Source organism: Elephas maximus, chromosome 1, assembly GCF_024166365.1.
Source record: "Elephas maximus indicus isolate mEleMax1 chromosome 1, mEleMax1 primary haplotype, whole genome shotgun sequence".
NCBI lineage: Eukaryota > Metazoa > Chordata > Mammalia > Proboscidea > Elephantidae > Elephas > Elephas maximus.
The window spans coordinates 212400971-212545149 of NC_064819.1; the positions used below are offsets into that span (position 1 = coordinate 212400971).

At 37.6% G+C, this 144179-nt stretch overlaps 2 protein-coding genes across 2 annotated transcripts; both read left to right on the forward strand.

Annotated features, from left to right (window-relative positions):
* The first annotated feature begins 13265 nt into the window (after positions 1 to 13265).
* Positions 13266 to 14969, forward strand: GJE1 (gap junction protein epsilon 1). Its single transcript, XM_049874304.1, has 3 exons — positions 13266 to 13304; positions 14004 to 14186; positions 14580 to 14969. Exons 1-3 carry the CDS (start codon positions 13266 to 13268, stop codon positions 14967 to 14969), a joined length of 612 nt encoding a protein of 203 aa, XP_049730261.1.
* A 2085-nt stretch (positions 14970 to 17054) lies between these two features.
* Positions 17055 to 103467, forward strand: VTA1 (vesicle trafficking 1). The gene is made up of 8 exons (XM_049902422.1): positions 17055 to 17210; positions 45339 to 45433; positions 48145 to 48272; positions 48752 to 48827; positions 79395 to 79503; positions 80685 to 80858; positions 89626 to 89706; positions 101953 to 103467. The coding sequence occupies exons 1-8, from the start codon at positions 17099 to 17101 to the stop codon at positions 102096 to 102098; spliced, it is 921 nt and encodes a 306-aa protein (XP_049758379.1). The 5' UTR covers positions 17055 to 17098; the 3' UTR covers positions 102099 to 103467.
* The last annotated feature ends 40712 nt before the right edge of the window (positions 103468 to 144179 follow it).

The following is a 144179-nucleotide window of genomic DNA, read 5'->3' on the forward strand; positions in this document are numbered from 1 at the left end:
GAAAGTAGAGTTGGTCCAAACTCCTGATATTTCTGAAACTACTGAAAGATTTCATAAAGTTTCCAAGGAATTTAAGGTGGTGAAGTATCAAGTTCATTGACATTCAGCTGCTGATGAATTTTATAAAACCAAATTATTCTGCATTAAAAAACCCCTCTCACAGACTTTAGATCTTTCACCACCTTTCTTCAGATCTTCTCTGAATAAAATAATAATAAATGAGAAAACAACTTAAAATGATAATAAAATTAAAAATATTAAATTCCAAATATCTGACTAAACACATTCATTGCACTTATTTTTTTCTACCATACATATCATGCAAGTAGAACTCCAGTTTTGAAGGACCAATCAATGTTCATATTGCATGTTTTCTTATCCACGGTATTAAATTGTATAACAGATTAAATTTGTAAGCATTTACAAAAAAACACTGAATATATAAAAATGTTTAAATATTTGTTATAAACATAAAAAATTGCTGCTTAAGATACTTCCCTTTCACATGGAGGCTTTGTTATTTTGTAGATGTAAACGTAGTTAAAATACTGAAGTCAACTACGCTCTCCATATGCAAATATATTAATGTTTAACGGAAATCACCCTCTGGCCCAATTCCCTCCTACATTTGCGTCTTCGTGGTTGTTCTTGCTGATCCCCCAGAGATTTCTCGGCATGAAGAGCCCAACTAAGAAATAGGAAAAGCCTCGTTCAAAGCCGAGACATGCAGTTGCAAAGTGCTCTGAAGAGGTTAAAAGACTGATATGAGTTTGGTCCACTGAATATAACCTGCAGCGATACTGCCAGAGAAGACAAGAATTTGAATGAGCCTAGGTTGGAGAAATAAATTACCTTGTCGCTTCTGAAGACAATCTCCATGGGTCAGAGCTAAACAGTTTTTCTTTGATATTGTGTGGAGAATCATCTCGCTGTTTTTTTCCCAGGTAACTAGGCGAATTTGACATTTTTGTGGTCGGTAATCTGATATTTTATCAAAAATTGTCTCACAAAATGGAAATTGTCCTCATTTAATTGAATGGGAGTAATTGATCATACTAACAAATGTCTCTGTTAAAATCCATCATAACAGTCAATCAATGTCAGGATGTTAATAAGACGACCGCCTTCCTTATATTTATTTTCTCTCTCTGGGTTCATATGTCTGTGTGTGTCTAGCTAATACCAACATGAAAATATCCACATGGTTCAAGAAATGCAGTGCTGCTAATATTTACTTAAGAGGTACAGCCTTGATAACGATTAACAGTAAACGTTTCATTCAAAAAACAAAAAAATGCATTCGTGTCTGCAAATATATATAATTTCCACGCCAGAAGCTTTAACTCAAGGAGAAAAACAGACCAGACTTGAGTGTAAGGGTGGTAACATAACGCATGATAGTTAGAAGGGCCAGCACAATTTACTGATTAGTATTTATGGGCTAGCTATCTGGCTAGGCAAATTGCATCCATTACCTCATGTGACATTCGTAGAATGCTATGAACTCCATATTATTATTACTGTTTTATAGGTGAGAAATCTAAATCTAAAGAAGTGAAATAACATTTTCTAGGTCACCCAGTTAGATAGTGGCAGGAAAGTACTGAAATCTAGCTGATACATAATTTGGTAAACCCTGTACTGTGGCAAGGAACCACATCTGCAAGGATTAAGGGCATTTTTTCTCTAATTCAGAAGTTCCCTGAGTGGTGCAAATGGTTTGTATTGGACTGCTAGTGAAAGGTTGGTCTTTCCAACCCACCCAAAGGCACCATAAAAGAAAGGCCTGGCAATCTGCAACCCAGAAAGATTACAGCCAAGAAAATCCTATGAAGTAATTCTATTCTTTGATGTTTACCTGAGTTTTATTGACTATGCAAAGGCATTTGACTGTGTGGATCGTAACAAATTACAGATAACGTTTCAAAGAATGGGAATTCCAGAGGTCTTAATTGTGCTCATGTGGGCCTGTACATAGATTAAGATGCAGTCACTGGAACAGAACAAGGGGACACTGCCTGGTTTAGAGTTAGGAAAGGTGTGCATCAGGGTTATATGCTTTCACCATACTTATTCAATATGTATGCTAAGCAAATAATCCAAGAAGCTAGACTACATGAAGAATGGGGCATCAGGATTGAAGGAAGACTCATTAACAACCTGTGATATGCAGGTGACACAGCCTTGCTTGCTGAAAGTAAAAAGGACTTGAAGCATTTAGTGACGAAGATCAAAGCACAGCCTTCAGTATGGATTACTCCTCAACATAAAGAAAACAAAAATCTTTTCACAACTGGACCAATAAACAACATCACGGTAAATGGAGAAAAGATTGGCGATGTCAAGGATTTCATTGTATTTGGGTCCACAATCAACATCCATGGAAGCAGCGTCAAATCAAATGACGTATTGCATTTGTGCAAATCTGCTGCAAAAGGCTTCTTTAAAGTGTTAAAAAGCAAAGATGTCATCTTGAAGACTAAGGTGTGCCTGACCCAAGCCATGGTGTTTTTAATTGCCTTATATGGATGTGAAAGCTGGACATGAATAAGGAAGACTGAAGAAGAATCAATGTTTTTGAATTACAGTGTTGGTGAAGAGTATTGAAAATACCATGGACTGCCAGAAGAACGAACAAATCTGTCTCGGAAGAAGTACAGCCAGAATGCACATTAGAAGCAGATGGCAAGACTTTGTCTCACATACTTTGGACATGTTATCAGGAGGTACAAGTCCCTAGAGAAGGACATCATGCTTGGTAAAGTAGAGGGTCAGCAAAAAAAGAGGAAGACCCTCAGTGAGATGGATTGACTCAGCAGCTGCAACAATGGGATTAAACATAGCAACTATTGTGAGAATAGCACAGAACCAGCAGTGTTTCATTCTCTTGTACCTAGGGTCGCTATGAGTTGGAACCCACTTGATGGCACCTAACAGCAACAATTCTATCCTGTAACACCTGGGGTTTCCATGAGTCAGAATTGGGTCCATGGTAACGTTTTTTTTTGTTTGTTTGTTTTTTCCTCTAATTCACCCAAAGTCATAGTTTGTTCACCAAGCTGGGTACCTATGGGACTATCTGCCCCAATGGAGTGACATTTTTTTAATTTATACAAAAGTGTCAAGTGCACTGGTATTACCCTATGTGTTGCCAAGTGCTCCAAAAATTCAGAGAGAAAAGTTTGCTTTTAGTTCGGTTAATCAGAGATCAGATCATAGTGATAAGAAATTAAAGTTTAGCCTGGATAATGGGTACGATTTTAATAGGGAAGATGGGAGTATAATAGAAAAGATCCACGTGTGGGAAATAAAAGTCACATTTGAGGAACAGGATATAGTCTGGAGAGACTATCTGGAAGGATGAAAGAAACAGGAGATAGCCTGAACAGATTATCTAGAAGGAAGACAGAAACGGGAGATAGTTTGGACAGTCTATCTAGAAGGATGTGAGATGAGACTGAAAAAGACAAAAAAGATGACTTGTGGAATATTCGGGATGCTAAATTAAGGCCTGGGGTCTGTGGTCATCAAGCCTTAGGGAGCCAAAGAAGATTTTTTAGTGAAACAACAAAGCCGTACATAGAATTATTATTCTAGCATGGGGTGCAGAAGTTTTTGAGCAGCTAATATGACTATAAGAAGTAGACAATTGAGAAGTTATTAGGACCAAACAAATTATTCCAGTGCAGAAGTAACAGAAATGGAGAGAAGGGGAAACTATCAGTGGAAATACATTTATCGTTTTTTCTTCCTGTGTACATTAGTTGTTTTTCAGTTCATACATCTAATATTTGTCCGTATGGGCATCAAAACACTAAAATTGCTTGGAATTTGCCATGGAGTAGAACTGTCCCATAGGGTTGTAAGGCTGTAATCTTTATGGAAGCAGGCTGCCACATCTTTCTCCCACAGAGTGGCTGGTGGGTTTGAAACACTGACCTCTTGGTTAGCAGTCGAGTGCTTAACCACTGTGTCACCATCACACCTTATAGAGATAATAATTGTGAAGAAAAAAATCTTAAAGACCTTAAATTGTGATTTTAATAGAAATATTAAATTAAAAAAGGAACTTTGATGTCCAATGCTCTTAGCTTCAAACAAAAAAAAAGATACATCTATCCAAATCCACATAACAATACCTACACAAAAATCTCTTCAGCCCATGGGGTGTGTACAAGTTATTAAAGTCTTATTTGGACACAAAGGCCTTCAAGGAGTTCTATTTTCAGAGTCTTTTATGAAAGATTCGAGGACAAATTATTAGAGCTACGCTTTCACTAATAACAGTTTTGAAACCCTACTAGGATGCTTTTGAGTCCTGACGTATCAAGAATCAGGGGAAGGACCCTTTGTCATATCTATGATACCATTCAATTCCAAATTGTTCTGTCCATCAGCACCAGAGGATTCATTCCAGCAGGATCTTGTCGTTTTACAAGATCCCTTTGTGTCATTTGACAACTGATAAGCAATTTTCAGCCAGCTTTCATTTAGACACATTCTTTATATTTTCTTAGCCATTCAGGTTTACATTCATAGTTGAGTTACATATTATTTTCTAACATAACTAACTATTGGCATAAAATCATCTTTCAGCTTATTATTACTATAAATTTTATTTACTTCCAAATAACCCATAGCTATTATCTTCAAAATTAATATGATTGTGTTTAACCAGCTATGAATAACTACTAGTAAGTACCACCATGATTAATAACATCATCGTGATTAATATCATTAGAAAGCTGCTGCCTTACCTAAAATAAGTTAAGTTTTATATACTTCTTATAGATTGAAAAAAAAGGAGCCCTGGTGGCACAGTGGTTAAAGCACTCAGCTGCTAACCAAAAAGTCAGCAGTTTGAACCCCCCAGCTACTCCTCGGGAGAAAGACATGGCAGTCTACTTCGATGAAGATTTACAGCCTTGGACATCCTATGGGCAGTTCTACTCTCTGTCCAGTAGGATTACTATAAGTTGGCATCAACCCAACAGCAGTGGGTTATAGGTAAAAAGTGTCATTAGAAACTTGTAACACATAAACTCAAGTGTTAAACTTACCTACATGCATATATATTAAATATATATATTTTATCAATTCTAGTTCTCTGAAGAGCCCTGAGGGATTCATATCCATAACATATAAAGCTGGAAAAATCATTTCTTCTGAAACTAGTAGAACATATGTGGTGGTTTGAGTTCATATGATTCATAAAACTCAAATAATTATAGTCAGTAGCAGATTAACGTAATCATCTCACATATGGCTTCGTATTTTACCAGCTTCAGTACATTTGCATCTTGGGATCTACAGTAACATTTTGAAGATAAATTAGCACATCCTAATACTTATTAAATAGGAATTCATAGAAAAATGGACATTAAATTTTTCTTATAAAAGGGAGCAAACGTGGTTTATAAATTAGGTGTTCATAACAGGAAAAGGCATTAACCAGGTTTAAAAAGCTAAATTTGTCTCAAACTCATTGTTATTCAAAGCAGTGAATTTTCCCTAGTAACATGTGACAAAGGGAATAAGAAATGAAATTTCTAATGATAGCCCAGCAATTAGCATGGTGTTTTAATTCAGTAATCTGGAGTTTATGCACATAAAACTGATTATATGTGCTAAAGTTCAATTCTACAAGCATTTCTTAAAACAATGTTATGTATTTCAATAGTACAAAACATGGTTTGATATTGTCTTAGTTATCTAGTGCTGCTATAACAGAAATACCGCAAGCGGATGGCTTCAACAAACAGAAGTTTGTTCTCTCATAGTCTAGTAGGCTAGAAGCTCAAATTCAGGGCTCCAGCTCCAGGGAAGACTTTCTCTGTCAGATCTGGAGGAAGGTCCTTGTCATCAATCTTCCCATGGTCTAGGAGCTTCTCCACGTAGGAACCCCAGGTTCAAAGGACACACTCTGCTCCCAGCAGCTTTCTGGATGGCATGAGGTCCCCCCATCCCCCTGCTCTCTTCTCTGTTTAATACCTCAAAAGAGATTGACATAAGACACGACCAGTCTTGTAGATTGAGTCCTGCCTCAGTAACATAACCGCTGCTAATTCCACCTTATTAACATCATAGAGATAGGATTTACAACACATAGGACAATCCTGTCAGATTACAAAATGGTAGACAATCACACAATACTGGAATTATGGCCTAGCCAAGTTGACACATATTTTTAGGGGATACAATTCAAGCCATGAAAAATATATACTGAAATTAAGAAGTAGTTAAAGTATACTGCTTTAATAAACATGCAACAACCATTACTTTTTCCTACACTAACATGTAACAGAAGTATTTACAATTTCTCATTATGTCCAACATTGTAAAGCTACAACAAAGTGATGAATTATAGAACTTGTATTGATAAAAGTTGGAATGAAGTCAAGGATAAGCACTGAGAAAAAAGGAGTACCAAGCATGGGTTTTCTGAGTTTAACTCTATAATGAGTAATTTCACAAAAACCATTGCTACTGCTGCTAGCCAAAAGGTCAGCAGTTTGAATCCCCTAGCAGCTTCTTGGAAACTCTATAGGGCAAATCTACTGTCTTGTAGGGTCACTATGAGTCAGAATCAAGTTGATGGCAACGGTTTTGGTTCTTTTCATACAGATATTTCAACGTCCCTGAGTGATGGAAACAGTTAACATGCTCATTGCTAACCAAAATGTTGGAGGTTAGAGTCCACCCAGAGGCACCTCAGAAGAAAGGTTGGTGTGGTGATCTACTTCCAAAAGATCAGCTATTGAAAATCCCATGGAACACAGCTCTACTCTGAAACACATGGGCTCACCATGAGCCAGAATCGACTAAATGGCAAATGGTGGTTACAGATACTTGGTTCCTAGGAAAAAAATAGAACTGGGCACATAAAGTTAAACATTCAGTATTTTTTGAAAGATGACTATAATCTTCTAACCCCAAAATATAAAGATTCCAGTTATGGTGGCATAATGTTCAGTTACTCCTTTGGTGTTGATGTAACTTGAAATAACATGAAGACTTGAGCATGCTGAACTGCATATGCTAAAGCCCAATTTCTTATGTACTCATATTTCTGTTATTGATAGTTGCTATTGAGTCAATTCCAACTTGAGGCAACTCCATGTATGCAGAGTAGAACTGTGACATAGGTTTTCAAGCCTGTGACCTTTTGGAAGCAGAACACCAGACCTGTTTTCCAAGGTACCTCTAGGTGGGTTGGAACAGCCAGCCTTTCAACTAGTAGTCAAGTGCCTAACCATCTGTGCCACCCAGGGACTCCTCCTCATACATGGTCTTCACTAAATTACACCAGGAATATTAAACATGTATACACAGCCAACCCTAATGTCTAAATTCCTCATTTGCTAATCATGGTTTGTGAAAACTTCAGAAAAGAGGCCCACAAAGTTAGGTTTATACGATGCAGGTTGTTCCTAACAGAAGAATTTAATTGTTAATTGAATAATTACCGTAATACCTCTTCAGGTTTGCCTAGAAAGCACTTTTAGCAGACATGTCCATCTCTGAAGATCTTTTAGAATATGTGGACTGTTCAAAAAGTGTGAAAGTCAAGAATTATTCCATCTCTGATACACCTGAAGGACAAACCTCTTGGCTGGCTCCTAGAGCTATATCATCTCTTGGCCTTCAGAAGGAAATGTACTAGTTGGCCTATTTCTTCCCTTTCTATACTTTCTATATATTTTCCCTTCCTCTTTAAGCTTATGAGCAGCAGACATGAAATGGATTCAGGAACAGATACACCATAAAGGTATTTCAGTTTAAAATTATAAAATATTTTCAGATTCATTTACGTGATAGAAGTCTGTTAAGAAACAAAGGAATGGAGGTATGTGCATAGGAAATAATCTTAGCAGTTATACAACAATTCTTGATCATAGTGCTTCTAATTCTGTCTTGGGAAGAGTAAAAGCAATGGATTGTCTTCATTCAAAACACAACATCCTCTCAAGTAACCTTCTCATTTGTGAATGGTTCATATTCTTGCTCCCAAAGCCTCTTAGATTGGGTTCCATGGAAACAGATTCTGAGATGATGAGCTGTGTGCAGAAGGTTTATTGAAGAGAACTCTCAGAAGCTAATCCTATAAGTGAAAAAGGCAGAACTGGCAGAGAAAGAAGCTGACTTTCAATGTGTTTGCAAATGAAACTGTAGTCAATCTCAAGGAGAGCTCTGGAGCTCGGATAGCCCTTTAGAGTTGTTCCAAATTGGGGTGCGGGACATCTTTTAGTACTGCATCAGCTTAGTACTGGCCACATGTTACCTTCTTAGAAGAAACATAACCTTGGCTAAGACTGCAGGGCTATCCTCAGCGAAGGATGTAGTTGTGAACTGTCAGCAGCCAATATTCCCAGTAGCTGGGGGATGGTGTATAGGCAAGACACCAAAGCATTCATCACACTAAGAAGGGAGATCTGACAGGGTTAGGTTATCACCCTCCTAGCTAGGAGCAGTTCATTAGGCTTGGCCAACTGCATAAAGTCTAATCATGGCTGCCATTTTAAGAGCTGGTCCAGTCAGTTGCGACCAGGTAAATTTTCTGTTTCTCTCCCAAAACATAAAGCACAAATAATCGTCAAGGATGCTTGGCATGGAAGGTACTTAAAGATTTGTAGACGTACATCAGTACAGCAAATGACCAACTTCTCAATAACAATCACAACAACAATATAATATTTTATGCTTATTTGGTGTTTACAATGCTGGGTACTCTGTTAAATACTGTATGTGATCTATATCATTTAACCCGAAAAGCAACCCTACCGGGTAGTGTTATTATCTTCATGTTGTAGATGGGAAATTGAAACTCAGAAGAATTAGGCAATGTATCCAATATGTACACAACTATTACATTGTACAACAGAGTTTCAGAGTACTTCCTCTTATGCACTACAGTAAACTACCTACATAACCTGACTTAGTACTGGTCATGTACTACCTTACACTTGGATAGAACTCTGTTAACTTGTCAATTTCAAGCATAAAGTTTGATGTACTGCATTACAAATGTTGCTACATTGACATTATATTTATTTGGAGGTCAAATATCCCATGATCTTAACTCTTCAGAAAATTTTTGAGAGCTATGAAACAAGTTTAAAGGAATTTTGGGTTCTGACAGAAAAGGAATAACAGGGATTGGATGATCTCTTTTGCTTTAAACAACTAGAAGCTGAACTAAAAATATTGGAATACAAGCAGCACAAGACTACAATCCCTCAGAAAAGGAAAATAAATCAGGTGAACTCTGACTGCATCCTCTCACTGCCTGGAGGCAGTTTTCAGGCCATCAGTGGGAAAAGGAAAACCCTAATAGAGTCTCGTTGAATTGGGAGTCAGAGTTTCAGGAGGCAAAGTTGACTAGAATTTGCAGGCAGAGTACTGGAGAGGAGAGAGCTAAACAGAGACAACTCCCAAGTTTTTCAGAAGGGTCCACTCAAGGTTTTGGCTGAGGACTCATCTGCTGATGGCGTGAGAAGAAACTGCCCAAGGCAAGAGAAAGGACTCGTGGACAAACAGGGATGGCAATAGTTCGTGTCTTCACAACCAGAATGGGTAGATAATGTAACACATTTGCGTCTCATAGGCTATTCAGAAGTGTATCATTTTATTAGGTTAATTTTACCACATACTACGAGCTGCTTTAAACTCACCCCAAAAAAGCTTAAAACAAGTCTCCAATTTAATCATTGGAGATTTGTAGACTTACATCAGTACAGCAAATGACCAACTTCTCAATAACAATCACAACAACAATATAATATTTGTTGTTTACAGTGCTGGGTACTCTGTTAAATACTGGCACCATACAAACTGCAAAAGTAAACCTCAAAACTAGTACAATAGCTCCAAGTACGGTTATAAGACTTAGAATCATAAAACAGAATTGTGAAATAATTTACAGATTGTAGACTCCAATCCTTTCCTTTTGATAAATGGAAACATAACCCAGAAGGTTAAATTATTTGCCTAAAATAACATTATTGGTTATTGACCCTTCTACTGAGCCATCCCCAATCCCATTCCATAAAATATAAATTATTTATGCAGAAAGACAAACCCAATTCTGCTTGGCAAGACAGAGATTTCAGTGAGATGAAAATTGGTTAAGAGTTGTGATTTATGAATCTAGGCAGCTATCCAGATTGCCTTATCCCAGCTGTCCTTCTGTGAAACATAATACGGTGAGTACCTAAATTGACTTCTATTCCATTCCATTCAACAGCCATTGGGTTTCTCTTGGGGAGAAGTGTATATTACTGTGACACAATACAAAATACTGAGAATAAATGAAAGTTAGAGAGAAAACCTGTATTAAAGTCATTTCCCCTTGTTTTCCAGATGTAAAATAAACCAAGATAGTTCATGATTCTAATCTGAAAGATTAATTATAGCTTGCCTCACTTTAAAAAAATTCTTAGCCAATATACACCTCAACCACAAACATACATATATATGTACACACATACCAAAAAAAACAAACAGTGCCGTCGAGTCGATTCCGACTCATAGCAACCCTATAGGACAGAGTAGAACCGCCCCATAGAGTTTCCAAGGAGCCCCTGGCGGATTCGAACTGCCGACACTTTGGTTAGCCGTAGCACTTAAGCACTACCTCACCAGGGTTTCCATGTACACACATATGTACATGTATATACATATACAAACAGCACACTTGGTTCTGTGAGCCCCATGAGATTAAATGTTTTTAATCCTAACACATTCCCAGCACCTCGCCCAGTAGCTGGTATAGTAGGTACTCAATACGTATTGAGTGAATCAAAAAAAAAAAAAAAAGGATAAGCTCACAGCCATAGAAAAGCATAGCTTTACAGCAGTACATGTAATGCACTTTTGAAATACTAAATTTAGAGCAGGTGCTAAGTACTAATAATAATGAAAAAATTATGGGTTCATTTTCATGTATGTAGCAGTCATTTTGTGCGTGGCTTTTCGCCACTTTCGTTTCATTCAATCATGTCTTGAGTTCTGCACAAAATTCAGGGTGTATTCTCTCTCTGGGTTAGATTACACAGATTAAAATATTTTTCACCTCAGGTAGAAAGGTTAGGACCCCAGAAATATCTGTCAAAAGATTATACAGGACATTCATGGCTTAGATTAGTAAGAGCACATAGTGATGGTCAATTAACATCAGTACCTTCTCTTCTGCTTAATCTGTAGTGGTGGTAGTGGCCGTGGTGGTGGTGGCAACACGAGCAGTGGCAGGAATATTAACGGTTGTAGTAGATCTGAGCTTACCTTCACTTGTCTCTCTGATGTTGAAAACTTTAAGAAAGCTTGCACCAGCAAACTGGTACTCTTGTTTCCAATTTTAGGCTGTTTACCCAGGAAATTGGTGGAGACGTCCTGGTCCATTTTTTAAATATTTGAAGCAACTTCCGTTTTTCAGTCCAGCATGTAAATAGCTTGAAAGTCATCGCTCCCATCCTCACAACAAGAAAAATGCTGAAAAACTGAAAAATCTACAACTCTTCTTAGATCCATCAGAGAATTGAGGTCACTGGGCAAACCAGCATCCCCAAATCTGGAGATACAGATAGATACAGAAAATCACAGCATACCAAGATCAGAAACAGTCATTGGACCCAGCATCAGATAGAAATACTTAAAGATCAATTGACTAGTTGCTAGAGACTGAGCATGGACTAGCTTGAGAGGCAGACATTCCTGGAGGCTCAGACTTAGGTGCTAACTGCTTGCCCCACTCAGGGACTCCCAGGTTCCCTAAATTGACCATTTTTATTTTTTCAATCCAATACAGAGTTCCCATTCGACAAGGCCTCCACCCCTTGTCTACTGGTTACAATTATATGTGTTATGCAGTCACTGCTCCACTTGATGGAGAACAATGAAGTTGTTTGGAGTTACAATGTTCAACAAAATCACAGGCAAAGGAAAGATGAGAAAGGCAGGTGAAGAAAGCAGATATGACCCAACAGTGACTGTATGGCATTATAGGTGGATGAAAGATAGCAGAGGTATCAGTTAGAAGGGAGTTACTTCTCTGTCTTGGTTGTCTCTGTTGATCCTCAGTACTCATAACAATGCCTAGAAGGTAATGTATTTATTGAAGGACAGAAAGGTAGGGGAAGAAAGGGCTGTTTATATGATCTATGCTTGGTCCTCATCTTATCTTGAATAGCAGTCCTCCATCTCTTTCTTTAGAACAGTAGACCTAACTTCAAATTTTTCCATGCCTGTGGCAAGCATTCAGCAAAAAGTTATAGTTAAACATCGGTACTATCCAATGATGTAATAACCATCATAGCCAGCGTTATAATTTCCTAGACTTAGCTCCCCCTTGCTGTCGAGTCAATTCTGACTCATAGTGACCCCATGGGACAGAGTAGAGCAGGATACACCTAAATGGAAGCAAAATAAAAACAGGGAAGGGGAGAACAAGAAGTCTTCACTTAGGTGGCAGTGAGCTTCTGCTAAGGGTGATGGAAAAATTTGGAAATGGATAGTAGTGACAGTTGCCAAGCATGACGAATATAATTAATGTCACTGAATTGTGCATGTAAAAGTGTTGAAACGGCAAATGTTTTGTTATATATATACATGTATATATATAGATATATATGTTTAAAAAACCAAAACCAAACCCATTGCCGTTGGGTAGATTCTGACTCATAGTGACCCTTTAGGACAGAATAGAACTGCCCCATAGAGTTTCCAAGGAGTGCCTGGTGGGTTGGAACTGCCAAACTTTTGGTTAGCAGCCGTAGCTCTTAACCGCTACGCCACCAGGGTTTCCATATATATATTTATATAACTGGGATATTTTAAGAGAAAATTCCAAGCTGAAGAGTCCACTGGTTTAGGCAATTCTCATATGGGCAGTTCTCAGGTAATTTCAGAGACATTGAGTGCTCAGGGCCTGTGTCAGGCTGGCCTCTTGCTTTGCTGGCACTCTTGTCTGGCTGTCTGCTTGCCATGCTGACAGTGTAAGTTAAGGGATTATTAGGTTGGCTACATGCCCTCTGCTTTTGTTTCTTTGTTTTTGTTTTCTTTGGGGACAGAAATTGGAAAGTTGACTGGGGCCCCAGAGATTTACAAAAGAAAAAAAATGTCAGAAAGAAAAGTAGGAGGGGAGAGAAATTTGCAGCGATAAGTGTTTTCTGCTATAAGAGCTATTAGAGAATAGAAGATTCCGGTGAGCAAATTGGCAATGTGGGTCAAGAAAGAACCCACAGTGATGCCAGAATAACATCTCCTGAGACATGTCTCTGAATTACATCAAGAACTTCTATGAAGGATGTGTAAGTATTATACAGATAAATCAATTGTATGAGTCTTGTCCGTGTATTTTAGACTGACTCGAAAGAAACACTTATGCACTCTACATCTATGGACTATAATGTAAATATCAACTATATACTTCAAAATATTCAGAGTTTAAAACTATAAATAAAAGAATTCAGGAAGTACTTTGGTACTTTAAAGTAGCTTCCTCTCTCAAGTCCATGAATAAGATGCAGAAAATGCGCTGTAGTGACAGGTAATACTAGAGAAATATCACTATGTATATACTAATGGGTTTAACATTGGGTTTGTTATGTAATCTTCCAAAACAGTTACTAGATAATCTAAGATTCTTATGATTTTATTGCAAAAGGATTACACAGACACCCACACCCTATTGCCATCGAGTCGATTCTGACTCATAGTGACAGGGGATATTAATTGGATTAAAATTTTTTCAAATTTTTCCAAAATTACATAGTTGATTAGAAAGATGTCCCTTGTGACTGTTGCATTTTATATTTTATGAGTGAAAAGAGGGATGAGAAATCTCTTAATGCAGGAATTGCATTTGGTTTGAAGATCTCTAAGGGTCTATCTTGCTTTAAAATTTCACGAATTCTAAATTTTTTAAATATAATAATGAATACCTGGTTTAAAAATGGCCTTCTGAAATACTTGTTTTCATTCCCTACCCCCCCCCCAAACCATAACAGGTAAAGCCTCCAACAGTGATTGGTCAATTCCACACCCTTTTCTTTGGATCCGTCCGAATGTTCTTCCTTGGGGTGCTGGGCTTTGCAGTCTATGGGAATGAGGCTTTACACTTCAGCTGTGATCCAGACAAGAGGGAAATAAATCTCTTCTGTTACAATCAGTTCAGGCCAATCACTCTACAAGTAAGTTTTCGATACATGCTGAAACTTTACAACAGATTTTTTTTTCTTTTTAAATGTAAAATAAGGTCATAATAAGGTGAGGAACACCCTAACAGATATTATTTCACAAATTATTTTAATTTTCCTCTAATTAGCTGGATATACCAGGTAAATGAATCTGATTTGGTCAAGAGTTTCTTCCAACACCAGCATCCTATGATATATTCATGTTAGTAATTACATAAGTTTAATAAATAATACTTGACATTACTATCTTCACTAACTTTATTGCTTATTAGAATTGTATTAAACTTAAACAGTTTAGGTTAACCTCTTTGAGAGTGCGTAAATTTTTTATTGTATTTTTTGTTACGTGTTGATTGATTCGACTAACATATTTCTGACATATGTTAGGTGTTCTGGGCATTACAACTAGTGATCGTCCTGGTTCCTGGAGCTATTTTCCATCTTTATGCTGCAGGTAAAAGCATCAGTCAAGAATGCATTCTTCAAAAGCCCATTTATACTGTGATTTATATCCTTTCTGTTTTACTAAGAATTAGTCTAGAGGTCATAGCATTTTGGCTTCAGATTCGCCTCTTTGGTTTCCAAGTAAAATCTCTTTACCTGTGTGATGCTAGATCTCTTAAGGGAAGAAATAATATCATAACATGCATGGTGCCAGAACACTTTGAAAAGACCATTTTTCTCGTTGCAATGTATACATTTACTGTCATCACAATGGTATTATGTGTTGCTGAGATTTTTGAGATCATATTTAGAAGATTATGCTCTCTAATTTAGAAATGACCAGAGTTGATTACCTGCTGTCATGCCGCTGTTATTTATCAATATCTTTTGCTTAAAGCAAAAACCAAACTCTCTGCCGGCAAGTTGATTCCTATGGGACAGAGTTGAACTGTCCCATAGGGTTTCCAAGGCTGTAAATTTTTACAGAAGCAGACTGCCACATCTTTCTCCTTTGGAGCAGCGGGTGGGCTTGAACCTTTTGATTAGCAGCTGATCGCTTTAACCAGTGTGTCACCAGGGCTCTTATTTTTTGTTTCTTTTTATCTTACTCAGTAAGAACCTCAAATTCAAATGTATATGTCTATTTTTTAAGCTACTTCAGTGTGTCCAAAATTTATATCTAGTACTAAGTTCTAAGGCAGATTATGGAACGAACATTTCATTCTCTTTTGCATTTGTCATTTACTTCATCAGAAAATACATATGGAACTAATGTTAACTCATGTTTCAATAGCACTTTTACAGAGTTTTCTCACTTACAACATCTTACTTGATCATAGCATTTTGTGGCCAGAGAAGGTTTTAATATCTCTTTTTCAGAGTGGAAAATTGAGGCTCAGGGAGGTTAATTCCTGTGCCCAAAGTCATACAACTAGGACTCAAATCTCCTGACTATAAAATCATTTCTCTTTCCACTGCACCATACAGCCTTAACTTTGTGGATGGAGTTATTAATTAAAAAAAAAAAAGAATTCTTTTTTTTATAACTTAAGCACAACAGTTGTGAATTAATTGTTAAGTCATTCTACAGTTGGATCACTAATTTGAAGAAATAGAGTGACACATTTTTAATATTTTACTCATTTATACTGTTTCTTTGAAAATTTTAGTATTAAATGATATGGAAATAAACAATGTTTTAGAAAATATTATGCTTGTTTTTTGTTGAAATAAAGAATCCTCTGTGCCCAGGGAGATCTTATCATTACAGCTTCTGTATTCAAGATTACTGAAATGGAAAATTACATTTCAAACTAGACTTCCTCAATATCTGTGAAATTATTTCCAAGACATTTTAAATAAATCCAGTGTATTACTTTTTATCAGTCTGCCATGCCAAAAATCATCTTGATTTGTTATCATTTTGAATCCTCATGTTTTAACCGTCTTATACGTTAAAAAAAAATTTTTTTTTTTATACAGGTGCCTTATTAGGGAGCTAAGTATAAAACAAAAAACAAAACCCACTGCCATCTAACTCATACCAGCCCTATAGGACAGGGTAGAACCGCCCCATAGGGTTATCCAAGGAGTACCTAGTGGATTCGAACTGCCGAATTTTTGATTAGCAGCTGTAGCTCTTAACCACTATATCACCAAGGCTTTCAACTTCTCCTTACGTTTTTTTCAGCCTATGTTTTATATGATGACTTTCTGGATTTACGATTTTGAAAATCACTGAGGATTTGTCCATATGAAAAAGCACAGGAGAAAATCCAATTGTAAATTGTTAATCACTGTACACATATGAAACCAATAGATTATTCTTTCACTAAAATGTAACTAGTCAGTTCAAAAGAAACTTTCAGTTTTCTTTAAAGATACTGTGGTTAGTGTTTATGCTTAGAAAACGCTTGTTTACTTTATCCAATGTGTCAATATAGAAAAATGTCATTTAAAAATTCAAACCTATCATTCTCACCGCAGGCAAGAATTGAATTTAAAATTTCTAAGATCAAAAAGGCATCTATGGACACGATTAATATCAGTTGGGGGAACTGTAACTGACAATTCCTGAATGCTGCGAAAAGCAATTCACGCCTTCACCATTCCTCCCAGTTACCAGACATTCATTATTTCCTTCTTGCCCTTCATTTTTTACTCCTTTGCCACAAAATGGGGGAGGAGGGGAGCAAAACAATACGCTCTTCTTCCTCCAACCAGCAGAGAGCGCTGGTGCCATATGCGGCAAAAATGCCAACTAGCTCGGCTTTCTCTGGGGTCTAAATGCCACGGGGCAAGCAAGCTGAGGTTGTTCCTACTCGGAACCCGTAGTTGGCTTTCTGTCGCCAAGCAACGAATAGTGGGCGGGATTTGCCGTGCGCGCTCTTGTGCGCGACCTCGCAGAAGGAAGCGGAAGTGTCGGTGGCGCGCGAGTAGGAAGTGGTATTCCTAGTGCAGAGATGGCCGCGCTAGCTCCGCTGCCCCCGCTCCCCCCCCAGTTTAAGAGCATACAGCATCATCTGAGGACGGCGCAGGAGCATGACAAGAGGGACCCTGTGGTGGCCTATTACTGTGAGTCTTTCCGAGTTGCCGGGTCCCTTCTTACCCAGTTACACTCCGGGGCCCACACACCATCCCCTGGGTTCGTGAGGCCGCCCCGCCCCCCGGGTTTACACCTGAGCTTTGACCTCTGCCCCGCCCTGGGAACTCCCTAGGTCCCCGCCCTGCTCTGGGCACGGACCCTCTCCTCCCCCTCGGAGGTTTCAAGAAGGCAAAAATCCAAAAGCACCATGGTGGCCGCTGCTTCTCTTGTCTTGTGCTTATGTATTCCTGAACTCCATGAACGCAAGAATTCGGAAACAAACTGCTGAAGGTTTTCCTTCTATGTGTATAAAATAAGAGCCTCCTCTCTCCACAAGGGATTCTTGAAAATAACCTGGGTAGTTGAGTAATTGAGTTGTAGCCAAAACGAAGGTGAATGTCTGAAAGATGTTAATGCTGTGGACAAAAGGAAGACTATTTGAAAAATCTTAAGTGCAGGTTAATTATGACAACATGTAGTCCCATTCAGAAACGCAAATGGAGATCATTTATTACTAAAGAAGCAGTTGAAGACTGCTATTCCCTCTTCTGTACTCAAACTGCTGTCTCCCACCAGTAAGAGTTTTAGTCTTGACTTCTTTGAATAATACCTGGGGTTAAGACATTTCAGAGCAGTATTCCCACTTTGGTCAATTAAGATACATAATCCACAGCTGGTAGAAAGCACCGTTTAAATTTGTTAAGATTTTGTTTCCTTCGAGATGACAGCAGCAGTTCCAGTAGTTTTATATAAATTTTATATTCCATAATATTATATCTCTAACTTTACTGCAAATAAAACAAGTGAAAGAACAACTATAACTTTTCTAAAAAGGATTTGTAGAGTTGAGAAGCCCAATATAGTGTGCCCTCTGGGGTGGATGTTGAAAGATTAGCTAAAGCCTGGTCCACAGCCTCTTCAGTGTCATTCTTGACATATTCTGCATGCCCCCCATTTTCATTTATCAAATGTGCAAAACCCTTTCACATCTCCACGTTCTTCACTCTTTGGGAATGTTCACCTCTTTTCACCACCTGGCAACTTACTATTCAAGATCCAGCTCAAATGTCACCTCTTCTGTAGCAGGATGTTGAACTGGAGAGAAGCAGTTTGAAGCCTTGTTCTGTAGACAATAGTTTCCTTTGTGCATTTACTTCATTTTGTTCAAACCGAAGAGCATTATTTCCATTATCCCTCTTCAGGTTCATCAAGTAGAGACCAACTAATCATTTATTAAGTATATATCGCTCTTCTACCATTACTAGGCACTGGGGCTACAGTTCCCGCGTTCATGGAGCTTACATATAATATCACGGATGGGGCTAAACAATAATAAGTGTATACTGCGTAGAATATTGGAAGATTATTGCTATGAAGAAAAGTAAAGCAGAGAAAGGGATAGGGAATACCAGGACTAGTGGTGATAGGGAGTGCAGAGGACATTTCAGAATCATAGTGGTCAAGGGAGACCTCACTGAGTTGACATCTGAGTAAAAACTTGAAAGGTGAAAGGCCTTGCTGTCAACTGGGGAATAGTACTGTAGATAGAGGGAATAACAAATATAAAGTCTTGAGTCAGGAACTTTCTTGAAATACTCAAGGAGGGTCAAGGAGGCCATCGTGGCTGGAGTGAATAGAGCAAGAAAGTGATGAAATAAGGAAAAACAATGCAAGAGGAACCCATGCCCCTCTCTTAACTTACACCTATTCATGGGCACTGTATTCTGTAGACCCTTCCTGACTGCTCAGGGACCAAGCTATGTCAGTTATTCCTTTCTTTCCTGTGCCATTATCTTCTCCTTCTAGCTATTTCCTTCTAAACTTCCACCAGTCTCATTTATGTTAAAAAAAAAAAAAAAAAGTTTCTCACTAAAATATTCCCCTCAAGTTGCACCCGTCTGCCCAATTTGGTAGGTACATTTGAAGTAGTGTGTAGTTGACTTCCGTGTATCTTAGAGCCTCATACCTGTTGATAACACTGAACTTGCTCTCACCAGAGTCATAAACACTTTCATTGTTAAATCCAGTTGGCCCTTTAAAAACATACTTTTTACCAACAAATACAACAAAATTTTTTAAAAAACCTAAAACATATGCGTATTTTTTATGAGACATGCATATAAAAACTTGATGTATGTGCAGAGTTTAAAGAAGAAAAATGAATTCTAATGACACCACCACATTGGATATTTTTAGGCTTTTTAAGTTTTTGCTTATCTGATGGGCGTGAAATGGTGTCTTTGGAGTGAAATTTGCAATTCCCTGATTCTTAATGAGGTTGAGTGCTTTTTCATATGTTAATTAACCATTTGATTCCCTTTTTAAATGCATATTAATTTCTTTTGTCTGTTTTTCTATTGCACTGTTTTTTTCTTAATCTAGATACTAATCCTTTGTTTTGAATGCCTTCTTCCAATTCATCGTTTGATTTTTCACTCAGTGAGTCTTTTGATGTTCAAGTGTTCTGAATTTTAAAATGCAGCCACTTTAATCAGTCTCTTCTTTAACGATTTACATTCGGATTTGTCCAGACCTTGATTTCTTTTTGTGTACCTTGCTTGACATTTGGGCTTCCTGAATCCATAGATGGGTGTCTTTCATCAGTTCTGGAAAATTCTCTACTACTACCTTTTCAAGTATTATTTCCATTTTATCTCTATTCTTTTCTGAAATTTTTATTACACCTGTATGACACCTTTCCCCTGTAAAGTCATTCTCTCTCATTCCTTTCACGTACTTCACCTCTTTGTTTCTCTGTACTACCTCCTATGTAATTTCTTTAGGACTGTCTTCACCCTTGTGTATTCTGTTGTTCAACCCATTTGTTGAGTTTCCACTTTCAGTTTTTATTGCTGGGTGTTTTCTGTTTTCATTTTCAAATGGGTCTGGCCATTTCTGATAGTCTCTTGTTACTAGTGATATTTTTTAAACATTCCTTTCTTTAAGCATTTTAAATATATTTATATTCTCTACCTGATAATTCCTGCAGCTGCTGCATTTGTGGGTCTCTGTTTAACAGAAGATTGCTCATGGTAATTCTTTCTCTGTATATCAGCTCTATTCATATTGAAGCAGTGCTCTTCAAACTGGGGTACGCAAGTGATTCCAGATCTCACCTTTCATATGTTTTCATTGCTAAAATTGGTCTTCCTGACAAAGCTCCTGTGGTGTCAGGGTGGTAAATTAATGTGTTGCTTCTTGTTTCTCACCATCCTTTCCTCAGTTGCCTTTCTCCTACTTTAAAAAAAGAATACTCTCACCCATCATGAATATTTTTACGGTGTTTTGCTATGGAGGAGAAGGTGGAAAACCCCCCAGGATGTCCAGAAAAAAGGGACAGTTCAAATTACTGGTGTTAGTGAAGCCTCCTTTAATTACGGTATTAGGCAGAGCTTCATGTCTTTACCTGTCTTACAGGGAAGAAAATTAAAGCAAAGAATAAGCCTTTATTTGAAAATCCCAGGCTTGGGGAAGGAGGGTGCAGTTTTTTGAAAGGGGCAGGGAGAGCTTGTGGAGTTTGTCTCCTTTCAGGAATAATTGGTCATGAGTGGCTCTCAGAAGAAGGAGGAATTGTTCTTGGAGCTTAGCAGCCATTGTTTGATCTGCTTGGATTTTATCAAGAGGAATGCAGAAGGACAGTTTGGGGCTGAGGTCAAGTGCGGGCGAGGGGGATAGGGAGGACTAGCTGTGGGGACAAGGACATGGAAGGGGCACATGGAACATTCTGTCTTTCAGTGCCTTCTACATATATCTGTTAAGGGTAATGCCAGGTTTTAAAAACTGACCTGTGTTGCAGTGTTTTGAATTCCCAAAAGGATAAAAGTTTTCATTAAAGCAATAAGCTCGTGCATGACTCAGTGTCTTATGTCAGTTTTATGATTAGAATACAGAAATGAGATAGGTTATAGGGCAAAGTAGATTAACAAGTTTATTTGAATTGGAAAATCATAATTTTCTGGAAAAAAAAATGTGGTTTGGCTGATTGGTTTAGAATTAATACTTGCTTTTGCCGGTTATTTAATATCGTAGACATTCTCCTTAAATGAACTAAATCTTCAGCTAAGAGGTGTTTTGTTTTGTTTTTTAGAAGTATATTTAAAACACATGGTAATGTTTAAACAATTTTTTTTTTTTTTTTTGCAAAGGGGTGTTACAATTAATATTTCAGTTTTTCCGGTCCTTTCCCATTATCTTACGATAAACAATCCCCCCCCAAAAGAAAACATTGCTGTCGAGTTGATTCCAACTTATAGTGACTCTATAGGACACAGTAGAACCGTTCTGTAAGGTTTCCAAGGGTGTAAATCTTTGCAGAAGCAGACTGCCACATCTTTCTGCCATGGAGCGTCTTTGGGGTTCAAGTCACCACGCCTTTTGGTTAGCAGCCAAGCACTTAACCACTGCGTCACCAGGGCTCCTTTATGATAAACGAGAAACTTCTATTTGAAACAAAATGATGAATCTTGGTAAGACCTTTTTTATACTTCAAAAGAATGGCGAAAATGAATGACTAATAACAAATCTGTAGTTTTTAAGCAAATTTTGAAGTAGACCTAAGTGAATTGTCAGCCAAGAGATTATTAAAAATATTATTGGATGATAGGTAATATATGATGTTTTAGCCTATAACCCAGAAGGAATTTAAGGAACTCAGTGATTTTCCTGCGACAGAGCTCCATCCATTGTTATATACTACTTTATGCGAATGAAGTTTCTCTAGCTTTTAATTCATAAAAATGAAAGGCATAGAATTGACACTCTACCCCAGCCCATCATGACGGTAAATCATATTGACTCATGGATGTGTGATCTAACTCATTATAAGGTGTATTTCCAAAAAAAAAATTTAGTTTTTATATTTAATGGTTATTAAAATATATGTTACTTAAGATGGCGTGATCAATTGTGTGTTAACAATAATTGCGTTAATAATAATTTCAGAAGAAACATTTTAACACAGAAGTTTCGTAAAAATTTAAATTTCAATTGTCATAGACTTTTTGTTGCAGAGAAGTATGGTAGGATAAATCAAGTGAGGATTTTTGAGCATACAAATGTATCCTTTCATGATCAAATTCTAAGAAAATGGAAGTATGAGTTAAAGAACAATGTAAAATGTCTGGCTGTTAATTATATTTTAAAGTAAATTATCATAGATACTAAATTGCTATGGTATTAGCATATACCACATGAAATGTCAGTTTTTCAAAGGAAAGTAAAAACATCATACATTGAGATGAAACGAATTTATGTAATAAAAATATGCTCCTTTATGTTTAATTGTCTTGTGCCTCCGTGCTGTTACAGTATATATTTCTCTTTTTAAAAACTTCATTTTTTGAGATTGTAAACTGCTCAAATGCTTCAACTGCAGTGTCTTGATTTGTGAAAGTTTATAATGTCTGAACAATTTCAAGCGTTTGAAAAGGTGATAATCCCTTGGGGAGATGTCAGGTGAGTAGGGTGATTACAGCAAAATCTAATAACCCAGCTCCCTTAATTTTCAAAGAGTGGTTTGAAGAAGTGTGTGGTTGTGAGTTGTTGTGCAGCAGACTTAGTCCGTTTCTGTTGAACAGTCTTGGCTGTTTTGATCTCAGGTTTTCGTGCATACTATCAATTTCTTGACAGTATGAGTTTGCCCTGGTGATTGTCCTTGTTACATAAGAACAATGATTATGCCTTTTGCAAACCACCATACAATCACCATAACCTGTTTTTGGGTGCAGTGGTTGTTTTGGGTAATGGAGACTGCTCTGCCTCTAACCATTGCCCAGATCGTTTATTATTGCCAAACAGTATCCATTTCTCCTCACAAATAATGATACATTGTTTAAAAAAAAAAAAAAAAAAGGCTCACAATTGTTGCAGGCTAGCAGTGCTAAGCACATCTCTAGATGTCACCATTTCTGATTTTCTGTCAATTTGGCCAGAACCCATGTATCCAACTTTTTCACATTTCCGATGGCATTCAAATGGCAGGAAGTAGTCATAGGAGATACTCCCAACTCTGCTGCAAAATTTTAAACTGTTGTTTGAAGGTTGATTGCCACCAGTTCTTTCAGATGGTTTTTGTTTATGATGGATTCTGGTTTTCCTCGAGGCTCATTTTGAAGGCTCTCGTCTCCAGAGCAAAATTCTTGAAACCACCCCTGTATCATCCGCTAGTTACTAACACCTTCTCCAGATGCCAAGTTGATGTTTTTCTCGGCCTCAGTTGCATTTCATGTGTTAACTTGAACTTATATGAAAAAAGTAGTTGTGATTGTTCAACAGTCACCATATTATTGAGGAGCAAAAAGTCAGTGCTTACAAAACAAGAACCACCTAGAACATGAAGTTAAATGATTATGAAAGGAAGCCTAGTAATACGAAGTAGTGTAACCTAATAGCCACTTAGCCTAACATGTCTAATCAGGATTCAAAAACGTCTCCTCTCAAATCCAGCGTCTCATGCCGTATACCCTAATATTTACGTTTGATTGGGTGAGGTAATTTTAAGATGCCAATATTTGCTGTAGTAGAGAAATCACATTTTTGTACCTGTTTAAACTTCTAATGAAAAGTAGTAAATATGAACCTGAAAATGTGGGACTTATGGGAAGGGCTGTGTCTCTGTTATCTTAGAGCAAGCAATTTCTTCAATTCCCAAAGAATTTTTTTCTCAGCAAAAAAATATATTCGGTATTTTTTTTACTAGACCACTTGCTGATTAATAAAAATACCATATTCTCTTTTACTTCTGGGACGTTCGGTGCACTGCTCTCTGCCTGGGATTCCCTTCTGATTTCCTCTTAACTTGGTAAGGCAGATCAGTCAATCAATCCAACTCAATTCTATTCTGTTCTACTTCCTCTCTGACACCAGCTGTTCAGTAATTTTTCCTCTGACCTTAACCTCAGAGGTACGTCAGACCTCACAAGTTAAAGGATACAATCTTCCGGACTGCCAGGTCTGCCTAAGACTTCAGGGCTTGTAGGGAAAAAAACATTCACAAAGTTTGGCAAAGCAAAAAGAAAGTTTTATTTGGCATATATTCAGAAAGGCAAAAGTGGGAAGCAGACAAGAGTGTCACCAGAGCTAATGTCTGCCCGAATCTGAGGGAGGATACAGAATCATCAGTATATATTAACATCACAAAAATGGGTGAAAGCTTCACTTTTTCACAGATTGGCTAGAAACTGTGGCCTTATATAACTTTGAATTGCCTTTCTTAAGGATCATTGGTATAGGTTTCAGGAACCCGACAGTCAGGAGGGTCTTCACTGGTGTAGTTTTAAGTAACCCAACAATCAAGAGGGTCTTCATTCGTCCAACAAATTTCTATTCACTAAATGTTAATAGAAAAAGATAGGGGCGAAAAAAGTCATTTGTTTGGCTTTATGTGAAAAGTTTCCTAAAAATATTTTTTCTTCCTTAAAAGATAATTTCTAAGATGGTCCCATCTATTGTCTTTATCTCAGGGCCCAGTCAATGTGTCCTTTTGAGTCTTTGTGGGCCCAGCATCAGCTGGGTCACATCTCTCTTTGCTCAAGGACAGGCAATAATAATTCCAATATTATTTTCTAAATCACACGTCAGCCACAAGCTTGGGAGCCCCCAATCTTCTGTTACTTCTGACCTACTGGCTTCGACTGCTTCATAGAGTTTGGTGATTCTCTGGGACAACTCAAGACCTCAGGAAAGTGCTACACTTATGATTACAGTTATAGCAAAAAGGATACAAATGAAGAGGTGCATTAGGCAAGGTCTGCCAATAACAGTTTCTCTCTGGCCTTAATGGGGATCACTGCAGTGTAGTCTTTAGAGATTGCCACCTTCATATTCCTATACGTTTCTAAGTTTTTGGTCCTTCGGTCTATTGTTTTCTTCGTAAATCAGGGATGGATGTTGAAATACATCAGATAACTTGTTGGCTATCTATGGAAGTGATAGTATGAGTTTTCTTTTATTTCTTTGAACCTTTTAATGTAGTAAGTAATAAAATGGTTAATTTCCTCATTTTTGAAACATCTCTTCTGGAAAGATTCCCACAAGTTTGTTTTTTTTTTTAAATGCTCTTATTTTGAGATAATTACAGATCCACATGCAGGTGTAAGAAATTATGTGGAGATATCCTGTGTGCTTTTTACCTGGTTTCACCCAGTAATAACATCTCGAAAAACTAGTTCATCATTACAATCAGAATATTGATGTTGACACAGTATACCAATCTTAGTCAGAGTTCCCCAGCTTTACATGTGCTGATTTGTGTGTGTTTGTGTATTTAGTTCTTTCAGCACTTACCCCATGTTTAGGTTCCTGTATCCACCAGTCAGGATGCAAAACTTCCATAAGAATAATCCCTCATGTTGTCCTGTTATAACCACGTCCATTTCTCCCTCCTCTCCCTTTCCTTATCTTCTAGCAGCCATTAACCTGTTCTCCATTTCTAAAGTTTTCTCATTTTTTAAATGTTATGTAAAGAAAATACGTAATTTTTTAAGATTGGATTTTTTTGCAGTAACAACCAAAAAATATGTGAGTGGTTACATAGATGGATATGTATGCATATATGTGTATAGGAAGGCGATATATATGTGTGCATGTACAGGTGTGTCTGTAGGTGTATGCATATACATGTTTGCGTGTGCTACATATACAGGTATTCCCCAACTTACGTCGAAATTCTGTTCCAATGACTATCTTAAGTCAGTTCTGAGATAATTGGAACACCTCATCTTTTTTTTTTAAGTTTTCACAATTATTGCTTTTTATTATCAATATTGATGCCTTTGAATTATGGTGTTGGCAAAGAATATTGAATATACCACAGACTGTCAGAAGAACGAACAAGTCTGTCTTGGAAGAAGTACAGCCAGAATGCTCCTTGGAACAAGAATGGTGTGACTTCGTTTCACGGTTCAGACATGTTATCAGTCCTTGGAGAAAGACATCATGCTTGCTCAAGCAGAGGGTCACCGAAAGAGAGGAGGACCCTCAGTGACATGGATTAACAAGATAGCAGCAACGATGGACTCAGGCATGGCAGTGATTGTGAGGATGGCGCAGTACCAGGCAGTGGTTTGTTCTGTTGTACATAGGGCCATTATGAGTCGGAACTGACTCCATGGCACCTGACAACAACAACATTATCAGTAGTTTTAGAACTCTTATTTATATTTGTCTTTGGGGGTTGGAAACATTACATAAAAACTTATATATATATATTTTAATATATACATACAAAAAAATACACATCCACAAAAAAATGGATGATGTTGGCATTTTGTCAGTTGCGGTAATAACTTCACTTGTGGAAGGTTCTAGATCATCAGATTATCTATTCCTGAGGATAGGGATGCCATTTCCAGTCAGAAAATTAGAGTTGTCTGCATATGGTCCCTTTACGAGCTGCAACATTGTACACAGTACGTACTAGTAATAAGATAATCAAAAAAAGAAGTCATAATTGTGGTTCATTATAAAAAAAATACGTTGTAAGTTGGGGAGTACCCGTATATTCATATATGTAATAAAGCACATAGGGGGCAGAGTCACGGTACTTCTCAGACATAGCTGGGTTTGAAGGCTTAGGACTATAGTCTTGTGGGACAACTTGGTCAGTTGGCACAACATAGTCCATAAAGTCTATGTTCTATGTCATAATTTGGTAAGTAGCGTCTGGGGCCTTAAAAGCTTACATGCAGCCATCTAAAATAAAATTATTAGCCTCTACTCATCTGGAGCAAAAGAAAGAGGGAAACCAAAGACTCAGAAGAAACTAGTCTGCAGGACTAATTGCCTACATGAACCATGGCCTCATCTGTTCTTAGATCAGAAGAACTAGATGGTACCCAGGTATCACTGCTGACCTTTCTGACATGGTCCTACATAGAATGGGAGAAAAATGTAGAACAATACTTGAATTCTTAACAAAAAAGGTCAGTTGTCAATTGTTCCTTTTTTATTGCTGAGTAGTATTCCATGGTGTGGATGTACCACAGTCTGTTTAACCATTTACCCACTGAAGAACAGTTTTGGCTATTACAAATAAAGCCTCTGTGAACACAGGTTTTCATTTCTCCAGATAAATGCCCAAGAGTGTAATTGCCAGATCGTATGGTAATTGCATATTGCATATTTAGTTTTATAAGAGACTGCCAAATTGTTTGCCAGAGTGGCTGTACCATTTTATTCCTGCCAGCAGTGTATGAGTGATTCATACTCTCCACACCCTCACCAGCTTTTACTGTGTCGCTGCTGCTTATTTTACATATTCTGATGAGTGTGGTGATATCTCATTGTGGTTTTAATTTTTATTTCCTTTTTTTTGATGATTAATAAGTTGCATACCGCTCCATATGGTTATGAAATTTCTGGTCACAGCTTTTGCCTTTATCTTATGGGCATGACTTCCTGTCTTTTGTTTGATTTTTATTGTTGAGTTTGAGAGGTTTTGATATATTCTAGCTCTTAGCCCTTTGTCAGATAAGTGATTTGCAAATATTTTTTCCCAGTCTGTGACTTGTCTTTTCATCCTCATAACAGGGTCTTTCACAGAAAAAAAGTTTTTAATGTTGATGATACCCACTTCATCAGTTTTCCCTTTTTTGCTTTGTGCTTTTGGTGTCAAGTCTTTATATTGTACTGTATTATTATTTTAATGTCCTAGTTTATTGTGCTTTCTCTGTTTGTTTTTTTTTTTTTTCAAAAACAAATTTCTAAGTCCAAGTAAAACCAAACCAAATCTGTTGCAGTCAAGTCTCTTCCGTCTCATAGTGACCCTATAGGACAGGGTAGAGCTGCCCCTAGGGTTTCCAAGGAGCGCCTGCCAGACTTGAACAGCCAGCCTTTTGGTTAGCAGCGGAACTCTTAACCACTGCTCCACCAGGGCTTCCTTCCAAGTGAGAGTAGTCAAGCCTTTTTTTTTTTTAAGTGTTACCGTTTTTAATAACAGTGTTATGCTTTAACATTGTTGAGAAGATTCCTTCTCTTTGTCTTATATCTGAGATGGTTCAAAAGCAGCAGATTTCTTTCTTTTTTTTAGATTTCAAGGGGGAAAATGTCCTTGATAAAGCAAAACCTTGTGCTTTTTCTTGAAGGTCTTCTATATATTTCTCAGTTTCTTCCGTTGTTAAAAATTTTTACGTGAGCCATTGTTGATATGTTTTCTGGAATATCTGCCACTTCTGCCAGATTTTCAGATTTGTTAGTGAGAAATCAGAATTTCAACTTCCCTTCCTTCTCTCACTTATAATCAGCCAGCCATCAAGTTTTTTGTTTTACCTCCTTGGTTTTTCTGAAATCACTCCCTCACTTTACACCTAAGCTGTTGTTATAACGTTCTAGCTCCTGCTTCAAATATAATCTTTGTTGCCACAAGGAAGATCTGCTTAAAATGCTTAGTGGAAAAAAAAGAAAAACCCAAAGTAAGAGTGATAGATTTGACTCTTTGAACATTCAGAAATTCTGTGTGACACAGTGTAAATTAATTTAGCAAACATTACACTAGGGAAAAACATTTCTGATAGATGAGAGACACGGGGCCAATATCCCTGATATATAAAACACACGTACAGATCCATTAAAAAAAATAAATGGACAAAGAACATGAACGTACAACTATTGAAGGAGGGACTATTGTTAACATTCAGCCTAGTTAGTAATAAAATGGTATACTATTTTTTTACTGTAAAATTATAAATTGGTTCAAGTGCGTATTGTGGTGAAATCTTTATTCAAATGACTGTGGATTGGTACAAAGTTTTAGAAAGGATTTTGGCAAAATGTATAGAATTGTGAAAGTATAATCCAGTAATTCCAGTTTTGGAAAACTTGTGTTGAGTCAAGAGTCACAGATATACTAAGAGCTTTATGCATTTTAAGAAACTCAAAACAGCCTAAATATACCTTATCATGGAAATGGTTAAGTAAATTATGGTACATTAATGGATGGAGAGTAATGTACTTGTTTAAAAATTACAAACCTTTTATAACATGGGCAAAAGCTTACATGAAAATGCAGAGTCCAAAATTATATCTGTACTATCATCTGAATTTTTTGAGTATATGTGGTTGGAGAAAAAGATCGTGGTTTTTAGGTTCATGAATAGTGTTTTTTCTCTTATTTGCGTTTTTTTTTTTTTTTTAAATGTTGCAGTGGGTTTATTTTTTATACATGGGTGTATTTCAGAGAAGTCCTTGTGCAGTGGTTAAAGTGCCTGGCTGCTAACTGAAAGGTTGGAGGCTCGAACCCACCAGCCACCACTCCACAGGAGAAAGGTAGCAGTCTGCTTCCGTAATGATTTATAGCCTTGGAAACCTTATGGGGCAGTTCTGCATTCTCCTACAGGGTCACTATGAGTTGGAATCGACTCAGTAGCGGGTTCTGGTGTATTTCGCACCAGTATTTCATACCAGTAAATAAATAAGAAGCCCTGGTGGCTCACCAGTTAAGAGCTTAGCTGCTAACCAAAAAGTCGGATATTCAGACCCACCTAGCAGCGCTGAGAGAGAAAGACCTAGTGATCTACTCCCTTAAAGATTACAGCCTGGGAAACCCTATAGGGCAGTTATACTCTGTCCAATGGCGCCGCTGAGTTGAAAATTGACTTAATAACACCTAATAACAAGAACAGGTAGGCAAATAACTAGTAAAAGCTTTATTAAAAGAAAAAATCCTACCTGTAGTAGGTCCATATGTCTTATCAGATAAAATTTAAATATTGTTTGTGGCCTCTAATGATTTGAACTCTGAATCATCTTTTGTGGCATCAAATTGAATTTCATCCCATTGCTGGAACATTACTCACTGTTTTTGTCTCCGAGCGTTTCAGCATTTTATTCTCTCTGCTTTAATACCACTTCTCTCTTTCCCATCCCGAATCTATTTTTATCGTTAAAGTACTAGCTGGAGTCTCACTTTTTCTGGGAGACCTTCTCTTAAACTCCCTGGTGTTTAGATGCTCATTTTCTGTGTTCTTATCGTATCTTGTACAGCTTTACCCTAATTTTTTCTGCTTTCGAGTCTTTTAGACTGTAAACTTACAGAGGCATGGCTGCTTCTGAGAGCTCTTTATTCATCTATTGTGACAGGTAGTGCTAGATATACTATAGATACTTATATAATGAATATCAAAACCTGTTGTTATCAAGTTGATTCCGACTTGTAGCAACCCTGTAGTACAGAGTAGAACTGTCTTATTGGATTTCCAAGGCTGAAGTCTTACGGAAGCAGACCGCCACATCTTTCTTCCACAGAGTAGCTGGTGGGTTCAAACCACCAGCCTTTTGATTAGCAGTCAAGCGCTTAACCACTGCACTACCAGGACGTCTTACAATAAAGATAGATGCTCAAAAAAGTTTGTCAGATTGACCTGAATTTAGGCAGTAGTGGTCCTTAGAACTGTGGCGATGCAGTTGTCACTGAATAAAGGGGCCCAGACAATTAACATTTCTGTAGCTCTTTGGACTGGTAAAAATGCTTTCTTTCAGGATCTCTGATTTGATCCTCACAGTCATCCTGACCCTTCTGTTAGTAAGAGATGAAACCAGGACCTGAATGCCTGAGGCCAGGGGAAAAATAGCTGGAGATGGTTGAATAAAGTGTTGTTGGCTTAAAAAAAAAAAAACCATTGCCATCGAGTTGATTCTGACTCATAGTGACCCTATAGGACTGCCCCATAGGGTTTCCAACGAGCAGCTGGTGGATTTGAACTGCTAAACTTTTGGTTGGCAGCCAAGCACTTAACCACGGCAGCACCAGGGCTCCAGTATTGTTGGTACCGAAAAACCAAACCAAACCGGCTGTGGTCGAGTTGGTTCTGACTCATAGTGACTCCATAGGAAAGAGTAGAACTGCCCCATAGAGCTTCCAGAGAGCACCTTGTGGATTCAAACTGTTGACCTTTTGGTTAGCAGCTGTAGCTCTTAACCACTACACCACCAGGGTTTCCATATTGTTGGTAGAAGGTAGTAATTAACGAGCCAGTTGTAGAGTGAGTGAGGGTAAAGGGACAAGTTAAATTGGTGACAAATGAGGGGAGATCAGTAAAATAGTCTGGTAGATTCTTAAGTAAAAAAGTAGAGGGCACAAATAGAAGAAGACTATGTTATAAACCTGTCTCTGAGCTTCTTGTAAGGCTCTTTTTATTTTTTTTTTCTTTAATGAAACTAGAACATATTTTAGTCCTTACTAAGAGCAGGACACTGTATGATAAAGATTTTGACTCTACTAGGTTTGGGACTGTAGGTAAAGCTAAATTGAGAAAGATCTTTCTTTAATAAGGTTGCTGTAAGTAACTGGATATAGTTTCAAATTTAGTTTTTTGTTTTTTTAATTTCCTCTAGGGGGTGACATTGTAAAATTAATAGACTTTCAGTGAAAGCGTTTAAATGTTCTTGAGATTTTTTCATTTATTTCTATGATCATAGAAAGATTATGTTTGTTTAGGAAGTTGCAAATATGAACGGTTATTTCCCCCAATTCTGAGGTGTTACAGAACACATAGTTAGAAAATTTTAATTTAGTATAAGTAAAAGCTAAATAAATGCTACAATAAGATTGGAACTGGAAACATCCCAAGTAAAATTAGTCAGTCATAAAAGGACAAGTATTGTATGACCTCACTTATATAAAAAGACAAGAAAAGATAAATGTATAGAGAGTAAAGTTTATCAGTGATTACCAGGGGTAGGAGCAAGGGGGAAAGTGGGGACGAATGGTGAAGGAAAGAGCACGCTGAATAAGGGTAGGATTGCACAGCCAACTCTTACAATTGATGTCAATAAGTCATACACCTATAAAAAGCCGAATTGGCAAATGTTGTGTATAGATACATTTACAACAATAAAAGAAAAAAGTAAAAGCAGTTACTAAGGCTACTTATGTGCAACCAAAAACCTCATGGATTTTGTTTCTTGGTTTGGAGATTCAGGGTCATGGTTTCATGAGACATCCTAGTTAATTGGCCTAATAACATGTTCAATGCTTCTGTTCTACCTCCTAGTTCATTGGCTAGTGCCTTAAAAGCTTGCAAGCAGCCACCTAAGGCACAACAATTGGTCTCTATTCGCCTGGAGTAGCAGAGGAAGGAGAGTCAGGAATAGGAGGAGAATATGGAATGTGTAGCTGATTGCCTCCATGAACAATTGCCTCCTTTGCCATGAGACCAGAAGAACTGGATGGTGCCTGGCTACCATTACTGAACGTTATGCTCAAAGATTCTGTAGAAGAATCCTAAGCAAAAAGGACCAAATGCAGAACAGGATTTAAAATTCTCATGGATTCCAGACTTCCTAGAGCCATGAAAGTTGGATGAACTCCTGAAACTATTGCCCTGAGATAATCTTTAAACCTTAAACCAAAAATATCCCCTGAAGTCTCCTTAAAACCAAACAATAGTTTAGCTTAACTAGTAAAAAATGTCTGCTTTGAGCATTATGCTTCTTTAAGAACTATACCTATATATATGAAGATCAAAGACTACAATCATCAGTATGCATTACACCTCAACATAAAACTCCTCAGTAATGGACCAATAAGCAATATCACGATAAGTGAAGAAAAGATTGAAGTTGTCAAGGATTTCATTTTACTTGGATCCACAATCAGCACTCACAGAAAAGGCAGTCAAGAAATCAAATGACGTTATTACATTGGGCACATTCGCAAAAGACCTCTTTAAAATGGTAAAAGCAAAGCTGTCACTTTGAGGACTGAGGTGCAACTGACCCAAGCCATATATGCACTTAATGCATGCAAAAGCTGAACAATGACTAAAGAGACCGAAGAATTGATGCCTTTGAATGATGGTGTTGGTAAAGAATATTAAACATACCATGGACTGCTGGAAGATTGAACAAATCTGTCTTGGAAGTATAGCCAGAGTGCTGCTTAGAAGCGAGGATGGTGAGACTTTGTCTCACATACTTTGGACATGTTGTCAGGAGGGACCAGTCCCTGGAGAAAGACATCATGCTTGGAAAAGTAGAGGGTCAGCGAAAAAGAGGAAGCCCCTCAATGAGATGGGTTGACACAGTGGCTGCAACAGTGGGCTCAAGCATAGCAGTGATTGTGAGGATGGCACAGGACTGGGCAGTTTTCTGTTCTGTTTTCTTATACATAGGGTCGCTGTGAGTCGGAACCAACTGGACGGCACCTAACAACAGCAGCAACTTGGAAGATGAGATAGCAACATTAGGGGGCAGTGAAATTATGTTAATGGGGGGGGAACAGCTCACAAAAGGAGAGTGAGAATGGTAGCACAACTCTTAAGAATGTAATCAGTGTCACTAAATTGTACATGTAGAGACTTGAATTGGTGTATGTTTTGTATATTCTCAACAACAACAAAATTAATTTTCTTTGAAAACTAAATGGTACTGGTTTTTGTTGGCTGGTGAGCTACATGGATATTAGCACTAAAAATCAGTTGCCTGTTTTTGTTTGTTTTGCTTTTGTTAATTATACAGAAATTGGATTGTTTTTTAAACCAAACAATCTTAGCTAAGCCAATAAAAAGAAGCAGTTGTTTTCATTCTCTGCTGGTTTCTCAATCTGTACCATGAATTGGAATCTGTAATACTATTGTCTAAGTTTTGGGCATTTTTTTTTTTTTTAATTTTAATCTGACTTGGGACACTTGACCATAGCAATGGCAAGTTAATAATAAAAATACACAGAAAGTTGGGCCACTGGTTTATCCATTTGCATTTGATTTATTTATCTTATGTTTGTTTTTGCAAACTTATATGCAAATATATTTTATTCCATGAAAATACTGATTTTAATAGTTACACTTATTTCGAATAAAGTAAATCATTTCATATTGTAAAATTATTTCACACAGTTTTTTTCCTGAAAGATTGTAGCTTTTTAGGAAAAAAATATGTGGTTGAAGGGACAGGGTCTGTGGAGTCAAGTAACACTTCTTTCTATTGACACTCATCCAAGTTTAAGCATCTTTAGTAAGTCGTGGTGGCACAGTGGTTAAAGTGCTCAGCAGATAACCACATGGTCAGTGATTCTAACCCACCAGCTGCTTTGCAGGAGAAAGATGGGGCAGCCTGCTTCCATGAAGATCTACAGCCTTCGAGACCCCGTGGGACAGTTCTACTCTGTCCTAAAAGGCCACTGTGAGTTGGAATTGACTTGATAACAGTGGGTTTGGTTTTGGTTTTATTTTTTTATAACAATGATGTCTGATTGCTCAAAGCATAGGCTTCCCTTCTCTCAAGCAGCACAGGATTATATATACTAGGTTTCAATAAACATGCTTAATAAGTTCCTGCCTTCATTCAGAGTTCTCATTGGGCTGTTATGTCTACATTTTTTGTTTTTCTCTGGCTCGGCAAGTTTGTTTTTTTATTTTCTTTTTTGTTGTTGATTTTTTGGGTGGCTTTGTTTTAATCTCAGTTAATTATTCTTAGTTTTTAGAAGCGCTGTTGGCATTTTGGCAGGGCAGTTCTTTGTTTTCAGGACTGCCCGTTGCATTTCAGGATATCATGTTCTAAATGCTGATAGTGTCTGCAGATGTTATATTAACAAAAAACAAATAACAACAAAAACGGTAAAAAAGTAAGCCTCTACATTTTTCCAGCTCCCCCAAGGGCCTGTATTGTTGCTCTCTCTTGAGGAGCATTGGTGTGAATAATACACGTTCATGATGGAAAAGTTGGTAGAACAGCAAAGGATAAAGAAGGGAAGCATACATTTTCTCATTTGAAATCACAGCTGTTAACATTGTGTCATATTTCCATTCAGTTTTCTTCGGTGGGCATCATTTTCTTGAAGTAATTAAAATTACATGAAAATTAAAGTCATATTTGCTATCTATTATGACTTCAGTTGCCACTTAGTCTCCTTGGGCCTTAGTTTCTTGTTTTGAAAAAAGTAAATAAACTAACAAAGGATTGGATAGATAAGGTTCCTGTCAGATTAAAATCTTGTTAATCCAAGATCACAAATTGGTTAAACAGCCTCCGTATGAAGAGAACAAATATTAGACTTTTTAATGTGGTGTTCTAATTTATTAGAATTTACCAGAGGTAGTGACACACACACACAAAATAGGCACATGAATATATTCTAAACACGTTTTATTTAATAGATAAAATTGAAAATCCCCTAAATGCCCATTAATATGAGTAAGTTCAAGCCTGTTATGGTGCATAAGTATGATGGAATATTATGTAACTGTGAAATGAGTTACATTTATTACGGAAGAAGATGTCTGTAGCCCATAGAATATTGTAAAAAGGAGGGTGCAGACCTGTTAAGTTGTCCTATAAATGTAGAATCTGTGGATATGTATAACTGTATATATGTAGATATACCTCCTTCTTAAGAGACATTGGTGGTTCAGCAGTAGAATTCTCATCTTCCATGCAGGAGGCCCAGGTTCAGTGCCAGACAGTCACCTCCTGCCTGTCTGTCAGTGGAGGATCACGTGTTGCTCTGATGGAGAACAGGTTTAGAAGAACTTCATGACTGAGATGGACTAGGAAGAAAGGCCTGGTGTTCTACTTCCAAAAATCAGCTAATGAAAGCGCTGGGGATCTCAATTGTCTGATCCACAACTGTGTTGTGCATGAGGTCGCCGTGAATCAGGGGGCTGACTCCAGGGTAGCTAACAGCAACAAAGAATCTTACTTTGTCAATTTGTTTTTTCTTTAAGCACTTTCTTGCCTTTTCTGATAACAAAACCAAAAAACCAAAACCAAACCCAGTGCCGTCGAGTCGATTCCAACTCACAGCAACCCTATGTACAGAGTTACATACATGTTCGATAGTTACAGTTCCGACTCGTAGTTACCCTGTGTACTACAGAACGAAACACTACCCAGTCCTGTGCCGTCCTCACAATCCTTGCTATGCTTGAGCCAAATGTTGCAGCAACTGTGTCAATCCATCTCTTGAGGTGCTTCCTCTTTTTCACTGACCCACTGCTTTTCCAAGATTGGTCTTCTTCTCCAGGGAGTGGTCTTTCTGATAATATGTCCAAAGCACTTGACATGAAGTCTTGCCGTCCTCACTTCTAAGGAGCATTGTGGCTGTATTTCTTCCAAGACAGACTTGTTCGTTCTTCTGGCAGTCCACGTATATTCAGTGTTCATCCCCAAAGCCATAATTCAAAGGCATCAGTTCTTCTTTGGTCTTCCTTATTCATTGTCCAGCTTTCACATGCATATAAGGTCATTGAAAATACCATGGCTAGGGTCAGGCGCACCTTAATCCTTAAAATGACATCTTTAATTTTTAACACTTGGAAGAGGTCTTTTGCAGCAGATATGCCCAGTGAAATATGTCATCTGATTTCTTGACTGCTGCTTCCATGGGTGTTGATTTTGAAACCAAATAAAACAAAATCCTTAACAATTTCAATTTTTTCTTAATGAGACTTCCTCAAATCCTGATGCCATGTTCTTCATGTAGCCCAGTTTCTCAGATTATTTGCTCAGCATACAGATTGAATAAGTATAGTGAAAGAATACAACCCTGATGCACACCTTTCCTGATTTTAAACCAGGCAGTAACCCCTTGTGTTCAAATGACTGCCTCTTGGTATATGTACAGGTTCCTCCTGTGTTCTAGAATTTCCATTCTTTACAATGTTATCCATAATTTGTTATGATTGACACAGTCAGATTCCTTTGCTTAGTCAATAAAACACAGATAAACATCTTTCTGGTATTCTCTGCTTTCAGCCATGATCCTTCTGACATCAGTAATGATGTCCCTCATTCCACGTCTTCTGCTGAATCCTGCTTGAATTTCTGGCACTTCCCTGTCAGTGTTCTGCTGCTACAACTGTCTTTGAATGATCTTCAGCAAAATTTTACTTTCATGTGATATTAATGATACTGTTCGATAATTTCCTCATCTCTTGGATCATCTTTCTTTGGATTGGGCACAAATACGGATCTCTTCCAGTCAGCTGCCCAGGTAGCTGTCTTCCAAATTTATTGCATAGATGAGTGACTGCTTCCAGTGTTGCCTCTGTTGAAACATGTTCTGTCAGTTCCTGCAGCTCTGTTTTTTGTCAGTACCCTCAGTGTAGCTTGAACTTCTTCCTTCAGTACCATTGGTTCTTGATTGTATACTATGTCCTGAACTGACTGAACCTTGACAAATTCTTTTTGGTACAGTGATTCTGTGTACTCATTCCATTTTCTTTGGGTGTTTCCTGTGTATTTCAATATTTTGCCCATAGAATCCTTCAACATTGCAGCTCAAGGCATGAATTATATTAGAACACTTGATATTTTGCCAGAACTCACTGAGGCTGTTTATTTTTTTCCAATCCTTTTTCTCCTTTATTTAGTTTGTTTCTGTCTAGTTTAATAGTTTATATAGCTATGTCCTCAAATTCACTGATCTTTTCTTCTGTGATGCTTAATGCTTAAAGTATTAGTCCTGTCCAGTGAATTTTCATTTCAGATATTATTTTTTTTTATAACTCTAAAATTTATGTTTCGGTTCCTATTCCTTTCTTTCCTCATTTTATTTATCTTTTCCTTTAAGTATTTCATAATAGTTCCCTGGAATTTTAATGTCATTGTTTGCTATTTATATTAGTAACTTTTTTTTTCTGCTATATTTATGGGTCACATTTTCTTGCTTTGTGACATATTTAATGATTTTTGATTGGATGCAAGACATTGCAAATTTTACACTCTTGAATGTCTGGATTTTGCAGTCTGTTTTTGAAGGCATTAGAGCTGGTCAGTAAGTAAGGTATTTGCAGTTTACTTTGATCCTTTTGGGCTTTATTTCTTTTTGTTTGTTTCTTTGTTTTTAGCTTTTAGGGGACAGTCTAGAGTAGCCTTTGCTCTGAAGACAAGTTAGTGCCTCTACATGTTCCTTTTGCAGCCTCTATTAACATCCCTGTGTAAGCATGTAGGACTGTCCACTCTGCCTGATAAGAACGCGAATACATCCCTGCACTTTGTATGCTTTGGGAACAGCTTAGCTCGCAGCTCTTGGTCGTTCTTTATCTGGCCTTGTGGAGTTTCCCCCTGTACTTGTGCATCGTAGCATTCAGCTGAACCTCAAGGTTACCCTTATGCAGATAACTGGAGCTCTTTTCTGCAGAGCTCCCTCCTCTTCTGAACGCTGCCTGTGAACTTCCAGCTGCCTCAGGCTTCCTGAACTCCAATCTGTTTTCTCAATTTAGGGAGACCAGTGTGCTCCATGGTTTGGAGTATACCTCCATGCAGAATGCTGAGCTGATCATTGCTGTCACTTCATTTGTTTTCTTTCTCCCAGACATCATGGTCTTCCACTGATTTTCCAGTGTCTGAAAACTTGTTTTATACGTTTTGCTCAGTTTTTTAGTTTTTTAAAGTGCAGTGGTAAATCTAGTCCCAGCTATTCCATCATGGCGAGAAGTAGAATTTAGGGCCCAATTTTAATACTCAAAAGGTCAGATACTTAAGTATCTGCTATGTATCAGCACAATGCTGGCATCCCGGAACCTATGGATAATAAAAACATTGGATAGTCTTACCTTTTATGTTGATTTTCAGTACATTTTTCGGTACAAGTCCAGGAATAGCTAACTTTTTCTTAAGAGTGCTATGTTATGATAGGAGCTTCAAGAATATTTGTTTAATGAAAGAATGAGTAAATACTCTTTATTAGTAGATGTTCATTCGTGCTTTTTTGTTTGTTTTTTGGTCAAACTATGAACACAAATTATTTTTGTGTATTTAGAAAATAATAAAATACATTTAGTATAAAAACTGATACAATTTAATCTTTGTTTCAGAAGTTCCTTTGTAAAGGATAGTACTAACCAGATAGGAGATATTTACAGTGTGCTTAGAAATACAGTAATATATTCAGTTCTGATTTTTGTAATAAAATCTGATTTTTAAACATCATTATATATCATAATGATTTCTACTCCGATGCCACAATTATTTAAACTATTAAAATGTCACTTCTCAGAATAGATTTCGTATATCATTTTCTGTATGCTTATTAGATTGAATTAGTGAATGAAATATGGAAAAGTCTCTAATTTTGTATGAAGAATTTCAGCTGTTTGAATTTTTTTAAATCTGATGCTGTGAACTACATTAAAAACAGTTAAGCACTCAGCTTCTAACTGAAAGGTCAGCAGTTCGAACTCACTAGCCACCCTGTGGGAGAAAAGACCTGGCGAACTGCTCTTGTAAAGATTACAGCCTAGGAAACTGTGGGGCAGTGTTATTGTGTCCTGTAGGGTCACTGTGAGTCAGAATCCACTCTCTGGTACACAACAGGAACAACAAAATAAATTTTATAATACCTTTTTCATGCTGACTTTATTGTTGAATGTTCATATGAATTTCCAGAATTGACAGTAGTGTAGTACAGCAGTTAATAGTATGGCCTCTGATGTCAGACACATTTAAACTTAGTTTTCTCTCTTCTGTTAAGATGAAGATATTTCTACCTACCATTGATGCAAAGATGAAATACTGTATTGTTTTTAAACTACATACTGTAATGTTTGTCATCAGTAGGCATTAATATGTAGTAGCTATTTATCTCGTTAGGTGCTGTTGAGCCAGTTCCAACTCAAAGAGACCCTGTGCACAACAGAACGAAACACTGTCTAGTCCTGTGCCATTCTCACAATTGTTGCTATGCTTGAGACCATTTTTGTAGCCGCTGTGTCAATCCATTTCGTTGAGGGTCTTCTTTTTCACTGACCCTCTACTTTACCAAGGATGATGTCCCACTTCTGGGACTGATCCCTCCTGAAACATGTCCAAAGTATGTGAGACGTAGTCTCGCCCATCCTCCTAAGGAGCACTCTGGTTGTATGTCTTCCAAGACAGATTTGTTTCAGAAATTCTTCGCCAACACCACAACTCAAAGGCGTCAGTTCTTGTTTGGTCTTCTTTATTCACTGTCCAGCTTGTGCATATATATGAGGCAACTGAAAACCTCATGACTTGGGTCAGGTGCACCTTAGTCCTCAAGGTGACATCTTAGCTTTTGAACACTTGAAAGAGCTCCTTTACAGCCAATTTGCCTGATGCTGATGTAGTACATCTTTTGATTTCTGGACTGCTGCTTCCGTGGGTATTGATTGTGGATCCGAGCAAAATGAAATCCTTCACAATCTTGACCTTTTCTCCATCGATCATGATGTTGCTCATTGGTCTAGTTGGGAGGATTTTTGTCTTCTTTATGTTGAGATGTAATCCATACTGAAGGCTGTGGTCTTTGATCTTCATCAGTAAGTGCTTCAAGCTCTCTCACTTTTAGCAAGCAAGATTGTGTCATCTGCATAACACAAGTTGTTAATGAATCTTCCTCCAATCCTGATGCCCCATTCTTCTTCATATATCCAGGTTCTCAGTTTATTTGCCCAGCATACAGACTGAATAGGTATGGTGAAAGGATACAACCTTGACGCACACCATTCCTTACTTTAAACCATGCAGTATCCCCTTGTTCTGTCCAAACAACTGCCTCTTGGTCCACGTACAGTTCCCTCGAGCACAATTAAGTGTTCCGGAATTTCCGTTCTCTGCAGTGTTATCCATAATTTGTTATGATCCACACAGTCAGGTGCCTTAGCGTAGTCAGTAAAGCAGAGGTAAACATCTTTCTGGTATTCTCTGCTTTCAGCCAGGATCCATCTGACATCAGCAATGATGATACCCCTGGTTCCACGTCCTCTTCTAAATCCAGCTTCAGTTTCTGACAGTTCCCTGTCAGTATACTGCTGCGGCCACTTTTGAATGATCTTCAGCAAAATTTTGCTTGCATATGTTATTAATGATATTGTTCGATGATTTCCACATTCAGCCAGATCACCTTTCTTGGGAATAGGCATAAATATGGCCAGGTAGCTGTCTTCCAAATTTCTTGGCATAGACGAATGAGCACTTCCAGCCCTGCATCTGTTTGGTGACAGTTATGGTTATATAAATTTATGAAACAGTGCTGGTAATGTCCATAAATAGAAACCATGACTTAGATTACTACTGATGAAATTAGCTTGTACCAATACCAGTTGCCATGGAGTCAGTTCTGACTCATGGTGACCCCATGTGTTATACAGCGGAACACGGCGCCATAAGGTTTTCCAGCTTGTGACTTTAGGAGGCAGCTTATTGTTGTTGTCAGTTCCAGCTCATAGCTACCCTGTGTACAACAGGATGAAATGCTGCCCAGTCCTGTGCCCTTCTCTCACAGTCGTTGCTGTTTGAGCCCATTGCGGCAGCCACTATGTCAGTTCATCTTGTTGAGGATCTTCCTCTATGTCACTGACCCTCTACTTTACCAAGCGTGATATCCTTTTCCAGGGACTGGTCCCTCCTGATGACATGTCCAAAGTACGTAAGACAAAGTCTCGCCAGCCTAGGAAGCAGATTACCTGGCCTTTCTTCTGAGGTGCCAGTGGGTGGGTTTGAACCACCCTGAAAACTTGCTACAAAATATTATACATTATATTGCAGTCTTTATGTTTTTTATGTAATTATGTAACGTAGGAACATTCCATTATTTTCAAAATTTACTTGCAACAAGACCATTCTCTTTTTCCTTGCTTTTGGCTAAGACTTGTGGTAACCATGCGTTGCTGTGGTTTGGACTATGAAATTTTTTTCTTGGCTTTGATGCATATTTAGTGTCCTAACATATATAATTGATTACCAGGAAAAGGATGCGGAGATACATTGAGAAAGCACTGAAAGAAAAACTTGTAAAAAAAAAAAAAGAACATGATGCTATAAAAAGCCACAATGGATGGATGGATGAGAGAAAATGAAGGAAGGTTCAACAGAGAAGGGAAGAAAGGGAGGAAGGCAGGAAGATTTTACAATGTAAATGATATGCCGATAGCTTGAAGCTAGGAGAAGCAAAATGACTTTTGTAAAGTCATATGGTTATGTTTTCCTGAATTTCAGTCCTTTGGATTGATTTGTTTTGTTTTGTTGGAAACCCTGGTGGCGTAGCGGTTAAGCGCTAAAGCTGTTAACCAAGAGATTGGCAGTTCAAACTCGCCAGGTGCTCCTTTGAAACTCTGTGGGGGCAGATCTACTGTGTTCTATAGGGTCGCTATGAGTCAGAATCGACTGGGCGGCAGTGGGTTTGTTTTTTTGGTTTTTGTTTTGTTTGTTTTTCTTTGTATCCCTGCGACTATTTTAAAGTCTATAAGGCAAAACCCATCACAGCCCAGGCGATTCTGACTCAAAGCAACTCTATGGGGTAGAGTAGAACTGCCGCATAGGGTTTCCAAGGCTGTAAATCCTATGCAAGCAGACTGCCACATCTTTCTTCCACAGAGCAGCTGGTGGATTCAAACCGCTGACCTTTCAGTTAGAGCCGAGTGCTTAACTACTGTGCCACCAGGCCTTTTTTTCTATAAAGAGAGTAGTTCATTAAATAAAACATAGGTTTTTAAATCTGTCTTACGGAATTTCTTAAAAAACAGGTTGGGTTGTTGTCAATATATTTTAAAGTTATAATTAATTTATATATTGGCAGATGTTTAATAAATACCTTCTGTGTGCTGAGGATATACTAATGAAACAGAAAAGTTTCTGGTTTTATGAAGCTTGATATTCCAAAATTTTGAGTTCAAAATTTAACAATCTCTTAGAAATTTAAAATAGAAAATTATCTACACATGTGTCATGGATTAAATTGTGTCGTTCCCCCCCGCCCCCCCCCCCCCCAAAATATGTGTCAATTTGGTTAGGCCATGATTCCCAGTATTGTGTAGTGGTTCTCCATTTTGTGATCTGATACAATTTCCCTCTATCTTGTAAATGCTAATCTCTGCCTGTGGTTAATGAGGCAAGATTAGGTTATGTTAACGAGGGTTAGGGTGGGATGCAGCACTCTTACTCAGGTCACAGCCCTGATCTGATGTTGGACAATTTCTCTGGGGTGTGGTCTGCATCACCTTTTATCATACAGGAGATAAATGGAGACAGAAATGAGCAGAGAGAGGGACCTCACTGCCACCATGTAAATAGAGGCAGTGTTGAGAAGCTACTAGACCAGGGGAAGATTAATGACAAGGGCCTTCCCCCAGAGCCCACAGAGAGAGAAAGCCTTCTTCTAGAGCTGGTACCCTGAGTCTAGACTTCTGGCCTCCTAAACTGTGAGAGAATACATTTCTCTCTGTTAAAGCCATCCACTTGTGTGTCTGTTTACAGCAGCACTAGGTAACGAAGACACCATGTTTGGAGTGTCAGTGGTGTAAGACGTGCTTTACTCTAATCTTTTATTTGTCCTATAAACCCACTGCTGTCGAGTCGATTAGTGTTTATGTTATGCATTTCATATTTTTATATTGCTCAAGAATATCCAAGAGTGGGTTAGAATGTTAATGTTCAGATTTTATGGAACTTTAAATTACGCATACCTTCAGGATTAGTAAATGTTTGTCTTCTAAATGCCTAAAATCAAATTAAAGTTTGGTAGGAAAGTATTTAATCCTTTGACAAATATGCTTTATTACTCATCATCAAGTAATATTTATTCATAAAAATAAACACATTTACTTGATGAAATAAATCAGATTTTTTAATAGATGACTTTAGCTACGTTTATTTGTTCAGTCTTAGCAAGTATTTTTCCATGCTAGACATTAATTTTTCATCATACTGCTTCTTCCACAATGAATTCCTTGTCTTGAACAGAGTTCTATATGAAAGAAGTCCTTTTTTCCATCCTTTATGACAAAAAGTCTTTTAGTGTACTATTAATTTTCATAAGTAGATTTAAGGTCTTTTTACTTTTATTAATACAAGATATTGTGTCTTGTGATACATTTTCTATACTTAAGAATCATAAGCCATGGAAGATATTCAGAAATATAAAAGCCAGGGCTATTTTTATCCCAAATCTTTACAGTTCTAAGATGGTCCAGTTCCTTAATTAAAGGCATCCCTACTACTAATGTCCTTATAACCTCAAAGACTAAATATGCATCCAAATCAACAAAAAAATACATGTAGCCCAGGCCATAAAACAGTATTATCATTACGCCGTATTTCAATTAGTGGCCATCTGTATTAAGGACAAAGGACAAAAAGTTGATATTTGTTTATATTTGTGTTCTGGGGGAGTATGATAATGGTTGTGGTGACAGTGGAGTGGAAATGATTTTAAATTTTGCTTCAACGGGGGGGCATCCATTTTTATTATAAGCAGAAGTAGAAGTAACTGTAACAGTTAGAAGCTGAAAATTAAACTTTGACATAGGAATAAATCCCTTTTTGCATATTAGCAGAAAGCTCTGGGTTAATCATCTGCATGTCTGCTTAATGGTTAAGTCCTGAGGTGGCTGTCATTATCCGGGCTGGTGCCAATGTAGCCTCTGGAGTTAAAAGAATTTTCCAAGCTTAGAATTGATAGGCCAAAAAAGAAAAATCACAAATGATAGTTTTCAGTAAGTAAACATGTTTAAATCTCTGTGTTGTAAAACAACATTCAAAAATTAAAAATCTGGGGAAAATATTTGGGGCTGGTACGTTTATTATCCAAAGAGTTCATGTGAGGCACTTAAAAAAAAGAAATGCAACAGAACCCCTTAAACAGTAGACCTGGACGACTCACAAAGAAGAAGTGATAGAGGGAGTTCAATCACAGTTTTAAGGGGAAAAAAAAAAAGGAACTAACTAAAACAGGCATAGAACTTGGCCAACTCAAAAAAACCGTGATTGATGGAAAAGGTAAGCGTATTTCAATCCTGCTTTGAAAAAGAAGAGTACATATTAACACTTAGCAGAAATGGGAAACAGCCCTGAACAACTTTTTAAAGAAATATGACTGATCAAAGGAAAGAAAGAGCATTTGATCACGTTTGTGATCAAAGCAGTGGATTTTTAAACTAAAATAAAGTGGGATTTTTCCTTCTAAAATTAGTATCTGTTTTTTGTAGCGTAGCGGTTAATTAAGCCCTCAGTTGCTAACCAAAAGGTCAGTGGTTCAAATCCATCAACTGTTCAGTGGGAGAAAGATGTAGCAGTCTGCTTCTGGAAAGATTTACAGCCTTGGAATACCTATGGGGCAGTTCTACTCTGTCCGATGCGGTGGCTAGGCAAAACATATTTTAAATATTCAGTCATTGGAAAGGATGTTGAAATGAAATTGTTCAAGTCATCTTTTCTTTTCTTTGTAGGTCGTTTATATGCAATGCAAACTGGAATGAAGATTGATAGTAAAACTCCTGAATGTCGTAAATTTTTATCAAAACTAATGGATCAGTTAGAAGCTGTAAGTTAAACATTGATAATTTATTTTCTGATTAATGTTTCAAATGCCATTGTATTTCATTCGTGTATGATTGTCTGTGTTGTGGTTTTAGTTCTTACCTTGACAGCAATCAGCAGTATCAATACAGCTGAGGAAAAGAATAGTTTTTTTTTTTTTACATTATACCACTAGAAAATTTTACGTATAAATGCAGTAGATTCAAACATTTTTATACGCTTACATCTTGTTCCATGTTACTGTAGATGGCTCTTGAGTCATCCTTTTATAAGTGATGAATCCTTTCTAACATTCCCTCATGCAGTCACATGGGTGATTGATTTAAGAGTTCTTAAACAGCTCTTGATAAAGAGATAGACTACAGTAGTCCCTCCCTTATCCTTGGGGGATATGCTCCAAGACCTTCCGTGGATGCTTGAAACCACGGGTATATATTACAATATGATTTGTCCTGTATATACATAACGTACAATAAAGTGTAATTTATAAATTAGTCACAGTAAGGGATTAACAACAATAATAATAAAATAGAACAATTATAACATACTGTAATAAAAGTTATGTGAATGATGGAGCCGGACAGTGTTAGACTTCATCATGCTGCATACTCATTTAACATTTTCAAACCTCATGTAACTGAAACCAAGGAAAACTAAACTGCATGTAAGGTTGGGGGTGGGGCTACTGTATTTACATAAGTAAAGTGACAAAGGGAATGATGCCAATTGTTTGTCCTCTGTTCCTCCCACTGTTGATCCAGGCATTCTCCCTTCCATTTTTTTTGTAAAAGCACAGTGGTAGGCAACTAATGCAGCCACCTTCTTGAACTGTGATGCACAGGACACTGCAGAGGCAGCCACCTAGGGGACATTGAGTGGATTGGATTAGGTATCAGTGTGTCAGGGACGCGGTGGCAACCAGTATATTTTCACCCAGTGACCAGAGCTCCGCCCTGTGTCGCTTGTGCCCAGTCCTCCCTTTGTCTTTTAACAGTTAGTCTACTCGTCATTAACTTACCTCCTCCAAGGTGGTTACACTAATATCTGTGGCTTACTTTTACTTGATTATTCAGTTATGTGACCTGTTCAGGAGAGTTAGAAACCTAAGTATTTATTGGATCAATTGCATTATCTGGCTTAGAGAGACAACATTTAGACAGACTAAAAATAAAAGCATTTGTATTAATCAACTCAGAGCCTTTATTAATGTTGGAAAATTATTTATTCAGGTCACAGCCTATCCCAAGACAGAATGTCCCTTCCTAATTGTATCAAGCAGCCATGGGCTATAGTGTTCTCTCTAACTTGGTGTAGCTCTCTAGCCTCCGGGCCCCTACCAAGAAAAAAACCCAAATCCATTGCCGTCAAGTCCTTAGGTTTCCAAGGAGCAGCTGGTGGATTTAAACTGCTGATCTTTTTGTTGGCAGCCAAGCTCTTAACCACTGTACCACCAAGGTCCCTTGGAAGCAAGGATGGTGAAACTACATCTCACATACTTTGGACATGTTGTCAGGAGGGATCAGTCCCTGGAGAAGGACATCATGCTTGGTAAAGCAGAGGGTCAGCGAAACAGAGAAAGATCCTCAGCAAAATGGACTGGCACAGTGGGTGCAACGATGGGCTCAAGCATAGCAGCTGGCCGGTGTTGCGTTCTGTTGTATACAGGGTCGATGTGAGTCAGAGCCAGCTCATCAGCACCTAACGAGAACAACATACTTGAAGCATATTATGTCTTTGTTGCCAGTTATTTTATGTCCAAGATGAGATTGCATACGCCCGCTTAAAAAAAAAAAATCTAGAACTAAATCTGCCTTTATAAATTATTTCACAGTAAACTATTATATCTGGGTTTTTTTTTTTTTTAGGTTAAACATAGCCAAAATTTCCTTAAATTCTAACATTAAATCTCTCTGTCCTTAAATTAATTTGTTGTAATTATGAACATGTTATTTACTTTGCTAATTTTATGAGAAATCCTGAGGCCTTTCTTTAGTTTTTTACTTTATAATGTCTCGTAGAGTCATTGTAGTCCAATAAGACAGTCTGAGTCTGGCAAAAAGAACTTAGTTTGCTGTTTTTAAAAATACTTTATTATATTTGGGATTTGCAGACTGAAATTGTACATTGTGTTGACTTGAGGTATATGTTTGTCTAAATTTTAAAAAGTTGCCATAATCTAATCTGATTTCTGAGTTTGTTCTTTTCTATCTTAGAATTAGATCTCTTTTGTCACACATTGTGCTCTGGGAGATACAATTTTGGGAAGTAATACTCCTCCGAGTCTTATGATATATGTATATATTTGATAGAAGAAACTGAAATATTGGAATAAATAATTTTTTTAATTATTTATGGTTAGGAAGAATTTTCTAATTCCAATTTTAGAATACCAGATAGTGCATTGGATAATACAGTATTATTTCAAAACATTGATATTTTGTATGCTTTTATTCTTGGTTATTTTGATTTTTAGAGCTAAATTATACTTTCAGGTTACCTGCAGTGTGTTTTAACAAAGTTTTGTAAACATTGGATTTTGTTCTAAATACATCAGGCTTAAGCAGAACAACTTCGTTTTTGCCAGATTTCAGTGACACATCTTTTACTGAAATGAATGTAAAATAATTTACTTAAAATCATTACTGGAATTATTTGTGCTTAAGCAGATATCTCTGTGAGTCAAAACCATAACCCTTGTATCTGATTTTATTTTAGCTTAAGAAACAGTTGGGTGATAATGAAGCTATTACTCAAGAAATAGTTGGTTCTGCCCATTTGGAAAATTATGCTTTGAAAATGTTTTTGTATGCAGACAATGAAGATCGCGCGGGGCGATTTCACAAGTAAGCAAAGATAGAGGAAAATAAAAATTACTTTATGTGTTCGGTTAGTATATAACCAGAATTATTACCCAGTTTTCTCTTGCACACTTTCTGACTTCCTAATTAAAATTGAGATGTATTTTTTGCAAAATTACTTGTACCTCAGAATGATTTTGGGTTACAAGTGCAGTCCTTCCTTTTTAGAGAAAATAGCAGAAAGAAGAAATACCCAGGACAGATTTATTTTCTCAGTAAATATACTCTAACTAGCCATTCTTTAACATCAGTAAACACTAAGAGTTGATTTTTGCCAAAATCACAGCCTGATTCAATGATGTTTACTATTTAAAAGTACTCTTCCCCGCCAGTTAATTCAAGCGATTTATTGTTGTTATTATTATTATTGTTATAATTAAATGCAAAGATGTAATAACTGTATGACTAATTTTACATTTTAATGTTTTTCATTTACATCAGACCAGCTCTCTTTTCTCTTCCAGAAACATGATCAAGTCCTTCTATACTGCAAGTCTTTTAATAGATGTCATGACAGTATTTGGAGAACTCACCGATGAAGTGAGTATACTTTTATTGTCTCATTAGCCGAAGATCAATGATGTTGCTATGTATCAGTTTCGTTATTGCACTGGTAGAGTGGCATGTCCAGCAGAAATACAATGCAAGCCACAATGTATTTTGAAATTTTCTTGTAGCCACATTTAAAAAAGTAAAAAACATCAAGTGATTTTACTTTTAAGAACATAATTTATTCTTTTACTAAGTTCTTTAAATCCAGCGTGTATTTTATACCTCAGCATTTGTGCAGCTACTGTATTGGACAACACAGGTTTAGGGATTAATTTTATTAAGTGTTCAAACATTGCTAATCATGTCTGTTATTGAATTTGTATACTGTTATTTGATAGACATACTGGAGGAATACTTTTCAGAACTGATTTTTCCTGTTTCATTTTCAGTCAGAACTGTTATGATTTGTTTCTATTATATGTGTGTGTGTATATATATATATTTATATGAGACTTGATAATTTACAAGGTATTGTATATCCATTTTATCAGTTGGACTTCCATAACAACCCCGTAAGTGGAGCTTTTATACATGAGTACTTGAGGCTAAGTGACAAACTTATTGCCGTGAGTTCGTGTTGTTTTCACTGTAGTAGGCTTCCGTAAAGATTATAGCCAAGAAAACCCTATAGGGCAGTTCTGCTCTGTCACATGGGGCTACTAAGAGTTGAAATTGACTCGATGGCACCTAACATAGCAACAACAGCCACCGCCACTGGCATAAAAAAAATTGTTTCCTGAGAGGGTAGGAGTTAATCTAGAGAGAGAGAGACTGATGCAAGTATATTGTATTAGCTGTTCAGATACCATGAGGAGCATTGCTTTCTGTGATGTGATTTTTTTCAGAATGGTGAGCAGTTCATAGTGAAATTCCGAACAAAACAAGGTACCATTTTTGTATGAGTTATTTGTATTCCTGTAAAACAAGGCATATCAAAACTGCACAAAAAAGTGTTTATGTATTAAATGAAGTTCAGCTCTAGGCTCGATAACTTTAAGCAGTGTTTTCACCAACATGAAAGTTGTATAGAATGTAGGACAATTTTTTTTATTGTGTGTGGCTGTCCCTTTATATCAAGATATCAAGCATCTCTACTGCTTCCCCACACAACGCCTGTAGCATTCCCTAATCATCGAGATAATCAAAACCATCCCGATTCCTTGAAGAGTTTATAGAGTCTTAAATGTATGAATATTACACTATGAATGTATTGACTTGATTTTTCTGTATTATACTTTGAATTAAATTGTACTTAAATCCTTGAAGGTAGAGGTTTATCTCATTCTACTCTTGTGTCTTCTTTGGCATAAAGTACAGATTTGCACACTGAGTGAAATCTTGGAGTAAGAAAGGTGGCTCATTAGTTATTTTAAAAGTTTGGTATACTTAGGTTTTCATCTTTCTGTCTGTTCATGGAAAATGGTGTTCAGACTTCTTTAAACAGAGCTTCTTTCATAGCTCTTCTAAAATGCAATAGATCTCTTTACTCACAACATTTTTCTTGGTCAATTGCCTGATTTTATTTTTTCCCTTTTAATTTCATGTCGTTACTCGTAGTTGTACAAAACTAAAGTCTATATTTTCTTTAGTCCTCAAATACTTTTTAAAAATATTTTACCTGCCACTGTCCTGTTTCTGAACTCTTCAGTCGCTGTTTACGTATACGTATTTAACGCTTTGAGCTGTTGCTTATATAATGCCATCTCAATATTTAATTAAATTTGTAGTTATGTAAACATCTAGCATTCCTATAGCTCTCTCAGAGTCAGTGTCTCAGTTTCAGGTATAGGGTCACCAGAATATAAAAAAATTTAAGCATAACTTTTATTTTCCTACTATGGCACCTTGTATAATCAAATTGTGGCCAGTATTTTGATAAACTTTCTTTTATTAAATTTTAGATATATTACACTGTTACCAGTGTTTGAGGAGCAAAAGATAATATTATTCCTATCGAGTTTCAACTAATTTGGCTGATTCAAAATGAATGTGGTATTTTTTTTGCCCTCCAGGAGCTTGTTTTCTAACTCAAAAAGAGAAGCAGAATGACTATAATAATACATGGTGTGTTAATGATAAATTGCGGGGAGAAGATTTACTTCTAGTTCCTATTATTTGCTTGATATTGTGCTTAGGTACTTTAGCTGTATCTGTTTTCACCTTTAATAACTCTGAATTGTAGTTGAGAAAACTGAGGATTAAAAAATATGAGTACCTTGTCCCCAGTTGATATAGCCCAGGACAGTGTTTCTTAGAATCTCTGTGGTAAAGCTCTGGCTTTTTGTTTTTAAATTCTAATCCATTGCAGACTGCTCAATTTGTAAAATACAAATAAAAATGAATTACTTAAAAAAATGTCACTTAGGAAAGACATATAAAATATAAGCCAAATTTGCTATAACTTTTTAAAACATTCTCGATTTCTAAGTATCTTGTCACGAACTGGTAACAGTTTGCAGGTCAGCACTGGTTCTTGGACTGCACTTTGATTGGCACTTATCTAGATCTCTTAGTGGAAGCCCCTGGGGGATCCTGTTGGCATCCTACCCTGGATCTCTCCCTCCTTGAAAAACAGGGCTGCAGAATTACTAGGGTGAGAATGCATAGGAGTAATTGGCTGCAAAGAAGGTAGTCTGCTGAAGGGTATCTGTTTGTACCACAGGGTTCTGAACTAAGCAACATCTATAGACAATATTACCCAAAGCACTGTCTGTGGGAACCAAACTTAATGTAGTGCTAACCTGGTAATCAACACTAGAACAGAAGACATCTAATTACAAAAGTGTGATATCTGTACCTACACCACATCTTATGTTTTCATGCTCTCGCTGTACCCTGAACATCTCGTTCTTAGCACTTACCACAATAACAAACAAATAGATAAATAAGAGAACGTTGTTCTCTTTCACTAGAGTAGAAACCACTCGTATCTTGTTGTATTTGGTTTCTAGGACTGCCTTAATGAAGTGCTGCAAACTGAGTGGCTTAAAACAATAGACATGTATTCTCTTACATTTCTGGAGACTAGACGTCAGAATTCAGGGTGTCCACAGCGCTGTGCCCTCTCTGGAGGCTCTGGGGGAAGATCCTTCCTTGTCTCTTCCAGCTTCCGGTAGTCCCAGGCATTCCATGACTTCATGCAACGTAACTCCAATCTCTGCCTCCTCCTTCACATGGCCATCTTCCTTCTGTCTCTCACTGTTTCACTTCTCTTCTTACTGGAACATCAGTCATTTGGATTAGGACCCAACCTGCTCCAGTATGACCTCATGTTTACTTTACTAATTATATCTGCAAAGATGCTATTCTAAATACGTTCAGTTACCAGGGGTTAGTAACTGAACATATCTTTTTGGGGGACACAAATCAACCCTTAACTCTTGTATTCACTTCATTATTATTGCCAAGAATAGTTCCTGCACATAAGAATTATTCAGTTACAGGCAATCCCTGGATTACGAACAATTCCTGTTCTAAATCTTTCTTTAAGTCGAATTTGTATATAAGTTGTCAATTAAATGTTTGTCTTGGTGTATAGTGTATATATACCTTTCTATGTATAAGAAACAAAGAAATACTTCCATATATATAAAACATCTTTAACGTAATAATACAGTAATAATAATGTTTTGGTGTGCGTGGCAAAGTAGCACCTGTTTGTTATTACGAAACATTGTATATACTTCGAATTTTTAATATAACAGGCTTTACAGGGATTGGTTCGTAACTGAGGACTGTATATAAGTCAGAAATTCGTAACCCAGGGACTGTTGTAATCATGAATGAGTAGACTATTTTTTTAATTTAGCGTAATATAACATTAAGAGTACAGTCATCAGCACCAGAATCCCATTAGACCTCTTGATAACTGTGTGACTTTGGGCAACTAATTGAACTTCTATAGCCTGTTTCCACATCTGTAAGAGGAGGAAAATTATACTTTTATCCGATTATTGTGGGGATCAAATGAGAAAATGCATATAAAACCTTTAAGAAAGTACCTAGCCATATGGTAAGTGTTTAAAAAAATCATCTCTTGCTTTTATTAGGAGACCCAGACAGCAGTGTAGCAGATGAATTGAGAAGGCTAGGAGGTTTTTGTGATCTAAGGTTAAAAGATGAAAACCTGAGTTGAAATTTTGAAGAAAATTAGGGAGTAGGGTTGAATTTAAGAAAATATGTTGGTTTTTCTACTAGTAAATTAATGAGTGTATTGTTGTTAGTAGTCATCAAGTCATCCCCAACTCACGTTAACCTTGCTGACAACGGAGCTCATGCTTGTAATCCGTAGGATTTTCACTGGCTCATTTCCAGAAGTAGATCGCCAGACCTTGCTTCCTAGTCCATCTTTTTCTGGAATCTCCGCTGAAACCTGTTCAGCATCGTAGTAACACACAAGCCTCCACTGAGAGAAGGGTGGTTGCTGTGTAAATATATTAGATTGAATCATGTAAAATTGCCGATATTGGATTATTTTTACCTCTACAAAGGTAATTTCATATGGGCCAATCTGAATACCATGGATCAGGAGGCAGTTGTTCAAACAGAACAAGGGGCTACTTTGTGGTTCATTACTGGAAAAGGTTTATGGCAGGGTTGTATCCCTTTACCTTGCTGTATGCTGAACAAATAATCCTAGAAACCAGACTTAATAAAGACTATGGTATCAGGATTGAGGGAAGATTCGTTAACAACCTGGGATACAAAAATGACATGACCTTGCTTGACCAAAACAAAGATGTTTTTAAGCACTTACTGGTGGGGAAAAACTACAGCTGTCATTATGGATTACATTGAAGAAAATAAAAATCCTCACAACCAGATCAATAAACATCATGATAAATAAGAAATGGAAATTGTCAATGATTTCCTTCTACTTGGATCAACAATCAGCATCCATGGAAACAGCAGTCAAGAAATTAAACAACATATTACATTTGGCAAATATGCTGCAAAAGACCTCTTTAAATTTTAAAAAGCAAAGATGTCACTTTGATGACTAAGTTGCACCTGACTCAAGTGATGCTCTTTTCACTTGCTTCATATACATGCAAAAGCTGGATGGTGAAAAAGGCCGACAGAAGAATTGATGCATTCAAACTGTGGTAGTAACAAAGAATATTGAATATACCATGACCTGCCAGAACAATGAATAAATCAGTCTTAGAAGACATAGAATCAGAATGCTCCTGAGAAATGAGGATGGCAAGACTCTGGCTCACTTTCTTTGGACACATCACCAGGAAAGATCAGTCACTGGAAAAGGATATCATGATTGGTAAAGTAGCAGAAGGCCAACAAAAACAAGGGAAATCCTCAGTGAGGTGGATTGACAAAATAGCCAAAGCAATGGACTCAAGCACACTGTCGTAGTCATCTAGTGCCGCCATAACAAAAATACCACAAATGGATGGCTTCAACAAAGGGAAATTTATTCTCTCACAGTCTAGGAGGTTACAAGTCCAAATTCAGGGCGCCAGGTCTAGGGGAAGGCTTTCTCTCTCTGTCAGCTATGGAGGAAAGTCCTTGTCAATTAGTCTTCCCTTGGTCTGGACGCATCTCAGTGCAGGAACCTCAGGTCCAAAGGACACACTCCGTTCCCAGCACTGCTTTCTTGGTGGTGTGTGGTCCTCATGTCTCTCAGCTTCTCTCTTTTATACCTCGAACGAGATTGGCTTAAGACACTAATCTTGTAGACCTCATCAGTATAAAAAAATCTATCTTATTACATCATAGTGATAGGATTTACAACAACCAAAACCCAGTTACAACACATTTACAACACATACGGAAATCACATCAGATGACCAAATGGTGGACAATCATACAAGGGAATCAGCCAAGCCAAGTTGACAGATATTTTGGGGGGACACAATTCGACCGGTGACATATACTAATAATCATGAAGATGGCATAGAACCGGGCATGGTTTCATTCTGTTATACGTAAGGTTGCTATGAATTGGCTCCAACTCTACAGCAACCAACAACCATCTAAGTATATACGAATTAATCTGTATCTGTTCCTAATTTCTGCCTTGTGTCTGAAGTGTTGCTGTATTATATAATAATTTGTTTAAATAATGTTCACGTATACTGTATTTAGAATGTATGTCAGCAAATGCATGGAAATTTTAACGGGGACAATCCTAAATTGATCCACCTTATATATTTGTTTTATATATTGGTTACATTTATTCAGCTGTAGATAGTCCTGGGTATTATTAGAACTGTACATATGATCTGATGTGTAATTGGAGTCCCAAAAGGAAAGTAGAAAAAGAATGTGAAAGAAAAGATATTTGAAGAAGTAATGACCATAAGTTTTCCAGATTCGGTAAAAATCAGTTATAGATCCAAGAAGTTCACTGAGCCCCAAGTAAGATAAATACAAAGAAAACCACACCTAAGAACATCATAGACTTCTGAAGTCCAGTGATAAAGAGAAAATCTTGAAATCAGTCAAGGGAAACTACACATACACAAAGTAACAATGATATGAAGGACAGTTGACTTATTTTTTAAAAAAATGGAATACAGTAACATATATAAAGTACTGCAAAGACTTGAAGGTAAAAGGCATTTTCAGCCAAATTATTCACTGTTAGCAGATCTGCACTAAAGATCTGAAGAACAGCTAAAATGGAGTTTTTTTAGGCTGGAGGAAAATGATACCAGCTGGAACCTTTAATTCCAGGAAGGATTGAAGACCACTGTAAATAATAAAATGTGGTTAAATATAAAAGAGTATATATTTTTCATTTCTGCAGAGATATAACTATGTAATTAAAAATTGTAACTGTACATGTATTTTTGGTAAACCCAAAAGAAAACAGGAAAGGGGGAACAAAAACAGATGTGACATATAGAAAAAAACAGATTTTAAGCATACACACAGTTATGTCAGTAAACATTTTAAGTGTAAATTGAGTAAACACTCCAATTTAAAGGTAGAGGTTTTCAGGATAGAAAAGCAAGCCCTAACTCTATGCTGTTTTCCAATTAAAAAAAAAAAAATCAAGCCCACCACCATAGAGTTGATTTTGACTCATAGCAACCCCATAGGGTTTCCAAAGCTATAAATATCTACAGAAGCAGACTGGTATATCTTTCTCCAACGGAGCCACTGGTGGTTTCAAACTGCTGACCTTTCAGTTAGTAGACAGTCACTTTTACCACTGTGCCACCAGGGCTCCCTTAAACACTCTTTAAATACAAAGACACAGCTATTTTGAAAATGAAAGCATGGAAGAAGATTCCATGGAGATATTAAGTAAACAAAAACCCAAGTGGCCAAGTTAATGTCAGACAAGATAAACTTTAGGAAGATGTATTGTCAGAGCTAAAATGGCGCATTTCATAATGGTAAAAGGATCAGTGCATCACGAAGTCATTGTAATTATGTCTGTGTACCTAGTAACAGAATTTCAAACCGTGTGAAACATAAAACTGATTGAAATAAAAGAAAAATTCATAATCATAGTTGGGGATTTTAATACCACTCAGTAGTTGATAAAATAAGTAGTTTTTTAAAAATTGATACAATTAAACAAGACTGATCAGACCAAATAAATGTTGGTTAAAATATGTAATAAGAAGAACTCTTTTATATTGCTTTGTGGAATGTTAGATGTCATAACCACTTTGGGAAAAGATTTGGTGGATGTTTATAAACATGTATCTGCCCTTTTTTACCCAGCAATTTCTTCTCTAGATGCTTATCCAAGAGATGACGACCATATGTCCAGAAGAAGATTTGTTCAAAAGTACTTATAGCAACTTTATTTGAAATAGCCCAAAGCTGGTGTCTTAGGCTGGGTTCTCTAGAGAAGTAAAACCAGTGAAACATATTTATATATGTATCTAGAGAGATTTATCTCAAGGAAATGGCTCACAGTCTGTGGAAGCTGACAAATCCAAAATTGGCTGGTAAGACGATAGGCTGCTGACTCACTGGCTGGGGTGGCTGACGGATCCCAAGATCGGCAGACAATATGGCAGGCCACTGGCTGAAGTCCCAAGAACCAGAGGTTAGATGATGATGAGCATATGCAAGATCTAGAGCAAGCAAGAACCAGTAAGCTTTGTCAGAACATCCATATATATTGGATGCAGGCCACACTCCTGAGGAAGTTCCCTTTACAACTGATTGACAGATCACATCATGGAGGTGATTGCAATATATCACAAAAATGAAGAATAGTTACATCATTACATAACTGCCAAACCACTGAGAATCATAGCTCAGACAGGTTGATACACAACCTTAACCATCACAGCTGCAAACAAATCAGGTGTGTACCACAGAGGAATAGATAAATTGTGTTTGTAACTCAGACATGAAAAGGAGTTGGCTACTCCTGATAAACCTTACAGCGTGGTTGAGTCTCATGAACATTATACTGAGCAAAAGAAAAAACAACAATACATACTGTATGATTCCCTTCATATAAAGTGCTACAATAGAGAAAAATAATCTAGTAAAAAAAAAAAAAATTATGCAAGTAGTCTCTTTGCAGTGAGGGAAAATTGACCTGAGAAGGGACATAAAGGAACTTTCTTAAAAAATAGAAATGTTAAACATCTTGATGGGAAAATGGTTTACAAGGTCAAAACTCATCAAATCAGGTGCTTAAGATTTATGCATTTCAAGGTATATTCATTTTACCTTAAAAAAAAAAAAAAACTTGTTAAAGATATTGAGCTATAGTTAGTAGTTTTGTTTTTTCTTGGTGATATAGATTGGCAATCCTGAAAGTACTCTGTATTCCAGGATTGAGTAACTATATTGAGGATAATTGGAAACCAGGTTTCTCACTACTGGTGAAGGGAACAGCAAATATGTAACAGAGAAAAGACTAGAATGTACTGTGATGTTGGATTGGAATTGTAGGTGTCATTATTAACTCACATTCTTAAATAAAAAAATAGCAAAATAGAGTTGTATATAATGTGTGTATATATTTGCATATATATATATATATATGTGTACACACACACAACATAGTTCCTATCTCTGTACTGAGCGGTGATACACCAGTGAGCACACTTACTGCCTGATTTGTGCTTCTAAATACCATTCTCTTCTAAAAGAAACTAGAACTCTTATAGTAAAGGCTGAATGTAGGTCAAGGAAAGCACTAGATAAAATTGTGCCAGAAAGTAAGGAAGTACATACATAATCACGGGGGCATGTTAGAAGGACCAGAAGCCAGCTTGAAAGTGCCAAATCAGAGGCAACATGAGCATTAAAATAAGAATGATTAATAGTGGATGATAGTACATCAAATAAAACAATAAAAGAAGAATCCATGAGTCCATATTGATATATATAATAAAATGAATGAATGATGGAAGATCAGAAAAGGCTGTTTTCATCAGAATATGAAATAAATATAGAAAGAATGATGAAGTTCGAATATCAGTGGGTGTTAAAACTGGTAGGCGAAGGTTTGATGAAGACCAGGATATTTATATATCTTTAAATGTCTCCCCCCCAAATTGTTATTAATTCAGAGGGGCAAATTGTAACTCTAAGAGAGAATTTTAACTGTTGTGTTTGAAATTGTCCTTGATCTTAGGAAATACGCATTGAAAGTGTCTCCAGATTTCTCTCAAATAGTACAGAAAAAAATATGCATAAGTATAAAAACAGAATGGTAAAGCAAATACAGCAAAATGGAAATAGTTGAGGAATCTGGGTAAAAGATACATGGGAATATCTTGTATTACTATTAAAACTTTTTTGTAAGTTTGAAATTATATAAAATAATTTCACAAAGCTATATTTAGTTAGTTTGTTTTTGAATGATATTGTTGGGTTTCTTTTCTTACCCCCAGTGACTTAACTATGAAACGGTCAGTCTCCGTATCATTTTTGGAAATCTTTTAACTAATTGGAATGTACATTCCAACTATTATAATAAAAATAGCATAGTTAAGTTTACGTATTTGTATATTAAATTATAGTTATGATTTTTGATACAGTTTTATTCTCATTTTAAAACTTCATGAAATTCTTGTTGCTTTGAGAAGTACAAAAATTATGTAAGCATAAAATTATTCAATAAGTCTCCACCAAGAAATATATGTAATTTGTTATTATAAATACTTCAGTATTTGAATCATTGTTGTCATGGACTGAATTGTGTACCCCTAAAAATGTGTATATTAACTTGGTTAGGCCATGATTCCCAGTATTCTGTGGTTGTCCTCCATTTTGTGATTGTAATTTTATGTTAAAAGGATTAGGGTGGGATTGTAACACCCTTACCAGGCCACATCCTTGATCCAATGTAAAGGGAGTTTCCCTGGGATGTGGCCTGCATCATCTTTTCTCTCTCAAGAGATGAAAGAGGGTTAAGCAAGCAGAGAGTTGGGAATCACCAAGAAAGCACCAGGAGCAGAGCGCGTCCTTTGGACCTGAGGTTCCTGTGCTGAGATGCTCCCAGACCAAGGGAAGACTGATGACAAGGACCTCCCTCCAGAGCCAACAGAGAGAGAAAAGCCTTCCCCTGGAGCCGGTGCCCTGAATTCGGACTTCTAGCCTACCGGACTGTGAGAGAATAAGTTTCTCTTTGTTAAAACCATCTACTTGTGGTATTTCTGTTACAGCAGCACTAGATGACTAGGACAATTGCGATGATATATTTGTTTAATATCTGTTTCCCAAGCATTTCTCATATCATGTCCTAGTATTCGTGGGAGTTACGTAGAGCCCTTGTTGTTATTATAATATACTTGGCAGAATTGAGGGACTTAAAGTATAGATGTATCACCTAAGCTTACTGGGAATAAGTGAGAGACTGTATGCTGTTATTTCCAAGAAATGATGTTACCACCAAGCTTATTAATCCCTTTGAACCTATTTTGAAAGTGTTATGAAAGCTCTAGATTATCTCCCGTGTACATGAGTATGCATTTTTCATATAGTTCGGGGAATTTCACAGACATCCTCAACCCTGTCCGTTGATTCTTCTCTGCAAACCTAAGTGAAACTGGATACTCAAGTTTAATACATTTATTCATGAGCAAAAAATATTTTACTCTCGCTCAGTGTCTTTCATCGTGTGGTTCTAGGACTGCCGGTTTCAGGATCGTTTGGAGTAATTGATAAAAAGTATGGATACAAGAATCTACTAACAATTCATTCAACAAGTATTTCTTAAACTCTATTATGTGCCCCTCGCTACTCTAGGCGCTAATAATATAGCAGTGAATAAAATCCCTGCACTCTTAGGAATAACATTCTCATGCTGGCTTGGACCAGAATTTGTAGTTCAGGTTGTGGTTGATTCTGGATACATTTAATGTAGAGTTAACAGAATTTAAGAGATTTATTAGTAGATTGTGACAGAAATTGAGGACTCAAAGATGACTCTATGGTTTGATGAACTTCAAGAATGCATTTGCCATTTATTGAAGCTGGGAAAACTGGAGGAACAGATTTGCTAGGGGGAAGATCAGGAATTGGTTTTGAACAGGTTACACCTTGAAAGGCCTATTAAATATGCGATCAGAAACGTTGAGTCAAGTGTACAAGTCTGGGGTTCAGAAGAGAAATATGAGCAGAAGATATAAATTTGGGAGTTGGCATCATAGGATGATACTTAAAGCCATTAAACTGGATGAGATCAGAAAAGAAATAAATAAATAAATCCATGAACAGAATCCTGACACTCCCAACTCTGGGAGATGAGAAAGAACCAATAAAAAGGACAGAAAGGAAGCACTCGGTGAGGTAAAGGGAAAACCAGGAAACTAAGTGAAAAAAGAGGACTTCAAGGAAGGAGTAGTGATCAACTTCTCATGCTGATAGGGTCAAGTAAGATAACATCTGAGCATTGGATTTAGCAGTATAGAAGTAATCAGTAACCTTGACACTAGCAATTGTGAGTGGTGGGGGTAAAAAATTCACTAGAATGGGTTCTTGACTTCCTTTTGGGTGCCATCAAGTAGATTCAGACTTAAAGCAACCCTATATGACAGAGTAGTACTGCACTATAGGGTTTCCTAGGCTGTAATCTTTACGGGAGCAGATTACTAGGTTTTTTCTCCCAAGGAGCTGCAGGTGGGCTCAAACCGCCGACCTCTCGGATAACAGCCCAGCTCCTAACCAGTATGCCACCAGGGTTCCTTGGGATCTTGACTAGAATTATTAATAAAGAATAAAATGGGGAAGAATTGGAGACAGTTAATACAAAGCAATCTCTTTCAAGGTGGCTTTTCTAGTATGCTAATGGAGAGTGTTTTATATCTGAATTTCTGTAGTTTTGTCCAGAAGTTTTTATACTTCTTTTATTGCACCCTCTGATGATTCTCCTATGCACTGAAGTTTGAGAATCTCTGCTGCAGCCCACATTAGATAACTTCGAACCAGTCTTTTCAGTGCAGCAAGCACAAATTATTTAAAAATTAAATGAAAATTCTTGTTGCTGCTTGTGGTGCAGTATATTACTTAATATGGCCCTTCTAGCCCTTTTTTTTTTTTTAGCCATAGTCTTTGTGACTCCCACACAATGATTGGGCGGAACTTTGCAAATATGGTGCTTGTCACCCACCAATGGGATTGGACAGCTTGCTAATAATGCAGATAAGGTTCATTGAACCCTGTGGGGGTTGGACCATGCAAATATAGTTTATAGAACCCTAACGAGGGGATTGGTCAGTTTTTCCCTCCTCTTAGCCTTAAAAGAGATCCATTTTCAGAGCAGAGGGGGACCTCACTACCACCAGGAGACAAGAGCTAGCAGTGGAATGTGTCCTTTGACCTGGAACCCCTGCACTTAGAACCTTCTACACCCAGGAGACATGGCTGTGACAGTGGAGACAGCAAGAGACTGCAAGAAGCAGTGTCAGAGAAATGGGGGCAGCAGAAGCGGTGGAACCAGGAGACCACAAGAGATGGCACAATGAGCTTCTTGGCCCACGGAGAGAAAAAGCTGAGTGACTTTGGGCAGGAGGCTTGCTGGCGGAGTCGGTGCCACCTGGCACTTGGTGAAGCTAGGTTCACCAACCCAGGGAGCTAGAGAGCTGAGCACTTCGGGCCAAGCCTTACTGGTGGAGCCGGGTGCCTCTGGGCACTTACTGGTGGAGCTGAGGAGCTCTGTACCACTTGTCCGACCAGAGCAGAGGCCAGGCCAGACCAAGAGGGCTGAGGGCCAAGAGGCCAAGCACCAGGGAAAGCCTTGCCTGTGGACACAGCTGAGAAGAGGCTGTCCTGATCAAAGAACATTTTCCTGAGTCATCTCTGATCCTAAATTGTAACCTGCTACTTCCCTAATAAACCCCATAAGTGAGTATGATCTGTGAGTTCTATGCGGCCATTGCAACAAGTTATCAAACCCAGCAGAGAAGTATACAGTGCTAGGGGAGAGACAACTGGTATCAGAATTGGTAAAAGGTTAAAGGGTGGAGGTATGTCTGACCTCCACCTCATAGGAATCAGCTTTGGGCTGTTGATGCTGGTAATGATTCTCCCCCCTCCCCACCTTGTGAAGTTAGACAAGAAGGTCTCATGCCGCAGCCATGCCATTTTTCATTGCTGCTGACTCTTAGTGGCCAAAATTTGCAGTTGACAGTCATCTCATCACCAAATTCAGGGCCATCGAGTCCATTCCGACTTATAGCAACCCTATAGGGCAGAATAGAACTGCCCCTTAGAATTTCCAAGGCTGCAAATCATTGCAGAACCAACTGTCACATTTTTCTCCTGTGAGGCAACTGGTAAACTTGAACCGCCAACCTTTCGGTTAGCAGCTGAGTGCTTTAACAATCCTGATTCTCATCAACCCAGTTACAAAACAGGAACTTAGAGGCCAAGGACAAAAGTAAAAGTTATTTTTTGTAATTTCTGTTTCCCAGAAAGGACATCTAATCAGCCAAAAGGAGGTAAGAGATTTCAAAAATACTGACATCTTGAAAACTTTCTCCTACAATATCGTTTTGTATTTGTGACGTTTATATTTAGCATCCTTTATTTTAAAGAAAAAAGAATTGAAAAGTGATTTAGTTTTGAGTTGCAACTGCCAAAAACTTCTGCTAAATATTATGAGTACTAGTTGCATGGTAAGTAGGGGGTTGGAAACAATGTGGACTAAAAATCAAACAGATGTGGCTTTATCTGCTCTGGAAAAATTTATTAAAAACGTATTTACTAAAATAATGCATCTCAGCTTAATGTTTTGAAACTTCACATGCTATTGAAGGAATCCAAGGTGGTTTAAACTTTTCTGCACTGTTTGTATTGTGAAATTAAGACCAGAAATAATTTCTAAAGTTACAATATAGTACAGCTTCCCAACAGTCTTTAGACAAGATTAAATTATTTTAGATGAAGGAAAATTTGTCCAATTTTTGTCCCAAAAGAAGGCAATTTAAACTTAACTAAGTACTTACTGGAATCCTTCAGTGGTACAAATGTTTAACGTATTCAGCTGCTAACCGAAAGGCTGGTGGTTCGAGTCCACCCACAGGCACCTTGGAAAAAAGCCTGGCAATCTGCTCCCCCAAAAATCAGCCATTAAAAATCCTGTGGAGCACAGTTCTTTTCTCACAGACACGGAGTGACCATAAGTTGGAATTGACTTGATGGCAACTGGTAAAGCAATTTATCAGTTTACATTCAAAGTGGTCATCTTTTTATCTACCATTGTGTATCCTGCATTAATACCCAATAAATAGCTGAACTTTGAAAGCCCATTTTCCCTTATTTCATGTATTTTCATCTGAACTGTAGTTTGCAGTATGGTAATTGTAGCTTATCAAAGCAGCCTTGATTTGAGTGGCTGGTATCACTAGCAATAATATGACCTTGAGTAAGTCAGTTCACTTTTGCAATACCATTTTTTATCCCTATAATGATGGGATTGTAGAATCCTAAAATAGAAAGATGAAGAAAATATTTCAGGATTTCAGATAAGACAGGTGCTGCGTTCAGTGGTGGAATTTAATGCCTGTCTTTCTCATTGGACCCGAAAGTTCATGCCTGGCTTGTGCTTCCTGTTATCCCAGCACTTATGACACTACCTGATGTGAGTAAATGATAAATAACTGTACATTTATAGAAATCAGGGAGGCTCATTAAGGAATATGTATGTATATATTAGATTTGAGCCTTGGAGAAGAGACTTTTGACAGAAGAGGAGACCATCCCAGGTAGGGAGAATAGCATGAGAAAAGACTGCAGGTAAAACAATGCATCATAAGATTGAAGAATCCATAATGTCCAAGGCCTTGAATACCAGGTTTAACTGTATTTACGTTGAACCAGTTTTTAATGCCCAGAGCCTCAGTTTTCCCCATCAGATAAACGAGGAAAACCTGACCCACCTAAGTTTCAAGGTTATTGTGAGCTCAAGTAAGAGAAAAATACGTGGAAGTCCATTATACTACTTCCTGTATAGTATTATAGAGATGTTAGCATAAGACTCTAATCTTATCTTGGAATTATCTTACTTAGGGTAGTGGGATGGCAAATTGGTTTCTCTACCTTCATTACCGAAACACTTCATTCATTTGTCATCCTGACTTTGCTCATACTTTTCATTCTCCCTAAAATAATTCTTTTGTCTTAGTTTTTTAGGGCTGCGATAAAAAATTTTTTAAGAAACATAAAGTGAGTGGTCTTAAAAATGAGAAATTTGTTTTCTCACAGTTCTGGTACTAACCCATTGCTGTTGAGTCAATTCCAAGTCAGAGCGACCCTGTAGGACAGTAGAACTGCCCTGTAGAGTTTCCACAGAGAGCTTGGTGGATTCAACCTGCTGACCTTTCTGTTAGCAGCCGTAGCACTTAACCACTACGGGACCAGGGTTTCCACCGGATTCAGGGCATCAGCAGGGCCATGCTCTTTCTCTGGGAGCTCTAGGGGAAGATCTTTACCAGCAGCCCTGGGCATTTTCTTAGCATTGCTTGGCTTGCAAATGAGTTCTTGTATGGTGTCTTCTCTGTGTGTGACTCCCTGTCACCATGCGTAGTCCCCCCCCCCTTTTATAAGACACACTCATAAGGGATTATTACTCACCCTACTCTAGTATGTGTTGGCAAAGAATATTGAATGTTCCATGGACTGCCAGAAGAATGAACATATCTGTCTTAGAAGAAGTACAGCGAGAATACTCCTTAAAGTGAGAATGGCGAGGTTTCATCACACATACTTTGGATATGTTTTCAAGAGGGACCAGTCCCCAGAGAAAGACATTGTGCTTGGTAAAGTAGAGGATCAGTGAAAGACAGGAAAACCTTCAAAAAGATGGATTGACACGGTGGCTGCAACAGTGGGCTCAAGCTTAGCAACGATTGCGAGGATGACACAAGACTGCGCAGTATTTCATTCTGTTACTATATATAGGGTCACTATGAGTCGGAACTGACTCAACAGCACCTCACAACAACTGCAATCTAGTATGACCTACTTAATTGATAACATCTGCCAAGAAAAAGCCTATTTCCAAACAAGGGCAGATTCACAGATACAGACATTAAGACCTCAACATATCTTTTGGGGAAACACAATTCAATCCGTAACACTATTTTGTCTACCTTTTCACATCATACCCATCCTGCGAGACCAAACGACAATACCGTTTTCTTTGCCACTTATCCTTTATTCTCTTTATTGTTTGTGCTGTAGACTGTTCACGCATTCACTATAAGAAGAGAGTTTAATACTTATTACTGTCTAGTAATAATTTTTGTATTTTAGCTCTCTATATTTCTATATCCTTTTTTTTTTATATCCGAAGAAAGATGATCAGCTCTCTAAGGGCAGAAGTAATGAGTTGACTCATATCTGCTGTATCATCTAATTAAGGTCTTAATAACACATATTTACTGAACTTAAAATCTTAATATTAACTGTATCTAGATTTTTTTCTGCAAGAGAAAGACTTTAGATCACTAAAAATGTAAGATAAGTAATTATCTTCATTTGTTTTCATTGCTCTAGTATAGGTTAATAATGAACATTTTAAAATAAGATGGTGTCTTGATCATCCAGTGCTGCTATAACAGAAATACTACAAATGGATGGCTTTAACAAAGAGAAGTTTATTCTCTTACAGCTGAGTAGGCTCCAAGTCCAAATTCAGGGCATCAGCTCCAGGGGAAGGCTTTCTGTATCGATTCTGAAGGAAGGTCCTTGTCATCAGTCTTCTCTTGGTCTGGGAGCATCTCAGCACAGGAACCTCAGGTCCAAAGTACACACTCTGCTCCTGGAGCTGATTTCTTGGTAGTATGAGGTCCCCAGCTCTCCACTTCCTTCCTTTCCTTTTATCTCTTGGGAGATAAAAGGTGGTGCAGGCCGCTCCAGGGAAACACCAGGGATGTGACCTGGTAAGGGTGTTACAATCCCAGCCTAATACTTTTAACATAAAATTACAGTCACAAAATGGAGGACCACCATAGAATACTGGGAATCATGGCCTAATCAAGTTGATAAACACATTTTTGGGGGGACATTATTCAATCCATGACTCATGGTTTTGCAGATACCAAATTCAAATGGACATGTAAATCTGGAACCTGTAAATCTTATAAGCCAGCATTTATAAACCTGCCAGCCCAACTGTTGAGGATTTTGAAAAATTAAAAACAACCTGAAAAACCTGTACTTTAGCACATGTTCTTTTCTCTCAAGGAATGGAAGGAAAGGAAGGGGGGAAAAAAAAGTTGAACTGTATGATATTGCTATATTGGAAATTTCATATCCTTCTACCTAATTATGTATTAAGCTTACTAAGCCCACTAATCATTTAAAAAAAAAAAAATCATTATACTGCTACAGAAATAACAAATCTATTTATGGAACAGAATAACTCGCACCAAAACCTTCCACTTCTTCTCTGACCCCTTTACTTTACCAAGCATGATGTCCTTCTCCAGCGACTGATCCTTCTTGATAACATGTCCAAAGTACATGAGACGAAGTCTCGCCATTCTGCCTTCTAAGGAGCATTCTGGCTTAACTTCTTCCAAGACAGATTTGTTCTTTCTTGTGACAATCCATGGCATATTTGATATTCTTAGCCAACACCATAATTCAAATACATCAATTATTCAGTCTTCCTTACTCATTGTCCAGCTTTCACATACATATGAGGCAATAGAAAATACCATGACTTGGGTCAGATGCACATTAGTCCTCAAAGTGACACCTTTGCTTTTTAACACTTTGAAGAGGTCTTTTGCAGCAGATTTGCCCAATGCAATGCTTCTTTTGATTTCTTGATTTCTGCTTCCGTGGGCATTGATTGTGGCTCCAAGTAAAATGAAATCCTTGGCAACTTCAATATTTTTTTCGTCTATCATGATATTGCTTATTGGTTCAGTTGTGAGGACTTTTGTTTTCTTTATGTTCAGGTATAATTCATACAGAAGGCTGTAGACTTTGATCTTCATCATTCGGTGCTTCAAATTCTTTTCAATTTCAGCAAGCAAGCTTGTGTCATCTGCGTATTGCAGATTGTTAATGAGTCTTCCTCCATACCTGGTCCCGCGTTCCCCTTTATATAGTCCATCTTCTCTGATTATTTGCTTAGCATACAGATTGAGTAACTATGTTGAAAGTATACAACCCTGATGCACACCTTTCCTGATTTTAAACCGTGCAATATCCCCTCGTTCTGTTCGAACAACTGTGTCTTGGTCTGTGTACAGGTTCCACGTGAATACAATTAAGTGTTCGGAATTCCTATTCTTCACAAAGTTAACCATAATTTGCTGTGGTCCACACAGTCGAATGCCTTTGTATTGTCAGCAAAACACAAGTAAACATCTTTCTGGTATCTGCTTTCAGCCAGGATCCATTTGACATCACCAATGATATCCCTCGTTCCACATCCTTTACTGAATCCAACTTGAATTTCTGGCAGTTTCCTATCAATATATCGCTGCAACTGCTTTTGAATGATCTTCAGCAAAATTTTACTTGTGTGTAATATTAGTGGTATTGTTCAATAATTTCTATATTCAGTTGGATCACCTTTTTTAGAGAATATGCATAAATATGAATCTCTTCCATTGGTTTGGCCAGGTAGCTGTCTTCCAAATTTTTTGGCATAGGCAAGTGAGTGCTTTCAGTGCCATATCCGCTTGTTGAAACGTCTCAGTTGGTATTCTGTCAATTCCTGGAGCCTTGTTTTTCGCCACTTTCCTAATCATATGCTACGTCTTCAAATGGTTGAATGTTGACCAATTCTTTTTGGTATAGTGACTTCTATCTTTTTTTTTTTTTTTTTTTAACTTTTATTAAGCTTCAAGTGAATGTTTACAAATCCAATCAGTCTGTCACATATAAGTTTACATACATCTTACTCCGTACTCCCACTTGCTCTCCCCCTATTGAGTCAGCCCTTTCAGTCTCTCCTTTCATGACAATTTTGCCAGCTTCCCTCTCTCTCTATCCTCCCATCCCCCCTCCAGACAAGAGTTGCCAACACACTCTCAAGTATCCACCTGATATAATTAGCTCACTCTTCATCAGCATCTCTCTCCCCTCCGCTGACCAGTCCCTTTCATGTCTGATGAGTTGTCTTCGGGGATGGTTCCTGTCCTGTGCCAACAGAAGGTCTGGGGGGCATGGCCGCTGGGATTCCTCTAGTCTCAGTCAGACCATTAAGTATGGTCTTTTTATGAGAATTTGGGGTCTGCATCCCACTGATCTCCTGTTCCCTCAGGAGTTCTCTGCTGTGCTCCCTGTCAGGGCAGTCATCGATTGTGGCCGGACACCAACTAGTTCTTCTGGTCTCAGGATGATGTAGGTCTCTGGTTCATGTGGCCGTTTCTGTCTCTTGGGCTCTTAGTTGTTGTGTGACCTTGGTGTTCTTCATTTTCCTTTGCTCCAGGTGGGTTGAGACCAATTGCTGCATCTTAGGTGGCCGCTTGTTAGCATTTAAGACCCCAGACGCCACATTTCAAAGTGGGATGCAGAATGTTTTCATAATAGAATTATTTTGCCAGTTGACTTAGAAGTCCCCTTAAGCCATAGTCCCCAAACCCCCGCCCCTGCTCTGCTGACCTTTGAAGCATTCATTTTATCCCGGAAACTTCTTTGCTTTTGGTCCAGTCCACTTGAGCTGACCTTCCATGTATTGAGTGTTATCTTTCCCTTCACCCAAAGCAGTTCTTATCTACTGATTAATCAATAAAAAACCCTCTCCCTCCCTCCCTCCCTCCCCCCTTCATAACCACAAAAGTATGTGTTCTTCTCAGTTTTTACTATTTCTCAAAATCTTATAATAGTGGTCTTATACAATATTTGTCCTTTTGCCTCTGACTAATTTCGCTCAGCATAATGCCTTCCAGGTTCCTCCTTGTTATGAAATGTTTCACAGATTCATCACTGTTCTTTATCGATGTGTAGGATTCCATTGTGTGAATATACCACAGTTTATTTACCCATTCATCTGTTGATGGGCACCTTGGTTGCTTCCAGATTTTTGCTATTGTAAGCAGAGCTGCAGTAAACATGGGTGTGCATATATCTGTTAGTGTGAAGGCTCTTGTATCTCTAGGGTATATTCCGAGGAGTGGGATTTCTGGGTTGTATGGTAGTTCTAACTGTTTAAGATAACGCCAGATGGATTTCCAAAGTGGTTGTACCATTTTACATTCCCACCAGCAGTGTATAAGAGTTCCAATCTCTCCGCAGCCTCTCCAACATTTATTATTTTCTGTTTTTTGGATTAATGCCAGCCTTGTTGGTGTGACAGGGAATCTCATCGTAGTTTTAATTTGCATTTCTCTAATGGCTAATGATTGGGAGCATTTTCTCATGTATCTGTTAGCTGCCTGAATATCTTCTTTAGTGAAGTGCGTGTTCATATCCTTTGCCCACTTCTTGATTGGGTTGTTTGTCTTATTGTGGTTGAGTTTTGACAGAATCATATAGATTTTAGAGATCAGGCGCTGGTCGGAGATGTTGTAGCTGAAAATTCTTTCCCAGTCTGTAGGTGGTCTTTTTCTCTTTTGGTGAAGTCTTTAGATGAGCGTAGGTGTTTGATTTTTAGGAGCTCCCAGTTATCTGGTTTCTCTTCGTCATTTTTAGTAATGTTTTGTATGCTGTTTATGCCTTGTATTAGGGCTCCTAAGGTTGTCCCTATTTTTTCTTCCATGATCTTTATCGTTTTAGTCTTTATGTTTAGGTCTTGGTCCACTTGGAGTTAGTTTTTGTGCATGGTGCGAGGTATGGGTCCTGTTTCATTTTTTTGCAAATGGATATTCAGTTATGCCAGCACCATTTGTTAAAAAGACTATCTTTTCCCCAATTAACTGACACTGGGCCTTTGTCAAATATCAGCTACTCATATGTGGATGGATTTATATCTGGGTTCTCAATTCTGTTCCATTGGTCTATGTGTCTGTTGTTGTACCAGTACCAGGCTGTTTTGACTACTGTGCTTGTATAATAGGTTCTGAAATCAGGTAGAGTGAGGCCTCCCACTTTCTTCTTCTTTTTCAGTAATGCTTTGCTTATCCGAGACTTCTTTCCCTTCCATATGAAGTTGGTGATTTGTTTCTCTATCACATTAAAAAATGACATTGGAATTTGGATCGGAAGTGCATTGTATGTATAGATGGCTTTTGGTAGAACAGACATTTTTACTATGTTAAGTCTTCCTATTCATGAGCAAGGTATGTTTTTCCACTTAAGTATGTCCTTTTGAATTTCTTGTAGTAGTACTTTGTAGTTTTCTTTGTATAGGTCTTTTACATCTTTGGTAAGATTTATTCCTAAGTATTTTATCTTCTTGGGGGCTACTGTGAATGGTATTGATTTGGTGATTTCCTCTTCAATGTTCTTTTTGTTGATGTAGAGGAATCCAAGTGATTTTTGTATGTTTATCTTATAACCTGAGACTCTGCCAAACTCTTCTATTAGTTTCAGTAGTTTTCTGGAGGATTCCTTAGGGTTTTCTGTGTATAAGATCATGTCATCTGCAAATAGAGATAATTTTACTTCCTCCTTGCCAATCCGGATGCCCTTTATTTCTTTGTCTAGCCTAATTGCTCTGGCTAGGACCTCTAGCACAATGCTGAATAAGAGCGGTGGTAAAGGGCATCCTTGTCTGGTTCCCATTCTCAAGAGAAATGCTTTCAGGCTCTCTCCATTTAGAGTGATGTTGGCTGTTGGCTTTGTACAGATGCAGATGCCCTTTATTATGTTGAGGAATTTTCCTTCAATTCCTATTTTGGTGAGAGTTTTTATCATAAATGGGTGTTAGACTTTGTCAAATGCCTTTTCTGCATCAATTGACAAGATCATGTGGTTTTTGTCTTTTGTTTTATTTATATGGTGGATTACATTAATGGTTTTTCTAATATTAAACCAGCCTTGCATACCTGGTATAAATCCCACTTGGTCATGGTGGATTAATTTTTTGATATGTTGTTGAATTCTATTGGCTAGAATTTTGTTGAGGATTTTTGCATCTCTGTTCATGAGGGATATAGGTCTGTAATTTTCTTTTTTTGTGATGTCTTTACCTGGTTTTGGTATCAGGGAGATGGTGGCTTCATAGAATGAGTTGGGTAGTATTCCGTCATTTTCTATGCTTTGAAATACCTTCAGTAGTAGTGGTGTTAACTCTTCTCTGAAGGTTTGGTAGAACTCTGCAGTGAAGCCGTGCGGGCCAGGGGTTTTTTTGTTGGAAGTTTTTTGATTACCGTTTCAATCTGTTTTTTTGTTATGGGTCTATTTAGTTGTTCTACTTCTGAATGTGTTAGTTTAGGTAGGTAGTGTTTTTCCAAGAATTCATCCATTTCTTCTAGGTTTTCAAATTTGTTAGAGTACAATTTTTCCTAGTAATCTGAAATGATTCTTTTAATTTCATTTGGTTCTGTTGTGATGTAGTCCTTCTCTTTTCTTATTCGGGTTATTTGTTTCCTGTATTTCTTTAGTCAGTCTAGCCAATGGTTTATCAATTTTGTTAATTTTTTCAAAGAACCAGCTTTCGGCTTTGTTAATTCTTTCAATTGTTTTTCTGTTCTCTAATTCATTTAGTTCAGCTCTAATTTTTATTCTTTGTTTTCTTCTGGTGCCTGATGGGTTCTTTTGTTGCTCACTTTCTATTTGTTCAAGTTGTAGGGACAGTTCTCTGCTTTTGGCTCTTTCTTCTTTTTGTATGTGTGCATTTATCGATATGAATTGGCCTCTGAGCACTGCTTTTGCTGTGTCCCAGAGGTTTTGATAGGAAGTATTTTCATTCTCGTTGCATTCTATGAATTTCCTTATTCCCTCCTTGATGTCTTCTATAACCCAGTCTTTTTTCAGGAAGGTATTGTTCATTTTCCAAGTATTTGATTTCTTTTCCCTAGTTTTTCTGTTATTGATTTCTAGTTTTATTGCCTTGTGGTCTGAGAAGATGCTTTGTAATATTTCGATGTTTTGGACTCTTCAAAGGTTTGTTTTATGACCTAATATGTGGTCTATTCTAGAGAATGTTCCATGTGCGCTAGAAAAAAAAGTATACTTTGCAGCAGTTGGGTGGAGAGTTCTGTATAAGTCAATGAGGTCAAGTTGGTTGATTGTTGTAAGTAGGTCTTCCGTGTCTCTATTGAGCTTCTTACTGGATGTCCTGTCCTTCTCCGAAAGTGGTGTGTTGAAGTCTCCTACTATAATTGTGGAGGTGTCTATCTCGCTTTTCAATTCTGTTAAAATTTGATTTATGTATCTTGCAGCCCTGTCATTGGGTGCATAAATATTTAATATGGTTATGTCTTCCTGATCAATTGTCCCTTTTATCATTATATAGTGTCCTTCTTTATCCTTTGTGGTGGATTTAAGTCTAAAGTCTATTTTGTCAGAAATTAATATTGCTACTCCTCTTCTTTTTTGCTTATTGTTTGCTTGATATATTTTTTCCATCCTTGGAGTTTTAGTTTGTTTGTGTCTCTAAGTCTAAGGTGTGTCTCTTGTAGGCAGCATATAGATGGATCGTGTTTCTTTATCCAGTCCGTGACTCTCTGTATCTTTATTGGTGCATTTAGTCCATTTACATTCAGCGTAATTATAGATAAATAAGTTCTTAGTGCTGTCATTTTGATGCCTTTTCATGTGTGTTGTTGGCAATTTCATTTTTCCACATTTTTGTGCTGAGACGTTTTTCTTTGTAAATTGTGAGATCCTCATTTTCATGGTGTTTGACTTTATGTTAGTTGAGTCGTTACGTTTTTCTTGGCTTTTATCTTGAGTTATGGAGTTGTTATACCTTTTTGTGGTTACCTTATTATTTACCCCTATTTTTCTAAGTAAAAACCTAACTTGTATCGTTCTATATTGCCTTGTATCACTCTCCATCTGGCAGTTCAGTGCCTCCTGTATTTAGTCCCTCTTTTTGATTATTGTGATCTTTTACCTATTGACTTCCATGATTCCCTGTTATGTGTATTATTTTTTTTTTTTTAATTAATCTTAATTTGTTTGTTTTTGTGATTTCCCTATTTGAGTTGAAATCAGGACGTTCCGTTTTGTGACCTTGTATTGTGCTGGTATCTGATATTATTGGTTTTCTGACCAAACAATATCCTTTAGTATTTCTTGTAGCTTTGGTTTGGTTTTTGCAAATTCTCTAAACTTGTGTTTGTCTGTAAATATCTTAATTTTGCCTTCATATTTCAGGGAGAGTTTTGCTGGATATATGATCCTTGGCTGGCAGTTTTTCTCCTTCAGTGCTCTGTATATGTCGTCCCATTCCCTTCTTGCCTGCATGGTTTCTGCTGAGTAGTCTGAACTTATTCTTATTGATTCTCCCTTGAAGGAAACCTTTCTTTTCTCCCTGGCTGCTTTTAAAATTTTCTGTTTATCTTTGGTTTTGGCGAGTTTGATGATAATATGTCTTGGTGTTTTTCTTTTTGGATCAATCTTAAATGGGGTTCGATGAGCATCTTGGATAGATATCCTTTCGTCTTTCATGATGTCAGGGAAGTTTTGTGTCAGGAGTTCTTCAACTATTTTCTCTGTGTTTTCTGTCCCCCCTCCCTGTTCTGGGACTCCAATCACACGCAAGTTATCCTTCTTGATAGAGTCCCACATGATTCTTAGGGTTTCTTCATTTTTTTTAATTCTTTTATCTGATTTTTTTTAGCTATGTTGGTGTTGATTCCCTGGTCCTCCAAATGTCCCAGTCTGCATTCTAATTGCTCAAGTCTGCTCCTCTGACTTCCTATTGCGTTGTCTAATTCTGTAATTTTATTGTTAATCTTTTGGATTTCTACATGCTGTCTCTCTATGGATTCTTGCAACTTATTAATTTTTCCACTATGTTCTTGAATAATCTTTTTGAGTTCTTCAACAGTTTTATTGGTGTGTTCCTTGGCTTTTTCTGCAGTTTGGCTTATTTCGTTTGTGATGTCTTGAAGCATTCTGTAAATTAGTTTTTTATATTCTGTATCTGATAATTCCAGGATTGTATCTTCATTTGGGAAAGATTTTGATTCTTTTGTTTGGGGGGTTGGAGAAGCTGTCATGGTCTGCTTCTTTATGTGGTTTGATATGGACTGCTGTCTCCGAGCCATCACTGGGAAACTAGTTTTTCCAGAAAATCCACTAAAAAAAAAATGCAGTCAGATCCCTATCAGAGTTCTCCCTCTGGCTCAGGCTATTCGGATGTTAATGAAGGCGCCTAACTGGTATGCTGGCTCCAGGCTCTGAAAACAATCGCTGCCTCCCCGTATTTGTTCGTTCTCCGTCTTTAAATCTGTGTTTGTTGTTCAGGGTTCGTAGATTGTTATGTATGTGATCGATTCACTTGTTTTTCTGAGTCTTTGTTGCAAGAGGGATCCACAGTAGTGTCCACCTAGTCCGCCATCTTGGCCCTGCCTCCCTTCTATCTTCTTTTGATGCTTCCTGCGTCATTTAAGATTTTGCCCATAGAATCATTCAGAATTGCAACTTGAGCCTTAAATTTTTTCTTCAATTCTTTCAGCTTGAGAAATGGCGAGCATATTCTTCCCTTTTGGTTTTCTAACTGTAGGTCTTTGCACATTTCAATACTTTGTCTTCTCAAGCCAGCCTTCGAAATGTTCTGTTTAGCTCTTTTTCGTCATCACTTCTTCCATTTGCTTTAGCTGCTCTGTTTTCAAGAGCAAGTTTCCGAGTCTCTTCTGACATCCATTTTTGTCTTTTCTTTCTTTCCTATCTTTTTAACGACCTTTTCCTTTCTTCATGTATAATGTCCTTGATGTCATCCCACAACTCCTCTGGTCTTTGGTCATTAGTGTTCAGTGTATCAGATGTATTTTTGAGATGGTCTCCAAATTCAAGTGGGATATACTCAAGGTTATACTTTTGCTCTCATGGACTTGTTTTAATTTTCTTCAGCTTCATCTTGAACTTGCATATGAACTTTGATGATCTTTTCCACTGTCAGCCCTTGGCCTTGCTCTGACTGATGATATTGTGCTTCTCCATCATCTCTTTCCACAGATACAGTCCATTTGATCTCTGTGTATTCTTACTGGTGAGATTCACATGTATAGTCGCTATTTATGTTGTTTAAAAAAGGTAATTATGATAAATATGTCATTGGCCTTGCAAAGTTCCATAATGCAACCTCTGGCATCGTTTTTATCACCAAGGCCATATTTTACAACCACTGATCCTTCTTTTTTCTGCCTTTTGCATTCCAGTTACCAGTAATTATCAAAGCAACTTGATTGCATGTTTGATCAATTTCAGACTGCAGTAGTTGGTAAAGACCTTCAATTTCTTCGTCTTTGGCCTTAATGGTTGTCGATAAACTTGAATAATAGTCATATTAACTTGTCTTCCTTGTAGGTGTATGAATATTATCCTGTCACTGACAGCGTTGAACTTCAGGACAGATCTTGATGTATTCTTTTGGATGACAAATGCAATGCCATTCCTCTTAAATTTTTCATTCCCGGCGTAGTAGATCATATGATTTTCCCCTTCAGAATGGCCAATACCAGTGCATTTCAGCTCACTTAACACCTAGGATACTGATCTTAATGCATTCCATTTTATTTTTGACCACTTCCAATTTCCCTAGATTCACATTTCACATATTTCAATTTTTAATTGATGTTTGCAACTGTTTCTTTTATTTTGAGTCATACCACATCAACAAATGAAGGTCCTGAAAGCTTTACTCCATGTCATTAAGGTCGACTCTACTTTGAGGTGACAGCCCTTCCCAGTTGTATTTTGAGTGCCTTCAAGCCTGAGGGGCTCACCTTCCAGCACTATATGAGATAGTGTTTCTCTACTATTTATAAGGTTTTCATTGGCCAGTTATTTTAGAAGTAGATCACCAGTTCTTCTTCCTGGGCTGTCTCAGTCTGGAAGCTCTGCTGAAACCTGGCTATCATGAGTGACCCTGCTGGTATTTGAATACCAGTGGCACAGCTTTCAGCATCACAGCAGCACACAAGCCACCACAGTATGACAGACTGACAGATAAGTAGTGGAGGCAGACATAGACCCTGCCTTTAATGAACTTATATTTTTAACAAGTATTTGTTATAAGCATACATATATACATAATTTCAAATTATACTAAATATTATGAAAGAAAAGATTAGATCTTGATGAGAGAGGATTACTGGGTAGTCTTGCCTTAGATTGGGAAAGTCAGGAAAACCTCTTTGAGGAAGTAACATTTGATCTGAGATATGAGGGGTAAGTTGAGTAGGAGTTAACTAGGAGAAGAAAACAGTCAAAGGAAAGAGAGAGGAGTAGAAAAGAGGTGCCAGTATAAGTGGATGGTAGTGAATGGGTGGGATAAGCACATGAGATCTAGTTAGGCAGTTAAGAACCTGTTAGAACAGTGTTTTATTTTAAGTGCATTGGGAAGCCATTGAAAAAAATGTAACAAGTGTGACAGAATTGGCCTTACATTTTAGAATGATCACTTTGCTCTGAGTACTGAATGAGGAAGGTATGGTGGAAGAGTGGGACAAGAATGTAAATAAAGAGAAAGATTAGGGGACCACTGCAGTGAAAATATGACGACCAACTCAAAATATGTTTTGGAGGCAAAATCAACTGAATTCCTGGATGATTAAATGAGAGAATGAGAGGAGAGACAATGGATAAAAAAGAGGTGCTAAAAATAACTCACATTTCTGACTTAAAAGCTAGGAAAATGACATTTTCTGGGGTAAGGAGGAGTGGTGGGAAAATAAAGAGTATAGTTTGGAAGAATTAGAGTTGTATGTGGGACATCCAAGTACAGATGTCACAGTCAGTTGGATATTTGCCAGAAGTGAGTTGTGGCTGGATATATAAATTTAAGAATAATAAAGGATAAATTTAGTAACACTGAAGGATCAGTAGATGATATTTAAAGCCATGGGAATGAGTTTAAAGATGAAAGAAAACAGTCTGTGTGACAGAAGTTGTCATGCTTGTAGGAATCTGGCAGGTAGTATAATGAGTGAATATAACCCCCTATGTGATAATAAATGGTAACTGATATGATGTGCGAACTAGAGAGGAGGGTGGGAAGGCAGAGGAGAAAGAGAATGAATTAGTTTGAATAAATACATGTCATCTGAAGGAGACTTCCTCTACTCAGCTCAGATAATTATTACCAATAAATGTGGACCCAGTACTCACAGATCATCCATTGTTGAGGAGAAGTTAGAAATGTGGCTATTTCTGTAGCCAAATTTGGAAAACAATTCACATTTAAAATCTCTTAATTGGTATTGATTGGGCCCTCCAGCTTGCAATCTCTGTCAGGAAAAGGTACTATAACATTTGAAAGTTGGAGAGAGAATTAATAGCCAGAGGAGATAGGAAGCAAACAAGAAGAATATAGTGTCACAAAAACCAGGAATAGAAAATGTTTCACTAAGTTGGAATGGCCCAGTGTTTAGTATGCTGTTGACAGGTTTGGTAAAATGAGGCCTGAAAAGGGCCCACCAGATTTGCCAATGCGGAGTAGGCTGTTGGTGACGTTACCAATAGCAGTTCTGGGAATGAACTGAAGAGTGAGGTACTGGCTGACACATATGGGCTCACACTGCCCTTACAAGACATGGGCACATACAAGTTCTCTGACCTCTTGTGTGACATGGAAAAAAGAACTAAAAAGAGCAGAAATAAAGAGGAACTCTGCCATCTCCCAAGAGAAGTAAAGTAAAGACTTTAACTGTGTACATTTTTTTTTTTAAAAAAAAAGCTTGTTTGTGAAGTGAAACAAAACCATTGTACATGGAAGGAAATGGGAGTCAGTATATATAGATAAAGATAAAATATATTTGAGGAATGTTTAATAAGAAAGGAGAAATGTAATGTGATACAAATTCAGTAATTGAGGGGTTACTTTTTTATTTGTTTCTATATACTAGTTATTCTTAGAATATTGGAAAATCTCACAGTATAAAATATTCAACTAAGTGTCTGGACCATGTGATGTATTTGTATTTATTGATGTCTTAGTGTATTATTGCAGTACCTATTGCCGTCTAGTTGATGCCAACTCATAGCGACCCTATAGGGCAAAGTAGAACTGCCCCATAGGTCTTCCAGGGCTGTAAATCTTTACAGAAGCAGACTGTCACATCTTTCTCCCACATAAGGGCTGGTGGGTTCAAAGTACTGACCCTTCTGTTAGCTGCCGAGTGCTTTAACCACTGCACCACCAGCGCTTCAGTTATTGCAGTGGGCAATTTTGTTTTCAACATAATAAAAATCATATGCTCTCAAGCTTTTAATGTGCACACAAATCACCTGGGGATCTTGTTACAGTTCCAGTTTTGGTGCAGTAGATTTAGGGTGGGCTTAGAAATTCTGCATTTATAATAAGCTTCCAGGTGATGCCATTGCCACTGCTCCATGAGTATTATAATGGTCAATAGAAAATATAAATTAAAAATCCTGAGCGCATCTAAAATTTTAAGAGAGTTTTCTCTTGTGTCTTTTAAAGGACGATTTTTGTCTTATTTTATAGCATATAGCAGAAATTTTAAGTCAGGGAAGAGGAGGCGTAGTAGGTTCTTTAGTGATATATTTCCTTACAACAACCCAAGGAGGGTATTATTTTCCCCTTTTTAAAACAGATAAGTGAGGCTCAGAGTTATTAAATAGCATACTGTAGGTTAAATGGTCAGGTATGCTTAGCTGTCAGGCCCTAGTGTTTGTTATTTTTCGTTTGCTTTAACTACTACATTGTCTTAGGTTTCCTTTTATTTTCAGAGATTCGAACATGGCATTTTTTACTCCTTAGCAAGAGTAGTTCAGTTATGTTTACTTTTAATATTCCGTTTAGCCAAGTTCTCCCCTATGCATAAGAGTTGCACCTTTTTTTGGAAAGACACTTCCATATTTGCCATTTTGTACCTTTTCTGAAAGATGAAACCATAAAAAGATAATTGCTCATATGTTTTCAGGAAGGTAGTTTTTCATGAAGGCTAACTAGCAGTACTGTGGTGGAATCCAGGGATGGGGTGGGGAGACCGCCAGAGTCGTTCAGAGCTCCATTATGAAAAACAGGTTTTATCTGAGAAATACGGGACAGGTCATCATAAATTTATATTTTCCTTTGACTACCACAAACTAGTGTTCAAGTGTAAAACTATTCTCTTTTAGAATGTGAAACACAGAAAATATGCACGATGGAAGGCAACATATATCCATAATTGTTTAAAGAATGGTGAGACTCCTCAAGCAGGACCTGTTGGAATTGATGAAGATAATGGTATGCGTTTATTTGTTCTAAGTATAATGAGTCAATAGAATCATAATTGTTCAGTATATTCTTACTCAAAATGTTTGGAAGGGACAATACAACTTTGTTTCCTCCATCAGGTCCAGAACCCATGAAAGCCAGGTGTAAATTATAAATTTAGGAATGGCGAGAGATTAAGACCAAACTCTGTAATATCTGTGCATATGACCAAAAGGCTTGGATATCTACTACTTTTAATCAGTTTTCATTCCTACATGAGAAAGGCAGTCCATTTATTATTTGTAAAATGTCTCCAAACCACAAATACCTGAGGGTTTTTTTGTTGTTGTTGTTTTTTCCTTTAAGTAATAGATTCTAATGTCTTAACAATTAAAGATGATACAAAAATGTGAAATTATTATTTCTACCCCATCTTTCCACATCTTCCCAGCACTCAAATAAGTAATTACTGTTTTTAGATTTTTCTGTATTCTTCTAGAAATTATTTTTAATGAACTTAAAAGCAAATGAAAATACTGTCTTCCCTTTTCTACACAATCATTTACACACTGTTCTATACCTGCGTTTTTCTTCTTTTGATGTAAACCAGAAAATATCGTGACCACATAGTGGGTTTTACAGAATTTAATCATGAAAAAAAGAGGGTCACATTACTGTTGGCCTTCCAGTTAACATTGATGGAAAGGAGAAGCATAAACATTTTTCACTTTCTATCAGTTCCATCTGTTAAAAAAAAAAAATACTATTAATAATATTCGGAAACCCTAGTGGCGTAGTGGTTAAAAGCTACAGCTGCTAACCAAAAGGTTGGCAGTTTGAATCCACCAGGAGTTCCTTGGAAACCCTTTGGGGCAGTTCTGCTCTGTCCTTTGGGGTCGCTATGAGTCGGAATCGACTCGACAGCAATGGGTTTGGTTATTTTGGTTTTATTAATAATATTCAAAGAATTTACAGATTTGAAAAAGCGCTAACCTGAAAGAAATGATAATGTTATTGTTAGGAACAATTAAAATGTTCACAAAAAGAAAACAAGAGTGTTATTTGAAGAGATAGGGCCTACTTATCAACTGGCATTAAATAGAATTGCATTTAAGGTTCTGTTTGTGGTGCGTGTATGTAGCAGAGTAAGAATATTGATTTTTTTTACTTCGGAATACCTACTTTAACATTGTGTCTCTATCGAGTAATAGATGTTGAAGAAAATGAAGATGCTGGAGCAACCTCTCTGCCCACTCCACCACCTCAGCCATCATCTTCAACTTTCGACCCAAGCAACATGCCGTCAAGCAGCTATACTGGGATACAGATTCCTCCCGGTGCCCATGCTCCTGCTAACACACCAGCAGAAGTGCCTCATAGCACAGGTAGGGAATGAAAGCTTAAGTTTTGAACTGCACTATCATAAATAAGAACTGTACTTTTTATCATGTTTATGCCTCACAACAGTGGTCATGAAGCATGGTAAGATACTTAAATTCCATTCGAACCCACATGAAACATTAAATTCTGTTCATTGAAGTTTTAATATTAGTTATATAATAGTTTTTTGAGATATGGAAAAGCACTTATGTATATGTGATTACTGTTGGCATATTATTTTATTAATAAGAATAGTTTCTGTGCTTTTTGTGTGTATTGCTATTTCCCAAGAAAAGCACTGAGATGAGCGGGGCTTATTACAGGATGTGTCAATCTGAGTCTCACTGTGATAACAACAGTGGATTTTTCTTGCTTCATTCCCTTAACATTCTGCGTCTGTCCTTGAGTATTATTAATGACGGAAAGAGTAGGGTTTCAGAAGCAAAATCCTAGTTGTAATGGAGTCAGAGACAAGGTATTTCTTTAACATTACAAATATGTGACTCAAAAAACCAGAAGGGAAAAGATACCTACTATCTTTGAATAAATCAGCACTGTACATCTATGTTTTCATAGGGAAAAGATCTGTCAACTCTAATCTCCAATAAAAAGTAAATGTCAGTGAATTAATATACTTTCACAAAGTTGCAGATATTCGTTCATTTACATCTAAATAGAAGTGCATTTAAAAATCATAATTTAAATCTACCATGTAATTTTTTTTTTTTTTTTCAAGAAATGTTCTTAAAATTTTACTTTTATCCCAGCATAAAGGTGATCTGTGCTGCTAAACAAGGAGTGTAGTGGTTAAGTGCTCAGCTGCTAACCAAAAGGTCGTCACTTTGAACCCACCAGCTGCTCCACAGGAGAAGGATGTGGCAGTCTGCTTCAGTAAAGATTTACAGCCCTAGAAGCCATTTGGGGCAGTTCTGCTCTGTCGTACAGGGTTGCTATGAGTCAGTATCGACTCCATAGCAGTGGGTTTGGTTTGGGTTTATGGTGCTAAACTGCACAAGCATTTCAAAATATTTAAATGATAGAATGAGGATCATTCTCTGAGGGTTATAATACAGTTGAGGTTATAGCAAGGGTCATAATACATAACATGCTATTACTTCCTTGACTTTCAGTTGTCATGAAATTAATCATACTTTCTCCTCATGGTTGTTTTAATTATTAAAGGGGAAAGATCTCAAAGTTGACTAATACTATGCTGTTGTGGATTGAATTGTGTCTCCCCAAAATGTGTGTCAACTTGGCTAGGCCACGATTCCCAGTATTTTGTGATTGTCTAACATTTTGTCATCTGATATTATTGTCCTATGTGTTGTAAATCCTACTTCTATGATGTTAATGAGGCAGGACTCAATCTACAAGATTAGATTGTATTGTGAGTCAATCTCTTTTGAGATTTAAAAGAGAAGAGCAAGCAGAGAGAGAAGGACCTCATACCGCCAAGAAAAGAGTGCCATGAGCAGAGCACATCCTTTGGACCCAGGGTTCTCACACTGAGAAGCTCCTAGACCAGGAGAAGATTGATGTCAAGAAACTTCCCCCAGAACCAACAGAGAGAGAAAGCCTTCCCCTGGAGCTGGTACCCTGAATTCTGACTGCTAGCCTACTAGACAGAGAATAAATTTCTGTTCGTTAAAGCCATCCACTTGTGGTATTTCTTTTATAGCAGCACTAGATAACTAAGACATATGCCTAACACAAAATGTGTCTTGTCCAGCAAATTAGCTTTCTTTTCCTTTTTTTCCCCCTCTTCTTTCCTGTTTCTGTGTGAAAGAAAAACAGGGCATTTAATGGCAAATTAATGAAAACTTAAAATCATTTTGTGAATCAAGGGGGCAGGATATTGATCTCAAAGAAAGGTTGCTTTGGACAGTATGTGTTAGGGCAGGTTTGTGATATAGGCACAGCCACATTTATCTCATATGTAGACATACTGTATGTATATATGAAAAATAGAATATACTTCTAGTAAACCAAAAAAAAAAAAAAAAAACCAATACTGTTGAGTCAGTTCCAACTCATGGCAACCCTATAGGACAGAGTAGAACTGCCCCATACGGTTTTCAAGGCTATAATCTTTACAGAAGCAGACTGCCACATCTTTCTTCCATGGAACAGCTGGTGGGTTTGAACCACTGATCTTTTGGTTAGCAGCTGAGTGCTTTAACCACTGCATCACCAGGGGTCCTATACTTCTAATAGGAGGGCTGTATTAGGTTGAACCATATGAAATTGCTGTTTGTAAGCAAAAGTGGCAAACAGTTGGTAGGTTAGTATGTTCACACTGATAAGTAGTATCTCCTGGTGATGGATATTAATTTTTCTGGCATAAGCAAATCGTTTTGATCCAGTTAACTCTGTAGCATGAGCCTTTCTCTTTTTTTGTTCCTCAGAAAAGGGAGTGGGGCTGAATTTAAAACCTTAGGACTTTTTTAGGATAAGGTCCTATCTTGTTTTATACACTCTTTTTGACTTAGTATTGAAGTAATTACCATGGCTAATTTTTGCACATAATTCTTACAGCCACTATATTATATGTGGTTGTCCGTCATTTATAAGCTCTGAAGAGGTTACGCTAGCATCTCAAGAAAACAAAGGTACAAATATACCTACTAAGTAACAGAACCAGAATTTGAACCCAAATCTCTTTGACTTCGTGTTTTTACCACTTCTCTTCTATGTGCCTTCTCCAAGGAATTGAAGTCCTAGCAAGTCAAAACCTACTTTTCTGATGATATATTTCTCCTCAAGATTGGTTTACTTGAAATTGTTGGAATCTCCTCCTCTTAGCTTTCAGATTTTTTTCTATTGTATTTAAGACAGTTTAAAAAAAAAAAAAGTTCATAGTTCCCTAATAGAAAATGAAATAACATCTTTAGTTTATAAATATAGCAGATGTTTCCCCTCTTACTCACTTTAAAAATGATTTACTTTCTCTCATATAAAGGTCAGGATACAGTTTTATCAAAGGGAAATCCTTAAGATAGCTGAAAAGAATAGTGCATACTAATACACAGTTTTTAGTTCTTCCACAAAAAAGCAAAGGAGGTACAAAGAGGGTAGGGATGGTGATTGTTTAAACAAGCAACTCTTTGCCTCTTGTGCTTCAACCACAGTGTAAATGTTAGATCTAGACCATACAGTACATGATTTTTTCTTTCTCTTGAAGTAAGCTTTTTATAGTCGGAATATTAAGGAAAAATCTCAGTTATAAATCAAAATATATTACCTAGGGGAATTATTTTATTATTAATGCTAGACTTATAAATGCAGCTCTACCTCATACATAAATTGAAAACTTACCAGTTTGTTGTTGTTAGTGTGTCATAGTACTACGTTTCAGTTCTTCTGTAAGGCTTTTAAGGTTGTTCATATTCTGGCCTAACCATTTCCTCTGATGCCATTTTCCATGAATGTACTAAGGTTTCAGTTCATCCAGCCTCCCATTTGTCTTCCCTTTGCTTATGCTATTCCTCAAAGATAGCATGTCTTTCTCCCTGCCTCTCCACTACCATCTTCCAGAGTTCTGTTTAATTGCAATTCTTGGATAAGTCTATAGTTTTCTAACCAACACGCATTTCTCCTTATTCCGAATCCCCACACAGTTTAGTCAATAGAACAATTTAGTACCTAACTAGAAATCATTTGATGTTTAATTCTAATATGCTAGGGAAAAAAATTAACCAGAAATTACTTATAAGCACTTTGTTGTTGTTAAATAGTGGAAGGATAGAAATTTCTCACACAGTTTTGCTTTCCCCCAGCAGTGTCTTTATAGTCATATTACTCCAACATATTTTTTACGACCGGGCAGCAACCCATTTGCAAACTGACAAATGAGACCTGTCGAAACCAAGAAAGAAAGAAGAATAACTAGACATAGGCCATCTCAAGAAATAAATAACAAATCAGAAATTCTTTTACTAACATAAAAGCTATGTGTCAGCTCATTTTGAGCTAGTAGACCTGGTGATAACATACTCATGATAGCTGCCAAGAAGACAGTCCTTCTTTAGACAAACTGAGCAGCACCATCTTCTCACTGTGCTGCCTCAGGCACGTTGAGCAGCCTCTGTTTTCATTCAAGTTGTTAGTTGAATGACTGTGACCACAAGTACTTAAGAAGATGCAGGCCACCTTTTTTTTTTTTAAATACAGCTCAAATAAAATTTTACTAAATAACTAAATTTTCTCCGTGTAAATTCTATGTGTTATTCTTGTTAATATTGCTTATTTAGTTAACCATATGAAAATTTACCAAAAAAGCATTTAAATATTAATGCAGGATGCTGACCAAAGTAGTACACTTTCTCCATGGAAAAAAAGGTTTGGAGGGTTTTATTTAGGCCAAAGCACAGATTACGTAGCAAGGAGCAGCACTGATAAATATAAATTCGTCTGGACTTAAGGGTGCCCTAGAAATTAGGAATAGCCTCAGAATTGCCTGGGCAGGAATGTAAAGCAGGCCTTTCACCTGTGGGTTTTTTTGTTTTTAATTTTTATTAGTTAAATTTTAGATTAAAAAAGGAAGATGTTCAGCTTTTAATAGTTCCAAAGACTGGAAAACGAAACTAGTTTGCCATAGAACACAATTAAATGAGATAAGATAGGTTATATTTAAACCATTTTCTTCCTTGGGTTGAGGGTGGGGAGGTCCTTCAGAGTCAAAATTTTATGCCTCTAAAAATATATTTTAGAGCTTCAGTCAACCTTTGTAAAATCATCATTTTAGATCTCTCATTAAATATGTTCTTGTGTCCTTAAAAAGTCCCGTTTTCTCTCTTTTGTCCGTTCCTTGCTTCTTATCTCAGTGTCATTTCCTCTCTATCTTTACTACAAATTGACTGTGCAAATGTAATCTACTAGCTTGAAGCGCATGAACCCTGTTTTGAAGAGACTATTTGACTGCATTGTTTTGGAATAAGCAACTTTTCTTGTTCATTTGCTTTTCTTGCTTATTGACTCATTAAGTGTCTTTGAGGAAGTCTCAAGACTTCTTTTTTTGTTAATTTTTTAGAGCATTAATAATCTTTAACTCTGTATTCTTAGCATTAGTCAATTCAACGTCTGTTGAATGCTAGTTATTCACTGAGTATGATAGTTACGACAAGTTCTAACAAGAAGTCAAAACTAATTGCTTATTTGATGTGAAAATATTGTCTTAAAAATTTGTAATCTGGAAAATTTGAAATAAACAATTTGTAATTTCATTCAGATTGATGAAATGGCACTCACGCTGTAAGTTAAAATATAAGATACTTATATCCCACATTGTCCCCAAAATTATTTACTTGGCTAAGAAGTTAAACGACCACCAGTCTATCAGTTTGTTGTACTGTTGTGGCTTGCATGTTGGTGTAATGGTTAAAACTTTAGCACTGGTATTTCAGATACCATCATGTACAGGTTTCAGCAGAGCTTCCAGACTAAGACAAACTAAGAAGAAAGATGTGGTGATCTACTTCCAAAGATTAGCCAATAAAAACATTACGGATCACAAGAGAACATGGTCTGACTTGCTTGCTTTGGGTATGTCATAAGGAAGGATCAGTCATTGGGGGAGGCATCCTGTTTGGTGAAGTAGAGGGCCAGCGAGCCTGAGGGAGATGACCATCAATGACATAGGTTGTCACAATAGCCACAACAATGGACTCAAACATGCTGAGATTGTGAGGAAGATGTAGGACCAGAAAATGTTTCCTTCTACTGTATGTAAGATCACATGAGTCAGAGACCGTTCGGTGGCAGCTATCTGTCTTTAAGAAGTTGAAAGGTATTAAGAGAGTCTATTCCTTCTACAGAAATTTGGTAAGCTTTAATTCAGAAGCAAGTTGAAGAATGAGGCATGGCCAACAAAACTATTGTTGTTAGTTGTCTTTGAGTCGGTTCTGCCACACAGCAACCCTGTGTACAACAGAACAAAACACTGCCCAGTCCTGTGCCATCCTCACGATCATTGCTATGCTTGAGCCCATCATTGCAGCCACTGTGCCACTCCATCTCATTGAGGGTCTTCCTCTCTTTCACTGACCCTCAACTTTCCCAATCATGATGTACTTCTCCAGGGACTGGCCCCTTTTAATAACATGTCCAAAGTATGTGAGACAAAGTCTTGCCATCCTCATTTCTAAGGAGCATTCTGGATGTACTTCTTCCACAACAGATTTGTTCGTTTTTCTGGCAGTTCATGGTATATTCAGTATTCTTTGCCAACACAGTACTTCAAAGGCATCAATTCTTTGGTCTTCCTTATTCATCGTCCAGCTTTCACATGCCTATGAGGCGACTGGAAATAGAATGGCTTGGGTCAAGCACACCTTAGTGACTCTTTGCTTTTGAACACTTTAAAGAGGCCTTTTGCAGCAGATTTGCCCAGTGCAGTATGTCCTTCGATTTCTTGATTACTGCTTCCATAGGCATTGATTGTGGATCCAGTACAACAAAATCCTTAACAACTTCAATATTTTCTCTATTTATCATGATGTTGCCTATTAGTCCAGTTGTGAGGATTTTTGTTTTCTTTATGTTGAGGTATAATCCATACTAAAGGCTGTAGTCTTTGATCTTCATCAATAAGTGCTTTGAGTCCTCTTCACTTTCAGCAGACAAGGTTGTGTCATCTGCATATTGCAGGTTGTTAATGAGTCTTCCTCCAAACCTGATGCCCCATTATTCTTCATATAGTCTAACTTCTTGAATTTGTTCAGCATACAAATTGAATAAGTATGGTGAAAGAATATAGCCCTGACACACACTTTTTCTGATTTTAAACCATGCAGTATCTCCTTGTTCTCTTCAAACAACTACCTCTTGGTCTATATCCGGGTTCCTCATGAGCACAGTTAAGTGTTCTGAAATTCCCATTCTTCGCACTGTTACCCATAATTTGTTATGATCCACACAGTCAAATGCCTTTTCATAGTCAGTAAGACACAAGTAAACATCTTCCTGGTATTCTCTGCTTTCAGCCAAGAAAGATCCTTCTGACATCATTAATGATGTCCCTCATTCCATGTCCTCTTCTGAATCCAGCTTGAATTTCTGGCAGTTTTCTGTCGAAGTATTGCTGCAACCACTTTTGAATGATCTTCAGCAAAATTTTACTTGCATGTGATATTAATTATACCGTTTGATAATTTCAGCATTCTTTTGGATCACCTTTTTTCGGAGTAGGAACAACTATGGATCTCTTCCAGTCAGTCAGATGAGTTAGCACCTCCAGCACTGAGTCTGAGTCCGTTTCTTGAAACATCTGAATTGGTATTCCACCAATCCTCAGAGGCCTCTTTTTCACCAGTGTGTTCAGTGCAGCTTGGACTTCTTTGAGTACCACCAGTTCTTGATCATATGCTACTTTCTGAAATGGTTGAACATGGACCAGTTCTTTTTGGTGTAGTGACTCTGTATATTCTATCCATCTTCTTTTGATGCTTCCTGCATCATTTAACATTTTCCCTGTAGAATCCTTCAGTATTAACACTCGTGGCTTGAATATTTCTTCAGTTCTTTTAGCTTGGGAAATGCTGAGCGTGTTTTTCCCTTTCGGTTTTTTATCTCCAGGCCTTTGCACGTGTCATTATAATACTTTGTCTTTTGAGCCGCCGTTTGAAATCTTCTGTTGAGCTTTTTTACTTCATCGTTTCTTCCTTTTGCTTTAGCAGCTCTGTGTTCAAGAGCAAGTTTCAGAGTCTCTTCTGACATCCAATTTGATCTTTTCTTTCTTGTCTTTTTAATGACCTTTTGCTTTCTTCAAGTATGATGTCCTTTATGTCATCCACAACTCGCCTTCAATCATTAGTTCAGTGTGTCAAATCTATTCTTAAGATTGTCTCTAAATTCAGGTAGAATATTCTAAAGGTTTTATTTTGGCTCTCATAGACTGGTTTTAATTTTCTTCAGCTTCAGTCTGAACTTGCATATAAGAAATTGATTGTTCCGCAGTTAGCCAGCCCCTGGCCTTGTTCTGACAGATGATGCCAAGTGTCTCCATCGTCTCTTTCTACAGACGTAGTCAGTTTGATTTCTTTATATTCCATCTGGCGTGGTCCACATACATAATCGCTGTTTATGTTGTTGGAAATGGTGTTTGCAATGAAGAAGTCCTTGGTCATGCAAAACTCTATCATGTGATCTCTGGCATCATCTCTATCACCAAGGCCATGTTTTCCAACTACCAATCCTTCGTTTCTGGCTTTCTCATTCCAGTCACCAATATTTATCAATGCATCTCGATTGCGTGTTTGATCAATTCCAGACTGCAGAAGTTGGTAAAAACTTCAAATTTCTTTACCTGTGACATTAGTGGTTGGTGTATAAATTTGAATAACAGTCATATTAACTGGTCTTCTTGTAGGCATAAGGATAGTATCCTATCACTGACAGTGTTGTACTTCAGGATAGATCTTGAAATGTTCTTTTTGAGGAAGAATGTAACACAATTCCTCTTCAGTTTGTCATTCCCAGTATAGTAGACCATATGATTTTCTGATTCAAATAGGCCAATACCAGCCCATTTCAGTTCACTAATATTATATATGTAGCCAGTACGTGTATGTAAATGCTCAAAATCAATTTTCTTGCTTATTTTCCCTGCCAGTCTTCAATATCAAATAATTATGTTAAATAGAATCCATTAAGTTTTCAAGAAAATAATTAAATGAAGTAATGACATTTCTCCATGATCCGTTACATGCTCTCTTAGTATATAATTAAAAGGTATATCACTTTTCTACCTATTTGTGTTTTTCTGATTTGCAGGTGTGACAAGCAATACTATCCAACCTACGCCACAGACGATTCCAACCATTGATCCCACACTTTTCAATATAGTTTCCCAGGGTAAGTCTGCTGACTGTTTTGTGAGATATATTATTTCTCTTGTTTTGGAATGTTAGTTTGTAACATTACCCAAGGGATGCCATATATTTAAATGTTTTTATTTAAATTTGAATATTTAGGTAATTTAAGATGTTTCCTTGAATGCTTGTGTTTAGTGGATTCTTAAATGAACCAAGATTTTCATACTATTAAAATTGCCAAAACCCAAAGGCATTCCTATTTTTGTTGATTTATTTACAGTTTCTTCTTTTGTATACTGCTAGATATTATGGCCCAAACATGTAACCAAAGCTATCGTGGAAGCTTTTGCCAGAACATTAGTTTAGAAGTTCATAGTTACTGTGTGCTGTGATTATGGGATCTTCCTTAGCTGCGCTGTTATTAGATGAGCCAAGAAGAGAGGTATGGACCATTGTTGAAAATAAAGATCTCCGAGAATAATTATTTTGCTTGTATCATAGGTTAGGTGATTGTTTATTGATTTTAATGTTTCTTACTTTTCTGACCTATCTCTGTTTTCTTCCCCAAGTCAGTTGTTGTGTTTATCTCGTTCAGAAAGGTTGTTTTCTTCATATATCTGGTGAGAAGTAGCCTTTTTATGTTTAGAATGAAGAACTTGATTATTTTAGTAGCTGTTGTGGGTTTCCTTCAGAGAAAATAGCATTGTGTCTTCAAGTTTGGCTCCCAGAACTCACACTAGCTACCTGCCTCTCAGGCATGGAATGAGGAAGGCTTTTTGGGGGAACGTACCACTTACCTTGGGAGAGTCGCCCTATCTACGCAGTTCACTCCACAGTTGTAGAGACACGCTCCATCTTTTTTGTCTAGAGGCAAACTCGATAGATGGGAAGTAGTTAAGGGGGGAGGGTGATAGAGTAGGCAAGGATATGAAACTGGTGCGGTTTTTTCTTAGACCCAGTAAAGACCCCCACCACCCACTCTTCTATCTTTCCGAGGTTCCTTTGGACAGATAAGCTCCATAGCCTCCCCCTGTATACATGTTCTGAGATGAGATTTCTTCCAGTCTGTGTTACCTAATAGCATCTTTCCACTCAATTTTCACTTTTCCAGAAATTTCATTATCTCTCATCTCTGAATCCTCCTCCCTTTCCCATTTCTCCAGTCTTTCTCTTCTCCTTTTCAACTTTATGCATTTACTTCCTTTTATATTACCTTACTTTAATATGGTTTCAGTAGGAAGAGTAGTTAATCATGTATGCTTAATTTACCATCTAGAACCAAAGCCTTAGGATTCTTTGTTCAACTAAAGTGTCAGTCTGATGTGAAGACAAAATAATTATTTCTACATATATAAAGACTTTGCAAATTTGCCCACCACATACCTTTTCTAAGGAAGTTATGTTACCTGAGGGTATATTCCATCAAGATGAGAGCAATAACCAAGAAAAAGAGAAATATGAGATATAAGAAATAGTGAAATTAACCTAGGTAGTCTAAAGAGAAAAAATCCATTAATATCTGTCCTATAGGCTTAGGAAGCAATTGCTCTGAAATTAGAACAGGTAATCAGAGTGCTTCCTTGCTTTAAGGAAAATGCGATGGATTCCATGCAGTGTATAAATAAGAAGCTATAGAGTATTAAAGACATGCTTAAGAAATCATCGATGTCTTCTCCCAACAAGAAGAAAAGAGATTAAAAGATCCAAGAAAAATTAGAAATTGTACAAGAAATTTCAAGTAAGAAACAAACTAAAGTATGCTATGATTTTGAACAGTAATGGAATTTTTTTAAACTTTTACAGATTTGTATTAACTGTTGCTTAAGTTTATTATGTAAAGAGCACTGCGCTAGATGCTTCAAGCCAAATATACTTTGCCACCCAAAAAAATAATCAGCCTGATAGAAAAGATGGGAGAATGGAAAATACGGGTGCATGCCAGAGAACCAAAAAGCAAAGCAAAACCATACAAAACAGAATTTTCATACTATCTAAACAATCAATTTCAATTGTAAAGTGCACCAGATTCTTGAAGAAGTTGAGAATGTTTTTATTAGTGGCCAAATCAAAATCTGTGACCATTTTATAAATGATCTTATTTGCCATTCTTTATGAAAGGGCAGGGAATATAAAGTTCTAAGTTTGTTGTACTTTTTTATATTATTGTTATACACTAGAGCAAATTAGTTTCTACTCAGTAGTTTGTACATAAAGTGTTCCATGACACTGGTTTCATTCCTCACAGTATGTCAGCATTCTCCCCATTTCTGCCCAAAGTTCCACACAGTAATGGAATTTTGAATTATAAGAAAAGGAATTTCATTTGACTTGGACACAAGAACATTGTCCTTGAAGTAGCACAAGACTTATCACAGAGCACAGATAACTTCATTCAAGACAATATAAATATTATCAGCACTGGCAAGTGAGAGTAGAGATAATATATTCTGAAAGTTGAAAGGTAGGATGGGTGAAAGAAAGGTGTTAGGAGAAGTGTCCAGAAGTGGAATGTTAAGAGATTTTTCTTCTAAAGTTGATGAGAAAAGAAACAAGTTAAAATACATTATTTAACCTGCACAATAATACTAAGCAACTCAGGAATTTAAAATAACTAACAAGCATTAGAGATAGAACAAGAAAGGAGAGAAGATTGTAGTGTAAATTTGTTAAATCCTTATTTTTGAGAGTATGGTTTAGACAGTAGATAATGTCTAAAAAATTGTAAACCAAGAACCAGTGGTATGAGGTTATCAGTTGGGCTTGGAGAAATACCCTAGAGAAGAACAGAAGGTAAAAATAGTTTAAAATGGGGTGGGGAGAGGCAAGGTAGATGACTGCAGGGTAGATGATTTCGCTTATGATTTAAACCCTTAAATACTGTCCTGATTTTCAAATTGTTTGGGAGCTCTGGTGGCACAGTGGTTAAAGCGCTTGTCTGCTAACTGAAAGGTTGCCATTTCAAACCCACCAGCCGCTCCATGAGAAAAGATGTGGCAGGCTGCTTCTATAAAGGTTATAGCCTTAGAAACCACGTGTGGCAGTGACTCCAGGGTCACGATGAGTTGGAATCTACTAGACAGCAGTGGAATGGGTACAAATATTACTCTGAAAGGAATAGAACTGCCCAACATGATTCCTGTCAGGCTGGTCAAGTGATGTCATTTTGAAAGTAACATAAATTGCTTAAATGTATTCTTTGAATTTTGTATTCAGCTGTCTCACTGGTCTGACAGCAGAAAGATTTGTCTATAGTTGGTTCCGAGTCTAAAATCATTTGAAGGGGAGGAGTTTGAACATATGTACTGACTGAAGTGGATCACGGTGCACTCACTCCTTTGCTGGTTAGGTGATGGTATCCCCAAGCACTTGGGACTATGTTGGTCGCTGTGTTTAAATGTAGTACATTGTTCACTTATATTTACATTATGAGTGACATTTAAATTTATTCTACTTTTCCCAGTTTTATCTAAAGCAGAATTAGCTACGAAGCCTAAAATCAAGAGCTAGGACGATCTTTGATTCCTCATTGTCTAGTAGAGAACTATTTGTGTGTTTCATGGGGGAAAGCAGTGCTAAGGTAAGAAGAGTAGATAAAGAAGCTAAAACAAACTGTGGCAAATTACTGAAGAATACAGTGGAAAATGATAGAGCCCTGGTGGTGCAGTGGTTAAAAGCGCTTGGCTGCTAACGAAAACGTGTGCGGTTTGAACCCACCAGCCACACCAAGGGAGAATGATGTGGCAGACTGCTTCCATAAAAATTTATAGCCTTGGAAACCCATGGGACGGTTCTGATCTGTCCTATAGGGTCCCTACGGGTTGGAATCAACTTGACAGCAATGAGTTTGTTTTTTGTTTGTTTTTTTATAGTGGAAAATATTTATCTGTTAGTAGACAGATACCTGCCCAACTAATACTATATTTGTCTGTTAAACTTGGTTTCCAGATTCCCCTCTATATTCCCACCCACTCATAAAAATTCTGTCTAAAATTTAATAGAGAGAAAACATCTAAGAGAGACTAGATGAATAGATCAAAGAAACAAAATAAGAAATCCAGATATTGGGACACACGGTGTGGGAATTAAGTTAAGGATAAAGGTGACATTTAGATCAGTGTGGCAAGAATATATATTCAAAAGTGATGTTAGAACAATTGGATATCAAGAAAAAATTACATCAGATGCTTATCTTAAAATTCTTGGGTCTCATTTGGTTGTGTCTTAACAAGTTTAACAAATGAAAAGTAGTAAATTTCATGCAAGGAAAGAACCCCCTCACTCCACTGCATTACATTGTTAAAATGCAGTTGACAGACTGGAGGAAAATACTGTTACTTTAAAAATAAAGAATTAATGTCCAGAGCATATACATAGACAGCTCCTAAAATGAGTAAGTAAAATTCAACTCAGTAGGAAAAATTGGTAGAAAATGTAAACAGATTATGCAAATGTCCAATGGCCATGTGAAAAGATGTCCAAGCTTATTAATAATGAGGAAAATCGAGAATTAAAGTGAGTTTAGTTTTATGAGTGTCTTAGTCATCTAGTGCTGCCATAACAGAAATACAAGTGGATGGCTTTAACAAAGAGAAATGTATTTTCTCACAGTCCATTAGATTACAAGTCCAAATGCAGGGTGTTAGCTCTGGAGGAAGATTCTTTGTCATCAGTCTTACCCTGGTTGAGGAGCTTCTCAGTCGCAGGGACCCCAGGTCCAAAGGACGTGCTCTGCTCCCTGTGCTACTTTCTTGGTGATAGGAGGTTCCCCAGTCTCTGCTTGCTTCTCTTTCCTTTTATCTCTTAAGAGATAAAAGGTAGTGCAGGCCACACTCCAGGGAAACTCCCTTTACCTTGGATCAGGGAGGTGACCTGAGTAAGGGTGGTGTTTCAATCCCACCCTAATCCTCTTAACATAAAATTATAATCACAAAATGGAGGACAACCACAGAATACTGGGAATCATGGCCTAACCAGGTTGATAAACACATTTTTGGGGGGATGTAATTCAACCCATGACAGTGACAATAGGTGCAAAAATATCAAAAACACCGATAATCTGCAGTGTTAATGAAGGCAGAGAGAAATAAACACTTTGCATGCTGTTGGTGGAAATATAAATTGGTAAAACTTCTCATTAGCATTGTCACTATGAAAATTGCAAATGCATATACTTTTTGACCCAGTTATTCCACTTCTAGGAATCTATCCTAAAGAAATACTTAGACATGGGCACAAAATATATAGTTTATTTCAGTATTGTTCATAGTGGGGATAAAAAAGAATCTCAGTGTTCCATTAATGGGAAAGTGAGTTAATTATGGTACATCCATACTATGAGTACTGTATACACATTAAAAAGAATATTGTAGCTCTCACATGAAAAGATCTCTTAGACATATTTAAGTATAAAAGCAAGTTGTAGAACATTATAGTATAATTCTGTTTAGGAAATAAAAAGAAACATTTCAAACAAAACTCTGTGTCTCTACATGTACATTTGTGTGTAAATGCATAGGGAAAGTGCACAAACTACAAAACCACAGCTATTACCATCGCCACCCCCTCTAGTACTCTCTGTAGTCTATTCCTGCTACATTTTTCCCCTTAATGCTTCGTACTCATCACCTTTTAATATACTTTGAGCTCCATAAGGACATTGTTTTGTTCACTGTTACATCCCTAGTGCCTGAAACAGTGCCTGGTGTATAGTAGGCATCCATTAGATGTTTTTGTAATGAATTTGTAGCTGACTCTGGGGAGGAGAGGTAGCATGACTTAGAGTATTTTAAGCACAGTATTTACTTTCATACCTTGCATATCTCTGGGTGTGAATTATAATAACTTAGCTTCTAAAGTTTTTTGAGAATTAAATGGAATAATATCTGAAAAGTATTTAGCACAGTGCCTAACATCATAAAACTCTCTAGCTATAATTATTACTAACGTTGCTGCCGTTACAAGTCATGTATCGTAGCAATGCGTGAACATAAGGAGTCAGTACAATGTTTTATATTTACCTCCAAAATTTATTGTAGATCTTATAGTTCCCTTACAGTTCTGCCTATATCCTGTGCATTCCACTCAGATCAGAGGATATAGAGTACACTAGGATCAGGTTATCCAAGGTTTTTGGCATAAAAACTTCAGAACTACTGAGTTAAATAGAAAAGAGTCTCTAAAGACCATGACATTAGATAAATCAATCTTGGAAACAGAAGCATGCAGGGATTCCTCTTTACAATGAGTAATGTTATCTTTGATCCAGTGTTGACCCAGGTTCTCTTTGCTCGTATTTATCCTGCTGCTGCAGTGTGGACCTTGACTAATGGCTGAGCTCTTTTCTTCCCTGTTCTTGTCCCGCCCTCTGAGGGGAAGAAGCTCTTTGATAAAGACAGTCTTATCCATAGCCCATTCTGGAACTTACAAGCACAGATTTCAGAAGAGATGTATTAGACAACCTTTCTAATCCTTTAAACAGCGTTTAGGTCCACCTTATGCTTTCTTTGGTTCTGATTATGGCTTCTAGTAAATTTTCATGTTAGGCGAAAATTTTTTATTTTGATAGAGTAAGCCTGAATTTATTATTGTAAAATCATCTGAACTAAAATTGAATAATTCTTCTTTTCCAGAAATGTGTTTTTTCTACTTTATGTCTTTTCCGCTTTCTCTATTGAATTGTAAAATGCTAATTTAAAAGGGTCATAATCAAGAGACGGACTTATTTTTATTCAATTTGAAATTTTAACTCACATATTTTATTATTATGCCTTATTCACTATATTTTTTTTAATGGAAAAAAGCCTGATATGTTACAAACAGCAGAAGTATAGCTATTTGACATAGTTTTTAAAATTCTTTATATATTTTAGAAAATAATTCTAATATCTCTAGAAGTCTATAATTTATATTATCTAAATTTGTAACTTGGTTATTATCTAATATATATGAGTTATTAATTTGTTATAGATGTCTATAAGCTAAATATGTTTTTATATATGTAATTATATTTTCCTGTTAAGATATTTTCTTTCATTTACATTTTATAAATATTGAAATAATTTCAAGTTAAAATGCAATATTTGTGTTTTAAAATAGTTCTGTCACTGGCAGATAAGTTTAGTTTATAAAAACTAAAGTAGTAACAGAGTTCTTACCACAATACACATTCCGTCTTATTGATAGATGAGTGATCTGTCAGTAAAACAGTGCTAAAGCTAATGCTGTAAAGATAAGATGAACCTTGATCATTAGGGCTTTCTTCCAGCAAGTCTGGTAAAATCTGGACTCGTGCCTTGTGTGAGACTGGAGGGTAGACTATTAAAACACAAAATGAGCAATACTGAGCTGCTCTTGATTTTTAAAAGTATCTCGCCCACCTTGGTAGTGCTGTATATCTATGCGACTACAGCTTCTTATAAATATTTTAAATAACCTTTAAAATATTCTGATAGGTATTTTCAAGAAAAAAATCCGTGCCTAAGTTGTCCATAAAGCTGGAGGGCAGTTGTTTTTTATGTTTAATGGAGAACAGATGCCAAGTCACCAAAATACAGAAAGTGAATTGGAAAGAAACTTTTTTTAACATAATTAATTTTAACTAGTTTTTTGACTTGCATTGCTTGCTTTTTATTAGCAAGACAGAAATTCAAGGAAGTTAAAATACTTTGTTAAAATTGGGCTGTGTAATTTAACCTCTCATTCATAACAGTTTTTTTTGTTATTGCTAGGTGCCGTCCATATGGCTCTGACTCATAGCCACCCTTATGTACAACAGAACGAAACACTGCCTAGTCCTACATCATCCCCATGGTCATTCCTATGCTCCAGCCCATGTTGCATCCATTGTGTCAGTCCATCTCGTTGAGGGTCTTCTTTTCCCTGACCCTCTACCAAGCATGGTGATCTTCTCCAGGGACTCCTGATAACATGTCCAAAGAATGTGAGATGAAGCCTCACCGTTCATTGCTTCTAAAGAGCATTTTGGTTGTACTTTGTCCAAGACAGATTTGTTCATTCTTCTGTGACTCTGTGATATATTCAGTATTCTTCACCAATACCATAATTCAAAGGCATCACCTCTCCTTTGGTCTTCATTATTCTTGTCTGGTTTTCACATTCGATGAGGCGATTGAAACCACCATGGCTTGGGTCAGGTGCACCTTAGTCCCTCAAAGAGACATTTTTGCTTTTTAATACTTTAAAGAGATCTTTTGCAGGAGATTTACTCAAAGCAATACACCATGCTTCCATGGGTATTGATCGTGGACCCAAGTGAAATGAAATCCTTGACAACTTACAGTATTTTCTCTGTTTATATGATGCTTACTGGTACAGTTGTGAGGATTTTTGTTTCCTTTATGTTGAGGCACAATTCATACCAAAAGCTGTAGTCTTTGATTTTCATCAATAAGTGCTTCAAGTTCTTCTCACTTTCTGCAAGCAAGGTTGCGTCATCTGTATATTGCAGGTTGTTAATGAGTCTTCCTCCAACATTCCTCTTCATATAGTCCAACTGTTTGGATTATTTGCTCAGCTTGCAGATTGAATAGATAATGGTGAAAGAATACAGCCCTGGCGCACACCTTTCCTTACTTTAAACCACAAAGTGTGCCTCTTGGTCTATGTACAGGTTCCTCATGAGCACAATTAAGAGTTCTGGAATTCCCATTTGTCACATGTTACCCATAATTTGTTATGATCCACACAGTCGAATGCCTTTGCATAGTCAGTAAAACACAAGTAAACATCTTTCTGGTATTCTCTGCTTTCATTCAGGATCTATCTGACATTAGCAGTGATACCTCTCATACCACATCCTTTTTTGCATCTGGCTTAAAGTTCTGGCAGTTCCCTGTCGATGTATCGCTGCAACCACCTTGTATAATCTTCAGCAAAATTTTACCTGAGTGTGATATTAACGGTAATGTTTGAAAACTTCCGCATTCCGTTGGATCACCTTTCTTTGGAATAGGTACATAATGGACCTCTTCCAGTTGATTGGCCAGGTAGCTCTCATCCAAATTTCATGGCATAGATGAATGAGCACTTCTGGTGCTACATCTGTTTGTTGAAACATCTCAACTGGTATTCCATCAATTCCTGGAGGCTTGTGGCTTCAATGCAGCATGGACTTCTTCCTTCATTACCATTGGTTCTTGGTCATATGCTGCCTACTGAAATGGTTGAACATGGACCAACTGTTTTTGGTACAGTGACTTTGTGTATTCCTTCCATCTTCTTTTGATACCTGCTGTGTTGGTTAATAATTTTCCCATAGAGTCCTTCAGTATTGCAACTCAAGGCTTGAATGTTTTCTTCAGTTCTTCCATTTTGGTTTTCTAACTACAGTTTTTGCACATTTCATTATGATACTTTGAAATCTCTAGACATGCTTTGAAATCTTCTGTTCAGCTCTTCATCATTTTTTTCAGTTTAGTTACTTGACGTTCAAGAGCAAGTTTCATAGTTTCTTCTGACATCCATTTTGATCTTTTCCATCTTTTTAATGACCTCTTGCTTTCTGTATATAATGTCATTGATGTCATTCCACATCTCTTCTGGTCTTCGATCATTAGTGTTCAATATGTCAAATCTGTTCTTGAGATGGTATCTAAATTCAGGTGGGTTTTATTCAAGGTCGTACTTTGGCTCTCATGTACTTGTTATAATTTTCTTCAACTTAAATTATATTTTCATATGAGCAGTTGTTGGCCTGTCCTGTAATCGGTCCCTTTGCCTTGTTCTGACTATTGATACTAAGCTTTTCTATCGTCCCTTTCCACAGACATAGTCAATTTGATTCTTGCATGTTCCAGATGGCAAGGTCCACATGTATAGTCCCTGTTTATGTTGTTGAAAAAAGATATTTGCAGTGAAGAAGTCCCTGGTCTTGTAAAATTATATCATCTGATCTCTGGCATCGTTTCCATCACCAAGGCCATATTTTCCAACTGTCCTTCTTCTTTGTTTCCGACTTTCACATTCTAGTTGCCATCTCGATTGCATATTTAATCGGTTTCAGACTGTAGAAGTTGGTAAAAATCTTCAATTTCTTCATCTTTGGCGTTTGTGGTTGGTGTGTAAATTTAAATAATCGTCATATTAACTGGTCTTCCTTGTGGGCGTATGGATAATATCCTATCACTGACAGCATTTTACTTCAGGATAGATCTTGAAATGTTCTTCTCGACAATGAATGCAATGCCATTCCTCTTCAATTTGTCATTGCCAGCATAGTAGACTGTACGATTGTCTGGTTTAAAATGACCAGTACCAGTCCATCTCAGTTCACTAATGCCTAGGATATCCTAATGCCTAGTATATTGACATTTATGTGTTCCATTTCATTTTCCATGTTTTCCAGTTTTGTCAGATTCATACTTTGTGCATTCCACATTCTGGTTGTTAATAGATGTTTGCAGCTGTTTCTTCTCATTTTGAGTCATGCCACATCAGCAAATGAAGTTTCTAAAAGCTTGACTCCGTCCATGTCATTAAGGCCAATTTTACTTTGAGAAGTTAGGTCTTACCCAGTCATATTTTGAGTGCCTTCCAACCAGAGGCTCATCTTCTGGCACTATAGCAGACAATGTTCCACTGTTATTCATAAGGTTTTCACTGGCTAATTTTTTCAAAGTAGACTGCCAGGTCCTTTTTTCTAGCCTGTCTTATTCTGGAAGTTCAGCTGAAACCTGTCCACCATGGGTGACCCTGCTGGTATTTGAAATACTGATGGCAGAGCTTCTGGCATCACAGCAGCACACAAGCCACCACAAAATAACAAAATGAGAGACTAGTTACTTTTAACTAGTTTATTGATTTGTATCGCTTGCTTTTTAACAGGGCAACAATTCAAGGAAATTAAAATACTTTGTGTTAAAATTGGAGTATGTAATTTGACCTTGTAATTCATAGATATTCATGTTGTTTAATAATAATAATTCAACATATATTTGAAGTCTTATTTTTACATGCTGTACTTGTTACTGTATGTAGAGACATGAATATATTATCTTTAAGTCTGAAATATAATTAATATTTAATTATAAAGGAACTTCATTTATTTTAAGATGTAGGGAATGATTTAAGATATAGGCAGTTTTTTCATACTCATTCAGTAAAGTTATTGAGCTCCTAATGTATGCCTGTCCCTGGACTAGATGCTTTAAGATACATTGTTTCTATAGTCTTCTTGAAAATTCTGAAAATATTCATTTGTACCATAATTTATTATCATAATACCTGATATTGCTACCGACTTTGAAGCCCTTACCTAAATGCTGTCAAAGTTTTCATTTTATGCTTTATATCTCCAGCATACTTAAAAGCAACTAAGCAGACTCATTCTGTTTGTAAGCACAGGTTTCTAGAATCAAAATATATTGTCTGTTCATGATATTCTGTGCCCCAGCCTTCTAATCCGTTCTGATAATCCTCATAGAAATATCCAAAGAAAGTGTTTATTTCGGCGGGGGGGGAAGGGGGGTCAGTTTCTTCTTTCATCTTTGTAAGTGTATATTCAAGAATATTCAGATCTTAAATGAACTGTCTTTAGAGTGATTTTTTGACCCAAATTATTTAGTTGAACTCTGCATGTGATAACCATATGTGTAATTAGAAAACTTGGTGAGGAAAAATTTTGGAGAAATAATCTGCAAAAGTTGTTTACATGTTTAATTTTGTATTTTAATCTTTTGAAATTGAAATCTTAGTACTAAGCCTTAGGGTCTTTTAATCTGGATGACACAAAAATGTAGAATGTTTTTAAGTTAAAAACAAACAAAGTAAAATGGCTTATGTAATTTTTTTGCATAAAGTTTGTTATTCATTTTATTTTGTTATTGAGTAATATTTCTATTTTAGTTCAAATGAGGGTTGAACAGTTTAGTCTGTGTGTATTGTCCCATGAAGAGAAATGTGCAGTGTTTCTGACATAAACACCAAAGCTACTGTCCTTGTTTCACAGAGAATGTTTTTTTTTGCAATTAATTTTCTGAAGTATAAAAGCTTTTAGCTTATTGCTTAGTTTATTGGAAAGATTTAAAGGAAAATCCTACTTATACAAGTTACCATGTACTGGCATGTCTGTGGTTTACGTTAGTGATAACAAAAAATTGAAAAGCATGAAGAAATTATCTGAATACAGCTAGGAGTGAAAAAAAAAACCTTCATAATGTTTTAACAAAACCTAAAATATTTTCTTAAATCTTGAATGTAAACATTTGCCTGACCTCACAGAAAACTTCCATGTGTTCTTATTAATATCTTAATTATCCTTTCATTCTAGGGGACGTTCGTCTAACACCAGAGGACTTTGCTAGAGCTCAGAAATACTGCAAATACGCTGGCAGTGCTTTGCAGTATGAAGATGTAAGCACTGCTGTGCAGAATCTACAGAAGGCTCTCAAGTTACTGACTACAGGCCGAGAGTGAAGAATGAAGTCTTTGTACAACAGATTCGTGTATTTGGGGCCTAAAGAACTAACAGTCCATTGCTCTGTCTCCAGCCTATCAGGAGCACAATTTTAAGGAAGAATTCCGTTCCACTGAATATGACAATGAAATCTGTGTCTGTGTGTCAGATTCCTGTCGAAGTATTAATCAGCAGCCTCAGCCAGTTTTCATTGTCCATTTAGTGGATCCAGTAATATCTGGGCATATAGGGCTGATGTTAGTAAGACCCTAAAAACACCCATTGAACCCTTCTTCAAAAAATGAAAACACACGTCTGAAAAATGTATATTGGGAATAAGTTTTGTACCTTAATTTACATACAATAAGGGAGTTTGCTTTTTTTTCTTTCTTATAGTCTATAATGTTTGAATAAACAGTCCATTCTTGCTTTGCTATAGAATTCTAAATTTTAATTTTAATAATTATTGCCAGAATATTCTAGATTAGGGGTCATGTTTCTGTTTTTCTGAGAATATCTGAAACAGATACGAATGTCCTAAACTGTTAAATGAATCTGTAAGAAATTATGTTCAAAACTCAATTTATATTCATGTTAAATATAACTGCGTTGAAAGTTAAAACTATCATGGAAGGAAGTAAAACAGTAAAGAGGTAGAATCACCACCTTAGGCTTAAGAATAATGCTGGTTTCCCAACTGCTTTGCCTTATACATCGAAGCTTAAGGCGAATTGGTATTTGCTTCATAGGTGGCTTGACTGCATGTTTTAGAGAATGGGAAAAGAAGACATTTGTAGTAATGCCCAGACACTTGGTGCTTTAAGTTAAGGTTCTCCTCTGCTGCTAATGGACTCGATAGAGTGTATACTTACCGAATGATCAGAAGATTGTAAGAATTTAGGTTCTCAGTTGTTAACTTGATAAGTTTCGTGGAGATTATGGACTTACTGTGTCATCCGCATTTGTGCTGTGTAAAAAATAAATATAAGAATTCGTTTAACTAGTTCAATTTACTACAGAGCTAGACGTCTGTTTTGACACATATACTAAAATTGTCTTTTTTTTTTAAGTTACAGGAATATGGATGTTTCTGTAATAAGAGATAAACAACTAAAAAGAAAAAAAAGATGGCAGATTTCCCTAAAATTGACCTGGTCCCTTTTATTCATTCCACTAAGACTATAGAATTCCTTTAACACAGAGGGCAATAAATTATGGCCCACGGGCTAGCCACCTGTTAATGTAAGTAAAGTTTTACAGGAACACACCACACCCATTGATTTATGTTTGTCTGTGGCCGATTTCAACAGCAACAGAGTTCTATGGCCCCCAAATCTAAAGTATTTACTATCTGGCCCTTGAGGGAAAAGTTTGTTGACTCGTGTTCTAACAACATGTTTAAAAGAAAATGAATCATTAACTTACAATCATTTGTGTTTGTGTTTTCAAATATTCTTTGCAGAAATGTAATGCTCTTTTACAGCATTTAATAGAATGTGTGTTCAGACAGAATAAGCTATTGTAAATTATTGCAAAAAAAAAGCCCCCTCCCCCGCAAAGACATGCTTCCTGAAAAACATTTTCATATCTACACAGCTAAATTCTTACAACATATGTAAGATTCAACATTCGCATCTAGAAATCCAGTACTCTGGTAGAGTTCTCTAGAACCTTACTGTAGAAAAAATGGCTAGGGTGATCTTTAGTGTTACAAGGTAAATACAGTTCAGCAAATTTTAATGCAAACCTTAATATTTCTGGACACCAAAAAGGTAAACCTACCACCTCCTTTTTCACAGACTCCTAGTTGAGAAAGGACACAGGGAAGAAGATAATGTGGCAACCAAGGAATCCACTGATGAAGTTGGCTACATGCTGTAACAGAGAGCCTTCCCGATAAAATGGAAGTGACACCACCAGCCACCTCAGAGTTTCTTATGAAAACCGATGAGATAATACACATGACATGCTTAGTACATGTTAGTTATTAGTAGTAATGTTATGGGCTCAAGCGTAACAATTGTGAGCATGGCGCAGGACTGGGCAGTTTTTCGTTCTGTGGTACGTAGGGTCACTGTGAGTTGGAACTGACTCGACGGCACCTAACAACACAACAGCAGTGTTACAGTGAGGAGCCCTGGTGGCTGACGCAGTGATTAAGCGCGAAAGGTCAGCGTTTCAAACCCCCTAACCGCTTCATGGGAGAAAGTCATGGCAGTCTGCTTTTGTAAAGATTACAGCGTTGGAAATCCTATGAGGCATTCTACTCTGTCCTATAGGATCACTGTGAGTCAGAATCAACTCAGTTGTAATGGGTTTGGTTTTCAGTGTTACAGTAATAATTATTTCCCAAGTATCAGGAAATTGCAGTTGTCTGTTGAACAGTTCTTAAAAACACTTTCTCTCATGAGGAGAGTGAGTTATATGATGTTTTTTAACTTGATATTTCTTCGTATAAAATCTATCAAGATAAATTCAAAAGACAGTCTGATATAACACTGGGATAAGCAACTTTCATTTATTCATTCAACATATTTTTATTGAATAGCTATTATGTGCCTGGCATTGTTCTTTGCATAGGATACAGCAGAAAATAAGAAAAAAATCTCTGCCTTACAGAGTTTACATTCTAATGGAGGAAAACAGATAAACTTAATAAAAAGCATATATTTTATTCTATCAGTGGTTAAGGGATATTATTAGAAATGCAAATCCCAAACCCTACCCTAGTCCTGTCCAATCAGAAAGTCTGAGAGTGGGGCCCAGCATTCTGTGTTTTAACAAACTCTACAGGTGGTTGTGATGGTCCCTAAGCTTGAAGTGGTTTAACTTCACCCAAATCGGAAGGATTGGGAGTCTGGGAGGAGAGGTTCCCCTGAAGAAGTGGGCTTCAGGGTGTGGTCCCTAGACCACCAGCATCAGCATCACCTGGAAGTTGTTAGAAATTTCTGGGGACCACACTTTGGGAACTGCTGTATTGAATAATGATAAACACTATGGAGAAAAACAGACTAGGAGATAGGGAACGCTCGGGTGTGTGTAGGTGTGTGCATATTTAAGTGAAACAGGATAGGCCTTACAGAGGCAACATTTTAGCCAAGACTTGAAGGAGGGAGGGAGCAAGTAGCCACGCAGGTATTTGACCAAAGTGCACCACTGGCAGAGGGTGGTAAACAGAGGTCAGAGGGAAAGTGGGAGGGGTACTGGGGAGAGGACTGGAAGCCTTGGAGCCTTATAAGCTTTTTGCAAATGACTTTTACTGGGTAAAATGGGGAGTTGCTGAAGGATTTTGGGCAGAAGAGTGCCCTGATATGAGGTTCCCCATGTCTCCCTGCTCACTTCTATCTTTTATATCTCAAAAGAGATTGGCTTAAAACACTAATCTTATAGGTCCCATCAATATGACTGCTACAAATCCATCTTATTACATCATAGTGATAGGATTTACAACACATAGGAAAATCACATCAGATGACAAAATGGTAGACAGTCATGCAATACTGAGAATCATGACCTAGCCAAGTTGACGGATATTTTGGGGGAGCACAATGCAATCCATGACAATCAGCATGAAAGAAAACAATGTGGGAAATTCAGGGAATTCGAGTAATTTCATATTGCTATGGCAGGTGGCCTGTAGAGAGTGAGAACTGTATATGTGAAACTGCATAGGTGGGGAGGCCAGGGCGTGAAGGCACATTTCCACCCTGAAATTGATGGAAAGTGGAAGAATTTCAATCCTGAGTTTCTTCCCAAGACTATGGCTCCATTTTCACTGTAAGAAACCATCTATGTATCTGGAGGAAGAATATGATCCCCTCAAATATGCTCTTAACCCTATTGGTTGCCTAGATTATTGGTAACGCATGGGCTTGTTTTTGTCTTTTGACCCCTCAGCTTTCTCACTAACCTAAGCATTGTGGCCTGCCTATGTTATTTCTTTGTGATATAAGGGACATTCAGAGTCCCTTGATAAAGAAGAAGAGCTTTTGGATATGGCCATTGTACATTTTTATAACATTTTGGTTATATATAACAGAAAATATATATAACACTTTGTGTATAAAACACTTTATACAATTATATAACACTTTGTGTATAAAACCAATAATACCCTTCTAGCATCAGTAACTCAGAAAAGTTACTATTTCCCTCTTCACCTTATAAATCACGTAATTTAAACGTTATTTATTTATTTGCATATACTTTTCCCATTAGACCCTGAGGCCCTTGGTTAACATGCTCCTTGGTGGTAAGAGCACTTGGTACCTCTTTATATAACCCCTAGTACTTCAAATGATGCCTGTGCACACTCAGCATCCCTAATTTGTGAAATTAAGAAATGAATGGGTCAAAGAGGAAAGAATTACACAGAACTCATCAAATAAAGGTTACTTATGTTGACAAAACTCTGTTCTCTGATATAGTATGAGATAAACTTATAATTTTGTCAAGAAATTTTCAAGTGTAGAAATAATTGTTAATCAGTTGTTATCCAATAAAACCACGTTCCAAAATATCAGAATATCAAATAGAGCCCATGCCAGCACAGCAATCTTGATTCCTAACTTAAATGTGTGGTTCTTTATTGAAATCATGAACGGTAACAGTAAATCAGAACATTCTTACAACATACACTTGCTAACATCCTAGCCACCACATAATGCATCTTCTCTGCTGGCAGTTTACATGTTCTTGATCCACCCATACCCTGGAAGAGATTAATATCTTCAAGCCCACTGGAGTTACTTTTTAAAACCTCTGTGTGTATGTATGCATGTGTATAAAATGGAAATATTCAGACCAGGTTGAAGACTGAAAGCAGTTATGGTGTTTGAGGAAACTGTAGCTGAAAGATTATTTTTACAGGTGAATGGACAAAGGGAGATTTAAAATTACAGAAGCTGCTCCTGAGGCCTGTATTTTGGGGGAAAGTCAGACTCAATGTGGATTTCTCCCTCCCCCCCCCCGCCCGCTATGTATACGCTCTTCTTTCCTTTGCTCCAAAGAAAAGCAACTGAAGAAAAGTGTGAAGAGTACAAAACCCCGAGACAAAGAGTGTTCTCTTCTCAGTCAGGAAATAGGATCTGGTTCCCTCACTGCCACAGCCTGTTTTGTCCGTCAACTAAAGAAAATGTGCCCTCCATGAGCCTCCTTCATCCTTAGTTCTCCTGCAGGTATGAGCAGGTATGGCTAGATACGGAAGGTTCTTTGAGGACCTAAGATTCTTCAACCCTATGAATAATCCTTAGACTTGTGCAGGCAACGTTTGGGGTTAGGTTTTTGGTCTTTGAATCATTCCACATTTGAACCAGACACATTGTACTATGTTTTCAAAACTTAAATCCTGACATCCTTCCTATTTAATGAGTAAATATCCCCTGAACATCTTACGTTAATATGCCAAAAATTTAGTAAATAAATCCCTTTGAACAAAGTAGAAACAGGATTAAGACAGCAAAATAATTGCTGTTCCTTGGAGCAGGGAGGTTTTGTTTGTTTATTTTTGTTTTCCCTGCCAATGTGAAGATTACTAGTAAACAAAAATCTGACAAGACTTCAGAGCAAAGACTATCACCAGGAATAAAGAGAGTCATTTCATAATGATAAAGTTGTCAGTTTATCAAGGGAACAAAGTAATCCTCAAGGTTCAGGCAATTCATTCCTGTTCTAATCCCTGCTAAGAATCTGCATTTCTAACAAGTTTAAAGGCCTCTTTAAAGTGTTGAAAACTAACAATGTCACCTTGAAAACTAAGGTTCACCTGGCCCAAGCTATGGTGTGTTCAATCGTCTCCTACACAGGTGAAAGCTGGATGATGAATAAGGAAGACCAAAGAAGAATTGACACCTTTGAATTGTGGTGTTGGCAAAGAATATTGACTATACCATGAACTGCCAAAAGAATGAACAAATCTGTTTTGGAATATGTACAACCAGAATTGTCCTTAGAAGCAAGGATGGCTTTGGACATGCTATCAGGAGGGATAAGGCCATCATGCTTGGTCAAGGACAGGGTCATCAAAAAAGAGGAAGACCCTCAACAAGATGGGTTGACACAGTGGCTGCAACAATGGGTTGAAGCATAACAACTACTGTGAGGATGGCACAGGACTGGGCAGTGTTTCATTCTGTTGTACATAGGGTCGCTATGAGTCAGAACCAATTCGAGGGCACCTAACAACAACATGGAAACCCTGGTGGCATAATGGCTAAGTGCTATGGCTGTGAACCAAAGGGTCGGCAGTTCCAATCTAACAGGCGCTCCTTGGAAACTCTATAGGGTGGTTCTACTCTGTCCTATAGGGTCGCTATGAGTCGGAATCGACGGCACTGGGAACAACATGTTAGTTGGCCCTTGACCCATGGGGACCCTGTGCCCAATGGAACAAAAAACTGCCTGATCCTGCACCGTCTGCATGATCAATTGCAAATTGGACTGTTTTTATCCACAGGGTTGTCACTAGCTGATTTTCAGAAGTAGATCACCAGGCCCTTCTTCCTAGTCTGAAAGATTTGCTGAACTTGTTCAGCATCATAGAGACACAAAAGCCTCCACTGACAGATGGCTGGTGATTGTGCGTGAGGTGCATTAGCTGGGAATCAAACCTAGGTCTCCCATATGGAGGTAAGAATTCTACCACCGATAACTAGTATACTAGACCCTTAAAGTTGGCCCTTATGACTCTGAATAAAACCAGTCCATCCTCTTAATATTCAATGGGTTTCTTTTTTGAGGGGAGACTCTGTAGGATGGTGTGAGAGTGATGCTTACTGACCCTGTGTTTCTTGTAATTAAAGACTTTATTTCTACATTACAAAGACTATAAACAACATGTCTGCCTTTTTGGTGCTGAATTTGAAAGAGAAACACATGGGTATGTTTAATTATTTACAAGTGAGTATACTAAGACACTTAACTGTTCTTTTTTTTTTCAGTACCCTCTTGAAGTAATGTTTATCAACATTCCCTGATATTCAAGTATAAGTATTTCCAAAAGTCTGCCAACCAAGCAGCTTGGAAACAATTTGTCCCAAGTCACTCTCGCACAAGTTCTCAAACTAGTTCATTATTTGTTGGTGTAATTTATGAGAAAAATCCCAGGATTGCTGGTAAAATGACAAAGAATCCTGTTAGTATGTATATGCATATGGATGCTTTTTGTTTGTTTTGAAATCATGTGCAATGAAAAGTAAAGCAAATCTGAAAATAATTTATTTTATATTATAGTCTCCTCATCTGTTAAGGTTGGAATGTTTTCTTTGTTCCTGCCCTGCTCGGTAGTTATTTTCTCCCCAAATTGGACTGCAAAAGAAGGTCAGAGTATTTCTAATGAATGCTCATCGAGCTGATGAGTGGAGACAGGAGGTATTCAATCCAGCTCAGATCAACACGCATTGGTTGAGAAGTTACTAAATGCAACCTGAGGGCATGAAGTTGCATTAGTAGTGCCTGTCATTCAGGAGCTTCAAATCTATTTAAAAAATATATATGGGAAGCTGATATGTACAGATTAGCATAAATGGGGGCATAGTTTTGTGACAAAAAGAAAACACAGATAAATTGCTATTGAAAACTTAAGATTTTTCTCCAAATTGGGGGCTCTGGAGCAGGACATTTCACCAGGAAGGTGGCATCTGAGCTTCTCCTTATAGAATGAGCTGAATTCCACTGAGAAAGTGAAGTGGGTATTTAAGATGAAAGTGTAAGGGGGAGAAAAAGAAATGGGGTGGTGACATTCCTCAATAGGATGGTCCCTGCAGGGGTCCCTGACTTGGCAGTTAAACGTTAAGCCATCAAAGCGTTCCAGCCCATAGAAAGTCAACAAAAGGGAAGGTGGCTCCATGAGAAAGATGTGAGGGAGAGGTAAAAGAAAAGGGTATAAAGCTCTAAGAAAACCGTATGGGGCTCTCAGACTCTCCCTCTAAGTAGCTGGCTTGACACTCCCTGGTCAAGTGTGCTTTTGCTACTAACCCTCTGTTAGCTAATAAAACCCCTTGCTTGCTTGGCACTCTGTCTCAGTGTTTGAATTCTTTCCTACACCGAAGACAAGAACCGAGGCTATTCTCCGGTAACAAAAGGGAAGCCTAAGAGAAAAAATATAGTTGTGGAGAGTGCGTGATAACTTTTTTTCAATTATAGCGAAATAGCCATGCTAGTCATAAGGAGAAACTGCACAACAGGACAGGTGCAGTGACATCTTCCTAGTGGCAGGCAGCAATCTCTTAAAGATGGAATAGATACATTCAAGTCTACATCCCTTCCTCTATTTTCCCTCTTCCTGAAGTTGAATGCGTATCTACCTGTAGATCTGAACTTTGAATAAACTCCAGTCCTCTTTATGATCTTCACGGTCCCTGCCCTAATCTAACCTTAATGCCTTACATTGCTCAGATACCTAAAGATCAAAGTGAGGAATGGGCTCACTAAGGGGCTGTGGACAGACAGGGCTGGTCAGGGCTAGGAGGAGAGTGAGGTGGAGGGGTAGAATGTCCTACCCAGAGTTTTAAAAGACAAAAATAGAGTGCAACTCAATCTCAACAATCTCCAGAAAATACCACTAAATTTTTTCTTGAAGAATCACTGACAGTTATTGTTGCCGTGACCTTCTTTCCAGCAGGTACTTAGGATAAGTCATCAGGATGCTATAGTTTCTGTAAGAAAATTTTTATAAGAGGTTCACCTCATGCTTTCCTAAAAAGTTTCCCAGGACCTCACAAACTAATCCTTCTTTCATGTGGGTGTGAAAGGATTTGAATAGGATTGGAGGTAGCAAATCACTTCCAATGAGTATTTTACAAGAAGGAATGTAATTTATTAGGGGTGTGTTGATATAGTCACAATTTACCTTCTCAAGGAAGTCTTCAATTTAAATTCTTAAACTACTTTGGGAAGCAAAATAATCCTGGAAACTTCAATTCTGTCCTAATGAAGTGTTAAAAGCTTTAGTAATGTTGATGAAGGTAAAGTACTCCTTGATTCAGGAACTCCTAAAACTGTAAGGGACCCTAGAGATGATCTAATACAATCCCTCTGTTTTATAATGGATAGAATTGAGCCTTCAGAAAGAGGGTTACTTGATCAGGGTCACGAAGCTGGTTAAGGGAAGAGAAAAAAAAAAACTCCAACTCCCAGACCAAAGATCTTTCCACATAATATGTCTTATTCTGGAACTTAGTTCCAAAATACTCTCAACTAACCACATTCTTGAAATGTGCCATTTTCACCAAAATATATGTAAGTACACTAAAAAAAATAAAACCACTGCAGTTGAGTGCAACCCTAAAAAAAAACCCAGTGCCATCGACAGCAACCCTAGGGATCATTAATTGGTTAATTGGTAAATCATTTCATAAATATTCACTCATTCTTATCCTAAATTGCCCTCCAAACTCCACTAAAGAACAATGATTTCTATCACCTCAAGGGTCTGTGCCCTGGAGCACTCAAGCCAATGAAACGTACCCCAGGTCAGAAAGAGTGAGAAAGTTTGCTTAGGAGGTGTCCACCAACAAAAACCCAACAGCAAAACGAAGACTGTCTCTAAAAAAAAGTCTGTATGGAGTCCCAAAAGGCAATTTTACATTAGAGCTTATCTAGGATTTTTACCAGGGTTAGAAGTGTCTTGTAGCCTGCAGATGGCATGGCTGGAGGAGTTATTCATTGTAAGATAATGACTAGAGCCTCTTTATCAGACTACAGAGATACATGCCAGACATCTCCTTGTCAAGCTAAAGATATACACATCAGACCCCTGGTATTTAATCTCCTTGTGGGGGATTGTAAATCACAGGTGGTCAGATGGAACAAAACGACGTTATTAGCATCAGATCAAAAACAAAGAATAAAGCTATTTGCATCAGATGGAAACAAAGTCATTAACAAAGGTATGTGGAAAAGAGAAGGCAGGCAGAGGAAGGAGAAAAACTTAGAAGTTCACCGTGGTGTTAGTTAGGTCAAGCTCTCAGTTGCCCGTTTTGAAAAGGAGAAAACATGCTGGGGAGTATTAGGGTCACAACTTCTACTTACATGGCTTCCAACCTAGTCAGGACAGCAAGATACAAATGTAAAGATTACTAGCATCCCAAGGCAATGTTTGATAAAGTGCCAAATTAATGACAGAGAAAAGAGTGAGGTTTAGGCTGTTGGTGTGTGTGGAAAAAACATCCGATCAGAGATGGGAGGGAGTCCCAAATGAGCCAGAAATGTCTAAGGAGACTTTGTGGAAAAAGACCTTGAAGATAATTGGGTTTTTCCGGTATCATTGAAACTCTCCTGTACCTGCTATCTTCTTTGAGGCTTGCTGTCCAGGATAATTTGTGTGAGTGGTATAAAAGGGTCTGTACTCTTGTCACTGCCAGGATACACTGACATCAGTTTTTCATTTCTTGATATCTCCATAGAGAAGGGGTTCTTAACTTCAAAGGGGTCTGTGATCTTCAATGGAGAAAAATATACATCTTTATTTTTATTAGCCTCTAGCTGAAATTTAATGTTTCTTTTAGTTACATATATAAACAACAAATTAAAATTTCTGTGATCCTGTCATCCATAGCAACTACAGATATTTCATACTTCATTACAGTTGCTGCAGTTATTACTGATATATTGAAAAATCATTTATGCTCATTACTGTTTGAATATGGACATTATTAGACCTGCTGCTCTAGATCTTGTTATTTAATGTGTTAGTGAAGACATGTATTACTATAACTCAAATTTGTTTTCTTAATATATTTTTATTACTGATTTCCAGTTATTTTATTTATAATCCTATGAGCAGAATAATGCCCCCAAGGATATCTACACCCTAATCCTCCAGAATCTGTGAATATAATATTTTACATGACAAAAGAGACTTTGTAGATATGATTACTATTAAATACCTTCAGATGGGGAGGTTATCCAAGTGGGCTTAATCTAATCACATTAGTTCTCAAAAGCAGAGAACCTTTCCCAGCTGTAGTCAGAGAGACACCTGTGAAAGGGACTCCACTGCTTTGCAGGCTTTGAAGATAGTGCAAAGGGGCCATGAGTCAAGGAACGCAGGTGGCCTTTAGAAACTGGAAGAGGCAAGAAAATAAATTCTTCTCAAAAGCCCAGTGATACCTATCAGCCTTCTGATCTCCAAAACTGTAAGGTAAAAAAATGAGTCTTGTTTAAGCCACTAAGTTTATGCTAGTTTGTTATGGCACCAATACAAAACTAATACAATATTCATTTTATTTATTTTTTTAAAAAATACTGAGAAACTTCAACAGGTAAAGTTATTCATGCACAAAAATAGGTTAAAAACTCTTGCCTTGTAGTATCTGTAGCTACAGTTGAAAGGAAAACCTTAGATAGTAAGAAAGCCAAGTCAATCAATATCCACTGGGGTCCAAAAGGAAAAGCCATATATATGTATGTGTGTATACATAGGAATACATGTATATTCTTTCCACAATTATCCAAATGTTCCAGTAAAAATTCTGTGGCACGATCAGAAGTATACTTCTCGATCAAGCTTGACTTTTTCCTCCACTTTCTTTTTCAGTGGTTATTTTTTCTGGCTGCCACCATTTTCAAATCTGGAGTACATTCATACCTGCAACTCATTCACGCAGGAACGAGAGCCAAGGGGAGAGTGATTTTAATCCTTTTAATCAACATAATTACTTTATGAGCTTCCAAATAGACCCAGCACCTACTAAAATATCATGCTAGGGGATTATTGTAGGAAAACAAAAATCCAGTAAAAAGGAAATAGGCCAAAGAGATGTGTTCCTCATTCCCAATGCTGACAGGGTCTCTGGTGATTCATTTATTGGAATTCTTGGAATCAATTCCTAATCCTATAATAATGTGTTAACGCAAAACCTTTTTTTTAAGTTTCCATTTTCCTATATATTAAGTGGAAATAGCACTTTTTGAAGTACCTAGCTAATAAAAATTGGTAGTGAGATTTCAGTTTTGTAAAGCTCTGGAGCAATGCCATATATAATTTTACCAGTGAATTCTTATCTGTTATTTTGTAATTTCCTGGGGGGTAAAAATCATTTTCTGTAAATCCAAAAAAGATGTGTTTCTTCTCTTGTGGAAGTGAACAACAACAAGTGTTAAGTACTCAAACTTGAGCTTGTCTTTGTCAATAGGTCTGTCAGCTGTTAGGCACAATTTGCAATACACTTAGCAGCAAAGTGTCCACATCCTTTTATCACAAGCAGTCTTGTTAACGTGTGCATTTGAATGTTAAGGAAGTAAAAACTGTCAATGCAAGCTTTATAAAATTGTACATTGTTGATCAATTTGCTTTTGAAACTATTCATAAAACAGTCTCATAGTTCTTTTGCCAAGAGTAGCTCCTCTGGGTAATGAAAGACAGACGTGCTAGTTTTCAATATATATTGAAGTATATATATAAGTATAATATATATACTTCAATATATATTATACACTATATATTGAAGTATGATACCTAGAGCTCAGACAAAATTGTATGCCAAAACTAGAATGTTGCCAGCTTTTCCACTGTGCAAAGTCTAATTCAGTTGATAAATCCGCTTTGTACACTTCATGAACCTTGACGTGTTTTCTGGAATTCAAAACTAATATTTCTCTTGTTACTGAGGCCGCATAGTCATTCAAACCTGAGGTATTAATGCAGTTTTAAAAGACAGCTATTTTTAACTGGGAGGTTTTCAGAATGTTTTAGAGTTTTCTAAAACATGAAATAGTGAACTGATGCTAAAATACAGCTGAAAATTACTTAAAAATTTAAATTGTAATTCATAGAGTTTTAAACTGTGTTTTAACTACAGCAGTTGCATAATCCCACGCCTGAAAAAACATTCCATGCCTCTAACGTTGTTGTTGTTAGGTGTTCTAGAGTCAGTTCCAACTCATAGCAACCGTATGTACAGCAGAAGGAAACACTGCCCGATTCTGCACCATCCTCACAATCCTTGTTATGCTTGAGCCCATTGTTGCAGCCCCTGTGTCAATCCATCTTGTTGAGGGTCTTCCCCTTTTTCACTGACCCTCTACTTTACCAAGCATCATGTCCTTCTCCAGGGAGTGGTCCCTCCTGATAACATGTCTGAAGTATGTAAGACACAATCTCGCCATCCTCTCGTCTAAGGAGCATTTCGGTTGTACTTCTTCCAAGACAGATTTGTTCGATCTTGCGTCAGTCCACGGTATATTCAATATTCTTCTCCAACACCACAATTCAAAGTCATCAATTCTTCCATCTTCCACCCAGCTTTCACATGCATCTGAGGGATTGAAAAACTATGGGTTGGGTCAGGAGCACCTTAGTCTTCAGGGTGACATCTTTCCTTTTCAAACCTTTAAAGAGGTCTTTTGCAGCAGATTTGCCCAATGCAATGAATCTTTTGATTTCTTGACTGATGCTTCCATGGGTGTTGATCATGGATCCAAGTGAAATGAAATTCTTGACAACTGCTATTTTTTTTCTATTTATCGTGATGTTGCTTATTGGTCCAGTTGTGAGGATTTTTGTTTTCTTTGTGTTGAGGTGTAATCCATACCTAAGGCTGAGGTCTTTGATCTTCATCAGTAAGTGCTTCACGTCCTCTTCGTTTTCAGCAAGTAAGGTTGTATCATCTGCATAACACAGGTTGTTAATGATTCTTCCTCCAATCCTGATTCCCTGTTCTTCTTCATATAGTCCAGCTTCCTGGATTATTTGCTCAGTTTATAGAGATTGAATAGGTATGGTGAAAGGCTACAGCCCTGACACATACCACTCCTGACTTTAAAACCACCCAGTATTCCCTTGTTCTATTTGAATGACTGTCTCTTGATCTATGTATAGGTTCCTCATGAGCACAATTAAGTGTTCTGGAATTTCCATTCTTTGCAATGTTGGCCAAAATTTGTTATGATCCACACAGTTGAATGCCTTTGTAGAGTCGGTAAAACACCGGTGAACATCTTTCTGGTATTCTCTGCTTTCAGCCAGGATTCATCTGACGTCAGCAGTGATATTCCTGGTTCCACGTCCTCTCCTGAACCCAGCTTGAGTTTCTGGCAGTTTCCTATGGATACACTGCTGTAATTGCTTTAGAATGATCTTCAGCAAAATTTTACTTGTGTATGATATTAATGATATCATTTGATAATTTCCACTTTCAGTTGGATCACCTTTCTTGGGAACAGGCATAAATATGGATCCCTTTCTGTCGGTTGGCCGGGTAGCTGCCTTACGAATTTCTTGGCATACACAAGTAAGCACTTCCAGTGCTGTATCTGTTTGTTGACATAACTCATGATGGGATGTGACACAGGTGCACTGGTACCCGTTGTCACATCGCCCCCTTCAGAGGGCACGGGAAGGTCAAACAGCAGAGCTTTTACTTCTTTTGCGCATGCTCCCTCCGCACCTGTGGAAACCTGCAAGATCTACATCAACAGTTTATATGCAACATCTTAGAACATTTCAGTTTGTTTCACCCCACAGCGGGAACATTTTGCCCCACAGGGCCTGTGTATTCTGTTCTTATCTCCAGGAGGTGGGTTATAGTTGCACCACTGCCATTAGGTTGTTTATTCTACTCTCTGTCTGTTTGACCTTTTCCGGGCCTCTATGCCGGGGGCCTAACCGGCCCTGCTCCAGCCCAATCCTGTCTCAAAACTACACGTGCCCCACTGAAGCTTGTGACTGCATTGGATCTTCTTTTCTCCCTCCACTGTCTGGTTCCCTGACATTGTGGCTAGGTGGAAAAAGCTACCCACACTGTGCACTGTGCACTACTATCGAGACTCCTCCCAATGATGCTTCTGTCACCCTCATCCCCTCAATGCAGTAACTGGAAGGATGACAACCCTGATCATATATAACGGCTACTTTCTGCAATGTGTCTTGAGAATTGAGATCTGACAGGACGTATAAGGAAAAGAAGTAAAATAGGAAAAGAGCACTCAGCAGTCTCAAGAAGCAATACTTTCTGAGTAGAGAGAGAGAAATCTATTTCTGTAGTTAGTTCAGACCTTTGTTGACCATCTATTGTCAGATGCCTTCCTACTCCATGAAGCATGGACTTGTCTCTTTTCTTCATGGCTCTATTTCCAGGGCCTGCAATGGCCGCTGACACAGTGGAAGTATTCAATACATACTGAGTAAAGTAATTTTTTTCTCAAGACCTTACCAGGGATCCTCAGCAGGCCCCTGCTCCACCAACCATTAAAAGTGGGGTCCCTCACAGCACTGCTCTGAGCTTTCTTTTACTCTCCTCCTGCTCAATATTGTCTGCCAGCCAAGCTTCAATTAACACCATCTACCTACTGTTGACTTCTAATTTTATTACTCAAACCAGCCTTTCCTCTGTATTCCAGACTTTACTTGTTATTTCTTTTGGGATGTCACTAAATGTATGCTAACTCGACAGGTCAAAAAATGAACCTTCTCTCACACCCCCACATCCTCCAACTTCTGATCCTCCACCAATGTCTCAGAGAATGGCCACATCTACCCAATTAATCCAAATGTAAAATATAGGGGTCATATTTGACTCTGCTTTCTACTATTCTCCACATTCAATTCATTAAACTCCTAAATAGCTTTCTAATACGTGCATAAAATGTTTTTCAATCCCCACTACCACAACTCTAGTTCAAGCTACCAGTCTCTCTCACCTGGACTATTCAGTGGCATCCAATATTGTCCTTCCTTACCTGTCCAGTCTACTCTTCACCAGAATCAGTCACATTGTAAACCCTGAATCTGATTTTTCTGTGCCACTGTTTAAATTCCCTCAATATGATCCCATTGCCCTCTTGATAAAGATCAAAATCCTTTACATTGCCTCTTTGGTGATCCATTACCTGTTCCACCCCACCTCTCCTTTGTTTACTGCACTTAAGCCACCCTGGGGTTCTTTCTGGCCCCCCAAAGTCGTTGCTTCTACCTGTCCAGGACCTTTGTACACGTTGTGGCTCTTCCTGGAATTATTCTCTTCCTCCATCTCATTCCAGACTTTATCCTGTACAGTCTTACTCATCTTTTGACATCAGATCTATTCCATAATGAAACATATTTGCTCTTGTTACACTTTTGTTAGTAGAGATCCTCCAGTTTTACATTCTTAATATGCAAAAAAAAAAAAAAAGAGTTAATATTGAGTCCTTTGTGGGGAAAAATAAACATACAATAAAAATATACACCTTAAGTTCAGATTGCCAGAATCAAATCAGCCTCTGCCAATTACTGGCTGTTATGGATTGAATTTTGCCCCCCAAAATGTGTGTCAACTTGGCTAGGCCGTGATTCCTAGTATTGTGTTATTGTCCAGGATTTTGTGAGCTGATGTGATTTTCCTATGTGTTGTAAATCCTGCCTCTATGGTGTTAATGAGGCAACATTAGAGGCAGTTAGGTGTTAATGAGGTGGGATTCAATCTACAAGATTAAACTGTGTTTTAAATTCATCTCTTTTGAGTTATAAAAGAAAGAAGCAAGCAGAGTGACAGGGGGACCTCATACCACCAAAAAGGGAGAAGAGTACATCCTTTGGACCTAAGGTGCCTGTGCTGGGAGGGTCCTAGGCCAGGGGAATATTGATGACAAGGACCTTCCTCCAGAGCAGACAGAGAGGAAAAAACATCCTCTGGAGCTGAAGCCATGTATTCAGATTTATAGCCAATTAGACTGTAAGAGACTAAGTCCCTGTTTGTAAAGCCATCTGCTTGTGGTATTTCTGTTATAGCAGCCTTGGATAACCGGGACACTGGCCGTATTACCATGAGCAAGTTTCTTAAAACTGTCTAATTTCCATTCTCTTATATAAATGGAGGAATTAATAGTATCAATCACATTTTTACCACATGAGGTTTGCTTAATAAAATAGAATATTTGTGAAGAGCTTAATATATTATCTACTGTAGAGTAAAATATAAGTAGAAGTGTTTTTTTGTTTTTCCCTATATTTCTATTAGAAAGGGCTGGTTTAGAATATAGGCCACTTATTTATCTACCTTACAGGGGATATCGATTGGTTTAAAGTCAGGAAACGTGTACGTCAGGGTTGTATTCTTTCACCATACCTATTCAATCTGTATGCTGAGCAAATAATACGAGAAGCTGGACTATATGAAGAAGAACAGGGCATCAGGATTGGAGGAAGTCTCATTAACAACCTGCGTTATGCAGATCACACAACCTTGCTTGCTGAAAGGGAAGAGGACTTGAAGCACTTATTAATGAAGATTAAAGACCACAGCCTTCAGTATGGATTGCACCTCAACATAAAGAAAACAAAAATCCTCACAACTGGACCAATGACCAACATCATGATAAATGGAAACAAGATTGAAGTTGTCAATTACTTGGATCCACAATCAAGCCATGGAAGCAGCAGTCAAGAAATCAAAAGACACATTGCATTAGGTAAATCTGCTACAAAAGACCTCTTTAAAGTGTTGAAGAACAAAGATGTCGCCTTGAAGACTAAGGTGCGCCTGACCCAAGCCGTGGTATTTTCAATTGCATCATATGCATGTGAAAGCTGGACAATGAATAAGGAAGACTGAAGAAGAATTGATGTCTTTGAATTGTGGTGTTGGTGAAGAATATTGAATATACCACGGACTGCCAGAAGAACGAATAAATCTGTCTTGGAAGAACCACAACCAGAATGCTCCTTAGAGACAAGGATGGCAAGACTGCATCTTACATACTTTGGACATGTTATCAGGAGGGATCAGTCTCTGGAGAAGGACATCATGCTTGACAAAGTACAGGGACAGCAGAAAAGAGGAAGACCCTCAACAAGGTGGATTGATACAGTGCTTGCAGCAATGGGCTCAAGCATAACAACAATTGTAAGGATGGCACAGGACCGGGCAGTGTTTCGTTCTGTTGTGCATAGGGTCGCTGTGAGTTGGTACCAACTCGATGGCACCTAACAACAACATTTATCTACCCATTTATTTATTTACCATGAGCATGCAACATTTAATATCTGGGCTTATAAAACCTATGAAGAAAGGAACCAGATTTAATTGATTTTATATCCCCAGTATCTAATAAGGAGCTCTCATGGCACAGTAGTTAAGTGTTTCACTACTAACCAAAATGTTGGCAGTTCAAATCTACCAGCCACTCCGTGGAAACCCTATAGGGCAGTTCTACTCTATCCTGTAGGGTAGATATGAGTCAGAATCGACTGGATAGCAACGGGCTTTGGTTTTTTTAGTATCTAATAATTATTGTTCATTCATAACTGTCATCTCTTGAGCACTTACTATGTTCTAGCCACTGTGCTTTCCTAAATTCCTAAATTCTATGTATTCAAATATAATTAACCTTTAAAATAGCCCATTGACATACTACCTTCACCTTACATATAAGAAAACTGAAGTACATAAAGGAAAAATAACTCTCTAATGGTCATATTTCTAGTAAGTGATACAGCCCAGGTTTCCAACCCTAAATGATAATTCTTATCAAGATGACTGACACATTTCAGCTCAGGTATGATCAAACCCAGTTCTGCATGGGCATTTATGGGACTGGGGTTTATATTAAAACACAGGAACAGAGTGGGAAGACAGAGATTGGGTCATCTACCAGATGCTTCTAACAAGTAAAGGTAAATAATCAAGGCAGTCAACATTTTTTTTTTTTTTTAATTTTGAAAGTTTACAGCTCAAGCTAATTTCTCAATCAAAAATTTATACACATATTGTTTTGTGACATTAGTCGCAATTCCCACCATGTCACAGCACACTCCCCCTTTCCACCCCCAGTTCTCTGTGTCCATTGGAACAGTTCCTGTCCCTTCCTGCCTTCTCATCCTGCCTTCAGACAGGAACCACCCATTTGTTCTCCTGTATCTGATTGAACTAAGAAGCACATTCCTTGTGTGCATTTTATTTTTTGTTTTATAGTCCTGTTTGATCTTTGTCTGAAGAGTGGTTTTTGGGAATGGTTTCAGTACTGGGTTTCCAGGGGCCATAGTTTCAGAAGTTCCTCCACTCTCTTTCAGGCCATTAACGCTGGTCTTTTTACGTGAATTTGAGTTCTGGTCTACATTTTTCTTCTGCTGTTTCCAGGACTCTGTATTGTGTTCCGTGTCAGGGCAGTCATTGGTGATAGCCGGGAAGTGGAAGTGCTTTTGATGGTTATGATAAATCGTGCAGGTAGGCCTATAGACCTTTCCCATCCTGGGCATTAAAGTTAATGGTAAATCATTGAATGTTGCAGTATTACATCATTCTGAATCTGTTTCTCAGTGAGAAGAAAGAATATGGTAATGATCACTAGAGGGAGAGCTACATCTAAAATCTGATTCTCCCGCATTCATTCATTCATTCCTTATGCTGAATTGGCATATCCAGAACCGTAGTATCTTAAGAAAAAGAAGTTAAAATATAAAGAAATGTTAAATAAAGTGGGTGGCATAATTAGTAAAAGACAAAGGGTTACTTTTCTTTGAAAATCAAATTAGAGCAATGCTTCTCAGATTTTCTTCTCCTGAAAACAAATGAAAATGAATGGAAACTTGCTGAGTATTCAGAAGAAGAGCAGAAACACAAACAACCTCTGAAATCATGAGTTATTTCTAGTGATTCATGCAAATGTTATATCCTCCATTATGTGTTTTTCCTCTCTGTGACATTGTTTTCCCTTAATGTTTCCTCAGTAAAAAATGCACCTTGTGTGTTTGAAGGCTTCCCGCCACAATGCTATTTATCAATTAAGAGAGTTTATCAACAGTGTGTATATAGGTCGAGGGAACTATCTCTGAGAAATTAGGACAGAAAAGAACCTATCAGCTTGAGCAGCATCCAGTTAGTTATAATAATTTTTCCCCTCAACCGTTATAGAGTTGAAGAGATGTTGGAGGCTCGCTAAACAATCCTTTGGGAAAATTGTTAGCTATCTCCTTATCTTAGTCATCTAGTGCTGCTATAACAGAATTACCACAAGTGAGTTGCTTTAAAACAAAGACAAGTTTATTCTCTCACAGTCTAGTAGGATGAAGTCTGAATTCAGGGTGCCAGCTCTAGGGGAAGGCTTTCTCTCTCTGTTGGCTCTGGAGGAAGGTCCTTGTCATCAATCTTCCCCTGGTCGAGGAGTTTCTCCACAAGGGACCTCAGGTCCAAAAGATGGGCTATTCTCCTGGCTCTTGTTTCTTGGCGGTATGAGGTCCCCATGTCTCTCTGCTTACTTCTCTTTTTTATATCTCAAAATAGATTGGTTTAAAACACAATCTAATCTTGTAGATTTGAGTCCTGCCTCATTGACGTAACTGCCGCTAATCCCATAAAAAAAAAAAACTAAATACACATGCTAAAATCACATCAGATAACAAAATGGTGGACAATCACACAATGCTGGGAATCATGGCCTAGCCAAGTTGACACACATTTTGGGGGGACACAATTCAATCCATAACACTGCTGTAAGATTTTTATTCATGAGAACCAGAAGTACCCTTGAATTTAGGAGACTGGTAATATAATGGAAATAATAAGGATTTTGCAGTCAGTGTACTTGAAACCTGAGTCTGTCCTTTACTTTCTGAAGGAAAGCTACTTAAGCTCACTGAGCCTCTAATTCTTCACCTGTAAATGGAGATAACAATGAAGGGTTTTAAATAAAAAAAAAAAAAATTTTTTTTTTTTTTTTTAGCATGTATAAAATGTGTAGTTCAGTTACTATGTGGAGTGAATGCTCAGTGTAATAGATATGACAACATTTTGTAAGGTCTTATTCATTCATTCATGTGTTCATTCATTCATTTTGGTGGAACCGTGTGCACTGAAACAAGGTGAAAAGCAATAGTCTGAATACTATCCTTGCAACATATTGTACTGATATCTACACGCAGAAGTTGCTCAAGATGTTAAGAGCCTGGAGCAGCTTGAACAACATGTTTATCTAAAAAACAATCAGGTCACACTTCCATTAGGGTAAGCGGCATGTAACTCTGTAGAAACTTATTGCCATCAAGTCAATTCCAATTCATGGCCACCCTATTGTGTTAGAGTAAAACTGTGCTCCACAGGATTTTCAATGTTTGATTTTTTGGAAGTAGCTCACCAGGCCCTTCTTCTGAGGCACCTCTGTGTGGACTCGATTATCCAACCTTTTGGTTAGCAGTCAAGGGCATTGTCTTACTTATCTAGAGCTGCTATAACAGAAATACCATAAGCATGTGGCTTAACACAGAAATTTATTTCCTTACAGGTTCAGAGGTGAGAAGTCCGAATTCAGGGCACTGCCTCTAGGGGAAGGCTTTCTCTCTCTGGCAGCTCTGGAAGAAGGTCCTTGTCTCTTTTGAGCTTCTGTTCCTGGGCAATCTTCATATGGCTTGACATCACTCTCCATCATCTCTCCTCTGCTTGCTTGTTTAATCTCTTTTATATCTCAGAAGAGATTGACTCAAGATACACCATATACTAATCTTATCTCATTAACACAATAAAGACAATCCATTCCCAAATGGGATTATAACTACAGGCCTAGAGGTTAGGGTTTTCCACACATCTTTTGGGGGTACACAATTCAATCCATAACAGACATTAACCATTTGCACCACTCAGGGTCTCCTGAGTGTGCATATCAAAAAACCCAAATCAAACCATTGCTGTCAAGTTGATTCCAACTCATAGTGGCCCTATAGGACAGAATAGAACTGTCCCATGGAGTTTCCAAGGAGCGCCTGGTGGATTCAAACTGCTGACATTTTGGTTAGTAGCCGTAGATCTTAACCACTATGCAACCAGGGTTCCAAGTGTGCTTATAGTTCCACTTAAAAATACTTATTGTGCTTTCACCATGCAAAAGCATCTAATTAGCCATAAAATGCAAAGGGATGACATTAAATGAAACAATAAATTATAAAGGGAGCAAAAAATGCCTTTCCTAACTTCTAAGGAGCTCACCCCTAAAAAAGAATAAAATGATAAACATGTGATAACTCCAGTGTATTTGTTCTTGAAAAATACAACAAATCTAGGCTGTAAGAATATATATTCTCAAATCTTATGAGTGAAATTTTATCATATTTGGAATACTTGCTAAATGAAACTCAGCAGTGGCAGCTCCAAAATTGTTATGAAGGAGGAGCTTAAGGACCATTCAAAAGAAGTCAAGAAGTTTCATATAATGGGGTAGATGGGAACTCTCTGTACTATTTTTACATTTTTTGTAAATGTAAAACTATTCTAAAATTAAATTTTTATTTTAAAATATGAAATTGTCATTTTTCCTGGGTCACTATGAGTCGGAATCGACTCGACGGGACTGCATTTGGTTTTGGGTATCCACATACATAGGCTCACAGATTTCAGTGAACTATGTTTTATTAATTTTGAAATTTAATATCTGAGTTTAGCACCTACATAGCAAGAAAAATTAGTTAAAATAGGAAACTTCCAGATAGGCCTTATTGTTAATGACTCATATATGGGCACCAAACATGAAATACAAAGTTGATTTGAGGAAATTTGTACTGGAGAACTTAAAATGGGCCCACTTTCACTCAGCGTCAGGAAATTGTAAAATTCTTTTTCTAGAACTCAACTAAACTTCCTCATAAGAACCACCCCCACAGGACCTTGTAATTTTTCTACTGAAAAATTAAGTACCTTAATTTTTCCAATTTAAATTTATTCCAGTTTTTTCCAGTTTAAATCCTAGACCCATCTCCCTGGTTAAATCAGTATCTTCTGAGTGAATACTCATTTCTTCTATTTTTCTCCTTCCTCCCCCTTTTCCTTTCTATTTTTTCAGAGATGATTTTGTTTTTATTAATAGACCTGATGTATTTTAGAGCAATTTACATTTACAGAAACATTGATCAGAAAGTATACAGACTTCCCACATACCCCTCTCTCCTCAAGTTTACTTTATTATTAACCTCTTGTGTTAGCATGATACATTTACTACAATTGATGAACCCATCATGATAAATCACTACTAATTAGGCCTGTAGTCCATGAGAGCCAAAGTAAGATCTTGAGTATATCCCATCTGAGTTTAGAGACCATCTCAAGAATGGATTTGACATGTTGAACACTAATGACTGAAGACAGAGGAGTTGTGGAATGACATCAAGGACATCATACGTGAAGAAAGCAAGAGGTCATTAAAAAGACAGGAAAGAAAGAAAAGGCCAAAATGGATGCCAGAAGAGACTCTGAAACTTGCTCTTTAATGTTGAGTAGCTAAAGCAAAAGGAAGAAATGATGAAATAAAAGAGCTGAGCAAAAGATTCCAAAGGGCAATTTGAAAAGACAAAGTATATATTATAATGACATGTGCAAAGACCAGGAGATAGAAAACCAAAAGGGAAGAACACACTTGGCATTTCTCAAGCTGAAAAGAACTGAAGAAAAAATTTAAGCCTTGAGTTGAAATAGTGAAGGATTCTTTTGGGAAAATATTGAACGATGCAGAAAGCATCAAAAGGAAATTGAAGGAATACACAGAGTCACTATACCAAAAAGAATTGGTCGACGTTCAACCATTTCAGGAGGTAGCATATGATCAGGAATTAAAACTAAAAGAAGAAGTCCAAACTGCAGTGAAGACATTGGTGAAAAACAAGGCTCCGGGAATTGACAGAATACCAAATGAGATGTTTCAACAAATGGATGCAGTGCTGGAAGTGCTCACTCATCTATGCCAAGAAATTTGGAAGACAGCCCCCTGGTCAACCAACTGGAAGAGATCCATATTTATGCCTACTCCCAAGAAAGAAAGGTGATCCAACTGAATGTGGAAATTATCAAACAATATCATTACTATCACACAAATGGTGTTGGAACAACCTGACATTCACCCACAAAAAAAAAAAAAAAGTGAGCAGAGAGACATGGGGACCTCATACCACCTAGAAAGCAGTGCTGTAAGTAGAGTGCATCCTTCGAACCTGAGGTTCCTGTGCAAAGAAGCTCCTAGAACAAGTAAAGATTGATGACAAGGGCCTTCCTCCAGAACCCACAGAAAGAGAAAGCCTTCCCTTAGAGCTGGTGCTCTGAATTTGGAGCTAGCCTCCCAAACAGTGAGACAATAAATTTCTCTTTGTTAAAGACATCCACTTGTGGTATTTATGTTATAGCAGCGCTAGATAACCAAAACATCTAGTTTTGGAAATTCTGAGAAAACCCTTTTAACTCCCATAAAGCAAGGACCTCAACAACTCAAACTTCTTTCAAACTATCATATGAACATGAACTTCAAAAATCTGTATTTTGAAACTGAAAGCAGAACATTGATTTCTTTTGTCTAGGCAATATCTGCACTCTGCATTAAGATCAGGGCTGCCAGGGACAAATCTCAATTGCCCAGAAAAAATATACATAAGGTGATATTTAAAACACCCCAAAATAAATGTTTTTGCTCTGCTTGCCTCAGATGCCAACAATACAGGCTATGGCTTGCATAGAGCCACCATTTACGCTAATCACCAAAGCTTGTCACAGTGGCATTTCTTTTGGCTTCTTTGTCCTCATATTCAATCAATTGTCCAGTGTCATCAATTTTATCATTGTAATTTTTATACCACATGTTTTCTCTTCTCATTCCCATTAATTCAGCCCTCATCTCTCACCTAGATTATTTCTGAAAAGTTCTATTTCACTGCCTGAAGTCTCTCCTCCTTCTGTTTCTTTCTGATATTCTTTTTTTAGGTTGGGGTGATGGAAACAGGAGATGTAATTCTAGCTCTGTAATTTCTCGTTTATGTATTTGAGGGCGTTTTCAAAACTCTATTTCTTCAAACTTATAAAGCCGTCAAGAGGGTTAAATAAGATCATATGCGTACTGGTATGTAGAACGCACTGTATCGCATCTGACTAATGCAGAACAGGTGCTCAAAGCAAGTGGTCGGTGCCAATATGTTATTATTACTAATTACTATAATTATTACTTGTTGTTGTTAGTTGTCATCGAGTTGGCTTTGCCTCAAGATGACCTTATATATAACAGAATGAAGAGTTGCCAAATCCTGGGCCATCTTCATGATTGTTGGTATGTTTGAGTCCTTTGTTTTGGCTCTTGCGTCAGTCTGTCTTACTGAGGATTTCTCTCATTTTCACTGACCCTCTACTTTACCAAACATGATGTCCTTTGCCAGTGACCTGTCTCTGCTGATGATGTGTTCAAACTGAGCAAGTGAAAGTCTGACCATCCTTATTTCTAAGGAACATTCTGGTTGCATTTCTTCTAAGAAATTCCTATGAGTTACAACACAATATTGTTATTATTACTGATTATTATTATTTATTATAATTCTGTTCAAAGGTCTAAAATGCTTCATAAGGCTTCCTGGTGTGGTGGAGGAAGGGGGAGAAATGTTGGAGAAATGGGTTATGGAAAAGTCATGATTGACCATGATTTCTAGGGCTAAAATTATACTGTTATTTAATGGGCATTGTAAAAGTTTTTGCATTAGACGTACAACAAGGTCATGCATGTGCACTCATGTATGTATGTGAGTGTGTAAAAATTCTACGATCAACAAACAAAAGCAGAAAGTACAAAAGATAATATAGCAAGAAGTAAAGGATCCATCTCTTAAACATGCTTATATTTTCTGGAAACTTCCTTCAGTTTTTTTTTTTTTTTTTAGTAAGAAATAAATTTTTACAGATGAAGTTGAAGTATCATGCCCTCCTCTTCCCATCAAATACATAATTTGGTGTGTTTATAGTGTCTTTTAAAGGTTTTAACTTTTTTTAACCTTAGTTTCAACATTGCAGTATTTTCTCCTGCCTTCAAATATATTTAAAAAACTAGTTGCTGTGGGGTCAATTCTGACTCATGGTGACCCCATGTGTGTAAGAGTAGAACTGTACTCCATAGGATTTTCAATGGCTGATTGTTTCTGAAGTAAATCTCTAGGCCTTTTTTTCCCAAGGCACCTCTAGGGGGATTGAACTTCCAAACTTTCAGTTAGAGGCTGAGCATGTTAACTGTTTTCACAACCTAGGAATTCTTCAAATGTGTTTACTCTTAGTAAAAAAAAAAAAAAAAGATACAGAAACATGTCAAGACTAGAGAGAAAGGGGAAAAGAACTGGGACAACTTACTAATAGAGCAAAATTTGAGAAACAAAACACAGGGATAACACATTAAGGATGAGATGCATGGGAAGAAATGTTGCTTCAGTAAAATGGCAATAAATGCACTCACATACTTAGAATAAGTATCAAATAGCCCCCCCCCATTCAAATAGGGAAATAGAAGTTAAATTAGGCATATAAAAAACCAAATCCATTTTATCCTCAGAAGAGAAAGGCTCCATGTGAATCTAGCCACACTGACAGCCAAGTTGGGAGGAATTCATGATTACTCTGGAAATGTGACAAATTAATTGCCAAGCTCTTAGCAGGAAGAAACCATGCCTATTTACTGTATTAGTTCTTGTTACTAACACATAACTGGACTTCAATAAATCTGTTGAACTAAACTAAACCAAACACCTGAAAACCGGAGAATATGAGCTGTCACTGTGGGATGAGGCTAAACCTGCAGAAGAAGCTCTGTATTAGCTTCTCTCAGCTAAATAATGTCTGGCTTGTAGAACTGGTTCAGGCAAGTCTTTAATTTTACCTTCTGACTTAGGAAAGTTTAATTTTTTTTTTTTCCTTACTGGTCCTTCAGTATAAAGAGAACTTATCATGACTTCAAACAAGTTCTCGGACTTTCACAGAATAAGCCAGTCTTTGGATCACTATGTGGTTCCAGAAATTTGATAATCAAAGTACGATCCTTATTAAATCCATTCTCCTTCCCATTATGTCCTTCCTAAAATGTTATCAGAAGTCCCTGGGTGGTGCGAATGGCAAAGCACTCAACTACTAGCTGAAAGGTTGACTGTTTGAACCCACCCAGGGGTGCCTTGGAAGACAGGCTTGCCTATCGACTTTTGAAAGGTCACAGCCTTGAAAACCCTAAGGAGCAGTTCTGATCTGTACACATGCGGTCGCCCTGAGTTGGAATTGACTCAACAGCAACTAACTACAATAAAAGGGCATCAGGTGCTCTTCAAGAAGTTCAGAATTCCCAAAGATAACTGAGGAAAGGATATAGGATAAGAAGGCTAGAATAGGGGATTAATAAGAAATAAATACTTGAAATAATGTTCCATATGTTCTTTCCCATGTTCTTCTGGCCATTAATTACCTTGCTTCGGTGTACAAGAAAAATAAGATTTTAACTCCCGGTGGATGAGAATTCTTTAAACCTTTATGGTACACTAGAATTACAGCTACTGATAGTGAGATCATGGAAGAATGAGTAAGACATTCCTGCTCATTGAAGTTCTGCTCCCAAATGATACATTCAAAGTCCCTTAAGTGGCTGTAACTTTCCACTAATAATGAAGAAAGTTTCCTCACTTTAAAGTTTCTAGGAAATGGAGTCTTGAAATACATCTCATCTAAAAGGTCAATTTGTTTATTGTGAATTATCTAGTTTATTTTTTCCTTTTTCTTCCTTCTCTCATATTATTAGGGTAGAAGCAAGAGTGTGAGTAGAATCATTTCTCTTGTTTCTAGGCCTTACCATGAGGTTATAGTATATTGTGTGGATCAGTGGATATCATATTATGGAAAAGACATCAAAAAGTCTTATGCTGTAAAAAAAAAAAAAAAAAAGTGGATCGTATTATCATTTACATTTTTATTATCGTTATTACCTTGCTAACTTCCACTTCATGTATTTACTTTCCATTCCTAGTCAGTGGTTTTATCCTGCTAAAAAAAGTCTTCATTTCTATCAATGTTCACTTCTTTTAAAAATCAGGTAAATAATGAAATTTCCCCTTATATTTAGATACAACCCAACACATTGCCATCAAGTTGATTCCTACTCATAGCAACCCTGTAGGACAGATTGGAACTGTCCCATAAGGGTTCCAAATTTGTTAATCTTTACAGAAGCCAACTGTCACATCTTTCTCCAGCAGAGCAGCTGGTGGGTTTGAACAATTGACAGCTCAGTTAGCAGCCAAGTACTTAACCACTGCACCACCAGGGCTCCCTTAAATTTAGATAGGAACAGAAATAAAATAGTAAAGCTCCTCAAAGACCTGTAAACACACTTTTTGGACAACTGTTAACTTGAAGTCCCAGTTCAACATTTTTGCCATGTAGATGAGATGGTACAGAGTTGCATTGGGAAGAAGATGAAGGTGAACTGAGAAAGTTGTTGATTTGAAAGAACTTTCCAATTTTATTTGTATTCAAAGTCCTGACTGATTAGGCGGCAACAAAATTTGGAAGGGGGAGGAGGTGAAGTTGATCACCCTGTAGGTTGAAAAAAATCTTCATAAGAATTGAGTAAAAATCAGAGACAAACCAAATACGTGCGTCTATACACTATTCCCCATGAGTCTTAAAAACATAAAACACAGGAAAAAAGTAAATGAGTAGCTATAAATTCCATCATAAACGTTTTCCAGTGGGATTAGGCAATGAGTCCATTAAAAATAAACTGCAGCAGCCATTGTAGATGGTGGAAAACATTAGAAATAACTTGTCAGCTAGCAAAAAATTACAACAAATAAATGAGTTCTAAGAATAGTAGCCCCCACTCATCTGTCAGTTTGTTGTACTTTGGTGGCTTGCGTGTTGCTGTGATGCTGGAAGCTATGCCACTAGTATTTCAAATGGCAGCAGGGTCACACATGGTGGACAGGTTTCAGTGGAGCTTCCAGGCTAAGACAGTCTGGGAAGAAGGACCTGGAGATCTACTTCTGAAAAAACTGGCCAGCGAAAACCCTATGAATAGCAGCAGAATGTTGTCTGATATAAGATGGGTCCCTTGGGTTGAAAGTCACTTACAATACAACTGGGGAAGATCTATTGCCTCAAAGTAGAATGATATGAATGGAGTAAAGCTGTTGAAACCTTCTGGTGCTGATGTGGCGTGACTCAAAATGAGAAGAAACAGCTGAAAACATCCACTAATAATCAGAATGTGGAATGTAAGAAGTATGAAACTAGGAAAACGGAAAGTTGTCAAAAATGAAAAGGAACACTTGAAGATTGATATCCTAGGCATTTAGTGAGCTGAAATGGACTGGTATTGGACATTTTGAATCAGAAAATCATATGGTCTACTATGCCAGGGATGACAAATTGAAGAGGAATGATGTCACAGTCATTGTCAAAAGGAATATTTCAATATCTATCCCGAGGTACAATGCTGTTAGTGATAGGATAATATCCGCATGCCTACAAGAAAGACAAGTTAATACGACTAGTATTCAGACTTATGCATCAACCACTAATGCTAAAGTTGAAGAACTTGAAGATTTTTACCAACTTCTACAACCCGAAACTGATCAAACATGTAATCAAGATACACTGGTAATTACTGGTGAATGGAATGTAAAAGTTGGAAACAAAGAAGAATGACCGGTAGTGGCCTTGGTGGTAGAAACAATGCCAGATATCACATGATGGAATTTTGCCAGACCAACAACTTATTCGTTGCAAATACCTTTCTTCAACAACATAAACAGCACCTATACATGTAGACCTGGCCAGATGGAATGCACAGGAATCAAATCAACTACATCAGTGGAAAGATACAATGGAGAAGCACACTATCATTGGTCAGAACAAGGCCGGGGGCCAATGGCAGAGCAGACCATCAACTGCTCATGTGCAAGTTCAAATTGAAGCTGAAAAAAAATTAAAACAGGTGCACGAGAGCCGAAGTATGACCTTTAATATATCCCACCCAAATTTAGAGACCATCTCAAGAATAGATTTGACAAGTAGAACACTAATGACTGAAGACCAGGGGAATTGTGGAATAACATCAAGGACATCATACGTGAAGAAAGCAAGAGGTTGTTAAAAAGACAGGAAAGAAAGAAAAGACCGAAATGGATGTCAGAAGAGACTCCGAAACTTGCTCTTGAACATCGAGTATCTAAAGCAAATGGAAGAAATGATGAAGTAAAAGAGCTGAACAGAAGACTTCAAAGGGCAGTTCCAGAAGACAAAGTAAAGTATTACAATGAAATGTGCAAAGACCTGGAATTAGAAAACCAAAAGGGAAGAACATACTCAGCATTTCTCAAGCTGAAACAGCCAAAGAAAAAAATTCAGATTTTAAGTTGCAATATCGAAGGATTCTATGGGCAAAAAATTGAACAACACATGAAGCATCAAAAGAAGATGGAAAGAATACACAGAGTCACTGTACCAAAAAGAATTGGTCAAGGTTCAACCAGTTCAAGACGTAGCATAGTAAGAAGTAATGGTACCCAAGGGAGAAGTCCAAGCTGCATTGAAGGCATTGGTGAAAAACAAGGCTCCAGGAATAGACAGAATATCAATTGAGATGTTTCAACAAATGGATGCAGCGCTGGAAGTGCTCACTCATCTATGCCAAGAAATTTGGAAGACAGCTACCTAGCCAATTAACTGGAAGACATCCATACCTGTGTCCATTTCAAAGAAAGGTGATCCAACAGAATGCATAAATTATTGAACAATGTCATTAATGTCACACGCAAGTAAAATTTCGCCAAAGATAATTAAAAAACGGCTGCAGCACTACATCAACAGGGAACTGCCAGAAAGGCAAGCTGGATTCAGAGGAGGACAAGGAACAAGGGATACCACTGCTTACGTCAGATGGATCTTGGCGGAAAGCAAAGAATACCAAAAAATGTTTACCTGTGTTTTATTGACTATGCAAAGACATTCAACTGTGTGGACCATAACAAATTACGGATAACATTAAGAGGACTGGGAATTCCAGAACACTTAATTGTGCTCATGGGAAACCAGTGCATAGACCAAAAAACAGTCATTCAAACAGAACAAGGGAATACTGCGTGGTTTAAAATCAGGAAAAGTGTGCATCAGAGCTGTATCTTTTCACCATACTTATTCAATCTGTATACTGAGCAAATAACCTGAGAAGCTGGACTATATTAAGAAGAACAGGGCATCAGGATTGCAGGAAGACTCATTAACAACCTCGCTTGCTGAAAGCAAAGAGGACTTGAAGCACTTACTGATGAAGATCAAAGACTATGGTCTTCTGTATGGATTACACCTCACCATAAAAACAAAAATCCTCACAACTGGACCAATAAGCAACATCATGATAAATGGAGAAAAGATTGAAGTTGTTGAGGATTTCATTTTATGTGGATTCACAATCAACACCCATGGAAGCAGTAGTCAAGAAATCAAAGGACACATTGCACTGAGCAAATCTGTTGCAAAGATTTCTTTAAAGTGTTAAAAAGCACAGATGTCATACTGAGGACTAAGGTGCTCCTGACCCAAGCCATGGTATTTTCAATCACCTCATATGCATGTGAAAGCTGGATGAGGAATAAGGAAGATAGAAAAAAATCGATGCCTTTGAATTATGGTGTTGGGGAATAATATTGAATATACAATGGATGACAGAAGAGTGAACAAATCTATGTCCCTGGAGAAGGAAATCACGCTTGTTAAAGCAGTGGGTCAGCGAAAAAGAGGATGATCCTCGATGAGATAGATTGACACCGTGGCTGCAAAAATGGGATGGAACTTCGAATGATTGTGAGAATGGTGCAGGATGGGACAGTGTTTCGTTTTGTTGTATATAGGGTTGCGATGAGTCAGAACTGACTCAATGCCACCTAATAATAACACAAAAATAGTAGACTGGTGGAAAGTACCTACGATAAGCAATTTCCAGAGAAATTCCAATTATTTGGAAAAGGCCAACAGAAGAGGCGCCAATGCCTGAAATCCAGCCTGCAGACCACAGTGTCTCCCCACTGGATTCAGTGAAGAGGAAGAAGTTATTTTGAACTTCCCCATCACTAGTATTTCCCAGGCTTTCATATAGTCACAAGATTTACATGTTTCCCCCACCACGTAAAGGGGAGCCTCATTGTTTAAGAAAATAACAGGCGTTGAAAACAATCCTTACCATTACCATGTCTAAACCAAAAAAAAAGCCTGTTGTGGTTGACTTGATACTGACTCATGGCAATTCCATGTGTTACAGAGTAAAACTGATCCATAGGGTTTTCTTGTCTATCACCTTTATGAAACCAGAATGCCAGGCCTTTCTTTCACAGCACTGCTGGCTGGGTTCAAACCACCAACCTTTAGGTGAGTAGTTGGGGGCAAACTATTGACTCAACACGGGGACCTTTTATCATGTCTAGAAAGGTTCCAATTTCTATATCTTATGGCACACCAGCTCAGAAGGACAAAAAAAATGAAATGGGAGTCTTTTAAATCCAGAGCAGATCAGATCTGTTTAAGTGAAAAGTGTGGATTTTCTATATCTACAGAGTTTACAAATGAAGCCAGATGGTGATAATAGGCACCAGTTCCTTAAGAAATGCAGGCATATGAGGAGCACACGGGTGTGGGCTGTCCTCTAGCAGGCAGGCTCCAGGGATTTGTTACATGTGGCACAAAAATGTAGTAAAAGTCTTATAAGGTATTCCACAGAAGTTAATTAATAAAACATGTTTTTTCTGGACTTACTAGTTTGTGGATTCTCATAGTCTTTTTTTGTTTGTTTTTAATTGTAATTTGCCTATTTCTGAAATTTTATTATGTATTTGTTTTGATATATAATATATTCTTTTTCTTACAAAGAATCTCACAAATTATGTAAGAAAAGGGATCCACACACTGGATTTGTCTCGCTCCCAAGTCCATGCTTTTAATTATTCTGGTTGTTAAATAGTGCTTTGGATGATGGCACGCCTTCGTGATGGGGATTTCCTTTTGAAAGATGATAGCTTTAACAGAATGTTCATTGGAAGGGAGACAAAAAAAACCCAAACCCGTTGCCTTCAAGTTGATTCCGACCCACAGTGACCCTATAGGACGGAGTAGAACTGCCCCATAGGATTTCCAAGAAGTAGCTGGTGGATTTGAGTTGCTGACCTTTTGCTTAGCAGCTATAACTCCTAACCACTGCACCACCAGATAGTAGGCTATAATGGACGGAGTTCTGTCTGGGGATGAGGAGAGCTATGTGCTGGCTTGGTTCTTCCTTGAGGCAGCTGTGTGTCCAGGTACCCCCAGACCTTAGGGCCATCTTTGCAATAGTAGTGACTTTGGCTAAATGGTCCCCAGTGATACTCCCAGTTCTATGCTCCTGTGTCAACTGCATAAAAAATATTCTCTCTCTACTTTTTTCTTAACTTTAGTTTGGCAGATAGGAAATAAATGTGCTTTTCTGAAAAGCAGAAAATAACCAATGACCATCTCTCTTATTGCTTAAATTTGTTTCTAACTCTATTATCTGTATCACCGAAGCTTGTTTATCAATGTCATTAAGTGTATCGGTCAGTTAGACTGAACCTCTAGCAAAAGCAATTACCGTGAGGTAATTAGCAAGTTGCTGGGACCAAAGCAGAGGTTAGGATATAGTTGCAAACATGGCCCAGAGAAGGTTGAAGCAATTCTTTCTTTCCCTGTGGAAGGAGAAAGACACCTGAAGTCAGGAGCGTGGCTTCACATCTTGGCTCTGGCACTTAAAATCTGAAAAAAGTCACCTGATATTTCTGAGTCACTGTTTTATCATTTATAAAACACAGGTGGTAATACATTAGTGTCTACTTGGTATCATTCAACGTGTCTGATATTTTAGAATCAAATATATATAAATTGAAGCTCATTGGGCACTAAAGGAATCATTGAAATAGTAATGGTTATTACTGTGGGATGACTTGATCCCACTTAATACTGCCCCTTCTAGAGCTATTTCATAAAAAACATCTAAAGACATAAAGGATATAATGTCTAAAGACATCAAGACAGAAAAGAATTTTCTCAGCATAATTTTAGGCCCCATGACAGGGCTTATGGCAGCTGGCCACACCCTGTACACGATTACCTATTCTTATAATTCTGGAAAATGCTTCCAGTTCTTGCTTTATTCCAGGACCGGGAGTTGACCATGTCAATCTCTGAAAAATTGTTTAACTTGACATATGCATTAAAAGATTCTACTAGTCAAAGAAGGCAAACTTCTCTGGACTTTATACAAATGGAGGGGGAGAATCCCAGGCGTTATCCAGAGAAATTTAGGTTTTATGTGGGGAGGTTTTATACAGACCCTCAAATCAGTTTTTATATTTTTAATGATACTATGGGTCAGCTAAGGTCTAGGCAGCACAAATGGTTTGTAATTGATTACTGACTTGAAGGTTGGCCGTTCAAAACCACCCAGCAGCGCCTTGGAAGAAGGCCCTGGTGATCTGCTTCCATAAAAATTACAGCCAAGAAACCCCTATGGAGCAGTTTGACTCTAACACACGGGTCACTGTGAGTCAGGACCTGCTCTACAGCATTTTTTTTTAAATGGGTCAACTGCTTTAAAAACAGAGGCCAAATATGTATGTATATATATATATATATTTTTTTTTGAAAATGGTCACCAGAGACCCTCAGCACATTTTTTTTTTGCTTAAGGTGAAAGTTTACAGCTCAAGTTAGTTTCTCATACAAAAAGGTATACACATATTGTTTTGTGACATTGGTTGCAATCCCTGTCATGTTACAGTACACACTTTCCACCCAGGGTTTCTTGTGCCCATTCAACTAGTTCCTGTCCCTTCCTGCCTTCTCATCCAGCCTCCAGACAGGAGCCGCCCATTTGGTCTCCTGTATCTGATGGAACTAAGGAGCACGCTCTTCACAAGTATTATTTTATGTTTTATAGTCCTGTTTAATCTTTGTCTCAAGAGTAGGCTTTGGGAGTGGTTTTAGTTCTGGGTTAAAAGAGTATACAGGGGCCATGGCTTCAGGACTTCCTCCAGTCTCAGTCAGACCATTAAGTCTGGCTTTTTTTTTTTTCTTAATGTGAATTTGATTTCTGCTCGGCACTTTTCTCCCACTCTGTCAGAGACTGTCTGTTGTGTTCCCTGTCAAGGGAGTCTTTGATGATAGCCGGGCACCATCTAGTTCTGCCCTCTGGCTGATGGAGTCTCTGATTTATGCAGTCTTTTGTCTCTTGGGCTCATATTTCTCTTGTGTCTTTGTTGTTTTTCATTCTCCTTTGCTCAAAGTGGGTTGAGACCAATTGATGCGTCTTAGATGGCCACTCACAAGCTTTTAAGGCCCCAGACGCTTTGGCACGCATTTTGACAGAAGGGTAAAAGAGGTTCAGAAGGAGAAAAAAAAGGGGGGGGAGGTAAAAGTAATGCTAAAACTTGGAAGACTTGGTTAAGAGTGACAGTGTAACCATTTGCAACACCAAAGAATGGTATCTGGCTGCCCTTCACAATTCACCATGAAGAGTTAACACATCTGGCAGTGCGGCGCACCCTCTAGAATACCCCTTCTGCTTTGATTGTGAAGCAGTTCTTCTCTGATTAGGCTTACAAGCCTGGCCCACCCCAGGCCAAGGATTCATGGGAACTCCTCAGTCAGATTTCCAGAGTCTTCCTTACATCCAGCTCTTTCCCTTTCCTACTTGTTCTTTCTGAGTCCAGCCTCTCCAGCAGCCCTGAACTCTGATCTCTGTTTCCTCAGCTCAGTGGGGCCACAATATTCTTTCTGCATTCCACCTCCTCGCGCCCTGGTCAGGAAATTTTCCCCAGGCACAGAGCCAAGATGAAAGTGGGTTCATCTTATGAGATTCCCTTCTACTAGGGATCACAGCCATGCAGTGCACGCTTTCCAACGTCTGAAAACAGTTGCCTCATATTTTGCCCATTTTTTTAGTTTTAACCTTTTTGCATCTAGAAGTGGAAGTTACCCCTGTTTGATAGAGTTTTAGGAAACCATCTAAATGTAATTTATAAGAGATACATCAAAATATAATGAATAAGTATAAATAAAGACAGAGCAAAAGATATATCTGAAAATCGCTACTAAGGAAAGCTATTGTAGTCCTATTGTTAAAATTACCATGAAAATAGCTTGATGATGGATGGGCAAGGAGAATTATTACATAAAGCTAACAGCACAGAGTTCAGAAAAATACAACGAAGCCGAACTTCTGTGTGCTTAAAAACAGCTTAAAATGTAAAAGCAAAATATTTACTTAAATACAAAGGGAAACTTATAAATGTTTCTATCCTAGCAGGACATCTTAGCACATCTCTTTCAATAACTGATTGTGAAAATAAACAGTTAATTGTTAAGAATGCATATTATTTGAAAAACACGATAAATAAGCTTTACCTAATGGGCATGTGTAGAACCCTGCACCCAGCAACTGAGAGTACACATTCTTTTTTCACACACTTGGAACATATATAAATATTGAACACAGAAAACAAGTTCTAACAAATATGAAATTGTGTATATGTGTGTGTATGTATACACACACACAATCACACATTTAGAAGTTTAAAAACGCTCTCCTAGATAATTTTATTTCCAAGAAAAAATAACAATATGAATTAGAAACTGTTTAGAACAGAATATCAGTGACCATACTGCCTTTGATACTGTGAGAGGGAGCTATAAAAGCATTCAGAAAAAAAGTCGAGTCTTAAATACTAACATGTTAAGACAGGCTGATAAATAATGAATAATCAACAGCTCATAATTTAGGAAAAAAATTAATTCAATAGTAAAAGAATGGACTACTGACAAAAGCAAAAAAATAAAAAAAGGAATCAAAAAACAAAATAAAATATAGGAGGTCAACAAAACCAAAATTTGCCTACTAAAATCGACAAACCTCTGATAAGAATGATCAAGAATAAACAATATGAACGGGGGGTACTACAGTTGTAATAGAGATTTTTAAAATCTCAACAGATAACATGGATATCTTTATGTTAGTGAATGTAAACACTTAGATAAAATGAACAATTTCTTAGAAAATATCCTATTAATTCCACATAAGAAAATTAAGTTTGTACTTTCAAATCCATCCATAATGTTCTAAAGTAAAAGAAAGAAAGAAAAAAAAGTTCCTGAAAAACATCAGGCCACAAGGTTTTACTTGGAAAATAGTATCTAATCTTCAGAAAACATATAATATCTATCAAGGAAAAAACTTGTTCCAGAGGATAAAAATATGGAGAAATTTCCCACTTATTTAATGGAATGGGAAAGTGTTCCGAAGTCCTCAAGGGATTAGGAAGGAATGTGGAAAGAATAAGGGTAATGAAAGTATTTTAATACTCTTATGACATTGAGATGGCAAAAAATTAGAGGAAAACTGGAGCGTTATTAAGAACTGACAAGAAAATGAAGGCAATCCAATAGAGTATCCAACAGCATATGCTAGGAGAAAATAAATCACAGAGGAGTTAATCTAAATGGGAAACCAACGTTTGAAAGAAATGCTCATTTGAAGAAAAAAAATGCTCAAAACTACTGTTATGGAGAGATATCGCTTTGTATCCATTGGACTTGTAAAATATAAGAAGAGAATACCTATTGTTGGCAGGAATAAGGGGTAATATTACTTTCCTATATTTCCAGAGGAAATGTGATGTGTTACAACCTTTCGGAAAGCAATCTGGCAAAATCTACTAAAATTACAAATTAATACTTTCTTCTTCTTTTTTTTTTTTTTTCTTCCTAGGCATTCCTCTCCTGGGAGACTGCCCCAGTGAAATTAAAACACCAACATGTGGGGACAGACACATAAAGCTATTTCAACCATGTGTAGTGGCCAGAAAATGGATAAAATCTTAATATCCATTAATAGGGGAGTGAGTGAATAAATTATAGAAAATTTGTATCATAAAACGCTATTCATTCATTTAAGAAGTATTACTATACTTGGAGCCCTAGTGGCACAATGGTTAAGCACTCAGCTGCTAACTCAAAGGTTTGGGGTTCGAACTCACTCCCACTCTGTGGGAGAAAGACCTACTGATCTGCTCCTGTAAAGAGTAAAGGGTACACCCTAGAAAACCCTATGGGGCAGTTCTACTCGGTCACATGGGGTCGCTATGAACCGACTTGAAGGCACCTAACGACGACAACGACATAGAAGTCCTGAGGGAGTATTCCTGTTTGACGGTCAGCTTTCCTCTACGTGGTGACTCAGAGACCCAGACTCCTTGCATCCGATGGCTCTCCATCTCCTAGAACGTCTGGGTTCTCTGCATCCACCTGGAGTGGGAGCAGGACGCGTTGCGCTGGTGGGAACATAAAATGGATGCAGGAAGGCAGCAGCTGGAGCTCTCAGTCCAATTTGCTCCCTGCAGTGAGATCTGAGTGGTGGGTTTTCATAACTACCAGAGAAAGAATTTAAAAGTGCCTCTTTAGTAGCCAGCGCTAAGTTCCCTGGTAACAAATGAGCATTTTCTAGTGCTCTCTGGAAACAGGGCTCTGCTCTTGTTTACTCTAGTACTTCCCAGGCTTGTTCTTATCCCGGCACATATAGAGAACAATAATAAATTTGCAGCACTTTGTGGTAAATAGAGGAGGCTGCTTACAGGAAAAGAGGCTCCAGCAATCCAGAGGGCGGAATGGAATCGATATCTCAGAACTCTCGACCCATGCAGAGTACCCTGTAGGGAAGTTGTGATCCAACCTATTGGATATTTCACAGGAGTTTCTCTCTGTCTGTACATTGGAATCACTTGGAGAGCTTTTTAAAACAAATGAATGCCCTGATCCCACCCCAGACCAATAAAAATGTCTGCGATGTATCCCAGATATTGGGATATTGATTTTTATGTACAAAGTAGAGAACTGCTGTTCTGGTGTCTAGAACAATGACAGGACAATGGAAAAGTGATCTTAAAGAAGGCAGGCCCTTAGCACACACCCTTGGCTCTAAATAAAAGTAGCCCTGAGAAGAATGAGGTGATAATGGTGAAGGGTGTTAGGATTTTCAGAGCCTGCACTGTCCATATTTCCTATTCCACTTGGCTTTCTAGGAGCTGGCAGGCATGTGCATGGCTTGGTTTCACAGATGCACCATCACAGTCTGTCTCCCAGCTCATGTTTTGGTACCGAGTTTATACGAAAAGTCAAAAGTCCAACGATAGCCAACACATACTCAAGAGTTTTGTAATTTTTTGAATATTTACACCATGGAAATTGGCAACCACAGCAGATCATGACTTTTTTTTCCCCCCTCCCAGAGAGTTGGTTCAATAGCACATCATTTCTTTCAAGTATCTTTTAGTTTTTAGATTTCTCCTTCCAATTCTTTTATTTCCTTGAAATTTATCAGGTTATTTTTGCTGATTATAACATTGTGATGAGATGTAACCTGTATTTTCTACACCTTGGTAACATGATCAAATTCAGTTTTGAGAGATATGACTTTGTATCCATTATGTTCTTTCTTCAGGAGGCACGTAGTCAGTGCTTCTCTTTCTTTTTCGTGATGCTGGCAGCCATTGATTCTCCAAGGCCTAGATCCATTCATTCATTAAGATTATAGTATCATTCTTTTTTCATTGCTTCACTGCTTCCACTTTGAATTGTTTGCATTTTCCCTTACTTTAGTCTTGCTTTAGATCAGAATGAAACTATGGGCTGCTGACTGTTCTAAAATAAGAATTACTCCAGAGAGAACAAAATTATTGACTAAGTGCTACATGCTAGATGTTTTACTGTCTTTATCTAATCCTAACAATAGTGCTGCATACTGTTATTTTTATTACCATCATTTTACAGATGAGGAAATGACTCAGAAAAGTTATGAGAATTGTATTATGTCACATATGCTGATAAGTGGTGAAAACAGAATCTGGATTTAGATCTTTCCAATGCCAGAGACTATCTATATTGCACTATATATTTTTCCCATGCTAATAAATAAAAAATTTTTTTTTTTTTTAATTTAAGAGGCTCTATAAAAATTCTCATCCCTGGGTAGCACAAACAGCTAAGCCCTCGACTGCTAGCTGAGAAGTTGGTGTTTTGAACCCACCCAGAGGCATCTTGGAAGAAAGATCTGACCATCTGCTTCCAAAAGTCACAGCCTTGAAAACTCTTTGGGTTTCTACTCCAGAGCACATGGGTCGACAAGAGTTGGATTCAGCTCAATGGCGACTGTTTATTTTTGGGGGTTTTATGAAAATTTTCTAAGGGCCTAGATATGGGCTGAGCACCGTGAGGGCCACAAATAATTTACTGCCTTGTGTGCCTCACAAGTGGTTCTTCCCATCGCTTTGGCTGTGTGGTTTAGCCAGGCTCATTTCACACACAGCTGGCACTGGTCCTACTGAGGTGGGATATTCTAGGCACTAGCCTCCTGTGATGCTATAAAGATTGATGCCTGAGGAAAATATTCTCTGGCACTTTCCTTTACAGAATCTGCTGTTTTCGTTTTGGGGGGGGGGTAGGGTGGGGGGGGTGGGGGGGTGGTAATGAAGTATATGGATTAAAATATGCCTTTTGGAGTCAGACAAGATCTGGATTCAAATGCTAGTTCCATTAATTATCAGTTACGTGATTTTAGCCTAATTTGTCATCTGTGCAGTGGGATAATAACAACATCTACTCATGCTATAACTGACAGGACTAATGAAATAATGTACCTAAAGTATGGCATAAGTTACATAATAGGGAAATGGTAGTAACAGTAGTTGTAGCGTCAGTAACAGTAGTTGTAGCATCAGAGCCTGTCTACCTTCAGGACCAGGATCAGCCCAAAGCTGATTCCCATGAGGTGGAGGTCAGACATATCTGTTACACTCCAACTTTTTACCAATTCTGACACTAGCTGTCCATCCCACAGTACTTTCTAATACTTTGCTGGATTTGATAATCCATTGCAATGGCCACACAGAACTTACAGACTGTACTTACAGTTAAGCGGTTTATTGAGGAACAGGCTACAACTGTGGATCAGGATCAAGAACATATAGGCAAAGCCTCTCTTCTTCAGTGCAGGACAGCTTCAGGCAGGACAGGCCTCCTCTCAGCCCCCTGATGACAGGCTCCTCTTGGCCTGGCTGTCTGTCAGTGCCAGCTCTGCTACTGGGCCCCTTCCGGGCCTCTTACTTTAGCATCACAGCCTAGGACCCATGTTATAGCTCTTTTAGGAGGTTCTTTGCCTCCTCTCTCTCTCTCTGCTTCTTCTTTTTGCTTTCTTCCTTCTGCTTCTGTTTTTCTTCCTGCTTCTTTCTATCTTAAAAACCTCTCCAGCGCTGGCTGCTTAAATACACAAACTCCAAACTCCATGGCAATTTCAAGGGATGGCACTCCCACCAAGGCCATGAACTGACCAATCCCCTCTGGGAAGACCACAGACTCCTCATCACCTGTTGTCCTCGAGTTGATTCCGAGACACTTCATAGTAGGCTACAGCTCACCTCATTTACATAGTCTATTGACCAATCCCTGAAAGGTGCATACCAGTCACAGGGCAGGCTGCAGCCCAGGGGCAGGCAGAAAGTATCAAACCATGCTGATTTACAGCTTTCCCAGGAAATGCCAATCAGCCTGGGTAAAAGTTACAAACTCTAGGGTAGAAAACTAGGGCAAAGGTAACTCCTCAAGGTTTAAGGGAAAATCTCTCAAGCTGTTTTTTCTAAGAACCAAGGCAAAAGGCTACATAAAGGAATTCATTTCACCATAATAATAATTGAGTCTACCTGGAATTGTATTTGCCTTTTATTGCCAAGGGCACTCATTCTGATTTAAAAAAAAAAAAAAAGATCGAGTACTCTTCTCTCTGCTTAAAAGGTCATGATTTCCCTATAGATAATGCTCTCTTCTGGTAAAGATAAATTCCTCATAAATACCAGTCCTGCAGGAATTTAGTGCCATTCTAATCTTAGCCATACCAAAAAAAAGAAAGCATATTTATAGATAGGGATGATAATAATACTCCATTTTAATTTTCCACAGTGATTTTATTTTTTAATCCTTTTCTTCTTCGGCCAGGCCACCAAAACTGTGAATGCTTTCAGGCATATATGTTGATCAAATATGTGTCAGACATCTCTAAAAAAATATTTCTCTAAAAAACATGGCTCCCCCTTAAATGCAAAGGCATTGGAGATAATGATTTTTTTTTTAATCAGGAAAGAGCTTTTGTGACTATTTTTAATCATATCCTTCTTTTCCAAATATTTTGGTAAGTTTCAGTGGATTTATAAACCATTTCGCCTAATTAAGAGATTTTAAATTATACTCTCAAAAGTCTAGCCCTGAAGATGTATTTCTTGGGTGGGACCTGGGACCCAGGCATCAGCATTCCCATATAATTTACAG

Coding starts and splice junctions, on each gene's coding strand:
- VTA1 (XM_049902422.1), top strand. CDS start 17,099: ATGGCCGCGCTAGCTCCGCTGCCCCCGCTCCCCCCCCAGTTTAAGAGC. Junction 48,828..79,394: donor TTGGAGAACTCACCGATGAA/GTGAGTATACTT, acceptor ATTCTCTTTTAG/AATGTGAAACACAGAAAATA. Junction 89,707..101,952: donor TTTCAATATAGTTTCCCAGG/GTAAGTCTGCTG, acceptor CTTTCATTCTAG/GGGACGTTCGTCTAACACCA.
- GJE1 (XM_049874304.1), top strand. CDS start 13,266: ATGTCTCTGAATTACATCAAGAACTTCTATGAAGGATGT. Junction 13,305..14,003: donor AGAACTTCTATGAAGGATGT/GTAAGTATTATA, acceptor AAACCATAACAG/GTAAAGCCTCCAACAGTGAT. Junction 14,187..14,579: donor TCAGGCCAATCACTCTACAA/GTAAGTTTTCGA, acceptor GACATATGTTAG/GTGTTCTGGGCATTACAACT.